We start from the raw sequence: 144,179 nt of genomic DNA on the forward strand, positions 1-144,179 counted from the left end.
CCCAATGAAAGCAGTGACATCAGGCCCTAATTACAGCGTTATTCTAGCTGAAACATTACAGAATTGGAATGTGAATGGAAATGACAGTGACGTTGAGTTATTTCCACCAAGCCAGGGTAAATGGAGGGGAATATTTAGATGTAATGCCTGTCAGGAGACAAATATATTACCAACAGGAACATAAGGAAACTATGTGTCAGACACTACTGAATCATTTAAACCCCTAAAGCTTGACACAAACACATGAAACCACACGACAAGCCTCATGTCTAATACCATAATAGTATAAATCAAATACGCCACTTAGCTGACAGGTAGAAAATCAGTCATGAAAAGACATCATACAACAACTAGATCCTCTTAACACATCAGAAAATATCACCAACAAAAACATACTATGGTATGACTATTTTTTTGTGTATGCACCAAGGTAGTACCATGGTATTCATCATTAAAACACCATTATATTTGGTTAAAACAAAGTGTTTGTAATATGTGGGGAGATGATTATAATATTGGGGGGGTTGGGGGGTTTGGGTGAGCCTAGTATAATAAAATCACCAAAATAAGTCTTCATGTTACCAAAGAATAGTATAAACACATTTACAAAGCATTTTACTTTCTTAAGTGCACTCATTTCTTTAGCCTATAAATTAAATAATAATATTAAAAATAACTATTATTTTTATCATTAGGCCTATTATATAGCTATTATTATTCAGGTTATGCATAAGATGATCACAAATTAAACAAGATTTTGATGCACATCTTTCTTATTAAATCGTTGTATTCCACCTCGTACTACAATTGATAGAGAATCACTTAAGACACTTTGCTGTAGGCCTATTCCACATAATAATATTCAATAAAACTGTATGTTAACACAATAGCTACCTAGGAGCTTGCTGCATGAATCCGTGAGTACAGTCTACAAATCCGAGGGAACGGATTGCCAAAGCGTGCACACGGATTATGAATTCGTGGGTACGGATTCAAATACCAAGGGTACGGTTTACAAAATCTGAGCACACGGATTGGAAATTCGTGGGTATGGTTTATTAATCCGTGGGCACGATTTGTTAAACCGAGGGAACAGTTTAAGAATTCGTGAGCACGGTTTATAAACTGAGGGGACAGATTGCAAAACCGTCGCCACGGATTGATTTTTTTTTCTCCTACAGGTGACTTGCCGGGCTCCGTATTACGTAGAGCAATTATCATCACTCGGCCTGTCATGATTTGCCCCGGCTGGTAATTCACCGTCTCGTGTGTTTCTTGAGTTGCCCTGTGTGACCCTTTCCAATAGTATGTCTGTTTTGTCAAGACAGTCAGCTCTCTATGAGGGGCGAGTGTGAAATGTGCCTGAACTCTGGGGCTTCAGAGGGATTTTGGGTAATTTCCTGTACAGCGAGAGTGAAATTCAGCCCTCGGGTAGGCTGTCATTGTGTCATCCAGCCTGAGAAAAATTTAAATTAGACTTCCTTTGTACAGCCCCAGGGTGTACAAATGAGTTGTGCTGCTTCAGTGAGATAAAGAAAACAGTTTGAGAGAACATCTGAGAGAACAATCACATAAGTGATTGTTCAATGTTAAAACAGAGAGTCTTTGTGCTTTCAGCGGTAATTAATTGATTTATGCCCCACGCTTCTGAACCCAACACATTGAAACACTTAACCAAAGCAGGTATAATTTATTGATTTTTATTAGCCTACTCTTTTATTTTTATAAATTAAGTTTTGTTTGTTTTGGACAATACAAAGTTAAGCATCTTTTCCGTCAGAGTAAACACAGAAGCAGTTTTCTTGTGAAACTGAAACGTTTGTAAAAATATGTACGTTAGCCTGAAATGACAACAGAAAAAGGGTTCAACATTTTTAGATTAGTATTTGATTCTACATAGGCTATTACTATTGAGGCTATGATTTTGACATAACATATTTGAAAGAAATAAAGACCATTTGTGACCCTGGACCATGAACCAGTCTTAAGTTGCTGGGGTATATTTTTAGCAATAGCCCAAAAAAATAAACATTGTTTGGGTCAAAATGATTGATTATTCATTTTATGCCAAAAATCATTAGTATATTAAGTAAAGATCATGTTCCACGAAGATATTTTGTAAATTTCCTACCATAAATATATAAAATCCTAATTTTTGATTAGTAATATGCGTGGCTAAGATCTTAATTTAGACCATTTTAAAAGTGATTTTCTCAGTATTTTGATTTTGTTGCACCCTCAGATTCCAGATTTTCAAATAGTTGTATCTCGGCCAAATATTGTCTCACCCAAACAAACCATAAAAAAAATCAAATCCAAAAAATATTATTTATTTATTCAGCTTTCAGATGATGTATACTGTAAATCTCAGTTTCGAGATAAATCACCCTTATGACTGGTCTTGTGGTCTAGGGTCACATTTGTTTAAAACCAAAAAAAAAAAAATCAACCTTCTTCCACTCAACGTTGGTTATCCACACAGTCATGAATCAATCCCATGTCATCAACTACTCATTCTTGTTACAGCTGTGATTAATGATATTGTAATTTTACAAGTGTGGACAATGTGAGCGGTCATGACCTGCAGTCCTGTGAATAATTACAGGAAATAAGTTCAACGATGAGGATGCCATTGGATGTTCGCATTTAATGCAAACAATGTGTTGCAACACCTGCCAAACACAATGACAGCACTTCCTCCATGCTGAATCCTCTGGTTTCTTTCAAGGCGCTAAAGAGGGTTTTATCTGTGTAAATGGCTTTATGGAACTTCCTGTTTAATTGTTGGCGCATTTCACCCAAATGTCTCACCTTGGACGATAAGCGTCTGTGCTATAGATCAAGGCATTTCAGATGTTGTGGCTTCAGAGGTGGTCTAAAGGAAAAGATGGACATGTAGGGGTTGGAAAGGCACAACGATCATGCCTTTAACACACTTGCACAGATGTCCCACATGTGAATGGCTTTGATGACCCTGATTTCATCTCGGGCTTTCATGATGTCAGTGGGGCTGTAGAAAGATTATTTTCCTCTAAGACAGCTTGGCAGGATGTGTAAAGAAAGACCGAAAGACAACACCGAGATTAAGCTGCTTTTGTCATGGTTCTGTAATGGACTTTAAAGGCTTTGGCTCTGGTCCCATCTTACAGAAACTTTTTTTGTCCCTCTTCATGCTCTCCGCATCTTTTTCTTTTGTACGCAAGGTAAACATTTAAGGAAAACCACTGGCAAGCAGTTTTCAGAGGGGGTGTTTTTTTTTCACTCTTTCAAATTGCAGTTTTGTTGTTTAGTGAGCCATTATGACTGTTTGAAAAAAGGAGGAAAGCAAACAGAGTTTATTCTTTGAAAGAAACAGCCCGGTATTCCCAGGTGTTGGCCTTTTAGGCACTCAAGGTTTCTGTGTCTCACTAAAGACACTCACTCATCGCTATACATGAAGAACTGCGAGAGCAGAATGAAGTGGTTGAGAAGCAGCATTAGTGCTTTCAAAGCTGGTATTTTAGCTTCCTGATTACGCCAAAACCTTTCTGATCTTATGCATACAATATGCTCATGATATGATTTTTTTATATAATTACAGTATTACACAGTATTAATGCATTTAAAAGTATTCATAATACTTTATAATAATCTTTTCAGAAAAAAGTATTAACACTGGAAAAAAATATTGTAAAGTTTAGTTACTTACTAGCAATTTACAGTAGGTTGCCAGTAAGACTGTAAATTCATCAACTACAATTATACTGTAAAAACACAGCACAACTGTAAAAACAGCAAAACAAGTACAACTTATTGCATTGCAAACCCATTGTCTTTATTAGCCAAATGTCATTAAATTTTAAAATCTAATATTTATACTGTATTAATAATGAGAGTATGATTGCACCGAGAAATTATTTCATTTGAACTACACACTAAAGCAGAATATAATATTATATAATATTATATTATATTATATTATATTATATTATATTATATTATATTATATTATATTATATATATTAACCTGAATTAACTAGAAACATCAATTTAACACAAATCTCTTAAATGTAGATGACTGCTAGCTAACAAAAGCACACATGCATGTACTAATGTAATTAGCAAAGAGAAACAGGGTTTTTTTTTTTTAGAAATAAAGTATTACACCAATATATAATGCAATTAATGCAAATGCAAAGGTTTCATAATATATTTATAATATTCATAATACTTTATAATAATTAGAAATGCTAAGGTATTCATAATACATAATAATCTTTTCATAAAAATGAATTAGTACCCAGTTAAAAAACTTGCCTTTCCAGTAATTTATTGCCACTAAAACTGTTTTTTCAAATAATATATCAGTGTTACTCCACTCATCCTTGACTTAAACACACGCTCTTTAGCATTATGGTAAACCCAAATCAGCAAATTATAATGATTTCTGAAAAATTCTTGAAAATTCAGCTTTGCCATCAAGGAATAAATTACATTTTAAAATATATTCATGAACAAAATGGTTGTTTTAGATAGTAATAATATTACACAATTTTACTATTTCTATGTATTTTTTTATCAAAAAAATGCAGCTGTGGTGAGAATTGTTGAGACTTTTCAAAACATCACACTGACCCCAAACTTTTGAACAGCAGTGTACATAGTTACATTATTGAAGTTGTACAATGTATTTCTCTCTCACTTTGGTTGTTGTCGTTGTGTATTTGTATAGTGTAAAACTGAATAATTATCTATTTTAATAATTAATTTTTTATGCAGTAGGTTTAAATATAACTGTCAATGTTGGGATATATTAGGCAGCACAAAGCTATATATCACACAGAAGAGGTACTATAGCTCAAATGGCTGAAAAACCCTCTGGCCATGATAGAAAGGTGTCCGAAAACACAGTTTGCTGGATATGGGGCTGCGTAGACACAGACCCATGATGACCCCATCCACTGCCGAAAACATCTACAGTGGGCATGTGAGGTGAGAACTACACCACGGAGCAATGGAAGAAGGCTGTCTGGTCTGACGAATCATAATCTCTTTTAGATCAGGTGGATGACCAGGGGTGTGTGCATTTACCTGGGGAAGAGATGGCAGCAGGATGAACTATGGGAAGAAGGCAGGCCGTGTTACGCTCTGGGCTATGTTCTGCTAGGAAACCTTGGGAACAGGCAATCATGGCCATGTACATCCCTTCATGGCAATGGTGTTTTGCTAAAATTCCCTGCAGTGGTCTCTTTCAGCAGAAAATGCACCCTGCCACACTGCAATAATTGTTCAGAAATGGTGTGAGGTGTTGCCTTGGCCCCCAAATTTCCCAGATCTAAATCCAGTTGACCGCATCTGTTGGATGTGCTGGACCAACAAAATTGATCCATGGAGACCCCACCTTGCAACTTGGAGGACTTAAATGATCTGCTGCTAATGTCCACAGATTCATGGATCAGACACGTTCAGAGGTCTTGTGGAGTCCATGCCTCAACGCATCAGAGATGAGGGGGACCTACACAATATTAGGCTGGTGGTTTTAATGTTGTGGTCAGTGTAGTTTAAAGGGGGTCATTGGATACAAAATTCACTTTTGTTGTTGTTTGAACATAAATATGTGTTGGAAGTTTGTGTAAACATCCATCCTACAATGATAAAAAAAAATCCACCCAGTGGTTTTATTAATACCTATTTTAAAATCCCCTTTCTCAAATCAGGCTGTTCTAAAATTCCTGTCAGAATGATGTAGTTCTGCACAGGCCCCTCCCACAATAATGGATTGACAAGGCCATATTACCTTCGACCCGCCCTGAGTGAGCTGTCATCAGTCCGTCATTGTGTTCACTCCGGTGCAGGGGAAGACAAGAACATCGCTGATTAAGCGATTCAGGTGTTTTGTTGCTGGATGGTAATAATGAACATAGCAGTCATCATTAAATCCCGACATTTGTACGGCTGAAGGGATTAGCAGAGGATTAACGTTACTTTCGTTTTTAAGGGAATGCGCCGATCCCCAATCTGCCTAAATGTGTCTATGTTGACGTGAATCATTCGTGATCAAGCTTCATCTACAGAAGAAGTGAGTATAAGGGTTTTTACGAATCTTTGCAAATCGCCTTTCCTGATATGTGCTAGAAAGCAAGTTTCATGGCTAAAGTAAACAGTACTGCTCGTCACCCCCATGTCACCTCTCAGAAGAGAGAGGCGGAGTCAGTAGAGCTCATTAGCATTTAAAGCAACATGGACTGGAATGGCTTGCTAAAAACGGAGCTCATTTTGACAAGGTAATAAAGATGTTGAAAAGATTTCATTGAGAAATTTTAACCAAAGTATGTTATAGACTTTTTTTATTAAGACCCTAAAGAATCATATCAACTTATATCAAATGAGCACCTGATGACCCCTTCAATACAGCTGATAGGAAAAATAGGCACAAATCAGAAATTTATTTTTGAGGTTCTAATAAAATGTTGTCACTTCAAGCAGTATGTATAAAATTGGACACATTTTATGGTATTCCAAATAAAGATTTGTAACAGCAGATATTTTAATGACATTAATAGAAAATGACAACACAATTTCATACCTGGTGAACAAGAGCTTTATCATTTTATAATTTTAAAATGATTTTAATTTTTCAATGTGACAAACATTTTTTTTTAACATGAAACAGGCCAGACTGTACAAGATTGTCCATACAGAGATAACTAATTAGAACTGTGGTGTTTTTTCATTTTTTTTTTTTCCAACAGCACATATAAATATTTAACACTTGATATATGCTACATGACTTACACTGCAGCTAAGGGAAGACAATGCTATGTATACTCATATTTGGTTTAAAACATCTAGATAATGCCCAATTCAAACCATTAAAACATTGCTTACAAATAAATTAACTATTTTAGAATCAATAAAGTTTTACAATGCTTCCTCTTTTGGCTGACTTTCTTAAAATAATGGGCAATGAATTTCAAAAAGATTTATACTGAAGTACAGTAGCTAGCAGATGTCTTTGTTAAGTGCATTCCCTGTATTCCCACAGTCCTTTCAGCATTGAACTTTTACCATGAACACCACGGTAAACACATGCACGGACAATGAGTTTCAGTCTAATGTTTGTTTTTGAAACTCTTGACTCACTTCTGTAAATATTAAAGGGGAGCCATTACATGAGCAGTCAAAGGCATTTTACACAGTCTTCATTATAGTGGTCAAGCTTATGAAAATACAACCCCCCTTTCACAAAAATGAAAAAAAAAAACAACAAGGCCATAGAGGAACTATGGGATTGCGGTACCTCAGGTTATTCAGAGCAGGCCCTGAAAATAAAAGTACAAAGTTCATGAAAACACAAGGAACTCTTGACAGTACGCACAATGCCACGATCTCATCATATCTTTAGTCACGATATAACCAGAGCTCAAGGATATTCTCTTTTTCCATTAAAGATACAGTTAGACAGAAAACTAGATTGAACCTACACCATTTCTTAAAGTTGAAACAAGGTCGACCATACCTGCAAAAACAACACAAACATACGCTCTCATGTATTCAATCGGTTTTAAAGCATATAAACTGTTACAGGAAATAAACTGTAACTTTATCTCTCAATATCTGCAAACAATTTTCTTATGCCCCATCCACAAAAATAGTCAATGGGCTTATGAAAAAAATCGTATTCAAATATCATAGCATCAGTTCGCTCCGGAATCACAGTTTGAAAGCAGATTGAAGAGACAATACATTTGTGTCTTTTGTCCCATACAAACCTACAAAAGTGTTTGCCGTCAGCAATGTTTCTGTGAATCATTTCTCCATTTCAAAACAGACTCAGATATTGTCATTTGTTCCTTAGCCTTGCCCTTTTCCACCCCACTGTTCATAATGTCTTTATGCTTGTGGTATTCAGAGCGAGGGACTGGTTAGACTGCAACATCGTGGCTCAACTGACTTTCCATTCTCTGGATTTTGAGAAGAAATGTGCGTTTGAGGAAGACCTTGCCCATTTTGGCCAACACGCTGCCCTAATTTGGCGACAAAATGTTGCGCCAGAGACTGAGGAGATCTTTGAAGAAGGAACCAGAGCACTGTAAGTATGAAGACCTCAGTAAATGCTAACATTGGTAGTGGATGTGTTGGTGCTGGTGAGTTTTGCCATCCACGTGCGAGTGGGTATGTGTGTGAATGTCTGAATAGATCTTTGGGTAGACTTTGGGAGCAGCTTGGGTCAGCAGAAGCTGTTGTTGTTGCTGCTGAGCCAAATATTCCTCGTAGGTGACGGAGCTGATGCAGTCTTTATCGGCAGCTGTGAGTGACCGTTCTCTGGGTGGCTGTCGGTGGCCGTTGGGTAAAGTCTGGCCGGAGATTATGGCTCCTGAGGAACAGTGCTTCCTGGACTGGCAGAACCAGAGCAGGACGGTGCCCAAAATGAAGACCACTCCTGCGGGGATGCCGATGATGACAGGCCAGGGAAGGCTGGGAGGCAGAACTGACGGGATCGGGGAGAATGGCGGCTTTGGGTCTGGATGAAGACAGAGATGAGAAAAGCACAATATAATCAGTGTCACATTATTTGACATGGTTGAATTTCTTTATAACGAGGAAGAGTATCAGATGGGAAATTCAGGCTAGAAACAAATGCAAAAATTCAGAAATTGTTATGGTACTGTTTGATATCATGACCATGAGCACATCAACACAACTGCCCACATCTTCATGCTGATCCAGTATTTAGATTTTATTTACCCTGTAGGAGTGTGGACTACAGATGGTAGACAACCAAAATGAGTAATACCGCCGCGCGTACCGCCGCCGCAGGGCCGCGGCGTTAACTGCAAGTCAGTCGCGTGTTAAATTCATTCGCGAAACTAGCGCCAGTTGGCGCAAAGAGACGGATTGCGAACTGAATGTAATTGTAAAATGAGATAAAAAGGAGGAGGTAAAACAACAATAACATTTTGATATAACATTGTACCATCTTTAAAAACCATTAAAAAATGTACAGTGAGTTAATTTCAAAATGTAGGATAGTCTTAGGCTACAGTCCTACTCATCAAAAATTAAAAGAAGACCTTTACACAAAGGATCTTATGCTTGCTATTGTTATTAAACAGTCATTAAATATAAGGCCTATATATATATTACGGATAAAAAGCTAAATGTTTCATTTCGGTTCATTCTTGGTTTAAAAAAAATCCTTCAGGTTCCATTTGCAGATCGAAATTAGAACGGTCCAGCATTTAGCAATAATTATTATTAATTCTGTTATTATTCTTGATTTTTCAAACTGCTAACACTTTGCATTTTTGAATTATGCCTTTACTGTGTGACCAAAAAAAATTTATTTTCTGTTTCAGCTGTTTGATCGCGCTGGGGCCTCGCGCACATTCATTGGAAACAGTAGCCATTCACCGTGCCATTCGGCGCGAGCAGCGGTCCACTTTGGCATATTTTTGTTAATTATGATTTATCTATAAATTTTTTTTTTTTTCGTTGATACTGAAACACGCGTGAACTACAAAGCCTATTTTTCCTAATGAATAATAGTTAAGCTTGAAATAGGCAACATCACGAATATGGAAACATTTGGATTTCTCCCGAATAAGAGCCCAACCTTACCTTATGGTTCGCTTTAAATTATTATTCATTTATTTTTTTAGTTTGTTTATAGCTAAGCCTATATTATTATATACTGCAATTTTATTTATCCATTAGAATTATATATTTGTAATTATTGATCTGTTCTGATAAATTTGTTAAATTTAAAGGATTTGTTGTAAAGTGAAGAGAACTAAAAATATCCTGTTGCCACATTATAACATTATTAGGCCAGCCCGTTATTATTTCTGAATGTAATAAAATGCAACTTATACATAACTTATATATTTTTTTTTTTCCTCTCACAAACTTAATTTATTTTTTAGCCTGTTTTAAAAAATAAATAAATAAATAAATAAATAAAATATTTAAAAGTGATTAATCGGTTAAAATGTGTTGCTGTGGGGTAATTATAATTATTATATATTTAGGAACAGAGTCTAGGCCTAATCTAGGCTATCCAGGGTTTTTTATTTTTTTTATTTATTTTTCATTTAGTTTTGCACGCTAAACCTGCCTTGCGCGTTTGCTCAGTTGTAGACGATTTAAACATGTTTGATATAAAGGTTGCTGTCCCATTTTATACAGGAATTGTTCATTTAAAAAAATCGAATTATATTGTTAGTTCTAATTATATTTGTTAACACAAGTTCATTTAGGCTATTTAACATGCACTGTGACATTTTACCCTTTTTAACTTATAAACTCCTTGAGATTTTAAAGTCAGTTTAATAGTATTGGAAGTTCAAGTTTTTAAAAAAAGGTTTTAAATGCTTAAATTATTTCTATGAATTAATATTATGTTATCAGGTTTTAATTGCTTAAATTATTTCTATTAATTAATAATATGTTATCATGTTTATTCTTGTAGAAAAGAAGTGTTTATTCTTTAAGAAAATAAGGGACAAAAATAAGGGACGGATCCAAATATTATTCATATTTGTTTTGCTTCACCTATTTATGTAAGCTACAATTATTCTAAAAAAAAACAAACAAAAAAAACAATGTATTTAAAAGTGCCATCGGCCTGAGTAAATTTGACCATTATAGAATTGTGACTTTAAAGGTTAGTGATTTAGAGGTGAAAATACTGTGAAATTACAAAAATTATTGAACTAAAAAACATAACAACTTAAGGTCTATGAAAGCATTTTAAACAATGGCACTTAAAGTTTTGAACTAAAATATTATTTCAACCATATAGCCTGTGAATAAACACAATGCATACTTTTCACTGAAATAACACAGAGTTTGCTTCTGGTGTTTGCATTTGTACTTCAATATAATGAGCTCCAAGTTTAGGAATAGCCAGCACGGGTTTTTTTATTTCTCTCTCTCTCTCTATTTAACTCTCTATTTAACAGCATTAACTTACAATGAAATACATCTTCCTTCAGGTAGACTGAATGTTTTTCTGTCTTGCTAAATCTTGGGCTCATGATCAGTAAGTTGTATTCGCTCAAACTGAGTTAGTTAAATCAAAACTTGCGGACTTTGAAGCTGGGTGCAGTTAGCGCGAGTCCCGCTCGCTGTGAAGCAGGAGCAGCTGATGGAGGACTCCGCTTGGTCTTAAAGCCTTCCGCAAACGCTACATTCACAAATAACAATGATTTTCGTAAAATAATGATTAATTATCAATTGATAATTTGTTATTATTATGGTCTTGTGAAAACAATAATATGGGCTGCGCGGGAAAATAATGAATAAAAAGAGTAGGGCTGCTGTGAGTGCAGGCATGTTTCAACCCAGTAACATGACAACACCGTTCCTCACAGCCAACAAACAGACCGAATTCAGTTCAGCTGGAGGGGGTTGGGGGTTTTGGGGTAGTTCTGTATATCTATATAAAGGTTTAAATAAATTTGTGAATCTCTTAGTCTTTCATATGGACAGTGTCTTATGACGGTATCAAACTTGCAGAACAGGTTTAGACAGGACTCGTCATTTTGGTTTTAGGGCAACTTTGAAGAAAGGTTTTGATCCACTTCAAATGTTGACTAATGTATAGCGCAATATAGTTTATTAGTTATTATAACTTCAGAGGAAGTTGCCTTAACTCAAAAAAATAAATAAATAAATACATTCGCAAACTGTTGCGTTAATTTTATTTTGTTTCGTCTAAACAATATTTTTTTAGACTATGAAATATAAATTCTCACAGAATGTAGCCTTTTAATAACCAATATATTGAACCATCTCTTTATGTTTTTCTAAATCCCAAACAGAGTCCAGACATCAGTATGATCCGTCTATGATGTTTTATAGGCTTTTTTAGATTTGGGAATACACATGCGTTACAGACATGACAAAAAAACATTTTGGAGTTTTTGGAGACATTATTATTATTATTATTATTATTATTATTTATTTTTATTTTTTTTGTAGCCTATTTACAATGCCCAAACAGAAGCAACAATATCTGCAGAGAAGGGTTGGCCATTCTCAAAAAAAAGATCAATTTTATTTCAATTTTCGTTTTTGTGTTTCGGAGGAAAAATCAGTGTTAAGGTATCTCTCCATTACAGACCGTTCTGAAAGAAGAATTTATGCAAACGCGTATAAAATGCTTTAAAAACTTTAACAGCGATGTCTAGAGGCTATTTAAGAGGTCTGCCTCCCATGTAAGATTTTTCTAGTTACTAGTCGTTCATTTGTCATTATTCAACTAATCGCAGGTTTATATTACATTTACATCTATAATCCATAATGAGCCTTAATATATTCCGCGCTCAAGCACATGCATTAAGTTTGCCCCAAAGCACAGGCAGAAGTAGCCTAATAATTGTAAAAAATTTGACATTTTAATTATTTATTAATAAACAAATGTTTTCTTCTCGGCTGCAAGATGAAATTCACAGTGCTGACTCTCTCCACATGGACGCGCCTTTAAAGAGAAATACAACCTTCACAGATTACATAATGCTTTCATTCTGAATTGATTCGTTTAAAAGACATTTCAAGCTTTCTGTAGATATATTTCTCATGTATGTGAGACACCACAATTTGAAGTTAATTCATTATCAGGAAAAAATTCAAGTGATCTAGAGGGCGCCTCCCTGTCCTGCATGCGCATTAATAATTTTCGCACAAACACTTAAATATGAATAACTATTCACATTTTGCATATGCATTACAACGTAAATTATTTTTTACATGCAATTATCCAAAATAAAACCAAACAAGATTTGTAATGAAGATAAAACAAATAAGAATAAATGCTGCGCCTGCACTCAGCATCACTCGTGCCGCGCAAATCTTGCACGCAGACATTTTACACACCTGCATTTAAATGCGGCTGCAATTGTTTTTTTTTTTTTTAACAAATTCTATGTAAGCAAGTAACGGCGGCTCCCTTTAAAATCAATGAAGTTGTCTATTAATGAAGCTCTTTTTTACATCATTTGCACTTTGGTGATTATAATGAGAGAACTTGAGTTTAATCTTGAGGACGTTTTATTAATCAGTCCATTCTTTAGAATTTCAATGATTTAGCTAAATCGTGCAGGTTTAATTTATTTGTTTCTTGTTTTAATTAGGCCTAAATAATGGGAACGAAATTATACAGTGCCTCACGTTTTACTAAAACAAAGAAAAGAAAATAATTTATAAAACACGCAACAATTTCTTAATCAGTGTACAGACAAATATATTTTCCCAAGAAGTTGTCTGTCAAAATAAAGGACAGGTAACGAATAACAAAAATGCATGTTTTATTAAAGGAATTTTAAAATATAAATTAAAATATAGGCCTAATATATGAGAATATTGACATTTTGCATGTTGCCTAGCTCACTAAAATAGGCTACCACTTTTAATGCTACAATGCAAAGTAAACCACAATTTATTTTGAATAATATAACACATAATTAATATTATATAAATAATACCGCACACCTATTAAATGTGTCAAATCTAAAATATGGTGTAATACTGTGTAGCTTAGAGAAAATATAAGCACAGGCTCAGGCACAGGCTTGACATTTATCCTGCTTGAATTCGTTCTAAGAAATGCACATAACTTCATAATTACCAAACTTTCATCTGTGAATATTAAATATTTTAACTATAGTGTTTTTCTTTCATTTTCCCTGACTGCAGCCGTCAAATGTAACACATCAGCGAGGCAAAACTGACGTCTATTTGCGAAAATGTGCTTTGATGCGCTTGTTTGAAAACTTGTGATTAAAGCGCCACTCAGCGGTCAAAAGCTGCAAATGCACTTTGCAGACGTTGCGGCGGCGGTACGAGCGGCGGTAGAAGCAACGTTTTGGATGTCCACCTACTGTACATCAATATGTGAAGGTTTGCCAATCATAACACAAATCATTTACATTTGCATCAGGACTGTAAATCAAAACAAAGTGACAGATTTCTGTTATTAATTGTAGTTATACCTAACATTACCATTTTTAATCAAATTGAAGTTGAATCAAAATAAAGGAAATATCTTTCCAATAATATATTGGAAAATATTATTATTAATAATAGTAAATCATATAAAACAAATAAAAAACAACACTAATAATAAAAATAATATTTATTATCTTTTAACATAATAATATCAAGGCCAGTATTGCCAATACGATAACGATGCTAATACTTCCATTAGATAGTAATTATCACTACTAATTAATCTGTTATTTTTTTCTAGCCCTAACATATATCTGTCTTTCATTTATATACTATATATATTTATACTACTGTTCAAAATAATAGTACATCGTATTTGTTGATGCTTTTTCACTAATGTATCTACAATAGTAAAAACAGCATGACAAATTATGATTGTTTTGGATCAAGAAACCTTTACTAAATAGCCTATTATTAGTGGATTTCAAGGAAAAAAATTCAAATGCTACTAACATATATTAGGGGGAAGTCGTGGCCTAATGGTTAGAGAGTCGGACTTGCAATCCAAGGGTTGTGAGTTTGAGTCTCGGGCCGGCAGGAATTGTAGGTGGGGGGAGTGAATGTACAGCGCTCTCTCTCCACCCTCAATACCACGACTGAGGTGCCCTTGAGCAAGGCACCGAACCCCCAACTGCTCCCCGGGCGCCGCAGCATAAAATGGCTGCCCACTGCTCCGGGTGTGTGTTCACAGTGTGTGTGTGTGTTCACTGCTGTGTGTGTGCACTTTGGATGGGTTAAAAGCAGAGCACGAATTCCGAGTATGGGTTACCATACTTGGCTGTATGTCAGGTCACTTTTTTTTTTTTTTTTTACTTTTTATATGTCTCAGATAATAATACTGACCAGGCAGAACGGTAAGGAAGGCACTGCGGAAGCTGTAGCCCATGGTATTGGCTCCAAGGCAGATGTACATGCCAGCGTCCTCCTCCTTGGCTCGAGTGATAAGCAGCTTGTTCAAATAGGAGCCGTCTGGTCGTGACCACACGTCACCCGTGGGCAACACAACGAAGCGATGGTCTCCGACCTCAATGGTGGAGTTGTACTTGCTCTCACCGCCTGGTTCGACCCTCTTTAGCCACTGAATAACCGGCTTGACATCACTGCGTACTTTACACTGGAAAGATGTGGTGCCACCGTAGTCTACAGTAGTGTTTACCGGATGAGTGCCTGTCAAGATGGGCTAATAATTTCTCCCCTCAATAAAAAAATAACGACTATTTTATTTACCCATCAGTATTCAACACAATTACGGGTCTATAATGCACAGATAGTTTTTTTTTCTATTTTCTGTCCTAAAATAGTTTTATGCTATTTTGAGTAATAAATGTCACATATGACTCTACTGAGAGCAAGATTAATATACTCCTCCCTGTTAGTGTGTGGTTGTAAAGTCAGCAAATGCAGCAAATTAATTTGGGAAGCAAAATAAATGGGATGAAATAAATTGGCTGCCAGTTAAACTGTATACATAGCTAGCTATTTATGTGTCAATTCAATAACTGTTACATATCATCTTTAGCAAACCATAAAAAATTTCAAAAATAGTAAGAATTATATAAAAATAAAATATCAGTTATTTTTTTATCATGCATAAATAATAAGCCATTAACTTATTAATACAGTTTGGCTGGGGCTGAAGTGTGTTAGTGCTGCTAATAAAGAATGCTAATGTTATTTGTTAGGAATGATTGGGTCAGTTCCTCCTAAATTCTTACAGCATGCCAGACAACTGTTAATCCCCCTTGAACGCATCCAGTAACGAGAGAAAATGTTAAACTGCTGTTAAACTGTTGCTTTATGTTCATTCTTTCTGTCTACACTATACAAGTCATCAAAAGCTCCATCGCATTCCAGGAAAACATCAAAGAGATGAGGTGGATGACTCACGGATGACTTCCACTTTATAGGTGGCGTTGATCTTCCCGGCGCGGTTGGACACATGACACGTGTACTTGCCGCTGTGTTCAGGTGTAAGATTCTTCAGACTGAGGGTCCACTTCTTCTTTCGGCCCTCGCCCACCTCCTCGGGTGTCAGAGGCCTGCTGTCTTTCAGCCAGACGATGTCAGGTCTGGGGTTGCCGCTTGCGGTGCACTTGAGCCTTACTGAGCTCCCCACTGGCCGGGCAATCACACGCTTTCTCATTTTTGCCGGCTGTGTGAAGCGGGGCCGCACTACAAAGAAAGACAAAAGGAAAGAAAATGTTAGACAGCACCTTTCCATTTTGAAATACAGTAACTTAAAATTGGAACAGTTTTCTCAGGTTTACAGCCTACTTTAGTTGTGAAAAGCATGTCAAAAGATTATTTGCACTAGAGAAATAAAGCTGACAAATTGACATCACAGTAATGAGAATTTGGGATAATGAATATAGTGTCTCAAAAAAAAAAAAAAAAAAAACGAATGCATTTTAAAAATAGGCTCAATTTTCTTTTTTGATTTTGGGGTGAAATTTTAGTATATACTAGTTTATTAGTTAAAATAATAATTATGACATTTGTCCAATTTCAATAAAATTTTAAAATCTGAATAATAAAATGATCATGATTACTGCTTTTATGAGCTTAAATAAATAAAGGGAGATAGATGGAAGGCTGATTCATCATCAGAATTTACACAACACCACTAACATTACAAGGAAAATAAAGCATAAAGGAGCGGACATGAAGTTCTTGTGTGGGCAAATTTACTGAGTAAAGCACCACACCATGAATGCAATCAGACAAAGCAAACAGGAGCTCCTCTGTAGCTTCATTCTATAGTTCCCTGCTGACTGTTACCGCTCACAGCAGACTCTGAACAAACACCCCAAAAGCAAATACAATAGTGAACTTAGCATCTCCCACTAAGCATCTCCCATCACAACTGCTATGCTACACAGTACAAAAACAAGCAGGTCAGGCCCTCTTTGAACAATGCCGAGTTTAGCGGTGCTCCGATATCAAATCAGAGGGCAACTGTCGGAGGGGAAGGGAATGCTTCCCCCCTCACACTTCACATAAATAGCCTGCTCTTTGGCTTGTCAAATGCAATTACCAAAGCAAACACTGGGCTTCAGAGGTAGGAGTGTGTGACTCCTGGGTTTAGTGAGCCACAGGAAATATTGTGGGGACTGTCCAATCCCAGACCACAGGGCTCCCTGTCAATATCTTGGAAGATTCAGACACATGTGTGCCGGCTTGGAGATGGCGGTTTGATGGGGAAATACAGGGGTGACAAACTGCACGCTCTATGACAGGCTCAGTTTCCATTCAGTTGGCCACATGTTTTTCCATAGGCCCACACAGCAAATGTGGATCACCACTAAATGCTAAAAAACTAAACGCTAAAAAACGCTACTATACTAAAGCAAAATGGCAGCGCTGTTATGCTACAACAAATGTCACCACAAGTGTACAACAACAAATGCCACCACTGCTATACTACAACAAAATGGCAGCACCACTATTCTACAACAAATTATATCACCACTACTGTACTACAACAAAATAGCATCGCTACTATGTTGCGATAAATGTCTTAACTTCTATACTATGACAAAACGGCAGCACTATTAGGCTACAACAAATGTTACTACTACTATACCTCAACAAAACAGCAGCAAAGTTATGCTACAATAAACGTCATGGCTACTATGCTACAACAAAACAGCAGCACTTCTAAGCTACAATAAAAATCACTGCTACACTACAAAACAACAGCCCTGCTATTCCTCAATAAATGTCATCACTACTATACTACAACAAGATTCATCACTAATATACTACAACAAAACAACAGTGCTGCTATGCTACAATAAATGTCATTGTTACAGTAATATAACAAAATAGCAGTGCTGTTAAGCTACATCTAATGTCACCGCTATACTACAACAAATACGCAGCACTGCGATGCATTTACTATGTCTAAACATTTCTAAAATTTCTATATTTTTTTTCTTTGAATTCTAATACAATATCTCAAACTCAAAGTTGCATTTCATGAAAAGCAGCTTATGAAACATCTTGGCAGCTGCACTGCATATTTTCAGTGACTTTCTGGGCAGCAATTATAAATACCAGGAATTAAGAAGATCAAAGGGGATCAGAGGACTATAACACCTTACCCAGTTTTCCTGTCAGGTCAGTGGAGTACTCTGTTTCCCCAGCTGGTCTGGCACCTTCCCTCCTACCACTGGAGTCATCTAGAGAAAGAAAGAGAGAAGGAAAAGAGTATTTACATATCAAAATAACCACATGCTCTGAGATTGCCACAACTATTTGTGTGTTCAATAGCATTACTGTAATTCTTCAGACAAATCTCTGCAATCCTTCACCACCTAAATAAAAAATTACTATTACTATCTCCTGATCAGCCGACTAGAGAGCAAAAATTATACTGTAGCTAAGAGTCTTTAAATACCCACATTGCATTTCAGGGCTTGAGAGTGCCAGAATTAGACCAGAAACATAGTTTACTCAATCACGCTAAAGTAGACATGGCCATTGCATTGCAAGCATGCAGTCTTGCTAGATACACTGTGTGTTACAAGGGTGGTAACAATGTCTCTGTCATTAATCTGGATGGGTTCTTATTTAAGTTAACTAGCTTTATAGCTTGGTTATACAAGCCAAATAGATTCTTTTCAAACTGTTGACATTTCAAGACACAGCAACATGTCTAAATTAATTGAGTATATTTTGGGCCTAAAAGTGACTCAGATACGGTCTCACACAGTTTACAAATGTTCAAATTCACAAACCTGTACAGACATAAACTAATAGGAAATAAAAATATTTTAAATGAATATTGGTGACCTGTGCTGGCAAAATCACAATGAGCAATTTTTCATTAAAAGACCTTCAAAATGATGTATGATTTGTTGGAATCGGACGGAAATTGACTGAGCTACATCAGTTTGAAGTCAAAACTGAAACAGCAAATTCAAAGCAAAATCACCTGCAATGTTGCATCTTTCCCTCCACTTCTTTTGTTAATTATAATTTCTATATTAATAGTAAATATATATATATATATATATATATATATATATATATATATATATATATATATATATATATAACCCGATTCCAAAAAAGTTGGGACACTGTGAGTAAAAAAGGAATGGAATAATTTACAAATCTCATAAACTTATATTTTATTCACAATAGAATATAGATAACATATCAAATGTTGAAAGTGAGACATTTTGAAATGTCATTGCCAAATATTGGCTCATTTTGGATTTCATGAGAGCTACACATTCCAAAAAAAGTTGGGACAGGTAGCAATAAGAGGCCAGAAAAGTTAAATGTACATATAAGGAACAGCTGGAGGACCAATTTGCAACTTATTAGATCAATTGGCAACATGATTGGGTATAAAAAGAGCCTCTCAGAGTGGCAGTGTCTCTCAGAAGTCAAGATGGGCAGAGGATCACCAAAAAATAGTGAAGCAATATCAGCAAGGAGTTTTTCAGAGAAAAATTGTTATCATCATCTACAGTGGATAAGATCATCCAAAGATTCAGAGAATCTGGAACAATCTCTGTGCGTAAGGGTCAAGCCCGGAAAACCATACTGGATGCCCATGATCTTCGGCCCTTAGACAGCACTGCATCACATACAGGAATGCTACTGTAATGGAAATCACAACATTGGCTCAGGAATACTTCCAGAAAACATTGTCGGTGAACACAATCCACTGTGCCATTCGCCGTTGCCAGCTAAAACTCTATAGGTCAAAAAAGAAGCCATATCTAAACATGATCCAGAAGCGCAGGCGTTTTCTCTGGGCCAAGACTCATTTAAAATGGACTGTGGCAAAGTGGAAAACTGTTCTGTAGTTAGACGAATCAAAATTTGAAGTTCTTTTTGGAAAACTGGGACGCCATGTTATCCGGACTAAAGAGGACAAGGACAACCCAAGTTGTTATCAGCGCTCAGTTCAGAAGCCTGCATTTCTGATGGTATGGGGTTGCATGAGTGCGTGTGGCATGGGCAGCTTACACATCTGGAAAGGCACCATCAATGCTGAAACGTATATCCAAGTTCTAGAACAACATATGCTCCCATCCAGACGTCGTCTCTTTCAGAGAAGACCTTGCATTTTCCAACATGACAATGTCAGAACACATACTGCATCAATTATAACATCATGGCTGCGTAGAAGAAGGATCCAGGTACTGAAATGGCCAGCCTGCAGTCCAGATCTTTCACCCATAGAAAACATTTGGTGCATCATAAAGAGGAAGATTCGACAAAGAAGACCTAAGACAGTTGAGCAACTAGAAGCCTGTATTAGACAAGAATGGGACAACATTCCTATTCCTAAACTTGAGCAACTTGTCTCCTCAGTCCCCAGACGTTTTCAGATTGTTATAAAAAGAGGGGATGCCACACAGTGGTAAACATGGCCTTGTCCCAACTTTTTTGAGATGTGTTGATGCCATGAAGTTTTATTAAAACTTATTTTTCCCTTAAAATTATAAATTTTCTCAGTTTAAACATTTGATATGTCATCTATGTTGTATTCTGAATAAAATATTGAAATTTGAAACTTCCACATCATTGCATTCTGTTTTTATTCCCAATTTGTACAGTGTCCCAACTTTTTTGGAATCAGGTTTGTGTGTGTGTGTGTGTGTGTGTGTGTGTGTGTGTGTGTGTGTGTATGTGTATATATATATATATGTATGTATATATGTATATATATATATATATATATATATATATATATATTTATCATTTATTTTAGTTTTGTAAAACTACAAAAGCAGTTCAATCCAGAGCAGCAAGTGATTCTTTTATTGTTAGATTAACATTGAGGCGGCCTATATAAAGACCCACTGTACTGCACGGATCTAATATAATGTTACACATCTGATGTTTTTCACCAACAGTTCCCTGAACATTCACTTAAAGGGGTCATGAAATGAGAAACCAAATTTGCCTTGATCTTTTGGAATATAAGAGGTCTTTGTACCATTAAAAATGTCCTGCAAGTTTCATAGCTTAAGACGTCCTCCCCATTATAAACTAGCCATTTATTTAATCAAGCTCTAAATACAGCTCGTTCTGGATCCATGGTAAGAAGTGACGTCACGGTGCGAAGTGACGTTCCAACCATTTGCATATGACCGCCTCCAGCACAAGACAACTACGCTTATTTCGTATTGTTGTCGCGCCGCGCGCCTTACAAGTGTTCAGTCGACGGACAGCGAGTGGGTCTGTGTACAGGAAAATTACAATGCCACGCAGATGTGCTCAAACATATAAGGTTTTATCATTGCAAGAGCCATCGCTTCGAATGCATCACCCGCTACTAAACAGTTACGCTCAATCCACAAATGTTCTGGCTGGGGGCGTTAATAATTGATCCATAGGCGCTGTCGTTAGCCAATCACAACAGCGGGCATTAACACTGAACTCTTAAAGGGGAAACAACCCAAAAACAGACTGTTTGAATCAAAGGATGAGAAACAGGGTGGGAAAATGTCATAATTCACTACATTTTGAAAGTTTTTTAAAAAAAAAACCTATACTAATACTATAATTGCACCTAGGGGACCATAATAATAAAATAAAAAACCCATGTCATGACCCCTTTAAGACATAACAGATTGTGTCTGCATTAAAACTTATACTGTAATACTGTAATAATGTGTATATGTGTATATTTATTGGTATCGGATGTTTCGGAAAACAAACAAAATAATAAAAAACATAATAAAATCACAAAAATCACAAAAAAAACAAATAAAATAAAATAAAACATCCAAAATTATTATTTAGCACATTGGGATCGCTAGACGAGGGCTTAATGAACACATTTTTGTGAAAACCTCAAAATCGACATTTTTCACGTTTTTTTGCTTGTGTCACACTTTTCAATTACAAAAGCTGAAGATGTTCCATTCAGACTGGATTCGTCTGAAAGAAGAAAGTCATATACACCTAAGATGCTTCGAGGATGAGTAAAACACAGTCTAATTTTAATTTTTGGGTGAACTTACCCTTTAATGTTACTTTATGCTAATAACCAATTTGTAATTATACGCCTTCAGGCTTGTATTAATTTTACAATGAAACAGACAAGCAAAACGAAACAGACCAGAGACATAAATCTTTATTATAAATCAGCTATCCCATAATATAATTAAAACAACCTGTTACTCTGTAAACTATATATGTATTGTACAAAAAAAAAATACATGGCATTACACATACTTTTTTTTTTTTTTTTACATTAGTTTATGAATATTAATTTGTTCATTAATTATGAATGTTAGAAAGGTTGCACTATACCTTGTTCATTTAAGTGTTACCTCACTAGTCAGCTGCCTCCTCCCTGATAATAACATTCACACCCCACAAAAACATATATATATATATACTGTGACGAGTCAGCTGCCTCCTCCCAGATAATCATCGGCACCCTGTCCTAAATCGCCGCCCTTCACCAGGCTCCCGACAGGAGTGGGTGTGTGAGAGAGGAGGGGCGCTGGACGAGTCAGGGCTGGCGGCGTGTGATGGGGCACACCTGAAGGAAATGGAGCCTCATCACCGCCGCTGTTTAAAAAAGCCCAACGCGCCTCTCCTCGGGAGACCGGTCTCTTCCCCGTGCATGCACACTGGTGTCCTCGTGGGTCCAGGAAGGGTGCGTTGAGGGACTCCCGCGCCACCAGAAACGTGAGCTGCACCACCCGCGGTCCGGTCGAGAACCGCACCCGTCTACACGGCCGTCGGGCCAGGATGCCGGGCCGTCCATCCCCTGCAAGCGCCGCGGCTAGCGAGGAGGATGAAGCCGCTAGAAGAAGCCGCCGCCCCTCGCGCCCCGGACCGAAGAGGGGAGCGCGTGCGGCCGCCGGACTCCGCCCCTTACCTGGACCCTTCCTCCATGAACACTGCCAGACCCCCACGAACCCCGCAGCACGACCAGGACACCAGATTCCCTGTTGTTTTGGACACTCTTCCCCTTTTGGACACTTTATTCCCCCTTTGTTTGGTTTTTTCTGTTAAATAAAAAAACCTCTCCGAGGCCTGACGCCACGCCCACTGTGTCTGTCGTTGGCTCCTCCCGTCCGGTGGTGGAGAATGCGGGCACGGCGGAGCCTAGACAGCGCAGTTGGGAAAACACCTGATGACGTCACTTCACTCCCTCTCGTTTGCAAAAAAGTGCGCGTACCCGGACTGGGACGGAGGAACGGAGCGAGACGGCCTCCCAACCACACAAAGGGGTAAGTGACTTCTCTTTTACGGTCATTTTACCCTGTGGTTGGTTGAGGCTGTCGACTAAATCCCGTTTTTCTCTGTCCCTGTTCCGGCGCGCTGCGAGAGGGAGGACTGCCCGGAGAGGAATCCCCGCCCCGCCCCACTCCGACCGTTTGGAGCCTGGTTGAGGAAGGTAGCACTCCCGTGTGGGCTGCGCCCTGAGGACGGGGATGTCGCTTGGGGGGGGGAATGTGACGAGTCAGCTGCCTCCTCCCTGATAATCATCGGCACCCCGTCCTAAATCGCCGCCCTTCACCAGGCTCCCGATAGGAGGGGGTGTGGGAGAGAGAGGAGGGGCGCTGGACGAGTCAGGGCTGGCGGCGTGTGATGGGCACACCTGAAGGAAATGGAGCCTCATCACCGCCGCTGTTTAAAAGCCCAACGCGCCTCTCCTCGGGAGACCGGTCTCTTCCCCGTGCATGCACACTGGTGTCCTCGTGGGTCCAGGAAGGGTGCGTTGAGGGACTCCCGCGCCACCAGAGACGTGAGCTGCCGGACCCGCGGTCCGGTCGAGAACCGCACCCGTCTACACGGCCGTCGGGCCAGGATGCCGGGCCGTCCATCCCCTGCAAGCGCCGCGGCTAGCGAGGAGGATGAAGCCGCTAGAAGAAGCCGCCGCCCCTCGCGCCCCGGACCGAAGAGGGGAGCGCGTGCGGCCGCCGGGACTCCGCCCCTTACCTGGACCCTTCCTCCATGAACACTGCCAGACCCCCACGAACCCCGCAGCACGACGAGGACACCAGATTCCCTGTTGTTTTGGACACTGTTCCCCTTTTGGACACTTTATTCCCCCTTTGTTTGGTTTTTTCTGTTAAATAAAAAACCTCTCCGAGGCCTGACGCCACGCCCACTGTGTCTGTCGTTGGCTCTCGTCCCGTCACAATATATATATATATATATATATATATATATATATATATATATATATATATATATATATGTAGATGTTTCAACAAAAGAAAATGAAAGGCTGCACTAAATGCTACCTCAATTGTTTACATGTGTTTAATTTAGGTTTTAATAAATTAGTATGCATAATAAATGTTCATTTAGTTTCACCAACTTTCTGTATTTTTTTTTTGCATGTTTACTGTAATTACATGTATTATAACGGCCTCATATCTGCCAGTCGGCCAGACTGATTTCTCAATATCGGTATCGGCTGTTAAAAATCCCATATCGGTCGACCACTAACCTTAAGTCACAATTCTTCATTTATCGTAAAATACTGAACCTTTTAATCTGAGAAGATACATTCAAAATTCAAGGCAAATATCTAAAGTCACGTGTGGGGAAGAGTGAAATCTATGGTTGGAAATCTGTGGCCTTTCTGCTCTAGTTACAGCCCCTGCTCATCCAATCACCACATGACTGGCATTTCCCTTTCATTAACGCAAAGTGACACCACAGCGTGCCACATTTCACACGTTCACCATCTAGGTGTGTTCTTAATTTCGTACAAGCTCAGTATGACTGAGGTGTTTGCATTACCCTTCAGTTTGTTTGCTTTCATGTCTGCAGTGGAGACGGCAGCAGAAAACATGCCGTTTTCCATAGGAAATCTGAGCAGAGAGTTTCTGTTCCACTGGGTTTTCACCAGGTTTGTGGTCTTTAGTAATGTTTATTGGTGAAGTTGCAGACCAGGTACCCTCTTCTGCTCCCTGGCAAGGCTTAGGAGTTTCTGTTGATTTTGGCAAGTCCACTGGTCCCTCGCTAAGCATGAAACGTCCAACTTGGCTGTGCCACGTCTGTCAGGGGCAGCAAAAACCCTCTGGTGTCCAAGTTTTATTGCACTTGAATGTTCTGCTTATGACCTCCAGTGCTGTCAAATGGTTACATCGATGAAGTTGAACAATTGCCTCGTTTTTCTAGAAGCAAAGCAACCACCTTCGCTTAAAGCAAAACAGTGTTTCTGAACACAGCATGCTAATTATGCTGTCACCCTCTACGTCTATGGTGAAGTCGGCTGTGAAACTGGAGTGGTTTGGAGACAATCCTCATGAGTGAAACCTCAACAGGAGAGACAATATGGGGATCTTGCTGTTAGCTGTTACCTTGGCTTTGATTTAGTACATTCCAGCACTTGCTTATGGAAACCATTACCAACTCTACTGCTACACAGCACTATATTAACAGCCAGCTCTAAACTGTGAAAATTTATGGGCCGTGGTCACAGCAGAGATGTTACTGCATTACTGACTACAGACTAACCCGGGAATGAATAACACTAAAAAGTTGACAGATTAACTGCCTGCCGAGCATATTTATGTTTGATCACACCAATGTATCTTTTGGCCACTGCATATTTAGGAATAGAAGAACCATGCTTGTGGATGTTTCACAATATGAAAAACTGTGACCTGGCCTAAACATTGCTGTTTTTATATGAGAGAACTGAGTCCACCAACATTTGCTGAACATGGATTTTTTCATTTAAAGATCATGAATGAATGATGTGCGGGTTGTCATAGATGGCCGTATGATGGTTGTAGCATTTATGCAAGAACACTTATAAAGTCAACATGAAATCAAAATTTCACCTATTCAATTTCTTAAAAACACATACAAGGGTTTATTTTGAATATGTCATTGTAATCCTGTAAATTGTAGTACTGTAAAATTAGTTGTGAACATTCTGAATGCATGAATCTGATTGGCTGACGAATGTTTTGAAGTGTGCAATTATTTTCTGGGAAATGCACGGCGAACGTAGTTCCAGGCAGCTCTCTTGACCCCTTTACAGTTCAATATCACTTCGCACAGTAAGACTGTTATAACGGAGATTACAGGACTAACAAAAACAACAACATGACAGACGATTTTCCGAAAGTAAATACACATGACATTTCTCACTAGCGAGGTAATAACAGCACTGTTTAGAGAAGCTGCTGCAGAACACTGTTGAGGGACGCACAGAGGTAGCCTAATATACACAAGCTCGCTCTCTCTCTCTCTCCTTCTTCTCTGTCTCTCTGGATCTCTTTCTAATAACTTCATTAATAACTGCATTAGAATGCTAACAACGGCTCAAGCCTCCATTACCAGCTTTTAAAATGATATTTTGGAACCAGCAAAAGAGGCGCTGGGTGAGATGCGGAATAAATAATCCTACTCACAATAGCGATTTAAGTACAAAAACTGGACGAATCCCTTTAAATATATCATCTGATCGATGTCTTGAGGTGTGGTAACCATAGTATAAGTGGAATAATTGACAATTATTCCAACAATTATTCCTTACATAATCAAAAGTTGACATTATGGAGCAGGTCAACACTGGAACCGCTGAAGCATAATTACATGCTAACCCTTACCCTGTGCATTTGCACTGCAACAAGGACACCTTGAAATACAGTGTACCCAAAAACTTTAAATACATTTACATTAATTACATTGTTTGGTTACACTTTATTTTAAGGTGTCCTTGTTACAGTGTAATTATACATTTAGGTACTGAGAATTATTAATTAACTACATATACTTACTATATGGTTAGGGTTAGGATTAGGGTTTGTCTTAAGGTTACTTGCATGCAATTATGCGTAATTCATTGTTATTATAATAGTAAGTACATGTAACGTATAACTAGGACACCTTAAAATAAAGTGTAATCCCATTTTTTGATTTAACCTCTAAAAGCAATACAACTATTATTTGAATATGTTTAACTGGTCACATAAAGCTATTCTAAAATGTTGTAAAAAATATCTATCTATCTATCTATCTATCTATCTATCTATCTATCTATCTATCTATCTATCTATCTATCTATCTATCTATCTATCTATCTATCTATCTATCTATCTATATCTAGATAACAGCATATGGAGTGTTTCTAGAAGGTACAAAGTACTGTTGAGCTCATTCTCCAATTTGCACCAGTGGCTCCATAGCTGACCTGCTCCATAACGTCAACTTCTGAGTCAGCCTGATCACCTACAGTCATTGCTGCTTTGGCACAATCCCTAACAATCCCACTCCTGAATCAGTTCTTCAGCTGTGGAGACTCAGGCAGATTTAGAAAGGCCTTCTTTCCTGGAGCTGAGGACTGACCCTGTATTTAGTGTTTCCGTTTCTCTTTTTAGGGATTACCGGAGCAGAGCAGAAGGAAAAGTAAAGACTCTGGCTGAGACTTTGTCGACCCTCAGGGGTTTCATGAATACCAGCTGAATTCACATAATAAAAGGGAAAAAGTCAAGGAAGTCCTGGCAGGTGTCCTCCCTCGGCAATTTGTGGTATTAAATATACAATAGAAACATAAATAACAAAACAATCTCTCTTCATTGAATCAAAAAAATAAAATAAATAATTTTTTGGTATTCTGTAGAAACTGGTGTAAAAAAGAGAAATAATACTTACATTAAAGTTTTGGTACTGTCAAAATTACACAAACCATAAGATTTAATTTAAATTAAATTTTAAAAGATTCATGTCTGTGTGAGAGAGAGGGTGTTTGAGGAAAGATTAAATTTGAACTGCCTTTCAAATTTAATATTTTCGACTTTAAACAAAATTGTAAGGAGTGTATTTTTTTTCTTAAATATTTAAAAAGTCTTGTTTCAAATGTATAAGTTCTGATTTCCCCAAAATAATAAGCATATTATTGAAGTTTAATTACTCCAGTATTTTACACCCCCATTTAAACCAACAAGAAAACTGTGGTCCTGTCATGAATAATTCACACATTGTCTAAAGTACTTTGGAATTATATATTCTTTGCTTTTATGATTCTTTGCATTTTAAGCAATAGAGCTGTGCAAACACTGAAGTAAAACACTATGAAAGAAACAACAGAAGATCAAATGTGGTTTATTTGCTCTTCCAACACAAAATAAGACAGCAGATCTGTCAAGTTAAAACATTTAAGGAAATGAAAGAATGTTTAGGAACTAAGGTCTGAACTAACAAATCTTCCATACTTTCCACATTAAAGGGCCCTGACCCCAAATACAGCCTCATTCCCATGATTACTTCACAATGTCAAGAGCAAACTGAGTGCATGTATGTCAAGATGTACATCTTTGTTCAAACTCCAAATGTTTGCAGAGCTCTAGAGAGGCTTGCAACAACAGAAGGTTTGCTGGCGTACGAGTGGTTGGCTCAGTGGTAATTGTGGCCACCTGTGATAGAATAAACAGAAGAAACCTGCCTTACAGTCTGTTATGTGGGGTGGGAGAACACACACAGCTCTAAAAGGTGCTTGCACTAATTCCTGTCCTTCACTTAAAATTTGGACCGTATTACATACAGTATTCCAGTTATATGCATCTTTTACTTCTTGCTTCGGTGTATCTGTAGTAATTACTTCACTCTTTGCCAGCCTTAGCATGCTGCACATTCCCCTCATGTCTGCATTCAGCGTCTGCTTTTTATCATGTTCACACTTCATTTATATGTTTATCCAGCTTTCTATTGGCATGGATAGACTGCTGATCTCAAACTATGTGGGATCGTCATGGCATGAGATGTAGGAGGACTAGCTAAGAGAACCCTATGCCCACAGCTCAGCCCATTCAAAGCAGCATTCATTGTGTTACTCGTTACAGAAGTTACAGAACAAGCTTTTAGTGACAAGAAAGCCTCCACTGTGGCATGCTGGGAGAGATAAAGATGTCCCATTTCGAGTCCAAAGCTCTGGTGTTTGTACACTAATTTAGCAGGGGAACTAAAAGTACTTAAGAAACTTTAGAAGGCAGCCGTGTAACCCTAAAACACATATATAAAACATCCCTTTGAAATGACAGGGGCAAGCTGGCATCCATTCTCCACAGTGCCAGGTTGAAAGCAGCTTTCCGGCTTCTCTTCATGCTGAGCTGTCAAGACGAAAGCAAGTCTGTATGGAAGAAGATTCGCGGCACATTTGCAGGGGGTTGGCACAGGATCCCGTTTCCACTGTCCACCATCAGCGTCCCAGCTGCCTGCCCATAACTCTAGCAAACATCAAGGACAGGACGGAGCTTTACTGAATTAACATATCTCACATATTATTCGTGCGGTGCTCACTTTGAAACAGACACCTCCTCCCCTGCACTTGGAACCGGCCTCTGTTCTGCCCAAAATATTTCAGAATAAAAAAGGCCTTTAAAAGTGCAAGCCATGGAGTGTCAGTTACTCTCCGGCTAAATTAAAATCAAGCTTGGAAACAAGCTGCATTTCAAAAATTTAAAGTGTCCCTATTTTGGGCTATGAAAGGTTAATTTATTTTTACCTTACTTGCTCAACAAATCCCAAACAATTCGCTCAACTATTCATTATTCCAAACCCCTCCTTTACGTGACGCTAATCTGCAGTGATCGGTCCAATTAGTCTCATTTTCATTTCATCATGCCTGTGATGCCTGATAGAGCAGCATTTGTGAGCACAGTGCTACTTTGTGTACAGCCTAGGGCTGTCAAATGATTAATCACGATTAATCACATCCAAAATAAAAGTTTTGTTTACATAATATGTGTGTATACTGTGTATATTTATTATGTATATATAAATACACACACATGCATGTATATATTTAAAAAGAATATGTTATGTTTATATATTAAATATATTTATATATAATATAAAATATAAGAATATAAATATATAAATGTATATACATGTAAATATTTTCTAAATATATAATTTATGTGTAATAAATATACCCTGTACACATACATATATTATGTAAACAAAACTTTTATTTTGGATGTGATTAATCGTGATTAATCATTTGACAGCCCTAGTACAGCCGTTACCAGGGAAACTGCAATTTTTACCGCTCCTAGTGGCAAAGGATGAATTTGCATTTTCATTCAGACCAACGCGAAAAGACCAACAAGTGGGCAGGCAATATGCAAAATGTTTCATGTTGACGTCAACATTAAATGGCTTAGGATTCGTTTTAAAGGAGTCATATGATGCTTCTAAAAAGGACATTATTTTGTGTATTTGGTGTAATGGAATGTGTTTATGCAGTTTAAGGTTCAAAAAACACATTATTTTCCACATAATGTACATTATAGTTTCTCCTCTATGCCTCGCCTTCTGAAACTCGTTTTTTTTTTACAAAGCTCATCGGTCTGAAAAGCGAGGTGTGCTTTGATTGGCCAGCTATTCAGTGAGTTGTGATTGGCCGAATGCGTGTGATGGAAATGTAACGCCCATTAACATACTATGCCATCTCCCAGGCCAGCAGCACGAGACTCAGTCCAGCTGCTCTGCTCGTGCACATTCGGTTCTCTTTTAGCAGTATAGTAAATGTACTGTTAGGAGTAACTAACAGTACATTTAAATAGAAAGATGTACTGTTTACAGGGGACCTCCATCATCACCATGACCTGTTCCCGAACACACCCGATCCCAATCGCCGGAGTACTGATCACCTGCACCTGCACTCACTAATACTTTCCAGTATTAAGCCACCTGCACTTCAGTACTTCGGCGTCCGGTCTACCATTCACTGAACAGTACCAGACTCTTGCTACACTAATCTGTGTCTATTTTACCTCCAGAAACTCTGATGATCCTCTTGTGGTTTTCCCTCGTTGTCTCCCCTGTCTCCTGGATCCCAACTCCATACTCTGTATCCACGATCCATTATCCACTATCTGGAATTCTCCCTGGACTGTTGCCACTGCCATTATTCTCACCTGCCATTCACACTCAATTCAGACTGTTCAATAAACCCTGTTATTTTACTAACCTCCCGTCTCTACCCTGATTTGTGACAGAAGACCGGACCTTTAAAACGACACTCCTATGGATCTCTGGTCTGCCGCTCCTGCAGACCTTCTGCAGGAGCTGGTCAACACTCTCCGTGCCTCTCTCATGCCGGCACCCAACCCTCAATCTGCCTCTGGCAGTGGCTATGGCTATGCCTACTTCATATGCTTGGGAACCAACTGGATGTGGCGACTTTCTTGTACAAGTGGCATTATACATCGAGATGCAACCGCAGAAATTCCCTACTGAGCGCTCCAAGGTAGCATTCCTGATTTCTCTCCTGTCTGGTCGTGCTTTGTCATGGGTGAAGGCCATATGGAATGCCAATAGTGCCATAAGTAATTCTTATGAAGCTTTCACTAACCACTTCAAAGAAGTATTTGACTCCTCTATTGGAGAGATATCTGTTTCAGATCAGCTGCTGCAGTTTCTGTGCTCAAATGGCTATCTATGAGGACTCCGTGGGATTGGAGAGCTTCATGCTCAAGGCCAACCACATTTCCCAGTACTTAGCTGCCTGCCATACCTCCGAAGCTGCTCACCAGTCGGTCTCTCCCACCAGCAGCCCTCCAGTACCAGAACTGATGCAAGTGGATTCAACACAGCTTTCTCCTGAGGAAAGCACACGCAGTATTGTGGCTGGACTCTGCCTCTATTGTGCTGCACCCAATCATAGCATCGGAGTCTGCCCCGTCAAACCCCCACGTCCTGCGGTGAGTACCATTCAGGACGACCCCATAATTTCCACTCTTTGGACCATTTCAGTCCAACTATTCACTCCTACCTGTTCTGGTACAGTCTCAGCTCTGGTCGACTCGGGCTCCTCGGGCAACTTCATCTCACAAGGCCTCCTAAGTCATCTCCAGTTGCCTCGTTGCCATCCTGCCCAGGAGCTTCAAGTCAAGACCATCCAGTGAAAACTGCTAGGACGTGGACAGGTAAGGTTCCAGGCTCCTCCTGTGGCTCTCAAGATCGGAATCTTTCATGAAGAGGCGATTAACTTTCTGGTACTGGAGGGACCCACTGTAGATGTAATCCTGGGATGCCCCTAGCTCATCCAACATTCTCCGGAAATCAGATGGGATTCATGTGAGGTGATTCACTGGAGCGAGACTATCCTCCGGATACCATCCCCAGACGAACGGCCAGACTGAGTGGAAGATCCAGGAACTCGAACGCTACCTCCGGGCATACTGCCAAGAAGACCAGCACAGCTGGAACGGCTTCCTTCCCTGGGCCGAGTATGCACAGAACTCCCTCCGGCAGAGTACCACCGGCCTCACCCCCTTCCAGTGCATACTCGGCTACCAACCTCCACTATCCCCGTGGACAGGAGAACCATCGGAAGTTCCAGCTGTGGACTACTGATTCCGAGCGAGCGAGAGAGTGTGGGACTCAGTCAATATCCACCTCTAGCATGCAGTACGGATACACAAAACCTTCCCCGATGCCCAACGTGCCTCCACTCCCGTTTACCATCCTGGGGACAAGGTTTGGCTGTCCACCCAGGATATGCATCTCTGTCTGCCCAGCAAGGCAGAGTACTGATAACCTGCACCTGCACTCACTTATACTTCCCAGTATAAAGCCACCTGCACTTCAGTACTTCGCGTCCGGTCTACTGTTCACTACACTGAACAATACCAGACTCTTGCTACGCTAACCTGTGTCTTTTTTACCTCCATAAACTCTGACGATCCTCTTGTGGTTTTCCCTCATTGTCTCCCCAGTCTCCTGGATCCCAACTCCATACTCTGTATCCATGACCCATTATCCACTATCTGGAATTCTCCCTGGACTGTTGCCACTGCCATTATTCTCACCTGCCATTCACTCCTGCCATAATTCAAACTGTTCAATAAACCCTGTTATTTTACTAACCTCCTGTCTCTACCCTGATTTGTGACAAAAAGAGGGAATCACTCGCTGCACTTCAATGAACTGATGTTTGTAGTATTAATAATCAATTTATTTGTAATGAACACAAAAAAAAAGTTATTTTTTACAATTGATGTGGTTTTTCGTACATGAATGCTTTAGTTTAGATATAAAATTATAAAGGTAATGCATTATTTGTTTCTTTCTAGGCTGTTTTACTGTTTTTTTTTTTTTGCATCTGTTCTTATTTATAATAGCAAAGATAAAATAAAAAATTGCTGTATTATTAATTACTATATTAATAATCATAATAAGAAAAGACGGAGGACTTCACTATTTACTTCAAATGGGTGACTCTTTTTGTCCAATTACAACAAATCATTTTGAAGGTCTTTTAATGGAGAATTTCATTTTTTCCCCATTTTTTTTAAATTGCTCGTTGTGACTCGTTTTGTCAGCACAAGTGACATTATTCTCATGAGGAAGCACATGTGGAGGTGGTAAATGCCAACAATGCATACGCAATGTTTCAGATGGTATGGCAAGTGTAAACAGATGAATCAGATATGGGTCACAATCAGTGTTGGGGTAGTTACTCAAAAAATTTAATTAGTTACTAGTTACTAGTTACTTCTGTAAATTGTAATGAGATTTCTTTACTAGTTACTGAATTTGAAAAGTAACTTCACTACTTATTACTTTAATTTCCTTTTTAAGGGCCCTATGAAATCCGTTTTATTTTTTCCCAAATTCCGTTTTATTCTTTTCCAAATTCCGTTTTTCCGTTTTAATTTTTCTGGATTCCATTTTTTTTGTTTTATTTTTTCTCAACTCCTTTTTAACGGTTCAATTTAATTGTATTAATCAAAAAAAGCATGTCTAATTAATTTAAATCATAACACTTATACATTTTCACATCAATTTATTAAAAGTTTAACAAAAATTACATGTTTAGGCCCTTTGAAATGTTTTATTTTTTCTTCACCATATGTTTTATTGTTACCAAATTCTGAGTTTTAGCATGTCTAATTATTTAAATGCATAAAAACAACTTTATTTATTAAATTTTTTCTTAAAATAGCCTTATTTTAATGCATGTAAATATGTCAATGACTTGCTGAAGTGCACGAAAACCAGCTATGAAACCCATAGACCCGGAAATAATTTATCTCTCCCTCTCTCTCTCTCTCTCTCTCTCTACTGTATAAAAAGTACATTATATATTATTATGTAAAGTATAATATTATACGCTATAATATAATATAGGGCACTATTTTAACGATCTAAACGCGAAGTGCAAAGCACATGGCGCAGGTGCACTCAGGGCGTGTCCAAATCCACTTTTTCTATTTTAACGATGGAAAAACGGTTGGCGCGCCCGGGCGCATGGTCTAAACGGGTTGTCCCTAGTCTCATCTTCCATTCCCTTTAAGAGCCAGTTGCGCTCATGTCATGACGAGATGAAACGGAGCTGCTCATGTGCGAGCAAATAGATAGCCTAATTCTGATACATGCGATGACTATCCATTATGACATGTAGGCAGTTTTATATTTAATTAGCCTACAAAAAATTCTTATGCATTGCAATCCTTTATTTTTTAATATTTGGCATGTTTGTGTGCTGCTGTGCGTCCCTGCATAAGCAGCGTGTACACGCGTTGTGGACCCGGCTATACTAACACGCTCTTTAAATAACAAAGAAAATACATTGCGCCAGACTTTAGACCAGGTTTGAGTTGGTCTATGGCGCAGTCTATTATTAGCTCCTTAAAATAGCAATGCGCCAGCAATGCGCCTGAACATACCTCCTTTTTTAAACCAGCACGCCCATGGGCGCACAAATGGGCACAAATGCTTTTGCTAATTAAACGACGTGGCGCTGGACGGGAAAATGCGAACGGCGCCGGACTGAAAATAACAAAAAAACCTATTCTACTACATTCATCACATCCAACCTGTCTTTCATGATAGCACCAATAATTTAATATTGTATTATAGTTATTATATCCAAGTTGTCTGTCTGGAACGCAGCATTGGGTTAACGTCAATAAACTATCGTTTACTACAATTAAGAGTCATTCTTTAAGGTGACATTTCAGCACTTGACAAATGGAAAGCGTCTCCTAAGTTGCACTTAAAGCACATCTATGTGTGATTGCTTTACGTGCATTTTTGGGAAACGCACACAAAACAATAATGAACGATCGTAAAATTACTCGTAGAAAAGGTTAAGATCAATCGTTATCGGGAAACCCGGCCCAGAACTTTACACACAGGCAAACATGGCTTGTGTTACGTAGGAAAGCGCGTTCCTATAGTCTAGTAAAATAGTGTAGTTACCAATATTATTAGTGTAATGCGTTACTTTACTTCGTTACCCAAAAAAGTAATCTAGTTACTGTAATCCGTTATTTTGTAACTCGTTACCCCCAACACTGGTCACAATTGAAAGAACGTGTAAACGGACAGTAAAAAAAAAATTGGATATAGGCAACAAATCAGAATTGGGTATCAAGACCTGCAGTGAAAACAAGGCCTTAGAGCTGTGTTACACACTGCATGAATGGTGATTTTCAAAAATCCATAATAGGAAAATCCATAATCTCCTGATTTCATTTCATCTAATTCATTAGGCACTTGTGTTGCAGGCTCTTTGAAAGCAAGTAAGATCAATTGTGTACATACATTTATGCCACCAATAAATAAATTGAAGCCAATGTGCAAACTGTAAAATGCTGTTTCAAGCATGTAAAAATGCCAGAAATAGTATTACTTGATGTCGTCAGTCAACACATACTTTCAGAGTTAGAAAGCAGCAACACCTCCTCACCTTTGAGGCTGTCAGGAGGAGTTGACATAAAGATAGGCTGCCAAAACTGTTGAGTTTCTCCCTATCAACAACACATGTCCAAAGTATTTTTTTTCAATCCCTCTTCTCACTATTTCTCGAGCTTTTTGCGGACTGTTGTTGGGAATTCCAGCCCAAACAAACTTAAATTTAACATGATATAGTGAGGGGTTTAAGACCATATCAAAGCACACCCTCAAAAAAGGGGAAATATTGGCAGCACTGGCTTCATTCCACGAATGGTAAATTTAACTACACAAGTCTCTTTTTGTTAACACATTTAAGGAATCTTTTGAATAAACTGTCGTTGTGTTGATTATGGACTCGAAACAAAATCGGTGTGAAAAACTATTTTTCATCCAAACTTAATTACAGTCATCCATCAAATGTACTGCAGGTGTCAGTTTCAGGTTGCTAGCATCAGTGATGGGTTTGATTGATTTAAATGTTTAACTATGACTTTTAAACTGATTTTTGAAGATGCATCAACATTTGCAATGAGAGTAAAAAACTTAATGCCATTTGAATATTAAAGCCAAAGGCTCAGGGCTAGTTAGTTAAACTTTATTGTCCAGCCTTTGATGTAAAATGATTGTTTATGTATCAACTTACTTGGTGTCCTATAAAAATGACCAGATGATATTAATTTAAAGGCATAATTAAGTGGGTGAACTGTGTCTTTACAACTGCCCTTCTGTAAACTGCCATGTCATACAATTGGACTGACTTTTGGTTGGATCCCACTTTACCTGCCATCCTTATAATACTTTTTAGTTTTACTGTATTTGCATATGTTACTCATCTGAACAACATCAAGCTGTTGTTATACCTTAAAATACTTTTGACTGTGCTGATGTAAACGCTTTGCAAAACACCTTGACTAACAGAAAATTCTCAATTTCCTTAACAAGAAAAGCTTCTTATTTGCTTTCTTACAAATAAATTCCCGTAAAGCCTATTTACCAAGATTCTATTTTGAAGGCTAGGCCCTTAAAAGTGTGAAATGGTCTTTTGATTTCAATATTTTCCCAGCTCAGGATAATCACTAGTGAGGGATTTGGCACTGTGTGCCAGTAGATATTTAAGAATTGTCATGCCTTTATTTTCCTGCAGTTCCTGCAGTTCCAGGTCACATGCCATTTATGGCCCAGGTGATTGGCTTAAAATATGATGGAAGCAGAAATGAACGCCCAAGAGAACAGATAACAGATTCAATCATGTGTCTTTGCCTTGGGCCAGTTAAAGGGAATTAATGGGTTTAATGCAAAGCAGAGTACAGTATGTATCAGTACCATATTTATGCCATACATTTATACCAGAAAGTATTTGGCTATTATGATTATTAAATTTTTCCACCTGTTGCATAGAAACACAACTAATACAGTCGAAACAAGTACTTTACAGGAAAAACATGCTACAAAAAGTCTTCAAGTGCTACTTCACGATAAAAGCAAAATCATCATTACAATATTTCTAAAGGGACAAACATACAATGAACAAAACAATACCAAAAACCAGGGCACTCCAATGGAAGAATGGAACAAACACAACAAAAGATTACAAAGTCATCTACAGACGCTGTATCCTGTCCTCAAACACATCTAAACTAATTGCGGCATCTATTCTCTCTGACCTTGCTCTACTCGTTTCATTTCATACACGTTGCTCGACTACGGAGACGAGGCCCGGCATTCAGTGACTGGACTTACAAAAGCCTACAGGCAGACGAATAGGCTAGGTCTAATGAGAGAGGATTCTTCCACTACACTAGCTACCAACCACAGAGGAAAGAAAAAGCTATTATGGATCTTTAAAAGAGTGGAAACTCTGGATAGGTGTGCAGACACAGGGCTCAAAAGGAGTGAAGCACCTCCCTCTGTTACAAACCTTTGGTTCCTTCTCTGGGAACAATGAAGAAACAAGCTTAATCCAGCCATCTTATAATGAGCTATAAGCTTTCTTTTCACAACAAAAATGTCCACCCTTACTTTGGTGCTAAACAGGGACAAATGCTCTGTGCTTTTCAGGTCCTCTGAACCTCATTCCTTTGCTGCCACTCTCCTCTCTTGTCCCACATTTTCAAGTATCCTAGGTTGGAGATGGTTTTGAGATCCGTGAGAATGCTTGGGCTTTGGCTCATCATAGAACTTCTATATATTCAAGAGGCCCCATTCACAACTCATCTTTCCAATTGTGCAGGAACGATGGAGAATTTGCAATCATGTATTCGGGGGAGTAAAGCAGGAATAAAGTTGGAGTTGCTCTTCAATGCTAAAATTGGCCAAAACTTTTTTTGCCAAAAGGCTTCTTTAGGGGCGCTAGTGTGGCCGTTTCGGCACTTAAATGCCTCTGCGGGCTGCAGTGGACCAGAACAACAGCCCAGGAAAAACAACAAAGAGCTCAAACCCTATTCAAACCGTGAAAGAACTAGCATCCAGCTGATGAGGCAAGTAGCGCACAGGCTTTCTTCTTTCCCTCCACCACACAAGAAGCGAGAGTGGTGTATGAGGAATCTATTTAAGAAAATGACATGTAATCGGCTTACGAAGCCAGGCAAAATGAAGAATTCTGGGGCCTGAACCTCACTTTACAGTTCAACTCCTAGTGGTGCTCCAGATAACTCCAGGGGGTTACAAAAATCCGGCAATTTCAGCAATAAGGGTTCTACAAAATGCTACAAATAGGAAGCTTTATTAAAAAAAAAACAATGAAAAACAACAAACAACCAAAAACAAGCATTTGAAAGCAACAACTTCAAATGAAAAAAAATCAAACTGAACTTTTTTTCATGGGGCAGGTGGTGATGGCAACATCTTCACCGGGGGCATGGTGGGGTAGCACATGCAAAGTGTGCAATGACTGTGGCAACTTTAACATTTGAAAGGATACTATGGCAAAGTTATTGCTTTCTTTATTCAAACTGTTTTTCTTTTTCATGAAGATATGGTTGACCTGAAGAATGAAAGCTGTATAATACACTTGGAAAATTATGAGCTATATCACCGCTTATCAACACTAGGGGGTGTGATAATACACTTAGCTCACAAAATGAGACAAAATACAGATATAATTTTTAAGAAATGTTCAGTGACAAAATATTTGACTTTTAATCACAAAAAGTAAAACAATGCAGTTGTATTTATAAATATTTTAACTAATCTAGGGCTGTAACTAATGATTATTTTGGTAATCAAGTAATCTACTGATTATTTCGACAACTGGGTAATCTGAAATTTTTTAGTAACACAAACAGACCTAAGAGAAAACCAGGCTTTAGTATGACTATTTATATATAAACTAACGATATAAACTAACACAATAATAACTGGCTCAAATAAAATATAAAAACCAATAAATTACATGATTGTATTGAAAAACACTTGTAACTTAAATACATTATGTATTAAAAAAAATACCTGTGGATGGTGCCAACGGCCAGGTGACGTTTCACTTTACAGCGTGATTAAATGATGTTTAAATCCATTAAATTTTAATATTTTGCCACATGCAGAAACTTTTATTTTGAAATCGCGATGTCCAATACATGGCATAATTAGCCATAGGTCGATATATTCTCCTCTGTTGGCAAAGGTTTATAAATGATTTACGTTACAAATATAGTGAGATAATGCACACTGTTTTTCCAGATGCAATTCAAATTCACGGCATATACAGAGAAAGAGTTTAGCCCCTTTCACACATACAGCCTTTACTGGTAAATTACTGGTAAGGTACCATTAATTTATCATGTGTGAACAGGATCTTCATTCTTATGGAGATGGCATGATCACTCTGAGCTGTTTACAAAGTTCATAATTAGCTTTATTATAATTAGCTTTTTTATGTAAATATGAACTAGATGGATTTCTTTGACCATTGCGCCTCGCAGCTTTTTGTTGCGGTTCTCCATTCATCAGCGCTGCGACTCTGCAATTGGATACTATTATGTGCGTCTGTTAATAAGAGCAAAACATTCTGATTGGCTAATAATGTTAGTTTGGTTGAGAGTGAAAGCTGCTCCTCTCATACCATTGGTAGGCGAACTCACGGGCTCGAAAGTGATATCAATCAACAAGATTTTTCTTAAATGTAGGATATTTTGGAGGTTCCGGTAAGATGGCGACCGCTTAGGCAGCACGGTCAAGAGCTCTGAGACTTTTTCAACTTATTAAGTCTTTCGTGTGGTCTCAAATGACTAAAGAGTGCCTGATATGAACATCGATGATTATTTCAAGAAAACTACTACCAACATGCCAAAACCGAGGGGAAAGAAGATCGAAGGAGGCAGTGAAATCCACGCCAACCAGGAAACTAGCGGCGAAGATGCTAATATTAGCTCAGGGCCTACGGCAGTGACATCGGATGCCAATACCATCATTCATGCTCTCACAGCGGTCATAGACAGCAAATTAGCCGGAGTCACGGAACAGATTGAGAAATTGGAAGTGTCTGTGACAAAGACTATGGATAAAAAAATAGCTGATGTAACGCAAATGATTGAAACAAGACTGGCCTCTGTGCTGGAAGCTGTTACCGACCGAGGCACTGAGATACAGGCCCTGACTGTGAGAATGGATACCGATACTGCATCCGAAGTCAAAATCTTAACTCTGGAAAAACAAATTATACAACTAAAAGAGTGCACTGATCAGTTGGAGAATCACTCCCGCATAAGAAACGTAACAACAATTATAATAACATAGACACAACAGACGACAAAATCGGTGAAATACCTTGAGAGGTGGATCCCCGAGTATCTTCATCTTGACACCGCAGACGGCAGGATCATCCTAGACCGTGCCCATCGCGCGTTGGGCCCAATGCCGCCAATCGGACAGAGGCCACGTCCCCTCATTGTCAAATTCCACTATCGATATTCGATAAAGCCCGGGTAATGGAAGCCGCGCGTAGACACAACCAGAATGAGACCCCTGCGTCAACAGATCCTCTTCTTTAACGACTATTCAGCGGAGATCGTCCGTAAACGTAAAGCTTACGACGGTGTGAAAGCTCAACTCCGCGAGATGAAAGTGGAATACGCGTTGTTATATCCAGACATCTTGAGGGTGAACACCGATGGAGGAGGTTACCGGCGCTTTTCTTCCCCGGGTGAGGCCAAGGTGTATGTTCGCACTTTGGAGCAGGCGCGTTCACCACAAAACGTTCTGACGAGCAGCTGACAACTGGATGAAAGGTTAAACCTCTTTGGAATACATGTTTACAAAATGTTGTTATCTCACATTAAAAAACAAAAATATAAATAAAAACAACTCTAAATATATATATGTATGTATGTATATATATGTGTATATATATATATATATATATGTATATGTGTATATATATATATGTATATGTGTATATATATATTAGGGCTGTCAAATGATTAATCACGATTAATCACAACCAAAAAAAAAATTTTGTTTACATAATATATGTGTGTATACTGTGTATATTTATTATGTATATATAAATACACACACATGCATGTATATATTTAAGAAGAATATGTTATGTTTATATATTAAATATATTTATATATATAATATAAAATATAAGAATATAATTATATAAATGTATATACATGTAAATATTTTCTAAATATATAATTTATGTGTGTGTGTATTTATATATACATAATAAATATACCCTGTACACATACATATATTATGTAAACAAAACTTTTATTTTGGATGTGATTAATCGTGATTAATCATTTGACAGCCCTAGTGTGTATATATATATATATATATATATATATATATATATATATATATATATATATATATATATATATATATATATATGTGTGTGTATATGTATTTTATTTTATTTTTTAGATAGAGCTCAAGTGTAGACCATAGATAATGGAAGCAGCCATCTGCGGGACTCAGTTTACTTTGAGCATAGCTCAGCTTTGGCACTGCTTGTTCTTTTTCGCGCAGTGCTTTGTCTTTTTCTTTTTTTGTGGATGTTTTGAATTTGTTCTTTCTACATTGTTTTTTGTTTGTTTTCGAGCTGTTTGCAGCTCAGTTCCCCCCTCTCTCCATATAAATGTTAACCCATTGTTGACAAAGATATTACTCGCTCAGCCTAATTTAATCTTGTTTTTTTATTTGATTTTTTCTTCATTGTTTTAAATGAATGATGGCCAAAATAGGACATATAAACTGTATATCACTTAATGTGAAAGGAATTAATAATCCAATTAAAAGGAAAAAAATTATAACCTATTTAAAAAAACAAAAGACAGATATTGCATTCATCCAAGAAACACATCTTACTGATATTGATCATACAAAATTGAAACGTGATTGGATTGGTAAAGTTTATTACTCCTCGTTTTCATCAAGTGCTAGAGGTGTAGCGTTGCTCATAAACAAAAACCTTAGATTTCAGTTAAATACAGTACAAAAGGATACCTCAGGTAGATTTATATTAGTTGACTGTATAATTAACAGGAACAGGTTGACACTGGCATCAATATACGGCCCTAATATAGATGATCCAATTTTCTTTAATAAATTAACCATGAAACTGGCATCTGCAGAGGGTCAATGTATTCTGGGTGGAGATTTCAATCTTGTGTTAAACCCATTATTAGACCGCTCAGCCCCCAAGAACACTACTTTGTCAAAATCAGCAACAGCATTGCATCTGCACAAGAATGAACTTGGGTTAAAAGATGTGTGGAGACTGCAAAATCCGGGTAAAAAGGAATTTTCTTTCTACTCTAATGTTCACAATACATACTCTAGAATTGACTTTTTTTTGACCTCACAAACATTACTGCTTCACATTAAAACATGTCTTTATTTGGCTGCAACCTTATCAGACCACAATGCGCTAATGATGGAAGTGTCTATGCCACAGGAAGGCCCTACCACCCATAGATGGAGATTTAAAACATTCTTACTTAAAGATCCCGATTTTGTAAATTATATGAACGACATGCTTCCCACTTATATGGAGACTAACTTAAATACTGCTTCTCACTCAGTTGTTTGGGAAACACTTAAGGCATATATGAGAGGTAACATTATCTCATATTTATCCAATAAAAATAAACAAAAGAGAGACCAATTATTGCAACTAGAACATGAAATAAAAATACTTGAAACCCAACATGCTCAAACCAAACAATCCAAAACCTTTAGTTCATTAAAACAAAAACGGACTCTGTATGACAATCTTTGCTCTAGTAAAGCTGAAGCAGCCATGGCGAGAACTAAATATCATTACTATGAGTTTGGTAACAAAAACTAGCAAGTTGCTTGCCTGGCAGCTAAAGCAAGAAGATACAGGGAAATACATACAATGCATAAAAACTGATGATGATCAGTACTTAGAAGACTCTAAGGACATAAACTTGGAATTTAAAAAATATTATTAAACGTTATATAAAACAGAGCAGTCAACGGAAACTGAAATCAAAGACTTCCTTAACAAATTAGCAATCCCTAAACTTACAGTCACAGACAGGAATCTATTAGATGAAGCGATATCAGAAGAAGAGGTCCACCGAGCGATTAAGTCCCTGCAAAATAATAGAGCCCCAGGACCTGATGGGTACCCAATTGAATACTTCAAAATTTTCTCAGAAAAAATATTAACGCCGCTAACAAACATGATTAGAGAAGCATTCCAAAAAGAAACACTCCCGAAAACATTGGAGTTGGCAACTATTACGCTACTTCCAAAACCTGGAAAGGATCCACAAAAGTGCAGCAATTATAGACCCCTTAGCCTCCTTAACTCTGATTATAAAATTTTATCGAAAATTATTGCACAATGCTTAGAGAAAGTAGTTCCAAAAATTATTAATACAGACCAAACGGGTTTTATCAAGAACAGACAAGGTGCAGATAATGTTAGGCGACTATTTCATATTATAGAGCACACAAAAAAACATGACCACCCTGCCGTAATTGTCTCTATGGACGCCGAGAAGGTGTTCGACAGGATAGAACCAAACTTTCTTCTTGAGACCATGAGGGCCATGAATTTTGGTGAAAATTTCCTGTGTTTCATCAGGACCCTATTCGATGCCCCCAGATCGCAGATTCTAACAAATGGGGTTCTGTCGGGTGCCTTTTCCATGGCTGTCGTCAGGGCTGTCCTTCCTCTCCCGCGCTCTTCTCAATTGCAATAGAGCCACTGGCTATAGCCCTGCGATCAGATATATCCATCACCGGCATAAAAATTGGAACGGAAGAGCATAAACTCGCACTCTATGCAGATGACTTATTAGTATTTATATCCCAACCTATCACATCATTTCCCTCGTTATTGACTAATCTTAAAAAAATACAGTGCTGTATCGGGATACAAAATTAATTACTCTAAAAGTGAAGTTTTCCCAATCAACATGACTAACCATTATATACGTCTGCTTCCAGTTCAATTTAAATGGTGTACGGAGGGCTTCAAATACCTGGGAATCACTATCTGCAGCACCTGTGACGAAATATATGAAGAAAATTATGTCTCTTTGCTTACTAAATCTAAAAAGGATTTATTGAGATGGATGGACCTCCCTTTATCACTGATTGGCAGGATTAATACAATAAAAATGAATCTATTACCCAAATTTATTTATTTATTCCAGTGTATACCACTGAAGGTTCCTATATCCTTTTTTAAGGAATTAGATAAAATCACTTACTTCCTTCCTGTGGCACAACAAAACACCGAGAGTCAAAACTCCTTACATTACAGGCGCCCTATTCCAAAGGTGGCTTGAATCTCCCAAATTTTAAATTGTATTATATGGCTGCACAACTTCACGCTCTGTGGATGTGGTTTCACTGCAGAGCAAATGAAGTAAAATGGATGTCAATCGAACAACATGAATTACAGGACAATCCATTAACAATCGTACCATTTTTGGAATCTAAAAAGAAACTAAAAACAAATCACTCAAAACCCAATAATTTCTGCTACATTTAACGCCTGGCAGCAATTACACGTATCAGTTGGACAAAACATAAAATTATTGGTAAATTCACCTCTCACGAACAATCCCAATATCCCAGCAGCCTTAGCGGATGGAATTTTACAAAACTGGGTGAGAAAAGGAATAAAAATTGTTAGTGACCTTTATACTAATAATGTCTTTTTAGTTTCAGCCAAATGTTAGAAATTTATGATATAGATAAAAGTAACTTTAAATATTTACAAATTAGAAGCTGGGATCAAGAGTCAAACTAAAGATAGTTTTTTCCACACAGACCCGAGGAATCCTTACTTGAAAAATGCATTTTCAACTCCAAAATGTAATAGAATTAAAGGTTTAATATCTACAGTGTATAAAAACCATAAATGACAACTTACCGGCTTATGCCAGATATACAAATAAAACAAGGTGGGAGTCTGAGCTTGGGTGTACTTACACAGAGGAGAATTGGAACAGATTATTGGAATTGGCACAAACAAAATTGGTGTCCTCTAAACACAGACAAATTCAATTCAATATTTTCCATAGAACATATTTTACGCCATATAGGTTAAGTAAGTTAGGAAATGACATATCTGATCAAGTCAAAGATGCACCATCTCTGTCGGAACTCTTGTGCACATGCTATGGAGTTGTACTTGTTTGAAGCCATACTGGACTCATATCATCGCAGTAACCTCTCGGGTTTGTGGACAGGTTCTGGACGCCGACCCTAGGATTTGGTTACTGGGGGATGTAACCTTACTGAAGGTGAGCTCAAATATGAAGCATTTTGTGTTACTAGCAGCAACGGCTGCCAAGAATTGTATCCTGAAAGATTGGAAGAATGTCACCCCCCCTCAGCCAAAAATATTGGGCTAATGAACTCCTGTCGTACTGCACACCAGAAAAAATTCTACATTCTATTCGAGGAAAACTAGATGACTTTGAACTGATTTGGACTCCTTTTCTGAACATTCTGACCCAACTTGACATGACCACAGACTAGATGTAAATCTATGTTTATTACTGTTTATCTTTATCTTTATGATTATTGAATATTTCGCTTTTTTTTTTTTTTTTTTTTTATTATTTTTAATTATTTATTTATTTATTTATTTATTTTTTCTGTTTTTGTGTTTTGTAAAAAAAAAAAAAAATAAAAAAAAAAAAAAATTAAAACTATAAATAAAAGCGTAAAAAAAAAAAAAACCTAATTTTTGACATATAGGGATAAAAAAAAAACAAAAAAAAAAAAAAAAAAAAACATTGTAAGAAATTGTAAGAAAAAATTGTATATACTGTATGTATATAGATGCTTATACATGTATACTGTTTATGCCTAATTTCTGATGGGTAGATGTTGTTTTTGTTTTGTAAATAGGGTAGGCGAAACAAGTCTCGGCTTCAGCCTACACCTTTTCGGTTACCTCCTTTGTTTGTATTGAATTGGTTGTATATATAATTTGTCTTATGTTTTATGTTTTGTAACAGAATAAAAAAAAAAACAAAAAAAACAAAAAAAAAATGTAGGATATTTTTTTTTCCACAGCCAAATGCTACACTCTGGAATCCGGCATGGTGCCGGAGAACTTTAAGCCCCTGAGTTTTACACTTTACAAAACTTAAATTTGCCTTACATTTTTCATATTCATTTAGGGGATGTTTATACAGTATTTGTTAAAATTGTGATGATTCAGTCTGATTCTTTACCTTACAGTATTATCGCGATTCAGTCAAACTGGCTGAAAATTTGAACTTTTGGACAAGAAATTAACATACATTTGTTATTTATTCAACAATGGAATTAACATGCAATTAACAAATAATCATCACTAGTCAAAGCATGTTTGTGGGTATAATCTACAAATATAAATTTGGTAAGAAAAGCACTATAAGTAACTAAGAATTGTTATAATTATCATAATAAATTGTTAATTTCTCTAATTGATGCAAGTTTTTTTTTTTTTTTTTTTTAATACTGAATTGATACATCATAGAAGCACCTCCATTTAGTACTGAATGATTTGAGAACAATATATTCAGCAAGTTTTTAAATAGTGTTGAAATATTGCAAAACTCAGACTCCTAATTATTTATTTCTCTCTTATGGCTCCTCTTCATCTGAGAGTCCTTGGAGTCCATCATCTCTCTTATGTGACTCATATATCTGACACACTATCTGAGGTGCGTCTCATGAATTCTCAACCCTGCAGATCGGAATGCATCACCTCTTTCTTTCTCTTTCTGGTGTCTCTCTTTCCAAAGAAAGTTGGCAAGCAATGCAGAACGCCCATGCAGGCTTGATGGAGGCCCTGTTAGCCTTGCCTGCCTTTTCAGGACTTTCATAAACAGGCAGGAATGAAACATATCCCAGGCCTCATGCATTCAACCAGCCTGACCTGCTTCAAAGTTTTTGTTTGCGTTTTTCCTTTTCCCCGGCTCTTTGCAGTTTCTCCCTCCAACATGCCTTTGAAACTCAAGCTCACCCCCACCTGTAACGGGACAGGCGCCATGTTTTCATAATTGTATGTTTACAATGGCATCTTCATTTCCTGAGTCCTATTTCCGGAGGAATTGTTCACAAACAATGAGAAAGAGGAGGATTGGCTTGACTAGCGGTGCTACTGTGACTATAAAGAGAGTTGAGGGTTCAACAACAAATTTCTCCGCTTTGAAAGAAATACTGACACAAGGCCAATTATTGTGGATAAGTATCTTTTGACAATGTTCTTTTGAGGGCAAATGCACAGTAATCTTTCCCTCTGAATTTTCTTTGAGGTGGGTGGGGGGTCACTAATGACTGGGTTTAGAAGGTCACTAATATTTGGCTATGATAAACACATCCTATAAACCACAATCAAAGAAAGAGATGTTTAGTATCATATTGTAACAAACCAGGCTTGTAACTCAATCTGTATCTTTGTTGTAAATTCACAGACTGGAAATTTGAACAGAAGATTTTTCTTTCCTCTATGTTTTCATAAGCACTATTTTTCATTCTCATCCCTCCTTATGAACCATGACTCCATTACAACAAGCCTGTTTTTTCATCTTGAAAGAACAGTATTGGGGGCGTATAAGGAATCTGCGGCTCCAACTCCACTCCAACTACGCTTCTAATGGCTTGAGTCCACAGTGTTTTGCCATGCATTTCACTTGGACGGGGGTCATGGTGTGTAGAGAGCCATGGTCACAATGAAACTATTCAGACTTAGCGGAGTACAAGAAAAAACCTGCTTAGTTTCTACTATAGTTTAAGAACAGGGTTTCCCAAACCGGGTTTGAGAGGAACTGCAGAAACCATGAACATGTGAATGTATCATTAAATGATACAGAAATATAAACTCTCACAGGGTACCAACAGGGGTAAGATTTACACCTATTTTTTGGGGAAAAAACGATATAACCCCTGGTATAGGAGGGACATGAAAGGAGGCATGGGGGACCCATCTTTCCATAGCACTCCTCATTTCGATTACACTCAGTTCCCCCATGAAATAACAATTACATACCATAATGGCAGGCTTCTGGAAGTAAAACTTCCATTCAAAATCTCCATAGAGAAATGTATTTTTTGTGATAACATTTAAACCCCAGAACTAGAATGAGCTGGGGCATTATAAAGTGAATGTTTGTGCCTATTACAGAAGCCAACAAAATGGTATGATTTCAAAAATACAATAGAATAATTTAAAAAAAAACAACAATCATCATCAGACTGATTCCTTAAAATCTAGTAAGGCTTTATGGGATGAGAAGTTCACAAATCCTTCATTTTCAATATTCCAATGCTATTTTGCTTTGATTTACTTTACTTGGTTTGATTTAAGACCTACAACCCTTTACTGATGATTTGAAATAGCAAATAAATTAAATGGAAAAACACCTTTCCTGAAACCATCTGTCTTTTTCATTCTCAACTCTCAGCAATCCCTTGTCCATAATTTCACACATAGCATCCTTAGTTAGAAGATGCAACATTCAGTCTTTGGCTATTATTTTTACAACAATTTGGACAGCATACCACTAAAAATGAATATCTAGGAATATATATATGTATGTATGTGTTATATATATAATATATATATATAATATCTATATATATCTATATATATATATATATATATATACACATATACATATAATATATGTATATATATTATAGATTATTTTATTGGTACTGCTTCCAAATTGTGTAAAATAATAGACAAAGACAGATATATATATATTTATATAATATATATAATATATATATAGATATATATAATATAGATATAGATATATTATATATATAGTATATATATATATTATATTTATAGATATAATATTAATATCTATATATATCAGTCTGAATCCGTTAATTCTCCTTTTTCAGTAGAGTAAACTGAGACTCAAGATATGACACACTGAAGTGTCTACAAATCTAATCTGGTAGATACGCCTGCTGCTAAGAACTAAGAAAAGCTATGAATCTTTGAGACGGGTGTTTGAGGATGAAGCACAAATTTCTCAATTATACTGATGCAACCAGATACATGGTTTCTGGATCTTTGAATTTCATTCAATATTTAATAAGTTCTTTCAGATGGAGTCTATGAAAGATGTATCAGATCTGTTTCTTTGATTTATTCCTCAAGACAGCTGTGGGAATCTAACACTTGAGTCATGAATTCATAGATGGAGAACACAGATTGTCACATAATTCTGCTCACTGACTACGACAGCTCAGAAAGCATGTTATTTTAAAAAGTCGTCTTATGTACTATGAAATAATGATTCCAAAAATACATATTTTTAAAACTGACATCATTCCGCTGGCTGCCTGAACAACAAGTCAAGTCATTTATATCACGAAAGTCCTGATTTTAAATTAACGTGTGATGGTAAAGCTGAAGTTTTAGCAGACTTCAGAGTCCCATGACCCTTCAAAAATCATTCCAATGTGGATTTGAGGTTCATGATAATAATAATATATATTTTTTTCAGGGTTCTCTGATGAATAGAAATTTCAAAAGAACACTATTTATTTGAAATAGAAATATTTTGTAACATTATAAATGTCTTTACTGTAACTTGACAAATTTAATGCATCCTTGATTAATAAAAGTATTCATTAAAAAAAAAAAAATCTTATTGAGTAGACAAATCATCAATGTTGATTTGCCCTATTCTTCTTGGAAAAAAGAAGAATAGATGCAAGTATATGATGCCACATGAACACGCCATCAAAGACATGGAAAATGATTCTCTCTACTTGATAATAATACACCTGCAAAATAAATACCAGCACTGCCATCTTGTTTATTCACATGTTTTTTATTTGTATTGTGCATATTTTGTTGAGAGATCCAGATCAGACTTTGAATGGAATGAACGCATGAACCACCACACAAAACAGGCAATTATTAGAACGCATTGGCATTTAATCCTCAATATTTTAACCAACTAAATTTAATTTCAAACAAAAACATGCAAAGAGCAGAATTGCGGACATAACTGAACAAAGATATGAGTGTTAATTGTGATGTATTGTACACACTGTTTCAGTGAGTTTCAAACACCCAGTGCTAGTTTGACCATGACAGGGCCTCTTAAAGTCCAGAGGGAAACCCTGCATAGAGATCAATAGATATCTCAAGCTCCAGTTTTCCTGCACTCTGATCATTGCCAGATGTTGGCTGAACGGCAGTTTCTAGGGCCCTCGCATAATCCACAAGTCACTATAAATCACCAGGCACTTCCCAGCAGCTTCCTACACGTCTCAATTCCACAATTATGTCGGCACTGTCATCACAAACAGACGGTAAATCTAATCTTGATCATATTGTTTTCTTGTGATAGTCAGTTTATGCAGGTGAGGGCCAACGAACACAATCAGGAACAGTAAACTGAAACAAAATATGCAATCTTTGTTTTTGTTTTTTTCTTTTCCATCACTCCTTGCTTCCGCAGGACGCTCAGAAATCCACATCTCTCTCATTATCTCTGCCAATGATACATCTGGTGCAATACAAAACAAAAAAGCTAATAAATAAGGAGAGGAGATAGCAGTGAATGTGTAGAAGTAGGCATCCAGGGATTAAAAAGAAACAGCAAACCCAGTGGACTGAGAACATGCTTGGAGTATGTTAAGAAGAGAGAGCAGATTAAAGCCAGAGGGGCCCAAGATAAATGGACAGTAATGTCTCTCCCATCTGGTTTGTGGAAGGGCAAAGCCACTAATGAGTCCTATCAACACAAGTCTCCTGTCCTCACAGGGACATTAAATCACAGAGCCACACAGGACAGAAACAGTCTACACATGCTGTTCTACTACGCAAAAGAGCCAAGATAACAGATGACTGAACCCTGATGTCAGGATACAAGGGCTGAGATGAAGAAACTTTGTGTACACATGCCATTGGTTTAGATCCCTTAACTAACAGATCAGGATCTGGAAGTGGTGGATGTATTTGTGGTTTCAGAAATCGTCTTTTCAGTTGATGTAGTCCGTCAAACCAAGTGAAAAAAAAAAAAAAAATCAAGATTAAGAGGGCAAGAAAAATATTGGCAAGGTTTTATTTTTGTTATTTTTTTACTTACAGCTCATGATATAATGCACAATTTGGCTGTGCTTTGGTGCCATGAAATATAAAAACATGGAAAGGAAAACTGAAAATATTTATACAAGTGAAACAGTATGAGACAACAATACTTGGCAATGTAAGGGCAGCCATACATAATAAGAAAAATGTGTCAATATTCATCACTGAATTCAAAAGTGCAAATATAAAAATACAAAATCGTTCAGATGGTCTGGACTAATTATTGAACCACATCTTGTGAAATGAATAGATCACTTAAAGGGGTCATATGATGCGATTTCAATTTTGGAGTGTTACAAGCTCTTGGTTCATAAAGAAGATCTGTAAAGTTGCAAAGACAAAAGTCTCAAATCCAAAGAGAAATTCTTTATAAAAGTAAAGAATCAACCACAACTCCCTAAAATGGCTCATTCTAACATGCCCCCAGATGTCTAGATCACTATGTGGGAAGATTTGCATAACACCGCCCAAATGTTCACGTAAAGAAAGAAGGCGTAACTTTTATTCTCTCTGTTGCTGCCGCTGACATGTTGTGGAGTCGCTGTGTGTTTAGTTGTGAAAGCGAAACTACTTTCTTTGGCCTTCCAAAAGAGGACACGACTAAAAATCAGTGGTTAAGTTGTATTTCAACACTGTTTCAGAACAGTCCAACCCAAATATTCAGATGTGTGCTGCGCATTTTATGGAGGACAAGGACTGTTTCCTGAACCAGTAGCCTGCAATGCGTCTGTGGCACAACGGCTGTTTCTATAAAGTTTCGCAGTTCAAACTTTGCAAGGACAGTCTGGCACTTCTGACTCACAGCCTGTAAGTACGTTTTTTTATATTTAAATAATTTGCCACTGATGATTCAAACCGAGTTTTGAGCAAAAGAGTAGTCATGTTTGTTGTTTCTCAGATCACAAATGCAGACATGGTTTTATGTTTACGCAGCGCGATACGCAATGCAACGCGTAAAATGACAGTATAAATCATTATAATCCGTAATTATGTCCCCACTAGATGCAACAAATGTCTTGTTTGTAATGGGTTTTATTGGTTTTTGTCTCGTCTAGTGATGTCCGGATTGCGAACAAATCTTTCTATTTAACTGGATCTTCTTAGTGAACTGGTCGAACAATTCACCAAATTGAACTGAATCGTTTGAAACGGTTCGTGTCTCCAGTACGCACTAATCCACAAATTACTTAAATTATTCGGTTTATAAACGTGCCTTACACTCCCTCCCACTCCACGAATTTGTTTTCGTGACAGAAGCTTCCGCAGTGCAACAGAATGACAGCGACAGAACAAAAAACACATAATAAAAGAATAAAAAAAATCTAATACAAATAAGTAGGTAAGGAATAACAATATACAACTTGACAATTGTATGTGCAGGTACATTACAATAGGCAGTTTTGTATGTACAGGTATATTATGTGCAATTTTGAAGTGTAGACTAAGTATGTGTGTTAGATAAATAAGTGTATGTGTGTATAAATAGTATTGTGTGTTCCACAGTTATTGTCAAGTGTTCATTAGATGAATTGCCTGGGGGAAGAAACTGTTCCTGTGTCTGGTCATTCTGGTGCTCAGAGCTCTGTAGCATCGACCAGATGGCAACAGTTCAAAGAGGGAGTGTGCTGGATATAAGGAGTCCTGAGTGATTTTGCCAGCCCTTTTGCTCACTCTGGATAAGTACAGTTCTTGAATAGAAGGGAGGGTTGTACTGATGATTCGCTCAGCAGTCTGGACTACCCTCTGTAGTCTTCTGAAATAAACCAATATCCCACGTTATTCAGTTACTCCTAACAGTACATTGACTGAACTGCTAAAAGAGAACTGATGATGGGATGTGCACGAGCAGAGCAGCTGGAATGAGTCTCATGCTGCTGGCCTGGGAGACGGCATAGTATGTTAATGGTCGTATTTCAGTCACATGCTTGAGGCATTCGGCCAATCACAACGCACTGAATAGCTGGCCAATCAGAGCACACCTCGCTATTTCAGAACGATGAGCTTTGTAAAATTTGACGCGTTTCGGAAAGGTGGGGCATAGAGGAGAAACAATAATGCACATTATATGGAAAATAATGTGTTTTTTTGAACCTTAAACCACATAAACACATTGAATTACACCAAATACACAAAATAATGTTCTTTTTAGCACCTTTACAATTCCCAAAAGCCAACACGGAAGTGACTTAAACTGTAATTCGTCAACTGGCCGCTAGAGGCTGGCTGCAAAAGGGAGTCAATCTCATAGACTCCCTATATTAAAATGCCCAACTTTACAGCAGAAAAATGTTTACAGCCTGGTTCAAAAAATAATTTTGGTCTATATAGCTAATTTTGCCCTTCATGACAACTGTGAGGGGGTTGAATTTTTTTTATAACTCATCCGTTTAAATTATATTAAGCCTAAGCCTGCATAAGTTCTGCATAATTAAGGGCGTGGCCACTTAAATGACAGGTGGATTGCCGCTGCTGACACTGCCGTCGAGATAGGTGGGTGTGGCTTCAGCAACCCAACCAGCTCCTTTTTGCCCCATTTTCGATTATCCGGGAGTGACATGTTGCCAAGATGGCGACGGCCCGTTTCGCCACTTTGAGCTTTAAAAAACGCTCTTCAGAAAAACTATGGGTTACGTCACGGACACTACATCCATGTTTTTATAAAGTCTATGGTTATGACATCTTATAAAAGTATTCCACTAGGGGAATTATCTTTAAAAGCCAAAGCAAATCTTGTAACAATCTGATATCTACAAATATAAAAATGCTTTATTCTAAATACAATACTAGCCAGGAGTAATCAATAAAACATTTTGGCGTTGAAATTTCTTAGACTTTTTTGATATTTTAATATCTGTATTCGCACACTATAAAGGAAACCTGGCTTTCCAAAACACAACAAAACAACATGACACCTATCAAACTCCACCTCAGCCTCCACTGGCACAGCTTGAATTACGTTGAAGGTGGAATTGTGCCAGCAGAGGGATTAACAAACAAGTCCAAGTTCAAGGGCCCTGACTAAACAGCATGGTGGAGACGGTTGCGGTTGCATCAAAGCCGTCCTGGCACATCTTGGGCGTCCCAGCACAGTGGGTGCAGCTGCTCAACTGAGGTCATTCTGGCAGCTGTCCCTGCCACCCCCTCCATACCCGCTCAAAGTTCAGGGGTTCGCTTTCTGCCTTCAGCTGAACCCCCCCCCACCCATTCATGCTTAGTTACGAGAAGACTTTTTATACACGCTTGTTTTCTTATTCTCATATTGCCTGCTTCAATTCTATTTGCATGATTCATGCCATTTACTTTTGATTTTAAACTGGAGCGGGGAAGGGAATGGGTAGATTTTCATGCATTAGATTTATTTAATGTTTATTTCCCTTGAATATTCTAATAGAACTATGATTTCTTTCTTTCCCCTCACATTTTCGTACATTTCATGACAACTCTGTTAATCTAATCAGTAAAGACTTTTGCATCTGCAGTGAAACTGAGTGTGAATTTGACAATTTTTGAAAAGAGAAAAATTTGTACTTTGATTCCAGCATTTAGGTGGATATAAAGCTGTTGAAATGATCCCAATTGGACTGTAATTTGGGTCAGCCATATTAAAAAAAGCCCTACCTTTCAACACTAGTGACTTGATTTCACTTTGTTTTTAAAAATCAGTCAGATATTAAATCAGAGGAGATTATAAATTAGCACACTTTTGACAAACATTATACATTGTCCTTCAAGTGGAAATGAAATAATTAAAAGGGCAAAGGAAAATGATTTTCTATGCCCAGTTATCAGTAGGGTGACTGGGATGCAGAAAGCAGGTTTACTATATGTAGCTACCACTCTAAAAGATGCACATGCAGGGGTCAAGATCATTAATACCCACTTTATGCTACAAAACAAACAGTTCATTCACTGCTGAGGATGTTCTCAATTCCTTTAATTCTCCATTGTCTTGCATAACATAGGGCTCATCTGAGAGGCAAATAAAATGGATCATTAACTTTGTCCAGCTAATATAAAAACTTGCCCTGAAAGAGGCACTCCACCAGGGCCTCCATTTAGACTTGGAATTGCTTTAGATGGATGCTTTTGCAATCCCAAATTACCCCACTGGTTAACATTATCATCCTTGAAGTTTAAGGTGACTATGCGCAGAAGGCAGATGTGAACACTGCAGGGCATTTAGAAGTTATGGAGGTGATTTGCATTTTGTTGGTGTACCATCTTTGATGAATGTACGTTGAGCAGGGTCCATGTCCTCAGAAAGTCTGTAAGGGGGCTGGTGAGATCACAAGACTGGCCCATAGCCCCTTCTCATGTAAGTGGATGGATTACTATGTGGAACCTGGCCAAATTAGGCCCTGATTACTTGGCGAGCGGGACCAGCGCGCTCATTCAGCTCTCTAAATTTTGCACACAGCAGAACAAATGTCCAACTATTGGATGACAGGTCTGAGAAATGGCCATCGAAATCCCCAAATGATCAGAGCATTGTGGATAAAGTATTTTACGGATCCTTCTGCTCATTTTGATTTGGCCATTTCTGCTTGACTCAAGTCAACAAAGGAAGTTCACAGATGTCATATTTTATTCAAAAATGAGGCTGTGAGTGATGAAAGTATAGTCTACTTAATATTTTTACAAAAAATAACCCAATGTGTTTTTTTAGGCCATTTCTGGTTGTTTGTAGTTTTTGCGCACTGTCAGTGCTTCGGCCAGGTACACAACAGAACAATTTATTTAAAAGAGTTCAGATTAGGAGATAATGTGTCTCATTCACAAAGTGTGACACAAAATTAAATGAAAATATGAACACCCTTAGCTGTAACAACAGTATACCGGTGAAAAAGATTTGGAAAATGCTTCAGTGCGTATTTGTGCTTGTGTTCTGGAGAAGCGTTTCTATTTACAACACGTTTTTGCAGCATTAAGCAATGTAGCCGTTCACAGACATACTGTGTTGATTTCTTCTATGTAATGGCCAGTGAGGCTGAGTGATTATAAAGGGAGCTCTCTTTTTGTGCTTTGTAAGCTATATATATTCCATTCAGAATTTGTATAAAAACTTTGGTTTCATGCTCAGATGACAAAAGGCCAAGTACACGCTGCAACTGCTTCCACCTTCAGTGGTTTGATGCTGACGTAGACGAAAACAATACATGTATTTACAGCTGGATAATGAAAGGTGTGTAATCTGAGTCTGTATAAAAGGTGTTTATTGTGTTTGAACTGGTTTTGCACACTTAGCATTGCTCAAGGATCTTGCAGTGTGTCTTTAGAGAGCATCATATGCTTGCTGAGAGTGACGAAGGGCTGTTTGAAAAGCCTTTTGGATATGGAGATGTCCTGGCATATGCATAAGGCAAATTACTAACAGGGTTCCCACACCTTGGTTTACTTCAAATTCAAGGACCTTTCAAGGACTTTCCAGGTCCAGGGGACCTTTTCAAGGTCCAATACCCTCAAATTCAAGGACTTAATGTGGGGACATATTACAAGTGAGAGCAAGGTTACATTGTGTTATCTTGTAAGATACATTGTTTCAGTTTTCATGTGTCAAACACAACTATGCAAAAAAGCTTTTTTTGTGCATTTATTTTTGGCCATATGACAGAGGTCTGATAATCTATTTGTCGTATTTCTGTTTTGCATAAAACTGAAGAATATTCAGTACATCCTATTCTATATTCTAAAATGATCTGATATTAACTTTTGCATGGATTTTATTGAAAAGAGCTTAGGCTCATGTAACCGGAAGTTTTAAGATATATGAATATACTTTTAAGTTTTTCTTGCCCCATGGGGTTTTACATTATCTTAACAAGCAAAGCAATTCAACATTATTTCATGGTGTGTCTGTGAAACGTTGAGGCACCATCGTAGTAGTTTAGTGCGCGTGTAAACGTCATGTAGGGTGACCATATTTTAGAGGTCAGTGGGTGCAGGTGGGGCGGGGGGCTGGGTTGTGATTGGTTGGTGGTTAAAGTAGTGCCCAAAGTAGCGCAATGACCATATCCCAAATATCAAAACTGAAGATATGTCATTTCCATACCTAAAATACATATTTTTACAGTCACTGTTATGCATACTGATCATACAACACAGCTAAAAATTCTTTCCTACCATTGGCCGTCCTTCACAAAACTTAACATCTGTTTTATAATAGGAAGAATGCAAAATGTTTCAATACAAGCATTTCAGTCAAGTGTAATTAAAGCAACATTTCAAACCTTTAACCCACATTAAAACCTTTCAAACCTTTAACCCACTTTAATCTCCCATTAACAGTTTAAAAGTAGCCAAATTCCATAGGAAAACAAACAATGTAGACTTGGCAGCCCTGCATTCAACACGAGCTGCAGTAGTCAGATTTGACTGATCACAGGTTGAGAATATCCACACACGGCTCATATACTACAACGAATTATTTGACCCTAAACAAATCCAAAACCCAACAACAAAAATATGATCTTCTTTTACACAGAGCGTGCTTGATCTCGAAAATCAAAAAGTGAAAGTGAACAGCGAGCGCTCATTTAAAAGAGATTTAAATACTCTGCATACTGATAGCGGCTCCTTGATGCACAAAAAAAATTATACAATATTAGAATGTTTGCGGGAGCACTGGACACAAAAATCATGGGAGCGGGCTGTAATGGTCAGAAATTCAGTGGGAGCAGGATTAAGAAAACAGTCCCTCGCAGGGCTGTTATATAAAAATGCATACAATGATTGACAACTGTAGAAAGCAAAAGCCGAATCCCAGACATTTTTTTTAGGTCCAAAGAGAGGACATGTCCTGGAAAAAGAGGACATATGGTCACTCTAACGTCATGGCAACGTACAACACAAAGTACCTCACATGGGAAACACGTAATGTAACACATAAATGTGTGTAACAAACGTAAATCATGCAAGCCAGTATGCATAGGCCACTAATTGTTGCCGAAATAACACATTAGTGGACCAGAGGGAATAATATGGAATTTTTTCCAAAAAACTTTTTGCAAAAAATACATTCAAGCACTTTCAAGGACCCATATCAATGTATGTTTATTTTCAAAAACTTTCCAGGGCCTTGAAATGTTTTTTTTTTTCAGATTCACAAACTTTCAATGATATCAGGTGGGATCCCTGTACTAACTTTGAGCATGTGGTCACTCATTAAGAATACTCTCAATTCAGTAATATTAGAACAAGGTTAAGAACATGTTGTGAATTTGGTAGAAGTTCTCCAAGCAATTATTAGTGGATTAAACCCACTGTTATCAAGATAAGCACTAATTTTTGAGAAGTTTCGTAAAACTTACCGATGACGATGAGGGTGTAGTTAATGTTGACGCTACCAAAACCATTGGTGGCTTTACAAATGAAAGTCCCAGCATCCTCTGCCTCCACCTCTTTAATGCGGAGGGTTTGCTGAAGGACCCTGAAGCGCATCCAACCACTGTGGATGTGTCGACCGTCTTTGGTCCACATGATGAGTGGTGGCGGATCACTCTCCACAGGACAATGAAGTTTCATGGTACGTCCAATTCTGACGGTCTGTCTGTGAGCTACCTTCTCTGCTACACGTGGAGGACCTACAGAGAAAAAGATGATAATAATTGTCATTATAGAGCATCTGAAAATACATAAATGATGCTGTTTTTTCTGCACATTTCTACAATTATCCTCTTCCCTGTGGAATTACTGCCAAAAATGTTAGCTGAACAAAATGTTAAGTTGAAAAAGTATAGACTGAGCTGTAGTCTTGAGCTGTTGACAAGTTTGGGTGAGTAAGGGCAAAATGCACGTTATTGTACATTCGGTGCCCTGTAGTTGGTGATATCACTTCTTTTGTATCAGAAATAAACTGCTGCAGAAAAAGCTAGGTGCCATGCAAAATGTAATGTGTAATTGCAAAACTCATTGCAAATTTATTGGAGTATAGAGTACACATGCTTGTTCAAAAATGTAGTGAAGTAGAGAGTAAAAGTTGCTAAACACTCGATAAAACTACAGAGTATCCAAAAAAAGATAAAACAAAAACAAAAATTACATTTACTCAAATACTTTACACCCCTGGCTATAATGTCAACAAACCAACCAAACTTTAGAATCGATCCACGTCAAAACCTCTTGTGTGAAAGTCATGTAAGATTACCCAGACTTATGCTGGATGAGATTTGAAAGTGACCATGAAATCAAAATAGACAATTCCTCGCCTTCATCCTGATCACTTACGTGAAATGATTGAGAAAATAGCAAACAACAGCACTTTCTACAATCCAGTCAATTCCTGATGGACAAAATCAAGTGTCACCCTACTTTCTTCTTGATCGAGAAAGCCATTTCAAAAATAGGAAAAAAAAAGTCAGTCACAATTTGTCTTCATACCTGCTCTAAGATTTTCTGTTCTAAAAAAATCCTCAATCGTATTTCATAGTTCACTATGCAGTGGTCTTGTATACTGGCTGTTGCACTGAAGTAAAACAAAAGCTTTTCAAGAGAAAAGACAAAGCTTTCAGGAGTCTTGGCCTGGCTGAGCAGAGCGAGGCTTCCCCCTGCCCACGCACAGCCCTGCTTGCTCTCGTTAAAAGACCCAATGCAGGAAATTGATAGTGTCACTGTTTATGTCTGTGGGGAAATTGTAACCGCAGTCCCCTGTCAGCCAGCCATGTCTTGCTGGCGTACTCTGCTACTGGACTGCATTGTTTGTGTGCTCCTCAGTTGGTGGCTCCTTCAAGGTTAGAAAGGTCAGAGTCTGCAAATACTGTCTGTGCTTATTCCTCTCAAAGCTCTGCGAGTCACTTTAAATAGCTGTTTACATAAGGCTAATGCCAGATTGGATCCATTTAGCTGCCAGAAACCTGGGCTTAAGAAGATCTTGTGGTGAAAAATTTGAGAAACAGATTTCCACATGCAGTCATACGCATGAAAGTTATTTACATTTTAGAACACTATGCCTGTAATTGCAGCCATCACTCAGATAAATTACAAGGAAGAGTGTTTTTATCTCACTGTGAGACGTCTGTCCAACACTTAAGTTGTGTGAAGCCACATGTCAGGTTAATATGAGGAACAGATAAAAATCAGTGGGTATGGTGTAGCGGTGATGTAACTGAAGGTTGTTTAAGGTCACAACTCGCCGCATAAGTAACATCAATGTTACATTTTTGTAATGATGCTAGTCTAATTTTTTTGTCATGAATAATGTTTTCGCTTGCATTCAACATGACTAGTTTTATTGAACACATAGGCGTTACTACACAGCTATGTAAAATGTAGGCTAACAGGTTTCCTTCAGATATATCTGCTGTAATGACAAAGTTGTGCGTAAGGGTGTTGTACCAGTGCCATATCAGTGCAGGGTTGCACCTGGTGTAGAACCTTTGCCAAAATAATGTGTGGAAGGAGAGTCCATAGACTGAAACAAGCAACAAACATAATTAAAATTTAAATAATTACCTTTCAGGAATCTTGAAGTTTTAAGAACTGATTGTTTTACTCTTTTCACCAAATAATTTAAATGATTTTTCCAATAGTTTGATTCCAATTGTGTGATTACTGGATTTTTTTTAAAGAATATATTTAATATATATATATATATATATATATATATTTTTTTTTTTTACTCACAATTTCTATGCAATAAAACATATTAGGGATTAGCCTACCTAGAAAAAAAAAAAAAAAAAATTATATAAAATATATATATATATATATATTATATATATATATATATATATATTATATATATATATATATATATATATATATATATATATATACAACACCCATTGTATTCATTTTACATGACTTTTCCTGGTCTCAAAATCTAAAATGTTAAAATTAGGCTTTATCGTATATCCTGGCTTTTCAAGACCATGCAAACCCTTCTTCTTCTTCTCCTTCAAAAAAAAAAAAAAAAAACAGTTGAGATGATTGAGTAAAATAATAAATATATTGTTTTTTTTTTTTTTTTTTTTTTTTTTTTTTTAACTTATTTTAAATTATTTTCAAACATCTTGATGCCCCTGTCACAGGATATGTGGATTGGATATTAGAGAACTATTTAGGGCAGTACATAAAGTATTTTTCTGCATTCCACCAAAGAATAATTCATTTTTAGCTAATTATTTTTATCTTTGATAGTTATTTGTGTATTGTTTGTTAAAAGGTTTTCTTCACAAAAATGTTTTAAAGAAAACAGTTCAACAGGCTGGAAAGTATAAAAATATAATGTAATTTAACTACATAAATTAATGAACACACTTTTGCTGGAAACTATGGCATAGCCTACTACACAAAACATTACTCCATACTGGTTTTCAACCAACTTTTAAAGGAGCTTTCAAGGCTATTTCAGCCAATCTAGGTTAATGAGCTAGATGTGATTGCAACAACGACATAGAATACATCACAGAAAACCAAATGTTTAAGGTTGTGAGCCATAAAAATGATTCTTAAGCACAATTTTCAGATTTCAGAGCTCTAGCATTGGGAAGATTACAAGTATTACTTGCAATATAGCGCACAAGTGCACAATTTATGTCCTTATTTGGAGCTCCGCACCGTCTACCATCACAATCCACTTTTGTCATTCAGAAAAGAACAGCATAGAAATTCTTTAGAATCTTTTATATGCTGATAGATATCAATTGTCCATGAACTGTAACAGCAAAACTGTTTGATGTAGAATCAAAGAGACCTTTTCTCATGGCTGGTTTCACACAGCTCTGATATGACATGGTCCCCAGTGGGAGTGTGAAGGAGTCCCTGGCACAGGTATCGAGTCAGCCTGACTACAACACACTACTGTGTTTTACAGACAGCAGTGGGTAGCTGACACGTTGATGGATGATGTTTGAAAGTGTGAAAAAGAAATTAGTCACAGGCAGGAACTCGCCGGAGTCCTGTTCTCCCGCTCCATTTCGAATGGCTTTCTCATCAGAGTAAAACCTTCCTGGTGAGCCGTTTCACAGACTGAAATCTCATTCTCCTTTTGGAGAGCCATCCACCCACACTTTGAGCAGATTTATGGCCCTCCTGCTCTGGGCCTTCTGTTCGTGGGTCAGTCCCGAGGCCTGTTTTCCTTGCAGGTCAACAGCATAGCACGTTTTACAGATCAGAGGTGTGTGGAAGAAAACAAAGGCCCTGAACTTTCACAAGCAGTGCTCGGTTTGCCTTCCAATTCTTTGGCTCAAAGACGGCTGTGATGAATGCAACAGCTCCCACACAAGTCACAAAAGTCAGAGCCAAGGGTCAGGAAAACATTTTTTTTTAGCCCTCCGAAAAGAGAAATGACAACACGAAGTAACATTATTTACAGTGTATGAATAAATAAATGCATTCCAATGCCCAACAATACACACTTAAACGGCAGACTTTAAAAAGCCCGTCTGTGTAAATATTGGGTGTGTGAGTGAAATTGTGGGCTGAACGAAGGGAGCGGCAGGTCAAACTCTTTAAAAGGCAATCTGTTTTCTCCATTCAACATAAACGCATTCCCTTCTGTTGCAGCTGAGTGCAGCACTATACAATGCGGAGGCCAGCCTCTTATTTGCCTGTGCACCGGGAACTCTCAGCGAGCTGCAGTCTTCCATATCCCTCCTTCCCTTTTACGGCTAGCTGGCTTAAGGTATCCCAACGTGCATATCTGGAATGTTGACTAATGACATGAAAAAAAAAAAAAAAAAAAAGATTCCGTAAGAGGCCAACTCAAGTAGCATTCCATCATATACTCTCTTTCAATTCCAGCCATCTGCCAAAAAGCCTTTCCACAGCGATTTGCGTAAAGAAAGTTTTCCCTTAAGAATGAATATCTCTCCTTGAGCCAGCTAGATATGGCCCTTTGGTGTGAAAGAAGTGGAGGCATAATATTTTGGTTGGCCTCATGTAGGGAGCACAGGACGTGATTTGGAGTGCAAGAATGTATTTAATTATACTTTCTTGAGCAGATCTGAGCTCACAAGTGCCAATGTATTCACCTTCAGGAAGCAGGTTATGATAGAGTAAGATAACCCTCACCCTACCTTCACTTCCTCCTACAGAGAGCTGTTTTATTGTTAATCGTCTTCTTTTTTTTTTTTTACCACTAATTCCCGGAAACATACTGTGAATATGCCCAAAACTAACAGCTCCAGAGTCATGGAAATTAACAGAATACCATATACCGCATATAGAATAATGTTATCTGATAAATTTCTGTCCATACATTAAAAAGACTATTTAGTAAACATTTTAAAGCTTCAAAAAGTTCATTAAGAAATTGTAAAAGTAATAAATATGAGCGGTTTAATCAAACTCTACTAAAGAGACAAAATCACTTTATATAATGTAAAAAAAAAAAAAAAAAGCACCTCAAATATGATTTAAAAAAAGGATGGACAAAAAATTGTGAATAGAAAAATACATTAATTTGTGTTCTAAACAACAGTTTTATGGGTTTGAGACTATATGATGACAGGGCAGTACATAAAGTATTTTTCTGCATTCCACCAAAGAATAATTCATTTTTAGCTAATTATTTTTATCTTTGATAGTTATTTGTGTATTGTTTGTTAAAAGGTTTTCTTCACAAAAATGTTTTAAAGAAAACAGTTCAACAGGCTGGAAAGTATAAAAATATAATGTAATTTCAATTCAAAAAAAGAAAAGCAAATATCTGTTTCTGTACTGGTCGACAGTTCTTAGACCTTCATATTTCTTAAAGGGATAGTTCACCCAAAAATCAAAATTATGTCATTAATGACTCACCCTCATGTCGTTCCAAACCCGTGAGAGCTCCGTTCATCTTCGGAACACAGTATCAGATATTTTAGATTTAGTCCGAGAGCTTTCTGACCCTCCATTGAGAATGTATGTACGGTATACTGTCCACGTCCAGAAAGGTAATAAAAACATCTTCAAAGTAGTCCATGTGACATCAGAGGGTCCGTTAGAATTTTTTGAAGCATCGAAAATACATTTTGGTCCAAAAAATATCAAAAACTACGACTTTATTCAGCATTGACTTCTCTCCCGGGTCTGTTATGAGCGCGCCGTTCACAGCACATCCGGTTCGCGAACGAATCACTCGATGTAACCAGATCTTCTTGAACCAGTTCACCAAATCGAACTGAATCGTTTGAAAACGGTTCGCGTCAACAATAAGCATTAATCCACAAATGACTTAAGCTGTTAACTTTTTTTAACATGGCTGACACTCCCTCTGAGTTCAAATAAACCAATATCCCGGAGTAATTCATTTACTCAAACAGTACACTGACTGAACCGAGCCAGATAACGAACGAAACATTGACTCGTTAAGTGACTTAACTTGCATTTACAGACCCTTAACAACTAGAACAACCTCACCATGTCTATTAATAATTGTTTTCTCATTGCTTATAAAGGATTTACACATTTTTGGGTTCAGGAAGACTGACCGGCAATTAACATCTGAACGCTCTGTTCAGTGAGCTCTAGATTCTGTTTACTAAAGCAGGCCAAGGACGGAAAAAAGCCAGTGAGAGGCAAATGAAATGAAAAACCTCCTAAAACATTTCTTGGATTGAGTACTGGTCTCCCTCGAGGAAAGCTGCAATAAGGGGGATTGTGGGATATCACATGTTGCCACCATGAGGTTTTCAGAGCCAACAGCTACACAAGCAAAAAAGAGCATCATGAAGACATTAAACAGATCAGGCTGAAAATGGTCAAAACCTCATATATATACATACATACATACATACACATAATGACCCACATGCATTTAAAAACGTAGAATGCAAACTACTATAATCTAACCAGTGTTTGGAAAGTTACAACAAAAACTCTAATTGCAACATCTTTTGGAATTATTTAATATTTCTTATTTCTTTTGGATAACAAACCTATATTCAAGGCCGTTTTGAATTTTGGGCATCAGTGTCTTATTATAAGGTTCAGTTTTAAAATGTACACAGAATTCACCAACTCAATGGCTATAATCAATCAATGGTAATCGCCAAGTACAGTTACACACAAACACCAAAGAAGAAAGGCATCAGTATTGTTCTAAGACCACATTTATGTGATACTAAATCCACAACAAATCAGGAATTTTAAGTCAGTGTGCTTTTTTGATTTTCTTGCATAACAATGATCCTTCAATTACAGTCTACATAAATACTAGGAATATAACATGCAAAAGTTTACGTGTGACTACATATGCATTTCCAGAAGTGTTGGAAGTGAAAATATAAATAGATTTATGGCATATAAATACATGCAAGGACAACCAGACTAATCACTATTCACAATGTAAATACTCCACAGTAATCATCAGGTTTTTTTTTTTTTATTATATTAAATGATAAAATTACCCCCTATTAAAAAAGAGCATTGGTAAAGGCTAAAATTTATTTATAAAACTCAGCCCGAAGCGAGTAAACACACTAAGTGGTTTAGGCCGAGTTAATCACAGAAGTAAAAAATGTAGAGGTTTACATCAAACCCTAATGATAACGTCGGACAAAGGAATGCAAGTGCTGTAAATGTGTAAGAAAGAATGCATATAATAGCAATATCTCTATGCTGCTGTCTCACCTAAGAACCTCTCTTTGGGTTTCTGTCATTGCCTGGGGCGACAAGTGGAAGTAATGGGAATATTCTACTTGCAGACGCTACTCTATTCAGACAGGTAAAGAGCAGCCATTTCCCCTGCTGTCAATAGGTCAATTGTTACCAGCTGCAAAAGCATGATAGTTAACGCTGCCCTAGGGCAGTGGGCTGTTTGTATTTACATCAGACATGGACAAGACCTTCAAGAACTCTGCAATGTATTCTGTTAACCATGAGTGCCATACAGTAAAAATGAGTGGGAAAAAACATCAGATTTACACTGAAGAGGCATATCTACACCAGAATACCATAACACCTTAGCGATCATATGGCAACAACTTGGCACCACCCACCTTTACACAGTGGAGTTTTGCAAAATAAATAAATAAAATTATTTAACCCTCTGAAGTCGATTAACGCGTATACGTGTTTTGAGGCATTTTCTCCTGATAACCCCGAAAAGAACTTAAATTACACTTTCAGTTTTGATCATACAGATAAGAGCAATACATCAATCGAATCTGTAAAGGGTCTACTTTTTTTGTATAGAGACATTATAAAATAAAGATAACAAATAAAGTGTGCTGTCTGCAGCCTTTGTCTGCGGTGATCTTCATTTACAAACGCGTCATTAAAATGAACTGTAACTCAGTGAATACTCAACGAAGAGACATGAGAGATATATCTTTAGAATGCCTGACATATCTACTTTTAAACTAAACAAGTGCTGCCAAAAACAAATATTCTGTGATAAAGTAATCCATATGAAAACAATGCGATGTCCGTTTTTCACGTCTCCCTTCATTATCTTCTAATGCGACCACGCCCCTGCGCTGAACGCGCTATTCAGATTCTAATGTTTCACTGAAGTTTTTTGGACCACTGAGCAAATTTCTTTCTGTGTCTTACCCTCTCGCTTGAGGGTGTCAATGATGGCCTTCTGGACAGCAGTCTTACCCATGATTGCGGTTTTGAGTAATGAACCAGGCTGGGAGTTTTTAAAAGCCTCAGGAGATCTTTTGCAGGTGTTTAGAGTTAATTAGTTGATTCAGATGATTAGGTTAATAGCTTGTTTAGAGAACCTTTTCATGATATGCTAATTTTTTGAGATAGGAATTTTTGGGTTTTCATGAGCTGTATGCCAAAATCATCAGTATTAAAACAATAAAAGACCTGAAATATTTCAGTTGGTGTGCAATGAATCTAAAATATATGTAAGTTTAATTTTTATCATTACATTACGGAAAATAATGAACTTTTTCACAATATGCAATTTTTTTGAGAAGGACCTGTATATATATATATATATATATATATATATATATATATATATATATATATATATATATATATATAAACTCTATTGGGGTTAGACAACACGTCTCAGGACCTACTCATTAGCGAAATCATACTCTAGATTTAATACTGTCACATGGAATTGATGTTGATGGTGTTGAAATTATGCAGCCAAGTGATGATATCATTAGATCATGAGATCATTATTTAGTTTTGTGCAAACTTCATATAGCTAAAACTATAAATTCTACTTCTTGTTACAAGTATGGTAGAACCATCACTTCTACCACAAAAGACTGCTTTGTAAGTAATCTTCCTGATGTATCCCAATTCCTTAGCATATCCAAAACCTCAGAACCAACTTGATGATGGTAACAGAAACTATGGACTCTCTCTTTTCTAGCATTTTAAATACAGTTGCTCCTTTACACTTAAGGAAGGTTAAGGAAAAACAGTCTGACACCGTGGTATAATGAGCACACTCGCACCCTAAAGAGAGCAGCCCAGAAAATGGAGGGCAGCTGGAGGAAAACAAAACTAGAGGTATTTCGCATTGCTTGGTGGGAAAGTAACCTATCCTACAGAAAAGCATTAAAAACTGCTAGATCTGATTACTTTTTGTCTCTTTTAGAAGAAAAAAAAACATAACCCCAGGTATATATTGAATACAGTTGCTAAATTAAGGAAAAATAAAGCATTAACAGGTGTTGACATTTCCCAACAGCACAGCAGTAATGACTTTATGAACTACTTTACTTCCAAAATCAATACTATTAGAGATAAAATTGTAACCATGCAGCCGTCAGCTACAGTATCACATCAAACAGTGCACTATAGATCCCCTGAGGAACAGTTCCACTCATTCTGTACTATAGGAGAGGAAGAATTGTATAAACTTGTTAAATCATCTAAACCAACAACATGTATGTTAGACCCTATTCCATCTAAGTTCCTAAAAGAGGTGCTTCCAGAAGTCATAGATCCTCTTCTGACTATTATTAATTCCTCATTGTCATTAGGATATGTCCCCCAAACCTTCAAACTGGCTGTTATTAAGCCTCTCATTAAAAAAACACAACTTGACCCCAAAGAACTAGTTAATTATAGACCGTTCTCAGATCTCCCTTTTCTGTCCAAGATACTACAAAAGGTAGTATCCTCACAATTATATTCCTTCTTAGAGAAAAAATGGTATCTGTGAGGATTTCCAGTCAGGATTTAGACCGTATCATAGTACTGAGACTGCTCTCCATTAGAGTTACAAAAAACCTGCTCTTATCATCTGATCGTGGTTGTATCTCTCTATTAGTGCTATTGCATCTTAGTGCTGCGTTCGACACTATTGACCACACCATTCTTTTGCATAGACCAGAACACTTTGTTGGCATTAATGGGAGTGCATTAGCATGGTTTAAATCATACTTATATGACCTCCATCAATTCGTAGCAGTGAACGAAGAGGTATCATATAGATCACAAGTGCAGTATGGAGTACCTCAAGGCTCAGTACTAGGGCCGTTACTCTTTACGCTTTACATGTTACCCTTGGGAGATATCATCAGGAAACACGGTGATAGCTTTCACTGTTAGGCTGATGATATTCAGCTCTGTATTTCTTTGCGGCCTGGTGAAACATACCAATTTGAAAAACTAACAGAATGCATAGTCGATATAAAAAACTGGATGACGAGTAATTTCTTACTGCTAAATTCTGAAAAAAAAAAACAGGTGTTAATTATAGGACCTAAAAGGTCTGCATGTAATAACCTAGAATGCTGTCTAAGACTTGATGGCTGCTCTGTCAATTCTTCGTCATCAGTTAGGAACCTAGGTGTGCTATTTGATAGCAATCTTTCCTTAGAAAGCCACGTTTCTAGAATTTGTAAAACTGCATTTTTCCATCTCAAAAGTATATATAAATTATGGCCCATGCTCTCAATGTCAAATGCAGAAATGTTAATCCATGCGTTTATGACCTCAAGTATGACCATATTAGCCCGGTCCTGTCAACACTGCACTGGCTCCCTATCAAACATTGCATAGATTTTTAAATCTTGCTTATTACTTATTAAGCCCTGAATAGTTTAGCACCTCAGTATTTGAACGAGCTCTTGTTACATTATAATCCTCCACGTCCGCTGCGTTCTCAAAACTCAGGCAATTTGATAATACCTAGAATATCAGAATCAACTGCGGGCGACAGATCCTTCTCCTATTTAGCACCCAAACTCTGGAATAACCTACCTAACATTGTTCGGGAGGCAGACACACTCTTGCACTTTAAATCTAGATTAAAGACCCATCTCCTTAACCTGGCTTACACATAACACACTAATATGCTTCTAATATCCAAATCTGTTAAAGGATTTTTAGGCTGCATTAATTAGGTAAACCGGAACCGGGAACACTTCCCATAACACCCGATGTACTTGCCATATCATTAGAAGAATGGCATCTATGCTAATATTGGTCTGTTTCTCTCTTATTCCGAGGTCACCGTAGCCACCAGATCCAGTACGTATCCAGACCAGATGGTGGATCAGCACCTAGAAAGGACCTCTACAGCCCTAAAAGACAGCGGAGACCAGGACAGCTAGAGCCCCAGAGACAGATCCCCTGTAAAGACTTTGTCTCAGACGACCACCAGGACAAGACCACAGGAAATAGATGATTCTTCTGCACAATCTGACTTTGCTGCAGCCTGGAACTGAACTGCTGGTTTCCTCTGGTAAGAGGAGAACTGGCCCCCCAACTGAGCCTGGTTTCTCCCAAGGTTTCTTTCTCCATTCTGTCACCAATGGAGTTTTGGTTCCTTGCCGCTGTCGCCTCTGGCTTGCTTAGATGGGGACACTTCATTTACAGTGATATCGTTGACTTGATTGTAAATTATTGCACAGATACTATTTAAACTGAACTGAGCTGAATGATGACATCACTGAATTCAATTAAAAACCTCTAAAACTCACATTTCACAATATACACACACTTTTCCACAAAAAAAATTTTTCACATTCTCTTACGAAACAATCTTTTTTGTTTAAAGCGCTATTTAAATAAAGGTGACTTGACAACACTAAAATATAAATAAGAAAAACATCATTTAAAAAAATACATATAAATAAGGTAATAAGGTCAATGAGGTAATAAACAATAAGACAAATTTTCTTAAAACATTTTATAAGACATGATAATGAGAGTAAGTGCATATTGTTTAGAAGATGTTGAGGCACTTTTTATTTATTTATTTTTTTTACTGGACAACATCAAGACAAAAAGGGTTAAGAAGAATTTCCTTTTTTTTGCCATATAAAGACTGGGCCGATATATTTAACTGTCAAAGTAGAAAGAGTCTTCGAAGGGAAATGAATAATGCTGGTCAAAGAACCAGACCTCAATGGGACGTACACCAGAAACGTTTAAAGCTGTCAGTTCTGAGGAGCGTAAACCTCCATCTCACCTTATATAACGGCCACAGGTTCACTGGAAACAAAGCATAGTCTGTCCCTCCAAATCAGCCCAGATCATGTTCATTTTAAACAGCACCTGTCTTCTTCACCAGATGAAATGTTGCAGTAAAGTCTGGAAATCAGAGAGCTGAAAAGCTTTGAAAAGGACATGTTCAGAAAGCGTTGTTTTCGCAAGCTAATGAGCCAAGAACCTCAAGGAGTTTTTAAAGAACAACATACTTCCACTGATTATAAAGACTTTTATGAGAGCTCAATAGAAGAAACTTGGGCCTGCATGACAATTATCCAAATGTATTGGACGTGAAAGGGGAGCCTGAAAAAACACAGAGGTAGCAGAGAATTCCCTGGGCTGCGACCTCGGCCGGGAAGCTGGACGAAAAGCCAGCTTCTTATTGCATGCCATCACAAAACTGTGTAAAAGGCCACCACTTCAATTACACGTGGCTGCTGTGGGGGCTTTATGTTTCACAGGGGCGAGACAAAAATGACCTCTACAGGGTGCTGCGTTAGCTGTGTGGACACAACGATGGGGACACAGAGGGGGACCAAAGTTTGAGCAAGCAACTGACATATGGATGAGGACAAAAGAAACACATCCATATGCCATGTTCCAAAACTTTTTTCCAGTTGAACCAATTAAGAATTGAAATGAATATTTTAATCATTTAATGACACATTAACATGTTTACAATTCTCGCATGCCTGTTAATGAACACATGATGTGCAAGTGAACAGATGAAATATCCAATATTTTTAGTTAGTGTTTTATTTGTTTTGTTTTATTTTAAAATTCTTATTTTAATTATTATTTATGCAGCCCATATTTAATATTTATAAATGATTTATTTAATCATACACTTCAGAACTTGGCCAAAAAAGCTTTGTTATATTGGTGAAATGCTGTAAACTTATGTCCCCAAAAATATTGCTAAATATGATGTGAATTAACCTAGAACACATTGCATTCCCAAATGCGTGTTAAACTCGCAGCACTTACAGAGATGGAGTTTGTGAGAATCAGTATTTATTGTGAACCAGGATTTTTATTATAAACTTTATACAATTATTTCAGCATTTGCTTAGTCTCATTTGTTTAGATTAAGTTGATGTACTAAAATAATTAAAACTAATAAATAATAAAAAAAAATCATAAATATTATGTATTTAAAAGAAAAAAAAACAACAACAAATAAACATCTATATATCTATATCTATCTATATATCTATATATATATATATATATATATAAATACTGAATACTAGGGCTGTGCGATATGGACAAAAAAAACCTATTTTGACACACACAGACATGCTTTACAGTCATAAATGCATTCAGTATATTTTTGAAACATATTTCCAAAAGAAAACCAATGAGAGCTTCAAAAGTTGTAACATGCCTCTAGAACAGACATAAGTCAAAATAATCACGAAGTAAAGATGTCAAACAAAATGTCTAGACATATGGCAAAAAAATAAATAAAATAAAATAAATCCCGTGTCCAGGGCTTTTTTTTTTTTTTTTTTTTTTTTTTTTGCCATGCATTGGTCATAGAGCTCATTGTAGCGGTGCCTCAGGTGATGAAATATATTTATTGCCAAAGGTTCACACGTACTCCGTTTGCAGTGCGTATACAGTATGTGTATGTAGTGCAGAAGCATCAGCGAGAGTGCATTATTGTAACGCGAAAGCACATTAAAATAAAGCGCGAGCGCGAATCTCTCCGCTCGCACGCAGATTTTCTTTACTTTGTCACAAAACCAGACACGCGTGCTCAGATACATGCTGCTCTCATCCGGAGAGAGTGCGCGCAATTAAAACATGTCTCCTCTCACACACTCACTCACAACTCTCTCTGTGCTCATGCGCTAGATATTCATTCTTTTCGCACCTTTCGATTTCTAACCTTTTCTGTTCACATCTTTTTACCATGTGCAATGTGAACGTTCTGATCCATTAACATGGGCTGTGAAAAAATATGCATCACAGACAGAGTGTGTGAACCTGGAGTTACGTAGGCATATGCCCAGTCTGTTCTGTTCTTGCACCCCACTTAGGTGAGGTGCATTCTGATTGGATCGGATAGCATACTGCGGGAGGTCGGGACCGCGGAAAATCATGCTATAAAGCGATTTAGAAATCGCGCACGCTCAAATCGTGATTTTATTACAATTTCGATTAATCGCACAGCCCTACTGAATACTAAAATATACTTTATAAATAATCTTTACTAGATACTAAAATACCCAAGCCACTCTGAAAACATGCTATTATCAGCTGTACACGTGAAACAAACACAGTGCCGCTCTTCACTGTGAAATACGCAGTGCAACAGACTATACTTCGTTAATGGAATGTCAGGCTTTGGACTTGATGATGATTTGATCAGATATTTCTTATTTCAGTTTTAATTTAATTAGCTGTGCAGCCTCTTTTCTTTATTTTAATGTTACATTTGATTTAATTATTAGCTTTTCATCAGCTCATGAACCGCCTGCAGTCCCCTCATGAACCCTCATTTGGGGATCTCTGTGCTATAGGCAAACACGCCAGTCACACATCCTAGTGTGTGTTCTTTGGCAGGACAGAGTGGGCTAATTCCATTTTACCACTCAGACAAACAGCTTACAGAGGCCGGAATGCAGGGCATGAGTATATTAGATATCTCCCCCTTCTCTCCACTCAGACGACAAAGAATAAAAACAAAGCTATAAATGATCACTCATCAAACACCAGTCTACACACCACTCAACGGCATCTGCAATTTGCATCTTTCCACAAGAAAACTGTTGGCTTTCACAAATGTTTGGAGATGTTCAAAACATATTGATTTCAGGCTGACAATCTACTGAGATCAAATCAGATTTCGTAGCACCAAATAATTAATAAAGTTACGCAAGTTGTTGATATGAAATTGCCATTGAAAAACAATATGAAGCTTTACTTAAAACTTGCCTTGAGATTGCGGTACAGATTAGGTTAAGCCGTGAAAAAAAATGGACTGCTGAAACAAAGAGGGTAAAATGTTGTGCCACAGCACAAGGAAAACAAACTTATCAACAGAGTGTGCCGCAAAGACGGGTGGCTGATATCTCTATGGCTAATATTTAACGTTGCGGCCTCCAGCTGCCTGATAAAGACAGAGACTGCATGTCCGATCACACTTCTGTATCTTATCTTTACTTAGTTCAGCAACTCAGGGCCTCCCAAACTGCAACTAAAACTGTCGCAATTGCAACCAAAAAGATTAAATTCCGAGTGAAGTTTTTGCTGAGGTCGCCACTGGCAACTAGCCTATGTATTTAGATGTTATAACTCAAAAATGTGCATGTTATGCCTTTTTTTCCTGATTGTTTTGCAATCACATCTTTCATGTTCGCGTATTAAACTAAGACAATGAGCATCAAAGTTGTAGTGGAAAAAAGAATTTCAAACAGTCCTCATCTCTGCCGCGTAGCAGCGCTGACACACACCTGCTAAACGCAGCTCAGTTGAGCAGCACGAGAGAGATCGAAATGATCGAACTGTCTATTTCGTGCACAACTTGAACAAACTACAACAGGTAAAGCTGTCAGCTCTGTGGATATTGGCAATATCGTTAACAATTCTTGTTTATAATCAATAATAATATGGCTTCTTAACAAGATCTTAGGTCTATGCTGTGTTATGTTAATGCGTGGACTTCATTATTTGAAGCACACTTGCCATCCAGTAATCGCAATATTCTTTTAGCGCCTCAGTTCAAGCGGCAAGTAAACCCATTATATCTTTCTCTTTACAACTAGAGTACATAATGAACATGAATTAACATCAAAAGGTAGGCTATTTTATAATAGAGCCTACAGTACATTTCTTACTGAAATGTCTCATGTAAAAGCTCATTCAGTGTTTCAAACTGCGGAAAACATGTAAAGCTTGTAAACATTGCAACGTAACCATTCAGTGTCAATAAGCTCATCAGTCAGCTAGAAAAATAACTATAAAGAGGAACATTTTGGTATATTTTTGCACTATTGCATTTTAATATTTTTACTTAACTTGTTGTCTACATGATTCAACTCCTCCCATAAAATTGCATTTTACTAATTAAGAAAAACAGACTAAAAGTGTGAGACATACAACTTATATATATATATATATATAATTGATATTGGCCAACCACTAATTTGGAAATTATCATAAGGACCGTTGTTTTTTTTAGTTCTTTATAATCATGCTTTCATAAAAAATGTGCTTGTATTTGGATATACTGTACATATCACTATATACCAAAATACTAAGATTATCGTGATATAAACTTTTGGTTACTCTATCTCACTACTAGCAACCACCCTTGAACACATAGTTTTTTTTTTTTTTTTTTAATACCATGAATGATGAATATTTTAAAAAAAATAAAATAAAAAGATCCAAATCCCTCCAAAATCAAACCCCAACTTCTGCTATCAGTAGCTTGCCTTTCCAATGAAAGACTGGTATTCCTGCCCTCTGACGGAGTCTGTCTGCACCCCGCTCCTCCTGCATCGCACATTCCACACCGTGTCTCAGCCATGACTAACTTAATTTGTTCAGTGCAGGTCTCCATCAGAAAGCATTTCATCTACACGCTCTGTGGGCACCTGACCCAAGGCAAGAAGGCACATAAGACATCTCGTGTAAAGTTGACCCATGAAAATGAAAAAAAGAATGGCATCCAGCACGGAGATCTAATGTAGACTGAGTGTTTCACATAAGCACAGCCATCCATTTGTTTGGAGGGGTAGCGAGACACTCAAACAACGGCAGCTGGGAGTGAAGTAGTGCTGGGTCGACGCTCAGGCCATGTGCTACATGTGTTCTTAATGTGCACTAAAAAATCTGTTCATAGAGGGTCTTTGTATCATTTTCAGATTAAAAAAAAAGAAAAAAAAGATAGCAATTCAAGCGTTGTTTTTGGTCCAAGGCTTATGGCATGCTATTTGCATAACGGGGTTCACATGAAGTACCTGAATAAAATTACAAACATAGCACTTCTGTAGTCTCCCGTTCTAGTCCTCCCCCAACCCCCTCAGCCCTGTCCTTGTAAGTGCTTTAGCCCTGTATTCATTCTGGCGCCACAGGGAAGAATACCCTGACCCGAAAAGGCAAGGCCAAATCCGACAAAGTGTCCATTGACTGAAGGGGAACCTCACCTAGGCTGGGTGCCCAATCCTGCAATATTTGTTTCAATTTAATCCATCTTCATGGCACTTGTACCTGTCAGTGTACATTGAATTTTGCCCTCGCGGGCCGCTGATCTGTCATCTGCCTCACGGTTATGTTCCTTTCCACTGCCGTCACGTGAGGGTCTTTCACTGGCAGTTCCGCTCCAGCTCAAAATAAAATGTTCAGGCTCATGGGAGCTGGCTGTGAATCAGCTATCCTGACAAATATTTTTAGAAATGGGGCCTCTATATGGAACACAGCTCTAGCATCTGAAACACATATTATGTCTGTTAAAACAGCATTAAAAGTGTCTTAAAGAGACAGTTCAGCCAAAATGAATATGCTTTTACGCTTCAAAAAGGATGCAAAACATTATCAACTTCCGCACAATATAAAGTTCAAAAAAGTTTTAAACAATACATTTTAAGTAATTCACTGATAATCTAAAGAACTGCTGCGACTGAATCACATAATCAGTGAGCTGAACTAGAGGACCTCAACAGTCTGATTCATGAATGACTTATTCAGTGGACAAATCAATCATTCAGGTTTTGTAAGCCGGGTCCGCCAATTCAATCCTTCAAAGGAAGGATTTCTTCACAAATCAGACATCAAAATGTCTCTAATTAACTTTTAAAGGTACTTTTAATGTGCTTTTTATTTCTTGAACAACATAAATAATTTTTAGGTGAACTATTCCTTCAACGGGACATGCTTTCTTTCAACATGCAACATGAATGTATTTTCCTAGTTTAACACCCTTAAAGCAACACAGTATGAGACAGAGTTTAACTGGACCTCCAATGGACAATGGATTTGAGGCTGGAAAAAATGACACCCACACCTGTTTACAAAAGAGCCCCTTATATCCCCATATAGGTAATTTTATCAGGCCCGATCCTTGGAGGGGCTGAGAGACATATAACAGCCAGCAGCAGATGAAGACTTCCACAGGTGCAAGCAAAACTGCTCTAAACAAAATATAGTGAGTTGAGTTGGCCAAATATGAAATACTATAGAGTAGTAAGCAGTTCGGAAAATCTCTCTGACTAACAAATGCAGATTTGACCAGCGCAATTCCAAAGCACTGAAACCACTCCCACAACTCTCACACACTTCACACATTCCAACTGCTGTGTGGATTTCAGCCTAACAGCTGGCTATGCTTTTCACTCTTATAACATACATACATTAAAAAAAAAAATAATAATAAAAAAAATTATTCAGCCTGGATGACCACATCATAAAATAACAATTAATAAGTGAAACACATTTAAACATATGAAGTAAATAATAATAATAAAATAAAAATAAATAAAAAAGTACATTTGTTATAAAATAAAGAAAATAAAAATATTTACAAAAAAATGATAAAAGGTGCTTGAATTAAAATAAAATAGAAAATGACTATTCACAAAAACAAACAGAAATAAAATAAAATCTGTCAGGCAGAAAAACTGTCACATGTTCTGTCTGACAGTGGTGAGGAAATGTCTGTGATTCCACCAATCATTTAATGTCACTCAACTCTGCGGCTGATGTTTAGGCATGGAAAACCTTTCACCTTGAACAGGGTACGCCAGCATGGGAGGCATGTTGTGATGTTCAAGAGACAAAGGGGAGCCTGGTATTATTAGGGTCAGAGGGTTACATTTCTAATTGCCTTGAAAACAAATTGCGAGGGGCAAAAAAAAAAGGAAAAAAAAAGGACTGCTGACCTCCAGAGTCATGCAAGTAGAACAGCCGCATACAACAGACCCAAAAAGTATTTGGACACCTACATCACACTTACAAAATGCATAAATGCCATAGCATTAGATTATGGAAGCATTCATTTGAAAGAAAGATCACAAATACATTTATGTTTGTGGACAACACTATGAAGTATGCAAAAAAGGTTAAAAAACAACAGCAACTAAATTGCCACTAAAGTGCTTGCATACTGTTACAGCAGCATCAGCAGCATACTTAGAAAGCAATATGTGATGAGATTCCACACAAAACAACCTCAAAAGCTGGGAGACGCTGATATCTTTGATACGTTTAAGCCCGTTGCGATTCAGGACTGCACAGAGGAATGCAGCGGGCATTGACAGCAGATTCTTGACATGGCTGATATCTAGGGCAGGTCAAACACAACAGAGGCAGTATGGTTAAGTGCCCTACCTTACCTAAACAAACAGACAAACAAAAAATGTTTTCGGGAAGCTGATGCATTTGCGTGCCAGGGTGTGACTACAAGAGATGCCTTCCATCAATCACGCACATAGCTTGCTTTTTGTTGGATGCTGGTGTGGACTTCTGCAGCACGGGGAGCATCAGAGCCCTTTCTGACATATGACATATACACAGCTGCTGGTGAAGCACAGGCCCCAACACAAACTGACATGCCAAATCCCAAATAAAACAAGGGGAGCGGTCTCCAGTCTGAGGATTGCTTTTCAACATCTCATTTGTAATGAAACCAAAAGAACAGCTGGGGATATGGGGGCGGGAGCCGTCCCAGACAGCGCAGAAGAGCGACGAGCCAACAAGTCTGAATCGAAAAATGGGAAGCGTTTGAAAAAAAAAGTGACGCACAGGCAGACAAAACAGAAGAAATGTTACTGTAAGCCCTCTGGTGTGTGGGTGGGTCAGGCATGAAACCCAACCTGGTCCTCTATACTGACCTTTGACCTTTTCTGCTGAGCACTGGCCAAACACAGACCACCGGCCCATAACAATGAGCTATTCAGCCTATGCTTTGACCAGGAAGTGCGGGTAAGTGTGTGAAACGTGTAGGACTGATTCCCAGCAGCTATCAGAGGACTGTTTAACAAACTTCCCATTTGACTAAGATTTATTGCTTTGGGACACACCATTTGTAAATTTGCTATTGTAAAGGGAATTTAAGAGTTGGCATCTGGCTTATGCAGGACATCTGCAATCGTCTTTCAAACTCCAATCTGGGACAGTCAACATACTGGGCACCAGCGCCTGAAATTAACCAGGGCTTGGGGCAATGGGACCAAACTGAATAAAATGCCCCCCGAATTCAAGATTAGGGGGCAAAAAATACCACTCCATAATTAAACTATATCTATTATACAATTAATGTGAAATAAAAAATGAATGAAACATGTTGATTACAGCATTACATTTAGATCTGCAGGCACTGCATCAGATTTCTTTTTATATGGTTTTGAAAAATTGAGCAATATAACAAATCACACGTTTCTGTTGAGCTTTTGAATGCAATGTACAATCAGAAGCATTAGTCAAAAAACAGTTCAGTGTGCGGCTCACTGACTGAATTCTTGCACTCTCACAAATTCTTAAGAAACAATTCATCATAACAACGGGAGTTTATGCAGTAGTGCATAACAGTCTATAGTATTCTGATTGATTGAAGTAATTGGTTAAATTCAATTCATTTATGTAATTTATATTTGACATAACAGTCAACAAGGATTATTTAATAAGGTAATTTAAAAAATGCCAAAGAAACCTTTAATGGAAAATTATTTTTTTTTGAGCCTGCTGGGCACAACTTTTTGGTGGACTCATGCTCCTAGTCACACATTTAGCTAAATGTTTGTGCAACCCCCAATTCAAATTAGGCTGTTTTTTCTCTTTTCACACTCCCATGATTAGGAGCACATCCCCCCGTCGAGTAACAAGATCCTGCACCAGCATCCAGGCACTATGAGGTGCCAAGGCTGGACGAGAAACTCCTCAACCTGTACTGCAGGATCTGTGAACTTCTATTTGGCACTGCAAAAGTCACCATATACCACACATCCCATGATCAGAGATGTATGACCTAATCAAAAACACATTAGCCAGAGTGACATAGATCACTAAAAATATCACAACAAAATCCTCCAATGGTGTCTGAAGTCATCCAAATAATCTACAACCTTAAAAAAAACGGACAATATTTAAAATAGTCATATATCAACATATTAGCCAGGCTAAAATTTGACCATTTTGAGATGATTAGCATCAACTGCTAGCCATACCTGGTTAAGAGAAATGTGTTAGTATCCATTAACAACTAGTAATTGTTATTCAATTACATTTTTATTTAAATTTCAGTGATTTTCTTTAAAAATAATGTAAATAGTATGTAAAAATAGTAGCCTAAATAGTATATAGTAATTTTACTATATTTTAAAACTCCTAATATTTATGTGAGGGCAAAGCTGAGTTTTTTTTTTTTTTTTTTTGATCAAGTTAATGGATCCTTGTAGAATAAAAGTATATACATTTAAACTATTAATTTAAACAATATAATAACTAACCATAATAGTCAGTTATTGATCAATATACTTTTTAATTTAGAAAGAGTTGCATAATTAAGAATGAATTGGAATGAGTTGTGCAAGCCCAACATCTATTTTTCCAACTGGATCTGAAGGCGTTTGATTTTTTCATGGTCTGTTATACTTCAGCATCACACACGGAGGATTGTTTCTTGGTAAAGCAAATGAGACCATTTATGTTCCCCAACCATTTTCCGCCTCATTACAGAAGAATGTCCCTTCACGGTCTATCACAAATGGGAGTAGGTGACACAAAAATGGCCACTATGTAAACACCATTTGACTTCACAATAACTACTTTATTGGGTCCACTTAACAACCATTCCTTGAGTCTTCCTCAATGGAAATGAGATTTACAGCCTTCTTTCCTCATGGTAAACCATGCGTCCAGCCATCTAATTGGTACTAGTGACTGTGCTTCCAAGGTTCAGACCATGAACAACACAAAACCCATGCTACACAAGTAGAGGAAGTTTGAGGATAAAGGAAAACTACTAATAATCAACTCTTCCACTGTTTTGAGAAACATTTAAATGGGAAGAATGGACCTACCAACTGTAACACCATGTTTCTTAAACACAGTAAATTAACTTCCTGGATGTCTTCTGCTCGTAAGCCTTGAGGTGGAAATAGGAAAAGGAAAAAAAAAAGAAAAAAAAAGAGAGAAAGAAAGAGAGAGAGAACGAGCGAGCGAGCGAGCGAAGAGTGAAGGGGGTAGGGAGAGGTGAGAAAACCACTGTTAAGTTTACAACTCCAGATTTCTGGGTCTTTTTCCCCCCAGAGATGCAGATTTAATGTCCATCAGATCAGAGTTTACTTTGCAAGCAGACCATCTGACTGTCTGCACCACTGAGATTTCAGATCCACACATCTCAGCGAGTATATACTGCAAGGGTGGTCTACATCAGTGTAAACAAATCAGTGTGTGCCTACAAACACTTCAGCCCATCTTCAGAGCACAGACTCCCTTAAACGCTTTTCCTATGAAAATACCCCCCACACAAGCCCAATTCTTGAGGAAAAACGTGAACAGCAAATTCTGCATTACTGATAAAGAACCACACACAAATGTATTTTTGTTTCCTATGAGCCAGTGCTGAGGTTATCCCTGTCAGAGGACATAATTCATATCGATATCATCTGATAAAACAAAAAACTGTAACTAACAAGGCTTGAGGGTCTTAATTACAGTCTCTCAGTGTCTTACACACAATGAAATCCATTCAGGCTATCAGGACATTGCATCATATAAAAGGCACACTTTAAGTTTTTTCCCGTGGACAAATTGTTGAAATTCCAAATGTTAAACGCTGCTTCTGGCATGACTAGTGAATGCACCAAAAGTGATTCAGATGAGACTGGATGCATACTGCATTTACAAACATTCAAAACCACCAGCTGGAACGAGTGGACAGAGGATGGAATTTGATGTTAAATCTACTTCAAGATGCCTAGACCTGCAAACATCGCAAAGGCTGCACAACTGTAATGTTTCTTTGGCAGCGCTGCACAAAATGCACTTCTGTTAACAGCGGAAAATGTTTGTCATCTGACGTGAAGCACTCCTCACATCAAGGACAAAGGATCTTTACTCCACAGGTCCTGAACTAATATTATTCCCAAATGACATGACTACAGTTGTAATCTTATTTTAATAATGTAAGTTAAAAAAATTTAAAAAGCTACAGAAACACTAAAGTACAATTAAAGTTAAAAAACTGACTTATTTACTTTTTAAATTAATGTTCCTCATTTTATTGTGTGGTTTTTATTGTTTATACCACCCATCAGTGCACTTCATTCCAAAGGCAAAGTGCATTGATCGGTTTATATTTGAATAAAAGCCTAAATTAAATCTTTCAACAGATGAATAGAAATATCACAGGTTTGATTAAAAAATATCTTAATTTGTGTTTTGAGGATGAATAAAAATCTTATGGATTTTAAAACATAATAACGGTGACTGATGACAGAATTTTCATTTTTGGCTTAACTAATTCCCTTAAAGACAATTTAATTAATTCATTTCTCCCATTTTTTAAATAATTTGTCACAGAGAAAGTAATATAAAAAATGAGATTACAGTACATGAACACTACTTCACAGGGGTTTTCTAGTAGTGCCATATTAATTTGCCAAATCACACATATGCGTACTGAGGTCATCTTCACCCTGGATGTGAAAGCAGAGGAGCATTTTGTGCATTTTTCTGCCAGTTAATTGCTTGTCATCAAATTGTTTTATTCAGAATTCTGAAATGCTGGAGACTATCATTTGAGCAGTCTTCAATGGACAGATTTTCATTCTGTCAGGTGCAAAACAAGTCTGTAACAAGCGCAACATATCAAACACACCCGCAGCTTCAAGTCTTAGATATGATCAAGGCGGCAAATTGTCTGCACTTCCTTACAAACACAAATCTTCCTGGCTTGGTAGGCACACCTTTGGTATTGCAAAGCAAACAAACATAATTGGCTAATCTAATCGCATTGCTTTCTGCATTTCTGTTTACTTTTAGCTAAGCGTCTCCATGAAGGCCAGGGCTATGTGACCGTGAATGCCACATTGTTCAGGGCCCCTCACAGATGCAATCTGCACAGACGTCGCTCGGCCTCTCTCTCTCTCGCCCGCCAGCTCCGGTGACAGGCTGTTGAGTCTGAGGTGTACGCTAACGCAAAAGGGAGACTCCATCACGCTTCACATGCAGCCCTGATAGAGTGGAGTCAGTGAGCTGTACTATCTGCCCATCAGCGGCCCCGGCCCCCATTCAGCCCATTATGCATGGAAATGATGGTTCGTTTCAGTCCAAAAGGAAGACCAGAGAATAGCTAATGTGAAAGGACTGCATTCAGCAAACAATGCCAGTGACAGAACCCAAGTCTTAAGCTCTCAATTTGGACCTGAACTCAATAGACAGGTTAAAGGAATCCTTCAAGGTTCAGGACGATTGAATTTCAACTCGGCAGATGCAAGAGATGGACTGAATTTAGATTTTTTTTTTTTTCCGGGCCCTCATTTTAAACAATACATTTTAAATCAAGTTTAGTCTGTCAGCTGAATATCACTCTTATTAATGAGTCTTACACAAGTTTTTTTTTTTTTTATCATAACTGAACCTTGAATATAGTTATTTTTCTGTGCATCAAACATAATGCAGTTAAATCCAACATCAAATAAAGATATTCACATTAAGACAAAAAAACTTAAGAACGTTAAGCTAATTTTTTTTATTTTTTTTTTATTTTGCACAAACAATTTAAATATTTCTTGCCGATCTTCAAGATTTAACATAAATATTTGAAAAAGTTAGTAAAGCAGATATGTTGCTGAATACCTTAAACATACTGGGGTGGGGGGGGGGGTCTTAAGTTTTGTTACCTGACAGGTTTTGTTACCTGATAAGCCTAAATTATTTTGTTAAACTTTCGAAAGAAAATCTTGAGCATATAGACAAGCACACATGACACGCATGTGACTATTTAGTGACTGTAACTAGAACACACCTATTTTATGTTTATAAATATCAATATACACTGACACAATTACTTGTAAACTGTGCAGTATTTAACAAGAAGATTAAAACATTATTAAAGGCTTCATTTTTTAGACATTTCACAAGGGCAAATATACTTGCACTCACCTCTAGCACAGTCTGTCATGAAAATAATGTCAAATATGAAGAAAACTATCCAAAAAAGTTCCATGACGTCCCTATCAAGGCTTTCTGGTTCTTCAATCTATGAAATAAATAAAGCTGTTAGTGAAAACAAGAACTGGTGAATTACTCTGAAATACCAGCGCAATGCCAAAACACTTTTGTAAATGTGTGTAACTTTAGGATTGAATTACATTTCTAACGCCACTTAAGTTATATATCATTATATATATATATATATATATATATATATATATATATATATATATATATATATATATATATATATATATATATATATAAGCATTGCTTCCATTAAATCGTAACACAGGACAACCTGCAACATAGAGATATTTTACTCGTGAAATAAGAATTACATGTGCATAAAAAGTCGGTAAAAAGTATTTAATAAAAAAATATATAAAAACAATATATTATATTCAAAGTCAAACATGCGAGACTTACCAAGAGTTGCAAATGTTCATAAATCTGCTCCTTGCGACTGATAGATAAAATATCATGCTTACATCCTCCTAAAACACACCAGACGATTCGTACCTATATAAACTGGGCGCCACATCACAAATCCTCACGCACACATCCAGCGAATTCAAACTGTTTATTTATCACGTGCAGCTGTATTCCTGAACGCTCTCAAGTCCTGTGTTTTCGCGCGACACTTAATACACGCGCTGATTGCTGTAAACTTCTATAGATGACAGTCACCGCTCGCTATGCAAAATCAGTTCAAATACCATTGACTTTATCTCCATAGATTCTTCAGAAAACAAAACACACACCCGACAATTTTTTTTAACAGCACGTAAATTTGTATCAAAACGTTGTTTTAAACACCGTTAGCTAAATATTTCGCCGTCCAGGCACACGCAACACAGACACGCACACACAGAGTGTTAGACGGTCCAACCCTAAGGCCAACTTTAGACCAATCACAGCAAGCCTCTTCACTCTTACTGTTTAACTCTTTCATAATAATAACAACAACAATTATAATAATAATATGAAAAAGTTATATTATAGCAATTATTACTAATATTCTAATATTATTATCATTATTCATAATAGCTTTCATCAAATAAAAACAGTGAATAAGTGAAATGTAAAACGTCATTGTACTAAATCCAGTAGTACCGGTCACTGAAAACTGACCTGGACAAATGCCATTTGCAACAACGGTCTGACATTCCAAAAGACCTATAAAAACAATTACACATTCAGTGAGCACAAGAGGGTGAGTAGGCTAAAAGACAGTATCAACTAAAATCTGCAAACAATACTTAAAGTGTCTGGACATGGGGGCCCTCAGTAAACACAGGTTTCGAGAGACAGCTGGACTAACATCTCACATCTGACCACGTTACCTCCTTATTAGAATGATGAGGCACCTGCTATTATGTCATTTTGGAAGTTATGTTTTTAAATACAACGTTATACTATTTTATTCAAACCTTGAGCATACTAAGTGCACATGGCATGCATTTTCATTTAATGTAAATACGTGAATATTGTACACAGTGTTAGAGCATACACGATTATGCATATCATATCGCACACATTTAAATGGGTGTTAAGAAGACATGCCTTTTATGGACTAAGGAACAGTGCAAAATCTATCTAGCAAAAGTCCCAGAACAAATACAGATCTCTCCTCATCAATGCCCTCAGCTAGAGGGGAATCACTCACTCAAACCCGCGTTTCAGAAAACTTGCTTTTTATGTATGAACCATAGGTATGAACACGTGCTGCCATCTTGTGGTGGTTTTTCAAACTGACAAAAAAGGACGTGCCCAAATCGTTGTTGACGACAATTGAAGTTTAATTATAAAAATGAAATAAAGCTGTCGAGACAGAAAACAAAATTAAACTGAAATTGCTAGAAATAAATAAAAATGATAAAATCACTTAAACTAAAACATGACAACCCAGTTGAAAATACTAATAACACAGTAAAAACAACACTGGTGTAAGGAACAGTAAAATTATAGGGAAAAACACACAATTAGAAAGTACTTAACCAAAAATAAGCAGTTGCATTGTAACTTCTTATAACTTAGTGTAATTAGTAAGGTCCTAAGCACGGATCTGATTATTTACATGTATACCAGATTGAAGCTTTTGAGATACTGCAAGTTACAATATTGTAAGTAACAAAACATTCAATTATTTCATCCTGAAATGTTAGCTCACCAGAAAGAAAACTATTGTGTTTGATGAAGTCTCTCTGCACAGTTTATTAGGAAATTCAGTACTTTTCAAAACATCTTAAATCCCATGAAATAAAGTAATCAATCAGTGATCCAAATGTTTATTGAAATAAAGGTTATGGTCTTTTAACTTACAGGTCCTTTATACATTAAAGTATATACAAATATTAACATTTAACATGTATAGTTGGCAAACAAGCCTTGTTAGCTTTAGTCCTCCAGTCACCCTCTGCTAATCAGTCAAGAAGTATTTACCATTCACTTCTCTGACCAAAAGATCAGTTGAAGAGGTCTTTAAAAGTGCTTCTGAGACAAAAGCGCATTTACATAGTCAGCATCCATTGTTTCCTCAAAAACTAGTGCAACAATTTGCTTAATGACAAAATAAGAATCTTAATATTGATTCCATTCAAATAAACAGACAATGAATGAAAACAAGTTAACTTTGAGCGACAGTTAAAGCTAACAAGGCTGGTACTAAGGCTATTCAAACAAATAAGAGCAGGTACAAGGGGAGGGCGACCTAAAAGTTGTCCACCAGATGAAGGCAATGCACCCCAAACTATCATAACAGGCTCACACATTTCACTAAACAAGAATAGAGACCATCACAGTAGGGACCTATTTTGTTCAAGACTAAACTAAACATTACAAGATCCTACTTGTGACAGTTCGTCATTAATTTTTTAATTTGAACTGGACCCTAATGACATTATTCAATACTACAAGCTGGACAGTTGACAAAAATAAAATAAAAATACTAATATAGCAGCAAAGACTTTAAACCCAGGCTACTCATATTCCCAAAACTCCTTCACTTCAAACAGTGTGTATATATTTATACATTCACAATTTAAAAAATGCTTAATCCTGGACCAAGTGCCCCTTTAGTTCCAACAGAATCCCGCAAGTTAAAATAATGCCAAATATCACTGATGTGTGAAATATGAAACAGCCAGTGAAAATATGGAGCGGTCAAATTGTTTCATGAGAGTGTACTGCCACTTTGTGAGAAGTTTTTCCTATTAGATATATATTGGGTGATACTGTTTGTGTGTGAGTTTCTTTCTACATGTAGGGCAGCTGTGAGCTCTGCTGAGAGAGTCGCGGATGCACTGACTGCAGAAAAGGTGGCCGCACTTTGTGGAGACCATGAGCCGACCACTGTCAATGATCTGAAAATGGGACCAAAGCCAGACATTTCAATTAACCAGACAAACACATTACATTATAGACTAAAATAAATAATTAGTTCAATTAAATAGTTAACTTCAATCCAAAATCAAAATGGTTCATCATTCACTCACTGACATTTCAACATTTCTTTGCACTTTCCATCCTTTAAGGAACTTTAAAGCCCATGTTCATCATTTATTTTCATGTCATGAGAAAGAGCAGCATTATCATTCTTTTAAAAGTCTCTTATTGTGTTCCACCAAAAAAGTGTTTTAACATGAGTGTGAATATAAAATGACAGAATGTTTATTTAGGGTTGATTTAAATGGATAGTGCACCCTAAAATGAACATTGTCATCATTTACACCCCCTCATGTCGCTCCAAAACCATAAGACTTTTGTTCATCTTCGAAACACAAATGAAGATATTTGTAATAAATTCTGAGAGATTTGTGTCCCTCCAAAGTGCATTCAAACAAAACTTAGATGCTTCAAAAAGTTTAGTATTAAGGGTTTAGAATGGCATGAGGGTGAGTAAATGATGACAAAGTTCATTTTGGTGTGAACTAACTGTATAAATGTGATTAGTTGCACATATATAAAACCACTTACCTCTGAATAAGCATCCATGCAAACAGGACAGCTAACAGCACCTGGCGTAGACCTACGGACAGCAGAACACCACAAAACAATTCAAATCATCCTGACTGGGTGTAAATATTATAGAGCATATTAACTTTCAAATGTAAAAATTCACAAAGCTGCATCAACAATTTGCATACAAGGATGAAGACTACATTCATTTATTTCTAGACCATTCTAATCTTTGTGATGATGGATGAGTGTGTGTACCTGGCCCTCGAGCTGGCTTGCAGAGAGGAGAGTAAGCCTGGGCTGAGTCTAAGACTGGACTCTTCCTCTTCATCACTGCTCAGTACATAACTCTCTGTGCCCTGTCCGCGTCTGCTTTGCAAACCTGCAACACAAACATGAACGTAACTGCAGTTTAGTAAGACAAAGAGACAGTTATGACATTTATGATAAATAGAATGATACATTACCATCTTCCACAACCTTTATCCCATGGGACGATGAGAGAACAGCAAGACAGAAAAGACAGAATTCATTAAAAATAATATCAACACAATCCAAGAATGGAAAGCACAGGCTTCATTCAAATCTTTACTATAGTACAAAGATTCAACACAAGTTTTAAGACTCACCACAATAGAATCATTATTGGTGAGGTCAACAACCGCAGGTTCAGAGCCTTCACATGTTAAATCAACCACATCTTCACCTTTGACAAGACAGCACGAAAGAGAAACGTTAGCATTTCTTTTAAATTCCAGTTCAGTTCCAACAGAAGTCTGAAAAGGGATACAGAATGTTATCGCAACACGCAGAGTATTTCCAAAAATATTATATTAGATTAGAATTATGAAATATGATTTCCCGACTTATCTGATTGGACAGATCATGGAATAAAATACATAATTGGTAAAAAAAAAAATTGTGATGTCACTTGTTGCGAAATGTGTGTTGGACTAAAGCAATTCCTCGGTTTTGTAAATTTCAGTACTGTAATTTCCTATTTCTGTCAATCATCATCAATAGTGCAACAGTTCCCACACACTGCTGATTCCAGAAGTATATTTTACATTCATTTTTCCAACAATGATTTGTACAAAGACTTTGATAAAGGGTTATAAGCCATGAACCAAACCAGTCGGCTATGAGGTGAACCACAACATTACAGACTTTGATTTGAAGCAAAAAGTATTTGAAAATCAGACAAAAAGACGATAATACAAAGCTGAACTTAGCTTTAAGGAGGAAAATAACTACACAAAGCATTACAAAACACAATCAACTGATTTAAAAATCATAAACAGGTTTTATGAAGGTAAATTCAACACTTTTTAAAAAGACCTTTCAGAGGCCAAGCAAGGACAATTTAACAAATAAACTGAAGGCAACTGTTCTCTATATGCAAATGTCTAGGAAGCAAATAATGAGTTGTATAAGCAGAATGAAAATACAACTTCTAACAGATCTTCATTTCTTTTTTCTTATTCATTTTACATAAATAAATAGCTTTGTTTTCAAACACTAGAATACAGAAATAACTTACTATACCTTCTGATCACACGGCAAAAAAAAAAAAAAAAAAAAAAAAAAATGTTGTTCTTCATGAGTATTTTTCTTGTTTTCCAGTACAAATGTCTAAAGATTCTTAAATCAAGATATCTTTACTTGAGAAGCAAAATTACAGAGGATATCTTGTTTTTATGAGCATGTAATAAAAAAAATGATAATGAACTGGCCTATGATTTAAAAATATTTATATAAAAATTATTATTATTATTATTTTGCCAATAGGGTCAGAAAAATAAAAACTTAATTCAAAGGAAAAACAGGTTTCCCTTGCCCATTGACAGATATTTGTTCTTGTTTTTAACATGAACTCAATTTTGTTCAGAACACAACACTTCATATTTACATTTTGCATCTCCAGTACATGTATGTTGATTTAAGGACATTTAGATATTAATACTGGAAAACAAGACCTGAGGAACTGGAGGAAGATATTCTTTTTTTTTTTCATGCCATAGATATTCAACATTTCATGCCATAACCTCATGAAGACTGCATTTTTTTAATTATTTTATAATGTTCTCTGAGGTAAACATAATATTAGTGTGATTTTACATCAAAAAACATCATAATTTAGAAGTAATAGGCTATTTTCCATCCTGTTTTTGAGGCTCTCTGCAGAACAGACTGTTTTTATAGGCAGGGAACTTTCAAGACTTGCAAGTAAACGCCCACTGCTGTGATTGGCTAACAGTTTCGCTTATTAAAATAACAAATGGATGCTGCTGTGACGTACTACAAAAACAACATGGGTCATTTGGGGTTAAAATGTATAAATACCCAGTACATATCAAACATTTTGGAACAGACAATGTAACGTTTACACTTCTGGTTTGCGACATTACTGTTGGATCAGACTCAGCCCTGCCTCATCTTTTACTTTCAGTCTCTCCGAAAAGCCTGCATCATACGGTCTTGTTTAAAAATGAATCCTTAGCAAAGTAAAGCAAACAAACAAACAAAGTTTCACTGACACAATCTGGAGCTAATTTTCCCCCTGTTTACACACCGGACGCAAGCGGCACAACGAGACTAGACAACAGAATTCTGTCTACACTGGATGCGGCATGGATTGACAACAAATCCCCGACAGTAAACTGATGTTCCGCTCTATAGCTTCTGACCTGAAAGAGAAATTGATTTGCGACATGACGCAACAATTTGCCACACTATTACATCATAAAGTGGCACATTCCAAAATGATTCGTTTTCTGACCCTGGTTTCAGTAAAAGCTGTTTTTAAACTAACAACAAAGTTTTGAGACTTACAGGATGTTTTTATAATACACTGACTCGTTATATGTCAAAAGATCAAGCGAAGTTTGATTTCTCAGTTCATGACCCCTTTAAGACCTTTTTAAAACCAGCAGAAACCCTGATCGATTAACCTTGTGGCTCACAGCTTGTCATCAATTTTGCTGTTAAGAAAATTAATGAGATTTCTAATTCTGGAACATGACTGCTGCACTCTAAACAGGGTTCTATGGATACAAATTTCAGCTCATAAATCTAAATTCTGAATGTTGCCCATGCCTCCTGCAAAGTGTGATGTCCATTGCTTACCAATTGCTTGTGCATTGTTCACAGATTTGCATTAACCTGATATTGCTTTTCTTAACACAAAACCACTGCAGGTTGTGAAATCATTTGATCTTATCTCATCAATCAGAGGTAAAGGAAACATCTGGTAAAACAAAAGTATCAAACTCACTGCGAGTTCGGTCACTTTCCAGCACATCAATGGTCTCCATCGCTGTTTGAGACATCTGGGTCCGGTTCCTCTTGCTGTTTCCACGGCGGGAACATGTAGCAGATGATGTTCGTCTTTTCCTCTGTGTCTAAAAACAGGAGACACAAGTGCTTACTATAGTATTACTGTTATTGTTTAGCAGCAAGGAAACTGCAATACAAGCTGCAATAGTTTAAATGTAATCAGAACTAATCACGTGACTGGTCACGTGGCCATTCATACTCACAGCAGTACTCATGTTGACTTGTGTTGATCACCGAGAAGCCACCAATATGCCTTCAAATATTACTTAGCCACCATACAATTCCTCTATACTTATAATAACTGTTAAAACACAGATTAGTCATATAGTCATAGACAAGACACAAACTGTATTGAAATAAGTTTTCAATTTAAATATAACCGTGTTGTTTCGTTTTAAATAATTTGTAGCTATATTCTCAAGTTAAAAACACTAACAAAATAAATGAGCGAGCTAAACAGCTCAGCATTTAGCCAACTAGACTTTTTAACGGTTGACATTCCTAGAAAACCAGCACTTGAGCGCGTTTTGTTATTTAACAATAATAAATACTGAATAAGAATTCATTAAAGAACCTGTCAAAGGTTTTTAAATGGCAGCTAATTCGCTAACAGGATCTGTTCATCCTAGCTAACAGTTAGCTTGATTCTTAGTGCCCTAGAAACTTCCGTTGTATTAAATTATTATTTAATACATTAGTGAACAACATTTAATATTAAATCGTTACGTATTAAATCAACATTATCGTCAGTTTTAAAGAATAACCGGTAACATACTCAGAGTCAGCACTGTCCAACCATAGACTGTACAAGTGTCCAACAGTCAGCCTCTCAGAGCCACAGCGCAAATACAGTAGAATAAGACACACTATTCTGAACACAGCGCCACCTGTGGGACTGTATGTATGTACGTCCGTATGTTAAGTCTGTGTTTTCATAAATCACCATCACATCACAATATAAAAACAAGCATCAAACATCGACAGAAAATGGAGGAAAATAACGATATAGTATAATAGGACTATTAAAAAAATTTATATAATATAATCTGTCTTTAAATTCAATTTCATGTGATATAAATATATATAATATTGCAATATCACGAATAAATAATAAAAAAGGATTCTGTATCTATTTATTATGTAATAGCTACCAGCTATGAGGAAAACAGAATATTTTTTAAATATAATTAATTAATAATTGTCAAATAGGATTTAATAGATACAATAACAAATGATTAAAATACTGTATTATAAATGCATCTAACAGTACGGTACTATGAGTAGGGGGGGAAAGTACCTTAATCCAATAACTTTCCAAACAATATTTCAGACATATTTCTAATATTAATTTTTCACAGAAACTATGCCTTTTAAATTCTAGGTTGTAGGTCCTACGCACAAAGTTAGTTGTTGGATGACATCAGTAATATTAGGGAAAATGTGAACGGTAGAACAAAGCAGAGACACTATACTATATACAGTATTCTGTAGTCCTCTTTCACAAATAATAGCCCACTTATATGGGCCTGATGTCATGCCATGAAATCAGACAACAGCCCAATTCAAAGCTGAAAGATGTCTTCAAAACAAGTTAATATATGCATTTTTCTCAGCTACACTTTTTTTTTCTCAGACAATTGTGAAGTACAGTTGTACATGAATGTCCAGTTTTTAGCACAAACACACAAAACCTTAAAGACCAACTTAAACCAGACTAACATATTTTATTTTTAGCAAAGAACTGTATGTGCATTCCTCCAATTTTGCTTTTTAAGTTTAGATACTCAAGACATGATGAATGATTATGACGCTTATGTTAACTATTCCAAGATTAGCTTTGGGTATGGTAGATAATTTACCCTATGGTTCATTATCATTATACAGTTGTGCTAACATACCACTTATAGAATCAGTAAACAGTCCTAAAATAATAAAATAAACAGTAGACTGCTCAGGATAAACCGGCAACCCATGCACAACTATCACAATAGACTACAAAACCTGAGAAGGATTTAAGAGTGGAGTACAATCACTCTCTCTCTCACACACACACAAACAATCTTGTTGTTGTTAATTTCAATGACATGAAAAGAGATTAGGAACAATTCACAATCACAACATTTTATTTTTATATTTTGATCTTTATTTTACATCACTGTGAAATAAGAGTACTTTTTTTCCCTCGATACAACTTGATGCCTACTATTAGTATCACTTTTGTTACAAATTCACAGAGAGGTACATTAAAATGTAAGGGGTACATTGCTTACCATCACATCTATATGGAGAGCTGGAAAAATAGCGTGAATCTTTGGAAATACCATTCATATATGGTCTTCAGATATTCAACACTCTCAATCACACCATCAAGACGACTGCAGTGATCTGAAGAGTTACGCTGATTTCACAGATTACTCTGGCAGTGCTAATGTATATGGTTAAAAGTTTAAGCAGAAGAGAGGAAGATCTGTCCTTAATTCCCTCCACAAGCACATGCTGTACTTTTGAATCTAACCAGCAAACCTTTGACAAACAGGACAAAAAATTTTACAATTTCAAGCATTTTAAAAATAAAAATTAATCTAGCTCACTCTAACAAACCTGCATGTTTCTGCAGTACGCAGACAATCCCACTAATTAAAAAAAGTCAAATACCCGAGTACAGTACAGTCTAGACCAGTGCAAACAAATAATCATGTTAAAGGTCATTTAAAGACATCTACGTTAAGAAAACATCACAGTTGCCCTTGAGAAAGATGGAGCATTCCATTCAATTTCAGCTGAAAGCACTTGTTACAAACAGAACCCTGACCAGAAACAAAAATAAAAAGGCTTCAGCATAAAAATGTATTGTAGTGCCTTTAGCTCACACATGACTCTCACACTATGAATACACGTTTAATGCTCTGAAGAGATGTAGTCGATCCAAAGGTGCGTGTCGCTGGGCAGAAAGAGTGTGTGTGGTGGCAGAGCATCGAGCCTGTACTAACAGCATGCTGTTTGCAGTGCAGGCCTTCATTATGCCACAGTCCACAGTCCCACTGACCAGAGAAACAGCTCCGGAGACCTGCAGAGGACATTAGGACACTTAATGCTGCTGTTGTGTTGAATTACACATGTTGTTCGACACGGCATTGTAGTTTGAAAAAAGCTATTTTTAAAATAGTATAGGACTTCCCAATTAATTGAATTTCTAATTGTGATTACAAGTACTAATGCCAAAATTACATAATCATTAAAATGAGCAATTACAAAAAAAAAAAAAAAAAAAAAAAAAAAAAAAAACTTTATTCTGCGTGATTAAGATGTGTTTTTTCTTTCTACAGGTTATCTTAAGAGTTTCTTCCATTGTTCTAATTTTAGTATAACATTAAACATATATACAGTATATATATATATCTATATATATATATATATATATATATATATATATATATATATATATATATATATATATATATATATATATATATATATATATATATATTTACATATATATATACATACAGTGTATCATTCAATGTAAATTGTGATAATTGGAATTACAATTTCAAGGGAATAATCAACAATTATGATTTTTGTCATAATTGTGCAGCCCTACTGAAGTACATACATTGGAGACACAAGACTCTAGCATTTAGACTGTTTATTGTTTTCCTTGAAAGGAATAAGTTTTTTGCAAAAGACAGTTCTTCTCACATTTCTTTTCTATGCTGTCATTGCTGAATCACCAAGGCCATGGTAAAATAAAAAAAAAATATTTGAGCCGTGAATGAGATTTTGCTGTCTGAATTGAATGCAAGGACATAAAAAGGCAGTATACAGCAAAATAACAGCAAGAAAATGTATCTTTAATTTAAAAAACACTGTTTATTCCAACTTAAAAGCAAATTACTGTGAACTAATTATTTCCTTGAGACTCTGGAATGAGTTTCTGAACTGAACCAGTCTTCAAATGAATGAATTCACTGAATCAGTCAGTGTTCTTAATTACTAAACAGCAAATAACTATTAATTTCAGTGATGTCCATATTAAAAAGAACCTGAACTATGCTAAACTTTTCATGATTCTTAAAGTTGGCATGAAATGAAAATTAACCCTATCTATTTTGTTAAAAGGATCTATTTTGTCCAAAAAAGAGAGAAATTCTGTCATTATTTAGCAGCCAAACAGTTGCTGGTCTCCACTGACTTCCATAGTATGAAAGAGATATATATACTATGAGGTTTGGTTACCCACATTCTTCAATATAACTTCTTTTGCGTACAACAAAAGAAAGAACTTTATAACTGTTGGAACAACTTGAGGGTGAGTAAATTCCAGAATTTACAGAATTTTAGGTGAACTATTCCTTAATGCATGTTATTGTGTCAAAAGTTTGAGGTCAGTGAGATTATATAGAATATGAAAAAATAAAAAAAATAATGCTTTTGTTCAGTAAGGATGCAATACATTTATCATTAGTAAGGGTAAAAACTCTTATAATACCTAAAGAAAAAATCTACTTCAAATAAATGCTGTTCTTTAGAATTTATATTCAAAGAATAATGAAGAAAAAAAATAATTACAGTTTCCAAAAAATATAAAGCAGCACAATTTTTTTTTTTTTTTTTTAGTATTTAACATGGATAATAAGAAATGTTTACTGGGCACCAAATCAGCATGATTTCTGAAGGATCATGTGACACTGAGGACTGGAATAATATGGAAAACTTATTTTAAATTGTACTAGTATTTCCCAATTTTAATATTTTTATAGCATTTTCAGTCAAATGATAATGCAGTTTAGGTAAGCCTGATAGAATTATTTCAAAAACTTTTAAAATCTTACCAACCCCAACTTTTGAACAGTATTGTAAATTCCACACTGAAAAATTATTTTAGCAACAGAACCAAAATTTGCAAATAACCTCTAAGCCTAGGGACAAATCTGTCCTGAAAACAACAACAAAGTTATTGTTAAACACCTGCTATGTTGGTACATGCTGTGACATACATGCTGACATCATTGTACAGGTTTTACCACTCACCTGTCTCTTGGCAAAAACAACATCACTACGGTGAGGGAAAGTTCATCTTGTCGACCTGATTCATCTTAAGGTGGTTATCCAAGACCTGGAAAAGCTCCTGAATGCTGGGCACATATCCTGATTGCAACTTGGACCAAACTGGTACATCTAAAACAGAGAGAAATAGTGATGCTTCTTTGACATACATACATTTTTCACATACTTTCATTTTCTCCCCCAACTGTAGTGGTCATCCAAATTACATTACCATTCAATGAAATCTCAAAAGCTCCTGTCGAGAGGAAATGGGTTTCCAACATGTTACTAAGGAAGAATGCCATGAGGCAGGAGAATATCTGCAAAACAAACCCATCAAATGTAAGAAATGTTCTTCCAAGTTATTAAAAACAACATGCAGACAGTGTAAAAAAAAAAAGTATATATATATATATATATATATATATATATATATATATATATATATATATATATTATATATATATATATATATATATATATATATATGACATTCAAGATTGAGTTTAGACTTCTCTCTAGTTTTAAAACCTGTATCTTTCTTACATCAACCGATGGACTGAACCAAATCCAAAACCTGTATTTTTCTCTTTTTGAGAGTCTGTTTTGATACAGAAGAAAAAAAATCTGATGCTCCTTCAATTTAATCACAACTGCGGTCTCCTTTAAAATTGCAAATACAGTCAATGTTGATTTAACATCTTTATACACATTCCACCAATTCCAGGCATGCCCTTCACACTCAGTGACGCGGTTATGGCTCTGAAATGCTGCTCATTCCTCAAAACAGGATTTGTGTGACAGTCACAGTGTAAGTTTATCTTAAGCCTAATCTCCATTATAAAATCAGGTTAGAGTCCAAGCACTTCTTACACCAACATTACCTTATTCTCCTGTCCCCATGACCATATTCTTGGAGTGTTCATTCCAAACATTTGGAAAGGATTTTGTCCAGTCACAATCAAGGCGATGGCAAGCAGTTTGAAGTAGGAGATGAAATTTCCAATGTATCTGCAGAGGAAGACACATGACAAGTTAAAGACAGGACAGAGGGCCAATTCCATAACATCTGGAAAAACACACTCACTTGTTGATGGGTTTGGGAGGGTAATTCTCTCCCTCTATTCGGATGTCCGGGTACAGCTGGCTGATGGACCGGGAGTACTCCTGGAACACCTTACTGTACCCTCAGGATATACTGAAAACAAACACACAGTTAATGACAGTGATAAATCATTTTAGAAATAGTCATTGATATGACATCCACAAACAAGCCCATATGACATGAAAACTCACCCTACTTTATAAAAGCATACTATATCCACGCATGGTTATTTATTTTCTTATTTCTTCTTATTATTTTTTATTTACAATTGCTTGAACTAGGTTATAAGTCACTAGCATCGTATTGATTAAAATGCTTACTTAGTAATATGTACTACATCTGAGAAAAAAAAAATGCTATAAAAATTATTTATAACCATTCTCAACTCACATTAAACACCAGATCTAGATCTATTAATTCAGAAAATAAAGATTTTAAATATTCAGTCTAAGTCTAATAAGTCTCTCTGGACTATTGTCTTCGGTATGTCGTGTTCTTACAGAGCAGTGTAATCTCATTCGAGCTTTAAGCAGATTTAACGTACAATGATCCGCTCAATTCAACACATTTCAATTAACTTTAGATACATGAATGCAAGATATCCTGAGCTATTTTCGCAGCAAAGATTTTAATTACGTACATACAAAAAATAATGTGTTGGAAAAAAAGGTGTCTTACGAATACATTAACGAGGTCAGTTGAGGAAACGTTAAATTGGGGCGCTTTTACATACATCCAACTAAAAAAAAAAAAAAAAAAAAAAGCTACATTTATTTCAATTAATTCCACTTATAATGCGAATAATTTTATTTTCCAAGATATAGTCATTTTTATTTTTAGTGTATCAACATAAATATTATAATATGTATTATTTTAACACATTCAGGCATGCTACGTTAGCCGTATTAGCTTAGCATCCCATGTGGGCTTTAAACAGACAGTAAAACCACTGAATAACATCAGCGTCTGTGGAGTTTCTCACCAGTACTGGAACTTGAGAACCGGACCCGTGTAGAATGTGTGTTTGTTCTGTCTCTGTGTGTGCAGGTCGGGTCCAGTGCTGTCCTGTTGAGTCATGCTGCTGCGGCCCACATAAATATCCCTCACGGTTACCACAGTAAACAGCAGCAGGGCCGTTAATATACCCGTCTGACTGTACTCCGCCATCTCCAGCCCCGTCCACGGTGACAGAACCGCACTCACAATCCCGCTCCTACCGCCGCCGCCGCAGAACTAGTAAAACTAAACACGAACCAAATGAAACAGGGTAAAGTGACCAAATATGTTTCAAAATAAAAGTCTCCCACGCTGAGTCACGATGGAGAACGTGGAAAACAGCGAGATCTACTGGTGACGTGTGGCAGCAACACATTTCAGGTTTTTGGCACCAGCACAAGTATTCATGGAGGAGGATTGAACATTTAGTACAGATATATATTGTAAAAAAAATAAAATAAAAATTCAAGTATGTATAATTTTTTTTTAAGAGGCAAAAGTTACAACATTCCACCCTTTAACAGCACATAAATTACTGTGCAAAAAGCTATGTGGAGAAAAACTGTATATTCATTTTTTTTTCATGATTATAAGTTTCAGCATCTTGTACTTGTAATACGAATATATTAAGAGGCTTCGCAGTTAGAGGCAGCAAATGTAATTATTATGAGTTTAACTTTAAAATATGACATTCAAAAAAGATTTCTAGAACACATTATTTAGTAGGTATGCAAATACCTTAAATGTTGCCTCTGAAATCCAATAAATACTAAATGTTTTGTAATTTTCATCAGACACTGAGAGTATAACTGAACCCTAGGCACTTTTGGCTAAAGTATAAATGTATGGCCTATGAATATGAGTACCAGTCTAACAGCCTGTATTTATGTGAACATAAAACTGATTGCATAAGCACTCTAGGTAAGGTTTATTTTGTCTTCTTGCACTGGTTTATATTAAGTACAGTGAAAAATTAGCCCTTCTACATTCATAAAATCCATGTTCAACTCCTCTTTGTTTATTGCAAATTTCTATATTTAGCACGATGATTATTGTTGCATACTCTTTGTATATTAGTATCGTTAATACTTGCCTTAATTAATCAATGAATAATTTCTGCTAAATGGGATTTTACAAATGCAGCACGCTTAGTGTATAAATAGTTTATTTATGCTCTTTTCAGCATAAATAATAATTAACAGCATTCAGTTCAAAGGGCTTCTATGCTTTTGTTTCTCTAAAACTCAAACTCCAATAACTGTTAGTGTTTTAAAGCATTTCTCAGCTAATAAAACATTCAGTGCTTTGGGATATTTGAGATTTAATTTGGTGCTCAAAATCAAAAATACATCTGTAACGTCACACAGCATACAAGGGCTCAAAACAAGACAAATCATAAGGCTTCAATCTCTTCAGCAGATATAATGCTAACACTGTTGAAACCAGAAAATTCTTACAAATCTGAAAGCATTTGAAACCACACAAAAAAACGGTAACTTCTCCTGTAGAACTGAAACAACAGAATAAGCAGAGGATAGAAGTTACAAAAAAATCTAAATCAAAACAAAAACACTCACAGGGGCACCAAATAACACTCGCTCATCCCATAATCATCATTTCCATATTATCAGCAACCCCTTCCACAGAAACACTCATACTGCCTTTCTCTGTCAAGTTAAAATCATTATTTTCTGGTTCTTTTGAATAAAAATGTAACAACCACTGGCCTGTTTGAACCTTGCTTTTGTATATATTTGAGTGTTTATGCATTTGGAAGAACCGCCTTAAGCTGGTGAAATACTGTAATGCTACATAAAACTTAGTTACACTCTTTCCCAAGGTGCTTGGGAATAAGCATGAGTTTGTTTATGAGTGTTATCAGATTACATTAACATTTGAGTCACAAACTATTTAATGCTAATCATCAGAATGTTTGAATAGTTTCATAATTTGAATGGGTTTCAAATGTATCCATGCACTTAGTGAGGAAGAAATATTAGAATATTTTAATCACAAGGCTATGAGAAATAACTAGCAATAGTGGCAAATGAATATGTTTTAAGGCAATACAAACATTTTAGTTTATCATTGTAGAAACTCATGTTAAACTGCTCATGCAGTGCTGGAAGGTTTAGGTTCCATGTGCAGTTCCCAATGGCTAAAACATTAAGACCTTTATGTTGGAGATGTTATACTCTATTACACTAAAAGATATCTGAACTTGATTGTATGCTGATGGATGAATCCAAACAAATGTGTGACAGAAACAAATTTCTGTAAATCCAACAAATGTCATGTTTCTTCAGACTTTTAAAGATTTCATAGATGGTAAAGTGTGCCCGAATTAAGCATGAGGGATTGGAAATATATCAGAAGGATAAAATCTTGTTTAAACATGTCCAGGCTGCATTATTTTTTGATTAATAAAATGAAGCATATTATAGGGCCATTAGAATTTTTTGCACTTTGACATTTTTTAATGGAAATTCAACACATTTCAACACAAAAATAAATAAATAAATAATGCTTTTGGCTGTTTTACTTTTAATGTATGATTTTGGATGTTTTTAAAAACTGATGATTGTCATTAGATCTTTACTACTGTAATATATATATATATATTGCATTACGGTAATGATTTGCATTGCAGTACTGGGGAAAGTGTGCAAATGCAAAAACCGCCCTAAAAGGCATCATTTCCTGTCAGCAAAACGTAATTTCTCATTTCTTTCTTTTGATTTTGAGATGACATACAACTTTGAACCTGTTCTTGACAGGTTTTGTGGGATTTGCCTTTTTAGTGATGATGTAATTGAAGGAAAAAAAAAAGAACATGAAAGATAAGAACACTCAAAAAAAAAAAAGTTAATGGAGCAGCTGTCATAAAATAACTAAAATTAGTTGCAGGCACATCCTTGCATTGTGAATTATTAATGTGATTAATTTCACAGTTTAGGGTCCTCAACAAGGGCAGTTACTCTTAGGGTTGGGCTGATGTGTCAGCCTCACTCTGCAGCCTTCTCTCTCCACGTTTCTGTAGATCAGGGATTTCTGGGCTTTTAGACGACACGCCAGGCACATGAAAATGGAGTCAATGTTCTGGCTCTCCTTGGGATCTTTGGCTGACGTTTCAAACAGTAGCATGTTATGGGCATCGGCAAACTTGAGGGCAGTGTTGGAAGGGACCTGGATCTGGTCAACTAGGTCACATTTGTTACCCACTAGAACACGAGGCACCGTGGATGACACCCCGTGCCCATTACACTCCTGAATCCAGGTCTTTAGGTTCTGGAATGAGGCCATTTTTGTGACGTCATATACAAATACGATAGCATGCACATTGCGGTAGTAATGCTGCACCATGCTCTTCCGAAAGCGCTCCTGGCCCGCAGTATCCCATACTTGTACCTGTGAGTGAAGAAACAAACAAACAAACAACAAATTTCAAGGTTGCAGAGAAATTAAATGAGAAAACTGATGCATCAGAAAGATACTGATTAGAATGACAATAATTAAATCGACTTTGAACATCTTTAAAAATACTTTTTTAACTATTCAAGGTTAAATCCAAATGACTATGGGTCATAGCTTGGAACTTTACTCATAAAACATAAAGAAACATTACCATTGTGATTTAATAAATTATATATTAAAGGGTTAAATGAACTCAGCTGACTGATTTCAAATCACACACACCCACAGACACAAAGACAGATATAGATAAATACTGTGTTATCTATACATGCATATTATGTTATTTTCACCAATCTATTGTATTTTGTTGTATGGATAATAAAAAAAAGAAGAAGAAGAAAAGAACAATATCATAAAATCTGTACTGGACAATCTAGTTTATTTAAGATTACGTGAAACGTTAGTTGTGTTAAAACCAGATTAAGAAAGTTTGAATCAGCTAATAAACAGTTTGGACCAGGTAATGAACATCTTAGACAAAGTAAACATTTAATTAAACTGTCGACATTATGACACGTATTTTGAAAGAAACTACGTCTATTTGATGAAACATGCGATCGTAAAGAGTCATTAATGTGATTACTCTGAATGTAAACATTGAGCTTCCTCGTGTTGCTGCTGTCACACTTCCACTGAAACACACAATACAGTCGTGATACAACGAGATATCGGCCTTCGTGACAAGACCAACCCCAACAATAAATCCCACCTTTATTTTCTCGCCCTCGATCTCCACAGCTTTCTCTCTGAAATCCACGCCGATGGTGGCTTCAGTCTTACAGGGAAAGGCTCCGCCGGTGAAGCGGAAGGTTAAACATGTCTTGCCCACATTTGAGTCCCCGATGACAATGATTTTAAAAATCCGCGTCTGCACACTGTGATCTAGGGACGTGCTTAGGTCTAGAGATGACGTTAGGTTGGTAGTTACTTCTCTGTTTTTTGGGAATTCATTTGCCATAACGGTGAAATGATGTACCGAGCCCGTTGTTCACTGGTCCGGCGATGATGATGATGATGATGGTGGTGGTGGTGGTGATGGGGGAAGGGATGGCAGATCCACTCCCTTTGCAGATGCAGGGAGTTTACATAGACTGACAAGTGTATGCCAAATGATGCAGGACTTTTAACGCAATTAAAAATAGGTTACTTAAAAAAAAAATACTAGTTGAAAAATAAATTGTACTTTACCTTTGTGTCGAATAATTGTGACAACATGGTTGGACTGGTTAAATTTAAAGGGATAGTTCACCCAAAAATTTATATTCTGTATTTAACGTTGACTTGTATGCTATTGCAGTGAAAACAAAAGGAAATACAAGAGTATCAAAAGAAAAAAAAATCTAACAATTGTCGATCAAGAGTAGGCTACATAGCCATGAATCTTATGTGTATAGAATAGTTTAGATAGTTTGGTTTTAGAAGAAGAAATGTACAAATTAATTCATACTTTGAATTTATTTATATATATATATATATATATATATATATATATATATATATATATATATATATATATATATATATATATATATATCTCTCACTTGGATTTTAAAATGAAAATTAGACTGTGTTTTACTCACCCTCGAGTCATCCTAGCTTAAAGGGTTAGTTCACCCTAAAATGAAAATTAGACTGTGTTTTACTCACCCTCGAGTCATCCTAGGTGTATATGACTTTCTTCTTTCAGACTAATCCAGTCGGAGTTATATTAAAAATTGTCCTGGCTATTCCAAGCTCTATCATTGCAGTCAGCGGGTGTTGCAGTTGAACAGTCCACAAGTCATCAAATAAAGTGCATGCATTCATAATAAAACGTGCCGCACACGGTGAATAAAGGCCTTCTGTATTGAATGCATGCATTTTTTGTAAGCAAAAATATCCATATTTCAAACGTAATAAACACTTTTCTCTCACTTCCGTTATCTGTCATACACGGAAGCTGATCCGGCAGATGAGGCAGCACGTATGCCGCATTTTACACCGAAATTACTCGGAACAATTGTACCGGGAACTTTTTCCACCAGACCTGTTGCTTTCTGTGTTTCCACCTCAGTCTAAAGTACCGTGAAGATTAAGCAAATTGTGTGGTGACATAGGTCTGCACGTGTTTCTCAATACAAAGTACGCAAATTTTGGACGCAAGTCCGGTAATTCTGCAAATAGCAGCGTACTTGATAACATCAGTCAGCTCGCCTTGGCTACTTCAAATTTCCTCACTGTATATTTACAATAAGACGAAATAGAATATCAAATACCACTGCCTCCTTTCGTTTTCATTTAAACATTGAAGGAGAGGATGAAGTGGATGCCGTCGCCCTGATCATATCCTTCCTTCTCTATATTAGTTATTTCATTAATATAGTGTGTGATTATTAATTAAGTTATTGATCTGTATTTAACCACTTAGATGTTTTGATGCAAGAGTGGAATGTGTAACAGTAAGCCTTTAAAGGGCTAAGACTATTTCCTTCCCAGGTCACAGGGCCATGTCAAAGAGGTCAGGATGACCTCCCATTTACATGAGACACGAGAGATTGGACAACAGACTGTGATATTAATGTACCTGCTTGATATTGAAATCCTGTTTAAGCCTATATTTCTACTATCTAAGATGATGACTTCATAGTGTGTGTGTAACAAACCATACTGATAAAATTCTAGCTAGGGCTAGGCAGCCTTGAAGTTCTGATAAGTTCTCTGCGTATGCGTGTTACTATTTGTCTGTACAGGGAAAAGCTCAGATAGTCCCAGGACAAACGTTCAACTGCCGATGTCCAGCGTATCAGATATACGTCTTTGGAGCGACTTGTCACCAGAATAGTCGTCAGAAGATATGCTTCAAGCTTGTGTCCATATGTGGAAACTGTCGAAGGTTTATCTAGGTTTTGGAACCAATCAGAATTTTGCTGACTTATGCATTGACGCAATTAGTTCTCTGTCAAGAGTATAATTGTTGGTGATTTTGAGTTGTACGGGGAGCGGCCTACGAACTCCATCGAGAGTACTGAAGCTGACTTCTGCTGATGAAACTGCAAACCATGTTCTTCAGTAAATTTTTCTTTAATTGAACGCATCTCTGACTCCTGGTCTTCATTCATCATATCTGGTCCTTGGGTTTTAACTGTAAATTCCCCTACAACATAATAATAGCCACAGAAATCTATTTAGTTCAGGAAAATGTGTATACAGCCTACATTACAATGAAACAAAATATTATATCAATTGCCTCTTTTTATTTTCATTTTAACATATAGATAAATTGAATAAAGACCAAAGATTACCTATTAGATTTACCCAAAACAAATTTTATTTTATGTTTAACCACTAAAGAGACATAAGAGCCAGCAGCAAATGTCAGAAGGACTAGCCGAGTTGAGACTGCACTAGGCAGATACATGAGCATTGAGCTCCCGCTAATCACGTGGAGCTGATCGTCTCCAAAATCGGCGAAACACATCTTGGTTCCTGCGGTGGAAACACACTGAGTACTAGCCCAAAGTCCCTAGTTCCTGGGTAAGGTTCCAGCGGTGGATACTAGATATTTGCTAGTATCGTGAGTTTATTTATGTAGCAAAGAAAGTAAAGTTTCCTTTTTTTAGCAAAGGAAAACCAGTCTCCTCTTGGTTTATGTCGAAATCCTCTGATGTTTGACTTCTGCGTATGACAGATAATGAAAGTGATAGAAAAGTGTTTATTACATTTAAAATATATATATATATATATTTCTTACAAAAACACATACATCCACTACAGAAGGCCTTTATTCACCCCCCGGAGCCATGTGTGGCAGGTTTTATTATGAATGCATGTCCTTTAGTTGAAGACTTGTGGACTGTTCAACTGCAACACCCGCTGACTGCAATGATAGAGCTTGGAATAGCCAGGACAGTTTTAACATTTTAAAATTTTAAAATGTTTGCTTAGTAATATTGTGCAATTGTGGCATAAAAAAAAGTATATTTCAAAAGACAATTAATATTTGGTAATATTATGTTTAACTGCACTGACACTATAAGATGAAAATAAAATTTTGGAATTGAGCTGGATAATGACACTAACTTTGCAATATCAACACTATTATTGAACTGAATTGAACAACTTTGAAATGACTTGAGTTGAATAAGTATACTATTGCTTTCTGTAAAGCTGATTTACATCTGAATTGAATTGGTTTCATAAATGATGGACTTTGCAACTAAGAGTTATTAAACTGAAATGAAACACTGCACTAAATAGAGCTGAATAATGACACTATTGTCTTCTATAAAGCTGCATTCATAATTGATGTTGTTTCGTAATTGGTAAGTCATTCATAATTGATGAATTTTACAACATTAATACTTTCTGTTTTTGTTATGTTCCTATAATTGTGAGGATGATCGAACAATTTGTATTGTATAAAGCACTGTTCAAATAAATGTGACTTAACTTGAAATTAAAGACTTAAGACCAAAAATCAAATATTATTATTTATTTTCCCAGTGTGGCACTAAATGTCTTACAATAACTGTGTTCTTGTTTTATTTATTTGAACAGCTATCAAAATGGCAACATTTATACCACACAAGGCCTCTTTCTACTCTGTCAAGGATATTTTGTTCTGATGCACTGACAAATTCAAGAAATTCGACAGACAGAACATATCAGACAAATTACAGACATTCTGGGATTTTTTATGTACAATTTAGGTTAAAATAAAAAGTATGTAAAATTATTCTGTTTAATCTGTAGAATATAGAAATATGTACAAACCAATAATTTCATAAATTAAATACGGAATATTAAAGAAATCCAAATCAATGGCTGTTAACAGTTAAGGAAAAATGCCATTTAAATGCCATATTGTTGGAGGCATTTTAAGTCCTTTGGTGCACTTTTAAATCATGATTTATGTTTTTATAGAAAGGTGCCTGTTTTATTTTTCTTAATTGTGAAACTAAATGCTACATGACCTGATGGATTTCTGTCTATTGCTCAGATTACTTTTAGGTATGTTGCTTTGAAGTCTGTTCCCACAGCATTTCTAGCATTACATTTGTAAATCCCTGAGTTCATGAGGCCTGGGTCCTTTATGACCAAATTTCCCTCCTCTGTCATGTGAATTCCAACCTGTGCTGTGAAGCGACTATTGGGTACAAGTGTGGTACGTCCAGGCAAAGTCCAAGAAATGTCTGGTTTGGGTATACCAGCAGCTATACAGTTCAGAATCACAGGAGACCCCCTGTTAACTCTGGTTATTGAAGGTGGAGCATGAGTAATTTGAGGAGGAAACACCATAACGCTCACTGGATATGACAATGTTGAGGATCCAAAGGTGTTTGTGGCTTTGCAGGTATACGATCCTCTATCAAATTCGGATGTTTCTTTTACCTGAAGTGTGCCGTTAGATAAATATGTTACTCTTCCAATAACTTGGGACTTGTCCAAGACCAGGCCATTTGGAAGAGTCCAGATAATTGTTGCCTGAGGGCAACCATCAGCATTGCATGGCATATTTAGTGTCTATCCAAACGAAATCTTCATTGTTGAAGCCGTACTTCTAATATGAGGCTTCTGTCCAGGTTCTAAAGCGTAGCACTTTTCTGCTTGTCCAGCTACATTTTTAGCCAGGCATTGATATACACCTTTGTCAATGACACCTGTCTGCATGATGTGTAAAGTCCCATTTCCCAGGTAGTGAAAGAACCACTGAAGTTTCATGCCTGGACTCATTGCTGTTCCATTGGGTAGAATCCACAGAAACTCTGGCTTTGGTTTTCCGGTAGCACGACACTCCAAAGATATGTCATCACCATCTGCTTCGAGAGAAAGAACCTCTGTTTTTGGCACTGGAAAACTTGGCTTTTCATCAAGTGATGCAACTTCCAGGTCAACTGCTAGACTTGCTTCCCCTAGGTAATTCTTGGCTATGCACAGGAACCGACCTTCATCAGTCTTTCGAATGCCTCTCAACTCAAGAGTGCCATTCCTGTGGACTTGGAATCTACCTCCCAAATATGGAGTGGGTAGAGACATGCCATAAGGTGTGGTCCAGGTGATCTGTGGTTCAGGCATACCCTCTGCTTTGCAGTCCAACAGCAAGGTCTGGTAATACACTGCTAAAATTTTATTCTCTGTTCGCCCACTGTGTCCTTTAATTTGTGGGCCTTTAACCTCAACTAGAAGGTTCACATTTTTGATGTTATCTCCGGCTGGGTTCCATGCAACACAGGCATACTTTCCTTGATCAGCCAAAGTCAGTTTTTTAATGATCAGAGTCCCATCATTTAGGATTTGGTATTTGACTGAAGATGAGGGTATTATCTTATTCCTTGGTGAGATCCAGATGATCGTAGGTGGTAGCACACCTGTAGCATCACACTTCATTTGGACTGATAGCCCGAAAGGTGCCCACATAGATACCGGCTATTTAGAAGAAATTTGGGGTAAGTTTGACACCACTTGGACGCTTACTTTCATTGCATCCTCCCCCAGGGTGTTCTTAGCGTAGAATGTATAATTGCCTTCATCCTTCTTTCCCATTTGTTGCAACAAAAGTGTTCCATTCCCAAAGATGATATAGCACCGGTTACGGGTTCCGCTGTCATCCGACTGGAGGGCATTGTTGATCATGGTGCCATCTGGGAGGCTCCATAAAACCTCAGGGTCTGGAAGGCCAGAAGCTACACAGTCCACCAGGAAGTTGTCTCCATTAGCAACTCTTTTATGTTGTGCCCAAGTGTTCTCTATCTTTGCTGGCCTCATGAGAACCTCTACTTGGAACAGCTCCATATCCTCACCATTTGGTCTTTGATACATGCACAGATAATTGCCTCCATCTTTCTCAGTCAGTCTCAGAATTCTCAGAGTGCCATTGGGGAAAGTAGTGATGGGTCTTTGTAGACTGAAAACAAAAAGGGAGAAATTGTTTACTTCTTTTTATGACAGCTGAACTCTTTCATAGCAATTAACTATAATGAAATAAAAAGCTCATAGAATTCTTCTTAAGCTACCTGCACACTGCTTATTTTCTTTTCCATGACCTTTCAAATGTTACTTGTCTGAATGTATAATAAGAGACAAGTGAGACCTTTCATAAAAAAAAGACTGTGACATGTTTTTATTCTGAATATGATACATCCCTTACGCAAAGAAAAAAAATATTTCCTTATACATGAATGATCAATATATTAAATGATTCAATGGTATATAAAAAATATACAGAATTATATATTGTGTTAATATATTACAATATATTCAATAACACATAAGAAATTGCCATTTTTCATATGTTGAAAATTATGCATGATACATTAACATATATCATAATGTATGCAATTTTATATTCAGTAATACATTTTATATTCAGTAGTACATATAGATATACATGTGACAAGAGATGTCACTGCGTGTTCAAATATATTAAAGATATATTGCAGTATACACACATATAGAAATTTATTATATAATATATTTATTAAATTTGATAATTATTTACATTATAAATATTTCATAGCTAGTCAACAATAGGGGGGACTCTCCATAAGTGTAATGGTTTTTATAATGAAACTGTATTTTCTATGCCCTCAACTTAACCCTATACCTAAACCAACCCTTCACACAAAACTTTCTGCTTTTTTATTTTTAATAAAACATTGTTTAGTATGTTTTTAAGGCTATTTTAATTATGAGGACTATGAAATGTCCTCATAAAATATGTTTATATTGTTATACCAGTGTAATACCCATATCATTATACAAATTCCTCATAAATCTCACACACACACACACACACACACACACACACACACACACACACAAACCGTCATGATCATCATCAGTTGCTTTGCTGTTATTGGCTTTTCATTAAATTACTGTTGAACAATTATTGTTTGAACAATTTAATTTTGATTCATTTTAGTTCAAGATAATGAGTGACTAATGTTAAATGTATTTATTATCTAACTGCTTTAAGTAGCCTGTTGTATAGATGACTAAACATCTGAAGTAGACAAATTGCCCTTGTGTCTCGCTCAGTTACTGTATTGTCTGGATCAGCAGGGGTTGTTTGGGTTTTCCAGTCTGAGACAGACTGCTTGTTTAATCTACACCATACATTGTTTGAATTACACAAGTGATGAAGTTGGCTTGCTGTGAGTTTGAGAGTGTGTGTCAGACTACATGGTGTGAGCAGTCAGAACCAATAATTCCACAAAATAAAAAAATTAACCTATTAATAAAGGAAATATGACAACAAAGCAGTGATGGCTGGATTTAAATAATCCATCTGTCTGGGGTGTTTTAAAAGGGAAACAAGCTCCCACATACAACAAACAAACAAACTCTTAATTATTTTAATTGAAGAAATTGTCAAATATATAGAGCATTTATACATTTAGCTTGTCTTCAAAAGCATTAAACATGTACCTGTACTGATGTTCCAGAATGATTTCAGATGGCAATCTCCAGACTGTGCCTCTGTGGGAACCTAAAGACTCTGGACAATGCAGGAAAACTGTGGATCCATATGTTGCCATGACACTGTGTTGCTGATATAGGCCTTTCCAGGGGCCTGGAGCCTCTTGCCTAACATCATTTTGCACCAATCTTTTAGCAAAGCCCACTTGATTGGTTGCTGAGCACTCATACCTTCCTGAATCATTAGGATTGATGTTCTTTATATAAAGTGTTCCATTAGGGAAAATAAATATCCGGCTTCCAATAAACTGTGTGGGCTTCATTTGTGAACCATCAGGGAGAACCCCCCACATGGAAACAATCTATATAAAACAATATATGTTTTAATATAGGTTTTGATATATAGGTTTTTAATATATGTGACATATATAAAATTGGCCGTTTTCCTATATTATATGTACATGCACATATGAGTACATATATGTGTTCATATATACGTGCATACATATACCTATATAGGTCAATCTCTGCACATATATATGTGTGCATATATACACGTATATATGCACCTCTATGTTCATCTATATGTTCACCTATATGTTTACCTATATATTAGTAAAATTATTAAAATCCATAGCTGCTAGGCAACATAAATAAAAGCCCAAAATGTAGAAATTTACATTATTTACTTACTTAAGAACAATCAAATAGTACAAGACAAAATAAAAAAAAAACGACAAACCATTTTGTTATACATTTCCACTATCTTCATACAAGATATAATTGACCTTGTAAATGTTTCAGGAAAATGTGTAGACATCATTGCTTTACATCTCCTCTCACTGAATTGCTATAGTTAAATTCCATTACATGCCAATTACATGTGATACCAATTTCACGTGTTCGCACATACTAAATTTCTTGCATAATTTTTTTTTAGTTAGTTCTTAGTTATTGCCTTGATAATAGAATATATGAGCTAGCCATCATGTATGACAGTTGCCAAAGTGAAATATGAGCTAAAAAAATGACCAGATCCTGCCATGAGCTATATAGGAGACATATCTTGTATGTATAGGGCTTATATGTGGATATAAAGAAGCAATACAGGAGACCTATATGGCCTGTATATGCACATATATGCACCTCAATTTTGCCTATATGTGGCATATTATTATATATGTGCATATATGCTGTATATATGCATTATATATGTGCATATAAACTGCATATAGGTTTCATTTATGCGCATATATACTCATATAGGTTCTTTCCATGTGGGCCACTTAATTAGAGGGAATGGCTCTCCTTTAGCAGTGCAATCCACATATGTGTTTCTTCCAGCATTCATAAATATAGTCTCATGTGAAACCTCAACAATTATTGGAGGTAGAGCAGCAACATGAATGTGGTATGTGAGTGTGTCAGCTCCTGCTGCATTGCTGGCAATACACTTATAATCACCTTTATTAGAAAAGTTTGCTGAATGAATACTCAGTGTTCCGTTTGAAAAAAGTGATACTCTTCAGTCAAGGGTACCAATGTCTTGCACAAACGTCCTGTCTGGAAGAATCCATGAAATCTGAGCTTCTGGTTTACCCACTGCAGTACAGTCCAAGCTGACTGGGTTTCCCAGAAACACTGAGACATCTCTGGCCCTTAAACTCATGATTTTTGGAGGCTGAGTTTGGACAACAAGTGTAACTACAATGCGGTCTGAACTAAATTTGTTTTGAGCTTTACAAAGGTACTGGCCTCTGTCTTGCAGCTGGACATTCTTAATCACAAAAGTACCATTTGAAAGGACCTCAAATCTTTGTCCAAGTTTTGTGTTGGTCTGAATTGTTGCACCTGTAAAAGAGTTAAAAAGAAAAAAAAAAGGTAAAAAGAAAAGGTAAAAACACCAATAAACTAATCAAATAATGTCCAAAAACTGTTGTATCTTTTTGTTTTTTATTTTTCTAAAACAATCAGCACAGTTGTAGTGTTTCCCATACTGTATGTTTAGATATGAATTATGTATAGCTCTAACAATGGGGTCTTTCAACCTTTTTTTGTAGCTGCCTAATGAACTCCCAAAACAGGGGAATGCACTGTAGATTGACCTCTAGGACAATACAAATTTATCTGTTAATTTAACCAAACATTATCCATTTGATGCCAAACATGGAAGTGTTGTATATGCAATTTTTCATAGCAAGTATTACTGATTGCAGCCTTTCAACCACTTATTCAAACACAAAATTACAGTTTCCTTTTATTCAGTAATTACAAATATTTATGTCATCAAATAGCTCCAGTTATTTTCATAATTAGCATATGTTGATAATTTGGCTTGATAAAATGTTTTGACTAGAGAGTGAGTGAATGGCACTGCCGTAAAGGGAGCTAGAGTGAAATTTGGTCTCTTTGGATGTGGTCTATGTGATGGAGGCCCACGTTACGTTGCCTATATGGGAATCTTCGTCTTTGGTTCCAGATGGAATTATTGTTTGCCCTTATTTTCACATCTATTGTGTGTCTGCCTACATGTTTTACCAGTTGAGTCTCATGTTCAGGGACTGTTGTTGAGTTATGTGCTGTAAAGTTAAATCTGAAATGTGATAATCACTTGGCTTGTGTTTTGATTCCCCACCCTGTGTAGTTGCTTCTTGTACATGCTTATTGTGGGGTGCTGATTCCAGCTGTTTTACATTGAAATTTTGGTTGCTTGAACCTGTGTTGGTACTGCTAGCTGTAACATCTGTTTTAGTAGTATTTATGGTATCAGCTGAGAAAGGTAAGACTCTGTCACTGTTTTCAATATTTTTGTCATTTCCAGATGCGCCGTAACTGGTGGCATGGTTAAGGGTTTAGCATGAGCTTTTGCAAGAATATGCTCCAAGAGGCTGGGATCAAGCTCTTTGACAGAGTTATTAGGTTTTCTCACACTCTCTTTGACTTTCTTTCCTTTTGCATTTTGTTGGACTATGCTACCTTTTTTGTCGACCCTCTGAGGTGTGAGTTTAGCCGTTGGTCGTTTGATTTCTTCGTATCCTGATCCTTCACTATCCTTGCTCTCAAAGAGCAGTAATTCACCCTTGGATACCGTAACACCTCTTTGTGCTTCTTCCTTTTCACCAGTAACAACAATTAGATGAGACAACATACTCAGCCCCATAGAGGTTAGCTGCTAAACAGCTATACTCCCCAGCATCCTTAAGAGAGAGATGCATTCTGACTGTGAGTCTGCAGGTGATAATGTCCACATTAGTGTCAGTCCTCACAAAGCAATGAGACAGTCCAGAGTCTGCAATACTTGTGTTTTTGACAACTAGTCTGTATTTCTCCAACCTTAATTTATGAGAATCAGTTTGATCCACTATTGTTAAGTCTAGAAGCATCCACTTCACAGCCCTGAGCTTAGCATGCTGCAATCCAGACTGACCTCAGAGTGTTCTAATACTGTTCTAAAAACTGACTGGATTCTCCCCGGGGCTCCTCTTTGGATCATAGCCCAGGAGGAGACTACATCCTCCTCATCCCCTCTTCCAATGATTTGTTTTGATATAAAAGTAGAGAAGTTCAGCACCAGTTTTTTAGTTTTTTTTTTGCGCCTGTTCAGCTGAAGTGTTACCCTTGGTTGTAAAAGCCAGGCTGGTTCAGCCATTAAATGTCCTTTGAGCTCTGTATAATATGGTGATTCCTCGTGTGTTGCTTGAGAGTACTGAAAAGTCACCTTTGAAGAATTCCCAAGTCTGGTTCCCCGTTCCAAAATTGCTGGGCTCTCATAGTAGTAGGCAATCAACCTCCACAGGTTCTGAAGAGCATCTCTATCAATCTCACACTCCAGAAAATGTCTGTAGAGTCACATTTACAGCAATTCATCAGTTCTGCTCACTGGCTCCCACACCATGGAGGTGTCTCAACAGGACGTGTTACATTACAAGCCACGTGTGCCCGATTCCCATGACTGTCAGAGAGAATGAAGGTCAGGTGGCCAAGAGGACGCTCAAGGCCCTTGACATAGAGAGCATCTGGCTCCTGATCTTCCTTCATGCTACTCTCCCCAATTTTAAGTGGGGATTGAAGGGAGGGTTGGTCACAGGTGAGCTGGCTGGCTGAAAGCTGCAAGATCTGGCTGCTGTTCAAAGGCCTTGGTGAGGCACATGCAGCACAGTTGCCAGCATCTCCAGAGTTAAGGTCCTTTTTGCACTTAATAACTCCTAGAAAGAGAGGGATAGAGAATGTAAATAATAAAAAAAAAATCTTTGTTTTCCTTTCAGCTACAGTATTTGCAGTAAGTAGTGTCAGTTGGACTCATTCAACCTTAAATTTAATGTAACAATACAATGCATCTAGGACAGTGATGATAAATGTAACAATTCTGAATAAATGATGTATGAACACTATATGTGATGTTCTATATATTTGTGTGCAATGGGATTTTATTCAGTTCCACTACACACAATTCTAAATGAGTGGGCGCAAAGGTTGGAAAATACAATCAAAGAAGTTTCACCTTCATGATTTTTGTCCCACTCCAAGAGCCAGCGTAAGTGGCAGTCACAAGCCCAGGGGTTTCCATGCAGAGAGAGGACTTCTAGCCTGTCTAAGCTCTGCAGAGTTCCTGGAAGTCGGTATTCTAGTTGTTTGTCTGCCAGGTGCAGATGTCGCAATCCTGAACTCCAAAATGTGCCCAGGACTGAGAACATAATAAATGTGTGAGAGTGGAGATCCTGCAGCTTGTTCCCCTCCAGTTGCAATAGCATTAATGATGTGAGTCCATTAAATGAAAAAGGCTCAATGAAGTCAATAAAGTTGTGGTCTAAATGTAGCCGTACAAGGCTGGTCAAGCCCTCGAACAAGCTAAGGTGAACTCTTTTGAGTTTGTTGTAGCTCAACTTGAGTATCTGTGCCAATAAAGAACATCAGTTATATGCCAATGCAATTACAAAGTCATGCATCTCAACTATTTATAACTTTATAGAGAACTAGAGACACAAAGATGCTACAGTACAGTAGATGAGTACTCAAATCAATATTTATACCTGGAGGGAACGGAGGTGGTAAAAGGATCCGGAAGAGAGAGAGGAGATATCATCTCCATGGAGCATGAGCATTTCCAGTTGCCGCAGGTTTGCAAAATCTGAAGACCCAACTGTGCCAATGCTGTTATAGCTTTACAGTTAGCAAAGAGGGTTGTGGGAAAAAAAATGTTAGCTTAAATCACATCACATCAGTTACCCTTTAATTTTGTAAGATGCTGAGTAATCAGCACCAGTTTTGAATATCATTTAATTAATTTAACTAGGTAAACATGCATTTTCAATGGAGCTAAAAGTACAAAATTGAATGCTATGACTTTTACCTAACTGGTGTTTTGGTGACTTTAAGGTGCTGTATATGGCTCAAGTTCCAACATTAACCAAAGGTGTAGCTAGGCACATTAAAGGTATAGTTCACCCCCCCCCCAAAAAATAAATAAATAAATAAAACAAAAAAATAAATAAAAATAAAAAACATTTTTCTTTCTTCTGTAGAACACAACAGAAGATATTTAAAAAAATGTTGGTTCCAAACAGTTCTGGTTACAATTGACTTCCATTGTATGGGCAACAAAAAAACACAGAAGAAAGCAATACAGGTTTGGTTCACCATACTTTTTTCTTTATTTTGAGTCTTACATCTACTAAAGCCAAAAACATAGCAGCCTATCCTAGGTTGAGTCTCTCTGTGTCCTGGGGTAGGTTTCGTGGGACAGAGGGTAGGTGACGGAAGGTACAGTGCACCTCTTTAGGGCTGGGGCAAATGCAGGACTTCGGACACGCATAGAGGCATGAGGGCAGGATGAACAGCAGGCAAGATGCCAACATTAAAAGAGGAGATACACCCTCTGGAGCCATGTCCCTCTCATGCCATTATCTGATATAGGAAGAATGTGGCAGCAAAACAGAGTTTTACACCACATACAATGTAAATAGTTTGTTAATACAGATCAAGCAACAACATTCATTCAGCAATTTTACTGGCAGAGGCTAAAAATAACTTACAGTTAAAAGCAAGCAAATCACTAGACATTTGAATTGATGTTGAATGTCTCATATAAGCTTTTTTTTTAGATGTCATGTAAAGTGATGACTCATCAACCTCTGAAAGTTGTGCACAAACCTGCCTCACACACTTAACATATTGAATCATATGTATTGTTAGTTTGAAATTAGTTTTTTTTAATCACTGATGTCTATTTAAGAGAAAATTTGTAATTCAATAAACATATTATGTATCAATTTAGTTTATCTTACGTAATCCACATAATAAAAATAACACAAGTACACACTGTTTCACCAAATAATTTAATATGTATTACCATTAACCTGTAAATTGTGATGTAATTTGACTAAGGGTGCTTCTCAGCTTTTATGTGCATCAGGTTTTTCAATGAAAAACACTTACACAATGGATACACCTGTGTATCCTCGCCTATAGCTCCTCTGGAAGCCTCCTCACTCCTCGATCCTCGCAATGCAATTAGAGAATTGAGATGTCCTTCAAGAAGTCTGAGCTCGATCGGTTTCTGGGTCATAGGAGGAGGACAGAGGAATGAGGAAATGAGGAGGGATATTGAGAAGCAACCTAAATATCCTTACTGCACATATTTATGAATATTTAGTGTTTTTTTTCTTCATACAACAACTTTATTGTCATGTTATTTTTAAGTGTAGTACCAGTCCTCCCCCACAGAGCTGATGGAGCCCACATAAAATAAATCATTGCTCAAGTGTTTGTCTCAGGAAGATCATTGCATAGGTTTCCTACCACAAACTGGCAACTTATCCAAAGATCAATTACACAAACTACATTTAAGAGGAAGAAGACAATTGCTGCACTTCCTAAATACAAGAATATTTAGATTTCAAGGCACAGAAAGATAGTGAGGCCCCTGTTTTACATTTTTATTACTTTTCTCTTTTCTGCCAGCTTAGGTTGCTCATATCTGTTGCTTAGTGCAGGGCAGTGAAAAAGGTGAAACATCAGGCATGATTTATTCATCTGACAGAAGCCCGATAATGACTCATGATGACCATTTTGGACAATTTTATTTCCACTGCATTCCTGTCTCTTTTTAAGCTGTTTGCAACATGGGCCTGTAAATAATGAACCAAGCAATTTACATCCAGTAATTTATGGCTTGGTATTTGAATGCATTATGATTGACTTAACTGTTTCACAGAAAATTACTTGCACTCCAGCTCTAAACTCATTACATTAACATTAATAAATTACATTAATATTTTACATTAATATTTCTCTTTCCTGTAGAAAGATTCTAGTGGTAGCTTATGCAATAAAGCAAAACTACAAGTTTCCCATAATTGCAAAGGAAAGAGTCACAAGTAATATAATTTTTTTTTATACAGATTAGTTCTGTTTTGACTTTTGAGGGCATAATTTATGTTAAAATTAATTCAAATTGATCTTTGGTGGCTTGAATTACTGTAGAATACTGCCTGATTGCCCTGGACCTCAGACAGATTTACTTCACTTTTAAAATATTAACTGAACTCATGCATAATTCTATCAAAGATATTTTACGATCATCAAACCTCAACACTTCTTTTGAAGTTAACTTCTGCTCAGGCTTCAGTTCTGTTTAATATGCCAGGTCATATGTCAAAATATGTGAATTTATTTGAATAGGATGAAATTCAGATAAACTCAGATTCTAATGAAACCACAAGTTCTCCCTAATGTCCAAGGGGAACTACAGTGAACTACTTTTCAATATGCACTGGAATATTTATGACCAAGAAAGTTCTGAAGAAAAAAATGGCATGCTATTTCTGATAATTAGATGCTGAGACAGATCTCAACTTGAGTATCTTGTAACAAATATCACATCTTACCTCAAAGTTTCTGTTGAGAAAATGTTACAGGTGACGACAAAATGTGTAATTGTTTGCAGATGACTCACAAAAGTTCCCGTAGTCCCGTGGTTGAAGTGGTTTCTTTCATGATGTTTCTCTTATTTCTTGTGCCTGCCCTTTGCTCTCTTAACACTGCTCTTCTCTTTCTCACCGTTTGTTTTCTCATTTTTTAAACTCCTTAATGAGTGCATGCATATGCACGTATATATCCACCTCAGTGTGTCTCCCTCACATCCCTATTCTGTTTCAGACATTAACATTCCTTTATCTTTTTCCCATCTGCTCTGTCTACAGCTGTTGTTCCATGATCTTTTAAAAGACCACAAGAGCTTATTTTCTAAAGCATAATTAATGCATGAGAGACTAATTGCCAGTGACAAAAGTATTGTTTACAAAAACAAATCAAATGAATTAGTCATAAAATTATTTAATTGGAAAAAGTAACACAAAGATTCATTGTCAAAAAAGCACAATGTGATTGTGCTTATTTGGCAACCTTGGGAGGATATGCTACTCTGTTAAGGAATGAAACCTTCTAGGTTCAAAATCAGCAATATTTTTTGTATCCGCAAACTGAAGGACAAATGTAAACCTTTTTTTTTTTTTTTTTTTTGGTTGTCAGCAGCATCTGTGACATGCTGTCATTTGGCACAGAAAGTCATTTTGACTTGTCCCTCAGTAATGCATTTACAAAGGAAGCCTAGCTCATATTTTATCAAAGTGCTTATTTTAATTCTTCTGTACAAAAAGTGTATTAATAAATGTTAAAAATATTTATTTATTTATTTATTTTTATTTTTTTTTTTTTGTAGCCTGACTACTGATTTAGGTGCATGGACTATTGTACCTAAATGGAATGGAGTTTTTCTTTCCTTTTCTGGTATTCTGTGTATCATTATTTTGTCGTAAGACTTCCACTAAGAAAAAAATAGTCCTCTACATCATGCAAAACAATCTGACAGCAGCTATTTAACCTTATTTATAAACAAAAATAAAGAATGAAATCCAGCAATTATTCAAACTAAGGCACAGGAGAAAATGTTAACACATTAAACTTTACAAACGTTACCAAAAGTAATACAGGACAATGAACCGAACCCAACAGAGGATTAAAATCCACACAGAAATCCACAAGAAACTGAACAAGACACAAGTGATCATAATCGTTAACTATTGGAACAATCTAGACATAACGGAAAAAGAAGAAGAAACACTAACAAAAAAAATAAAATAAAAAAGTAATAATTAAAAGTACTTGGAAAAGGAAACGTTGCATGGAAAAGTTACATTTCCAGACAGCTGTTCAATAATTAGCCAATATTATTACTGTTTTCTTGTCACGTTGGAGTCTTGTGGCTTTATTTCAGAAACAGTATGTTTTATAATGTTTAAGCAAGTACAATGCATTTCCCAGGGTTTTTACAAACTCAGGAACAAATCAGATTTGTTTTGTAGTCACAGCTTGTTTTGAACCTGCAAAATTTCTGGTCAAGCCATACCACTAAATCATCACACAGAATGAGAGGTAGCACTTATCTCATGGGTCCTATTCAACAAATCGAACTGCTAGACCAAGCATACCTTAACTGAAAGCCCATATCTCCTCATAAAACAGAAAAGATCAGGTATTTACATTGTCTTCTCAGATTAACACAGAGCCACTAATTTATCTTATTTTGGATCTGAAAATCAATAGTTTTTTTCTATCTATTGATCTATATCTATATTTATATTTATCTATACCTCGATTGATGATATCTCTTCTCTATCTCTCAAACTGACACCATACTAATACGCAACAAAAACACTACAAAAACCTGTGCTAGCAGTGCACAAACAATACATTGTTGCTGTCTTGTCTGTGTGTGCCCATCCATAAGGCTGCATTCTTCCCTTTCTCACACCCTGTGAGGCCCATATGGATCTATCATCTTGCTTTCTTTTCACGATCCCTCCCCCCTCTCTGCTGTCCTCTAACAGCGGGAGGAAATGCATACTTTTCATCATTCCAACCTTGTCTCTAAGCCACAGCTGGCAAATTAATTTAGGTGCCTTCTATGCTGCAGCTTAGAGTCACATTTAAACACAGAGCATGGAGCCAAAACAATCCAAACTTTGAGAAACCTTTACCACAGAGACAGGACACACAAAGCATTTGAACACACTACCTCCTAAATAGTTAGGCTAATGAGATGCTCAAAATCACAATTGGGCCTCCTTTTCCCAAACAGGAAAAGAAACAACATTTAATACATACTGCAGCATAGAATAACAAATCATATCATATAATAAAAGTCGGTCTTTTGCCTAGTGAGTTATGCTTCAAATTGCTTTGCTTAATACTCAAATTGAAATAGCATTGCTTAATACTGTAAATTACATTTTTGTTACTGCACACTAAATGGGTTTGTTTTGGCACTTAAATATTGTTAAACACACCAAAGAAATGTTTATTATCATGTTTAGAAGGACAAACAGGTGAACACGAGCACTGAATAAAGCAAATGGTCCGTGAGCACTCTTACCTTAAAAAAAAAAAAAATGCTTCTGTTACATTTCCTATGACATTCTCCTCAGCACTGGCAAATAGCTTTAAGCCTCAATATGAATACTACTAAAATACTTCAAGAATAATCACAGCTGTGCCAAGTGGGGCCCACTAAAGTCATCTATGGCATATTCTACTTACTGGGTCTTGGACAGGGGGCCCCATACATGAAACAAAGTAAATTTAATGAAGGCCCTGAGATTAATTTTCCAAGTTTGTTTCAATCACAAGTTTCAGTTAACTCTAGAAGTATTTGTGTAATGAAAAAGTATTTTGGAAGAAGGTTACATAAAACAATGCAATAGTAAATGTGTGTTATTTTTTATTTTAATAAGAACAGCTTGAAGCGCCCTGTTGGTGGCTGGAGAAGGGGCTTTGCATAATATCTCATTATACAACTCATTATACGCCAGAACAGAGGCAAAGAGCACTGAGAAATTCAATCACAGCTTAGTCAACCGCCTGAAAACATACTAGTTTGAGCGCAAAATGTGTGATTGGTGGTACAAAGTTCATCAGCTGGAAATGTGGTTTTATAAGTAAGCATTATTGTATTTTTCTGTATGGTTTTGATTTTCAGTGACACAAAAGGTTTCAGAAACATTTTTCTCTTTATTTAGAGAAATTACTAGTCTCAGTCTTTTTGCTCAACTAATGTTTGTCTAATGAGAAAAAGTTGAGTGACAAAAAAGGCCCTTGAATATGCACTGGATTTGAAAAGCACTTAATTCTTAGTGTTAAACATTGCAGTGTAATTCATTCAGAAATATTATGCTATAGACATGAAGGATAGCTGAAATATGGCCAATGAGAGTAGGGTCTTGACATTATTCACTCATACAGACAGATTTTTGAGCCACTTTTGTTGTACGAACAGGACAATTTCAGAGAAAACAACTGGTAGTAAACATGGAAGTTAATCTAAGCCAATGAATGTTTGAAAGAAGTGTTCCTATATGGTTTTGGGCCAGCAACATAACAATCCCCTAACAACCACCCAAACACCCTAGAATAGTCTTGGTGGGTTTTGTAGGAGCTAGCACTTCCTGAAAAGTAGTTAAATTTGTAATCATAAGGTTTATATACTGATTGTTTTTTAGTATAACCAGTAAGTAAATATACAGCAGTTAGTTCAACAGCATTTTTTACATTAGTAACATTGCACTTGTCTGTGTTTGTGCAGTCCAAATAGGCTGTCAGTCTGTGTATCACTGGTGGGGATTTTTAAGTGACGTTTCAGCATGTTACATCATTACAACAGCAGGGAGTTATAAGAGATTGTTTTATGAATAAATTAAAATAATTATTTTTTTGAGTGAGTGATTGAGTCATTCACTTAACTGATTCATTCATTCATTCAATCATTCATTCATTCGTTCGTTCGTTCGTAAAAACAACAACAACAACAACAACAACAACAACAACAACAACAACAACAAAAAAAAAACACTCATTTATGAATGAAATTGTTTGACTGCATTTGCATATCCACAGTTCCCTACTATGAAAAACTGTTTCTGAAATAGAAGTTTGTCTAAACTCACAGTATTCATAAAATGGTATTAGGCAAAAACATACCCAGATGATCAACTACTTCAGCTGAGATTCTGAAGTATACTTTACTATCCCATGAGACATGAGAGAGGATTTGTGAATGGCAGAGATGCCACTTATGATGATAGGTCATGACATGTAATACTGTCTGAACTGCATACTATTCATACTATTTAGAACCTACATTTTATTGGTCACAATAGTAACCAAAAAGTAGTACCTACTGAGAATATGCAATTTTGGACAAATTTACTGACTTTAGAAATGAGTCTGAATCATTAATTTAACTTATTTCTTTCATGTATAACCAATATTGCTAGTAATAATTGTGTTATGTACATATATCAGCATGATTATGATTACCCTTGAGAGACAGCATATCATTGATCATTATATAGGTTTATTAGTATGGGTTAGCAGATATTACCATACTAGTGTCTGTAGCTAATACGGGACACTGAGAGGTTAGCAGGAAGATATCTTTGAGATTTCAGTATGTTATTACTGATGTAGGTGGACAGCGTGGGCAGCAGGCATTGAGCCAAGTAGCCTCTAGCAAATCACAGAACTCAGATTTCTCCAGCCTTCTCTGCTCATTAACCGGGCTGAACATGATACCAATGAGTGCTGAACTAGCATGGTATCCTGTGCCTGAAACCCTAACAGATATGGCTCAACTGATCACAGATATATACTATTTCCCAGAGGAAGCTGAGTGTATTTGTGCTTAAGGCTTTCTAATTTGTTGATAAAGTTCACTGTGTGTAATCATGAGTCTTTGCCTCATCTCTTTGGCTCTCTCATGTGTGCTGTTATTAATACTGCAGCTGCGTTTGTGTTCTAGAACCAATCAGTTATATGTAGCCTCTGTTCTTTTAAAACTCTTTGAGTCAGAAATTTTACTTGATTTAATACAATGATTGTTGTTTAGAGAAGTGGCTGGATGGACACATAGCAAATAACAGATGAGTCTTAGATTTGGAGATTACTATATGTTAAAAGCTTATTGGTCCTTACCATTTGCAGCATTTCTCACCGGAGCAAAACCACTGTAATTTTACAAATACAACCGTTGTTGTGTCACAAAATGTAGCTATAAGAGAAGTTTTACATTTCAATGCGCTGTTTATTTATAAAGATAGATGCCTATTTGAAAATTTGTTTCAATGTTTTCATATATGTGAGCTCCAGGGTGTCAGTGGGTATTCAGAGATACTGTCTGTGTGTTAGTGACGGTGATTTTTGTCTTTATGAATGAATCAGTAGCAATGACTTTTATATTGAAAAGGACTGCAACAAGGACATTGTTTTACTTTCAGCACCACCGTGTAAAACACAACTAACAAATGCATTGACCAGCGGACTCTCCTCAGCGGGACATTAAAACTATGTTTTATTATGATTGTGAGATTGAGCCAAAGAATGAATGCTGTATCAGATGCAGATAATAACACTCACTCAGTCTCATAATACGTTATACTACATAATACTAGCTTTTAACAGATGAAACTCAGTGTTTGTTATTAGTTCTAAAGTTAAATTTTTGAATAAGTAGTGGAGTCTTGGGCTCACCTACTAAACTGTCAGCTTGAGATTTCAATCCGTGATGGAAGGAAGTAGTTTCACCCACAAGAGTTTTTTTTTCTTTTTTAATGCCCCATTGCTGTTGATTATTGTTATTGGTATAATCCCACTGTTTTATATGCAATTTTTTGTTATTAAAATGTCTGTATCTATTAAAGGTTCCTGAAGACACAAGAGACCTGGGGCCAATTGCACAAACATAGTCACTATGTTAAGACTGTGTGAACTAGTTTGACCAACTAGCAGTTAGCCAAGGGGTAACCAGTCTTTCTATTCAATTCAAATTAGAGCAGTGAACCTGTTTTGTAACTGATTTTAAAAAAGTTATGACCAGTCAAGTAGGAAAAAAAAAAAAAATAATAAAAATACATGACTAACCTTTTAAGACCAGTCTAAGCTGTTTATGAAACTGGCCCCAGGGCTGTATTTCCAAAAGCATTGTAAGCCTAAGTTTATTGTAGAACCATTGTCACCAATGGAGCTATGATCAATGCTTTTGGGAAAGCACAGCCCAGGTTGTTGGGGGGCTAGCCGAGAACATACAAATACTGGCCCTGTTTTAAACAAAAGTGAGGAGACCCTTGGCAGAGTGCAATTATTTCTTGTTTGTTAGGCTGCAAGTTAAGTTAATGTTTAGTGGCTCTCCCTTGATAAACAAATTGTGACCAGATGTGTGATTTTCTCAGAGCCATGACCTTTCCCAGGTAGCTCACGTAAGTCAGCAAGATGTCTGTTAAAGATAGCTGTGCAACTTCTGATCATCTTTCAGACGTCAGTTTTACATACAATCTAAATCATAAACATCTTAAAGACATTTTCTAAATGTCTATTTGACATCTGATAGGTAATATCCTATAGATGTATTGCAGATGAGAAAACAAAAAAATACGTCTTGCAGATATAAATGCACACATCAAATAGACATCTCTGTGATGTACGTTGTCTTATTAGGGTTATTACTGCAATCACTTGAATCGTTTTCATATCTGCTGGCTATTTTAGTTATCAACAACAGGAATAATACAGCTTGTGACTTCCTGTAATAAGGGCAGCCAATTATTTAATCTCTGTCCCAAATTACCCGAATGGATTCAATAAAGCAATCCTCAGCTTTTAATATTTCTTTATTTACTTTTTCACTTTGTAATTATATTTAGGTCTCCTGAAAGTGTGAAGACTTGCATCTTGATTTGATTCTGATTCGAAAAACCTTAGTCCTCACCAAGAGGGTACTAAAAAGACCTCCAGGATCTGTTTGCTTGAGACACCTTTGATTTCAGTCTGATGTCTCACTTATCACCAGTAGCAGAGAATCAAGAGTTTAATCAAAGAATTAGACCGGAGATTGCTGGACAACATTATTGGAAGAGACAGACTCTGGGGTTGATGGCTTAGCTGTGGGCAATAAGCACTGCAATAAGCACTAGCTTCTCACTGAGGACCATCCATTACACTCCTACCAGACACTCATTAATTTCCATAGAAGTGATGCATCATCAATTCTGTCTTCTCTCAAGTGCGTGGCAAGTTTCATTTACAACCTGTAGAAGTGTGGAAGGGGAAACTTCTCCAAGGGGTTTGATGGAAACAGCAAGTGGTATTTATAGCTATCCAAACAAAGGGAAAGAGGGATTAATGGCAATGTTGTGAGCAATTCTGTGCGATAAAGAAGATGGAAGAACATCCTAAGGGGAGTCCAAATTGCTTGAATGCTCTGGTTAATATTTGTTTGCAGAAAACACATGAAGAGGTGATGTGCCAGCTTTTGATGTTCAATCTCAGTATCTCAGTATTAATACGTAAAGCAATATTTCCCAAAGTCAGGGCCACAGAGGTATTTTGGAGGGCTGTGGCCTAGGCTAAATAACTGAATTCAAATATTAAAATAAAAAAAAAAAAATTACACAGGTACTGCAGGAAGTGGAAATCTTGACTGAATGTAACAATGTACCTGGAGACGGTTGAAAATCAATACAAATATGTGACAATCCAAGTCGGTTGAGGATACAGTTGAGGATAGGAGTTTGAATGTATCTCTGAGGGGAACTGACTGTCTTTAGAAAAGTTTATATGGTAATTTCATGTTCATCTTTCCTCTGTATAACCAGGGCCGGCCCTGGCATTTTGGGGGCCCTGTGCAGATTTTCAAAAGAGGGCCCCCCATGACCACTCCCCATCGTACTCATCTTACACTGACACCTTATGTAAAGCAATGTTATGTGTAGTATCATTGAGGTACTACTGAAAATGGGAAATGTTGCCTTGTCAACTAGTTAAAATAAAACATAACAGTAAAAACACGAATGTATGTGTAAGCAAAGGTTTTAATAAATATATGGCATATTTTAATATTTGGTGTTATTCGACCAAGTCTTCAGTCTTCAGATTTAAATATCTTTTAAAATATTTGGTGTAATTTGAAGGAAGCAGTGGCAATGCAAAAAACAAAAGATTATCAGTGATCTGGAATATATTTCAAGCGAGGAATGGGCCAAGATTGCAGAAAGGTGACAGAAGCTTCTAAGCACTTACAGGCATTATTTATTGAAGTTTATAAAGAATAAAATATTTTGCACAAAATTTGACTTTTGGGGCTGAATAAATTTGTACATGAATGTTTAGAGCCAATAAGATTTTATTTTTCTATTTTTCATCAACTTTTCGTTCATAGAATCAGTCAAATGTATATTAATAAACTATTCGATAATAGTACTGTATACTGATGCCTTTGTTGAATTGTTTTCATTGTTGGGAAAATTTTGTTGTTTGTTCTTGGCAGGGGAATTGCTATTGCATTTAGTACCTAGCAGTTCTAGTTTTTAGACTAATAACCTTTGTTTTTATGCTCTTTATATGCACATTTTGCACATCTGCTTTAAATAAATATATTTTTGGATGCCAACATCACTTCAGTGTTGTTGCAACTGGTGTTGTTGGTAACCACTGTTGTGGTTATTTCTCTAATAGTTTGTTTTGCACATTAAATTCAACAGTGTTAAGTTAAAAAGTTTATCACTCAACTGAACACAGCACATGCAATTTCCACCCCCCCCATCTCTCTGGTAGTATGCATCCTGCTTTGTGCTACAAAATAAAATGTTTAATTTATTTTGTTTGTCATGTAACCTCAGTTAATGGTGAATTTGCAAGCACCTGTTCTGTGTGGACCACTAAGGTGAATGGTAAGTATTACTCTTGGATTAACAACCACTGAGTTTTATACAACACCAAGGTTTTCACTTATGAATCTACAAAGAAGGTCCTAAAATTTGTTCAGATCAAAGATCATCAGTCATTGGCCTCACGATCATTCAATGCAAATCTCACATGCCTCGTCTGCTGCAACATAATTAGCCCAGATTCAAGGTGGTTTGGTTCCTCTCTTGAAGAACTGTGGAAATGAAAATATGTTTAACAAAGACAAGCTGCTGGTTCTTCTCTCCTGGCCAGTGGACACCAGCCAGGACAACAACTCTTGGCAAGATAAGTCTAGGGGTGATCTGTCGAGCATTTCCAGAAGAACATAATCCATGATCTGATGAGGCTGCCGGGCTGTCATGCTCTTCCCACCATTACTCAGCTGCCTGTAAGTCTTTCTAGGATCTGAGTTCCATAACTCAGGCTCTTCATGCATGTACACATTCTCTAAATTTTGGTATATAAGGGTCTTTCATTGAGAATATGGCCACAAGCCTTCACTTAAATATAATAATTTTTGCCGAATCGAACAGTTTTCCATCTGTCGTTTTTGATAGCTCATTCATCAGTGATGCAATGTTTCCACATTTTTATTGCGGAGAGCGAAGGATCAAGGACAGATGGAGTTGCCTGCATAGAAATTAAATCCAGTGACATTTTATATAAGGAATTGTTCAAAGCAACGATACATTTTTCAAGAAACAACATCTAGATCATTGAGGTGATTGCTAATGACCTAACGGAAGTAGGAAGGAACATTAATTGTTACTTTTACGTTGTACAATGCTTCAGACTTAACCTTATAAAGCAACCATGCATGTATATATCAAATCCAGAAAACAACACACCAAGAACCTTTTGCAGCATTTTAGTATGTCTTTCATGCTAAGATCACTAGTTCCTGAGGGAAGAAAGCTCTTGCCTTGTTCCCATGCCTCAGTAGGTGTGCCAACAGGGGTTGCCCTGCCATATGACACTTCATCACATCCAGATAAAAACTGTGAAAAGATTTGGCAACTGCACACTTTTAATAACTTCCACCTGCCTCACAGGGGCAAGACCCCTTGTATTACTGCCTGAGCCCTTCTGCTGAGCATGATTGTTTCTCGCCTGGAAAAGTGCTTTGTGTGTAGTGCAAGAGAAGCTGAGCAGAAAAAACCAATAAAAATTGCTTCGAAAGGAAAGAGAAGAGGCAAGAGAGATGGGAAATGCTCTGGAATATCTCATGAAAGGTGATCTTGAGGTTACTGGTGTGTTGAAGATGATGAAAACTCTTGAATGTGCTTGGACATCTCTAAAGAACTGTCCCTTCAGCTTTTATGAGCCTCTACTGTATATCGGGTTTAGCAGCAGGTTATAGATAATAGTCCCATGATAACATTGATAGCATGCATGCTAAATGGCATAGCACTGCTTTAGGTGGGGTTTTATGAACTAAGCAGGGTTCTTCTGGGCTTAGCATAGTGCACATGGTGGAGTTTACAGGATGATTTCTCAGATGAGGCAAGGGTTTTCCTATAATAGCAAAAACTCATAAATGCCAAAGTATGTTGTTTTTTCTGGGCTGAAGCTTCCAATTTAATTAACAACCAGCCTAAAAAGTAATTGTAAGCTTGGCTGTGGATTAATGTCTCGGATCAATGCAAGCAACATTCCAAAGATCAAGAAAATGTAAATATCTTTTATAAAGGGCTTGTTCACCTCAAAATTAAATTTTGTCAACCACATAGCAACATGTTGAAAAGGCATGTCTCATATTTTCTTCTTAAAGTTTAAATATCTAGTTAACAATTTTGTACCATCCAGTATATTTAGTCTCATAGTCATTTTGGGTTTGGTGGATGAATGAGTCTTGCTTCTGTATAATGAGCTGCTGAAAGGGCAGGCTGTTAGTCTTCACAGACAGGCCAAGATTCCAGCTAATGCATATGCTTCATTACAACATGAAGATGGAACTCAGTGGCTTTAGAATCTGTGTAATCATCTCTTTCTGAGATCTGCTGTCAACAGACAATACCAACACCGGGAGAACATCAAAACATTTGACAAGCCTCCATCAGGAACTATGATTCTTTCCCCCTACCTGGCATTCTTCAATGGCTGGCCAGTGCTGTGTTTTGGCAGCTGTCCAGACGGATGAAGGTGCATCACAGAAATGATTCTGGTGGAAGAACTGTGGAGTGTAGAGAGAACATGGCAGCAGGAATTTGGCTTCTGGCCCATGTATTAATGCTGCATTGATAGCAGCATTTTGCTTCAGCAGGAGATTTTGCCAAAATGTAGGTGGAAATATTGTTTTTGTTTTTTTGTCTGACTGACTGACTCATATTTTTTTTTACTTATCAATTTTAGTATTGCTGCAGTCATGCAGCTGATGTGTGCTGTTTCTTTTCCAAGCAATAATCCTGACAACAGTTTACTGGGGAAAAAGACAACAGATACTGCTCTCTTTTTTTCCCCTTACAGTGTGCATTTTGGTGCAAAATTTTAAAATATAAAATAATAGTTGAATTTAAAATATAGTACATTTTTATGTTTTAAAGTACATTTGTAGATTTTCATTTGATGTTATTAGAATATCAAAACTCAGTGATTCAAATGAGAAAACATTTGAGAATGTAGTTGCCCAATGTAAAAATCAGATAAACAGAACACTTTTTTCTTCTTCTTCTTCTTGTATATGTTATTTACAGTTTCCAGATGCTCATTCAGAGTGTGTGTTATTACCCACAGTTCACCTTGGCCATCCTCAATATCTCCAAATTGCACTACAGTATCTGCCTGTCAGGATGGCTGTTCACCGGATGGTCCGGGGAGAGTTGATGTGGAAACTATCTGATGTGAAACCCTTGGAGCACACATGTACACCATCCTTCTTCTAGGCGGTATAAACAAGCACTGAGCTCCCCCAGCACCAGTCATATTCTCCTCCTCTGTTGCTGAGTGCTTTCCACACTCATGTAAGTCCTGATCGCTTTTAAAAGAACCAGTGTTTGAGATTGTCAGTACAGTATCCGCTTGCTGTCCCTTGTCCTGTTTCTGCTGTCTCAGGAATTCTCAATCTATTTCAAGTATTTATTCAGCAAGGATGCATTACATTGATCAAAAGTGACTGCAAAGATGTACACTCCTACAAGATATTTCTGTTTCATATGTGTTCTTTTGAACTTTCTATCATCAAATAATCCTGACTATATATATATATATATATTATATATATATATATATATATATATATATATATATATATATATATATATATATATTCCTCTAAAATTTTACTCAGCACAAGGAATAGGAAACAGAAAGTGTTTCTTGAGCACCAAATCATTATACTAAAATAATTTCTGAAGGATCATGTGACATTTGGCATGTGGCTTTGCCAAATAAAGTACACTGTAAAATATATTCAAATAGAAAACAGTTATTTTAAATTGTAATAATATTGAATTATAGTAAAGTTTTTACCGTGCTGTATAAATGCAGCCTTGGAAAGCAGAAGAGACTTACTGACCCCAAACTTTTAAATGGTAGTAAAGTAATGAGCTCTACTGGAAGCCAAAAGCAGACCATTATCCACACAAATCACTGGACAGTGGTGAGCAGATCTGTTGAGACAGTGTATATAACTTCTTCTCTGCTAAACTTTTTGGCGGGGTTTACATGTAAGTACAGTTAGTTATGATTTAAGTAAATGTAAACAGATGGGACAAAACTTATGATATGTCTCAAAATGATAGAGGTGTGCATTAGGCCTTGCAGTGTTAATACAGCTGCAGAATTAATTTAGCATTACATTCATTGTACTTGCATGTGTTTGTTTAGGCTGTAATCAGTGTTAGATTGTGAGGCTCATTTTAATGACTTATGGGAAGTGTGTACATATGGAGGCCTTTAGGCTAGATGTGCACCACTCATGCTTATGACTGTGGCAGATGGGGGACCAGGCCTGTGTAATCCGGATGCAAAAGCAACAACAACGACACCAAATTTTGCCTCCTGTTTCTCTCAACTCCTATTAAATGTTACTCCCTTGTGTTTAATTTTCTAGATAACTGCAAATCTTTTCCGTTGTGTGGTAAACTGTGAATAACACACACAAATGCAACTGTTGATTTAAGATGACTCACATTTTAATCAGATGCACAGAATTGTTTTATTCCCGGATGCAAGGGCATGAATTACATATTCATCAGTTTTTCACATCCACTGTCCTCCATGCTGGTTCACAGCGAAACCTGAAGCAATTCAAATTCATGTCTGCGTCTTACCAGAGCCCAGCAGACGTTGAGAGGCTGTGACACTGCCTCATTGAAGGGTGTGTGATATGTACAAAATAATGTTCTTCTGGTCAGAGATGTTTTATGTCTAAACATAGCTTACCTCAAGGGGTGTCTCTCATGCAAACACGTGCAGACAGCTACTTAGCTGTACATAACTTTGCCCTCGGCAAGAACGTGCACGCAATGCGAGATGTATGTTTCTATAAATATAAAAAGGAGCTAAAAGGCTCTGTGTCACTCACAACTCCACAATCAGGAATCTTAAAGAAACAGGACATAATTCTTGGCTTCAGAAACATGCACCATGATCAGTGTAGTGAACTCATCCAAACTGGCATTTCACAAATGATAGATGCTCATATCAAACATCTCAGTAAAGCTGGAGAGGACGCAGAAAATAATTACTCTTCAGAGACAAGCTGGCACAATGCTGAGTGCATTCCAGTTTAAGGTGACGGACATGATAGTTCATGTATTCGGAACATCTGAGCTAACATCACCTATGACGGAGCATCAGTGAAAGCATTATTGTAAAGGTAGCTTGGGGCTCAGTTTATGAGGAATCTCAGAACATGTTTTATGAAGTCAAAACTCTGCTTGGAAAGTCAGTGTAACATCTCTGGATTTTAGGACACTTTGTTTCACAAATTTGCACACTTGTTTTAAAAGCCAGCAGACTGGCCACATATTGTTCACAAATGACACCCCCTTAATCATGGAAATATGTTGATTCATGTCTTTTAACTTTGCAGTTGTTTAAGTTTATAACTGATCTGACATCAGTGCCATTTTATAGCACTTTTCCCTATAGAAATTTAGAAATTCTGACTTTCTGTGATGAATGGAACACATTAGCCAGAATAGACTTCATTGTGGATCAGCCAAAATTCAAATGTCTGACTATGTAAGCATAATGCAGACTTACACATTAACTGAATCCTGACCCCAAATCAAAAATGATCAGATTTGGCCAGCGTGAGTTTCATAAGAGGTTCAGTAGATAATCCAGACTTGTGCTGTTTTATTGAACAAATTCTATCACAGTCATTAGCAGTTCATGTGTGACATGACTAACAGAGAGTGGAAATTCACTACCCTCTTGTACCAGTTAGGACTATATGTTTTTAATGCAAACCACCCTAGAGGACTGCAGTCTCCCTTGAGATATTAAGAGATCAAACATTGGTTTGATTAACTAGTTTTAGCAGGGTTAGCAGCAGAGCTCTTCACTATGGAAAAGCTTCTCTGTGCTTTATTGCGTTGCTTTCGGGTATCCCCACGAAGGAGATCTCAGTTTGAAATGTAGGCCACAGTGTGGGCCCTCCACAGTAAATTAGTCTGCCTTCCTCAAGCTCAAACTCCAAAGAGGAAAGCAAGCTCCAGTTACAACCCATCAGAGCTGCATGGCCGAGGTAAAGAGATGGGATATCAGGGTCACACACAAGACTCTCTCCATGTGACGAAATGTACAGATGCTGTGGGGTAGCAACAGGGATGGATTAAACTCAAGATTCCACACAAACAGTTCAAGTACGTCTCTCAAGAGATCAAAAGGTTCATGAAGCGTCTTACTATTTCCTCTCTTTCAGAATTGCAACTGGGGCTGAAAGTAAGAGCTTCAGAAGAATGTTTTTAGACACATAAACCAGTGAACCTCAATTAGCTTTGCACGAGGACTCAGCTAGCTTGGCATTTTTCATATAAATCAAATTGTACGAATTTGCGACCAATTTGGCAAATATATATATATATACGCAAAGGTTGCATATTCACTGTGTGCTGGATTTTATTTTGAAACTGTAAATCTAATGGTATTGGTAAATGTATCTTGTAAATGTCCCCAAAGCACCTTTCACCTTTTATTTTTTTTTTGCTTGTTTATTTATTTATTTATTTAAAAGTTTTCCAAAATTAGATGAACATTTTAAACGATGATCATGCATAGGACAACAAAATTATGCATGTCAACTGTTATTTATCTATTTATATTTGCTTTTAACAAATTTTGTATTTTAACAGCAACCGTGTCTTTGGATATCTGCATTGACCATTAAAAAACCCACACTGGCCTGCCACAAATTACAGTGGACACTATAATTTGTGTATAGTTTGAGGGTTTGCTTTAAAATGTCTCTTGAATTTCAATGGTTTTATAGTATGCTTGGCAGCCAGTAATTCACTGCACAGAATATATTGTGGTCGGTAAACCATGTTAATTCGTTCTGCAAGTGATTTCACATTTAACAGTGTACTCATTAAAATATGGAGAAATATAGAGAATTGAATATTTTGAAGATCTATTTTAAATGATGTCCACTCACATTAGATGGAGACTCAAATCACTAGCCTAGTAAAAGCTGATTTATTTTACATGAAGCAAGTTGCCTCTTGGGGAGTGCCATGTGGAGATCACATGACAAGCCAAATACTTTGCACTCTGTCTCAATATTTATCAGACACTTTTGCACCCAGCATGAATTAATTATCACCAGGTGCCAAACTAATAAGCATATTTTTTTTTGCTGTCCTAACTAGACATGATTATATGTTTATTTACATTTTAGTATTTACTTTTACCATAACTGTTATATCCCAAAACAGACCTGCCACTTATTTTTGGGTCACAACCCACCTGTTCCCAACGCCATGTGAATTAAAAGAGTTTTTGTTAGAAGCAGGTCAGCACATATGAGTATTTGACCCTCTGCACACATGGGTCAATGGAAGAGAGGTCAAGGTAAATGGGGAAAATAACTGACCTCATGTGCTGCTGTTTACTCGTAAACGGAGCAAAAGGATGATTCGTCAGTGTCCACAGAACTTAAATGGTCTTATAACCTTTCCAGGATCTTTTCCTTCACTTTTTGCTCTGAGGGCAAGTTAACAATACCTTACACAAATAAGGAATGAATCAACGAGAAAAAAAGTGCTCAAAGGCTCTGTAGAAGAGGCAGATCATTAATCTTGTCCTTCTCCACAATGCCCTTTCTCGCCACTAGGTGTAGCTGTGTCCCATCCTTTATAGCCTCATGCATGCTCATTGACGGACAAAATAAATCATTTATATCGCTGCTAAAGATGTGATAAGATGCACACATGTGTTTTCTAATAGGTTTCTTTTAATTGCTTTTAATGAGTGTGTTGATACAAAGTGGCCCATTTTAAATGGGAGACTTCTTTTAAAGGGATACTTCGCCCCAAAATTAAAATTATGTCATCATTTACTCACCCTCAGACCTGTATGAGTTTCTTTCTTCTGTTGAGCACAAAATAAGATATTTAGAAGAACACTGGTAACCATACAGTTGATGGTACTCATTGCCTTATATAGTGTGAAAAGTGACAAAATAAAAAAAAAATAATAATACAAAAACTCAAAAAAAAACCTTGGCTGTCCCAACTGTTTAGTTGAGACTAATGTTACACAATATTACTAATGTAATATGGGACTAATGTTACATACACTGATAAAACACACAATTATAGATGAAAATACTTACAGAATATATTGTTTTAAATCTCTTCATTAGCCTGTAATAATAATAATCATTCATTAGGGCTGTAAAAAATAAAATACAAATAAATAAATATTATTGAAACATAATATAGAAAATTCACTTCATTTAATAATAATAATAATAATAATAATAATAATAATAATAATAATAATAATAGTAATAGTAATAATAAAAACTTATTGTCTGGTTTCTTTTGACCACCAAAGATCACAAGAGTGACTCCTAAGTCAGGAATACCAGAGGGTTAACAGAGGAAAAAGTCCAGCAAGCAAAATGGAGGAAGCTATATTAAGTGTTATATAGTTCCTTCCATCATAGAGTTATATACAGTTGCTTTCAACTATTATTACACAAAAACACTAAAGATCAGCAATCAGCGTATTAGCTCTCATGACAGTGAGTAAGTACGCCGGTGATTATTGTTTTGCTCTTGCACATGTGACTGAATGAGAATAACTCATCATCTGTCATGATGCCCTCATCTGCCATCCGCCCACATGCAGCTCGCACACATTGAGTGCTCTAGACTTTGTGTGTGTCTTGCGGTCCCTGCAAAGTGGAGGGGCTGGGCTGATGGTCTGATTGAGCACCAGTGATTGTATTTGCTCAGCCCTCCTGCCCGACTGAGATGAGTCTGTGATGCTATCACACACAGGCCCGTCTCTGTCACACAGGTCCATTTATGGGTGTGCAGTTATTTGTGTTTGCCCAGAGATCGGTGTGTTATATGAGATGTGTGTCCATGCATCATGCAGTAACTCTGCGTCTGCAGTATTTGTGTTTACCTCCATCAGACCTTAGTCTCTTTTACCCACTCTATGTTTGTAGCTCTGTGTTTTTTTCTTTATTTTTTTCTGTTATAGACAGACAGATACCAGGGCACACTAGGATTATTTTCCTTTGTTTCATAGTTCTTAGCATTACATTCAGCTCCCTGAAGAATTTTGTGTTTTAATTAAAAAAGACATTTTCACCTATTTGCACCAGTAACTCCAATGCATTAGGGCCAGCCAGTTTTATGTCCTAGTGGTTGATCTTTATTAAAAAAAAAAAAAAAAAACCCTTCCATTATTTACTTTGATATTTTAATGCATTCTGTTAAAGTGCTAAACTAGAAGTAATCCTGAAGGGAGATCCTGAAATCCTAGATGCCGTTGTTGAAGTGGAAAGATGAATTGCGGAGAGAGATCTAAACAATGATCACCCACTCAACCGACTTTTAAATCCTGTGTTTTCTCCAACAGCAACTAGAGTTCAAGACTCAGGACAGCTTTATATTGCACAGTCACTAGTCCTCTTGTGTAGTCTTTCAAGTCTTAGTGAATCAGTCCCTCAGCTTATGCTTTCAGATGGTGATGATGGCTTGTCATAATGAGAGATGACAGGATATGCACATTCATGAGACAATATAGAAGTCACTGAGGAAGGCACTGAGATATGCATATCCGATATCAATGATTAATAAAAAGAAATATAGGTTATTTAGCAGATCATGGTTTATATTTACAATTAAAAAAAAAAAAAAAAAAAAAATGATTATGATTGTACCCAAAACTCACAGTGAAGCAAAATTACAGTCCAAAAACTCTTCTCAATCTTTTTTGGCATTTGAATGCCCTAAATATACATTTGATTTATAAAAATATTGCATACATGCATTACCGTTCAAAGGTTTGGTGTCAGTATGATTTTTTAATGTTTTTAAATGAAGTCTCTTAAGATTAACAAGACTTCATTTATTTGATCAAAAATATACTAAAACAGCAATATTGTGAAATATTATTGATATATATATATATTTATATATATATATATATCAGGAATAAATTATATTTAATATTCATACATTCCTTTTAATTAAAGGATATACATCATCTAAATATAATGTATTCCTGTGTTGGCAAAGCTGAATTATTAGCAGTCAATACTTCGTCTTCATACTCACATGATTCTTCAGAAATCATTCTAATATGCTGATTTGCTGCCCATGAAACTTTTCTTAATGGCACTGACATTTCAATCACTACTTTATAATCCATAAACCCTGCAAATACTGGAATTATTCCATGCTGTTATTTGTTAACACATAACAAGGCCAGAAAACAGAGACTATTTTTCTAAAATGATTTCCTGATTTTAAACTTCAAGACTGTTTAGTCTCTGACTGACCTGCAAAGTTCCTCTCCTCTTATCTCTTAATCATAAAGACTTCTGTGTTTGTGTGAAGGCTGGCTGATGTAGCTGCTGAGGGTACAACTCTGGGTCCTCAGATGAACTGAGCAAAGTTATAACAGTCTCGCAGGACTTAATGACCTCTTGATAACCCCCACAGTCTGTCACATCCTAATGTCATTTGATAATTGCTTCTGTGCAAGGATTCTCCAAATGTGAAATTACATCTATCTTCTTTCCAATCTTAATGCATCAGTGACATACCTTAATTCCCTTCCCATTTCTCTTATTCTGGGGGGCATTCAAATAAAAACAAACTGTCTAAAAATGGCATGGCTTTCTATATACAGGAATAAAGCAATGTTTCAGTTAGTCATGTATCTTCCCTATTTCAAGGCTTCAACTTGGGGTTTGCAAGGGAACTGCAGGGGGCTTGTGATATATATATATATATATATATCTATCTATATATATATAATATATATATTGTGACGCCGTGTCTGTCCCGAGCTCTCATCAGCGTCGCCCTGGAAACAGAGCAGGCACACCTGCACCTGCTCATTATGGGCTGAGCGGTCACACCTGTAGCCCATTGCAGACGGGCTTTATAAGCGGCACCGACGAACACAGAGGGGTGAGATGTCTCCAAAGGACTCAGCTAACAATCCTCTGTGTTTCTCCTCCAGACAGCAGCGTGTGACCGCCAGGCCGCTAAAGACACGGACCTCACGGACCCACACAGCACTGCGCACCGAGGGTAGGAAGAGAAGGCTGAGCACTGAGCACCGGAACCCCTCACGTTGGCTATTTTTCCCTGCACCACCTCAATAAAATCCACCCTTCGGGGAACTTAACTTGATCCTCGTGTCGTGTGCTCTTCACCCCGTCACACTGGTGGAGAATGCGGGCATAACAGTGAAGAAGTTACCGACCAGGATCCCACCACATTCACTCTCACCGGATTAGTTTGCTCACGTCCCCATTCCTGTTTCCCCAGGTTGCGCTCCTCCCCCAACGATGGAAGATCTGCTGAAGCACCTCACCGAGGTGAGCATCCGCCAGCAACAGATCATGTAGCACATGGCCTCCCGACAAGGGGAAACGGAACGAGAGCTCGCCGCCATCCGCATGGCCGCCGCCCCCCGCGAACTCTGCTACCTGACCCCCGAGCCCAGGCTACCCCAGCTCATCCCGAAGATGACGGGGCATGATGACGTCGAGACCTTCCTTCAGATGTTCGAGGCGATCGCTGCCCGGGAGGCGTGGCCCGGGACGAGTGGGCGCGGATCGTGGCGCCGTTGCTGACGGGAGAGGCGCAACGGGCATACTTTATGCTTGGCCCCGAGCGGAGTAGCTCTTATGAAGATTTGAAAAAGGGGATCTTGGGGCGGGTTGGGACTGTCGCCCATTAGCGCCGCCCAACTGTTCCATGACTGGTCCTACAATCCACGGCGGCCCGCCCGTGCCGCAAGTGACTGACCTCTCACGCCTTGCCCAACATTGGCTACTGGCCGGGGGTCCCAACCGCACACCAGGTAGCGGAGCGCGTCTGGCGGAGGCCACTCCTACGGGCCCTTCCCCGCCCTCTCCGGCAGGCGGCCGGTATGCGGAACCCCTCCAATGTCAACGAGCTGGTGGAGGCCATCGAGCTGGCGGAGGCCACCCAACACCGGGAGGCTGGGGAGCGAGCGCCGCCCTTTCCTCGAAGGGTGGTCCAGGAGCGACGCGCGCCGGAGGGCACCCAGCGACCAGTCGGCAGGCCAGCGGTTCCCGGGCCACAGGATGAGCCCATGCCTACCGAAGCTCCCCATTCCCCTGGACGCGCTTGGCTGGCAGGCTGTGCCGTACACGCGGAACCTCCAAAGCAGGCCCCCACGAGCGGAAGTGAAGATAAATGGCCGGACCGGTCCTCGCCCTCCTCGACTCTGGCAGCGGGGTCACCCTTATCAGGCCGACGGGTCCTTCCTCCACGGCCGGAACCCAAAGCCAGACTGTCCATCTCCTGTGTCCACGGCGATACCAGGGAAGTACCGGCGCGGCGCGTCACTATCACGGCTCCCCCGGGTGCCTGGCCAGTGGAAGTTGGGATCATCAGGGAGCTGCCTGTACCGGTCGTCCTCGGCAGGGATTGGCCAGGGTTCGACCGCCTCTTCGCCTCCGCTAGCCAGCCTGTCAGCCCCGCCGGGAACCGCCCCCAGCACTGGACGTCCACGAAGCCCCGACGGCGCCCCGTGCTGCTAGCCTCGGACAGCCCCAGGGAGGGTAAGTCTTCCCGTCATAACCCTAACCTCTTCTATGACCTCTTCCAGCAGGTGGCTGGGGCTGGGGCCTTTGCCCGGGAGCAGCACGAGGATGACCGCCTCAAACACTGCTGGGCCCAAGTGAGGGTCGCCGAAGGGAAGGATCTCCAACCGGCACCCCACCCAACACCTCATTTCGTGGTCAAAAACGGCCTGCTGTACTGTGTCGCACAGCGAAGGGGGGAGGAAAAAAACCTTGCTGGTGGTCCCAAGGACCAAGACAGGAGCGGTGATGGAGCTGGCGCATGCCCATCCCATGGCCGGCCACCTGGGGGCCCAAAACACCATCCGACGCATCGATTCGCGACCGGTTCCACTGGCCAGGCCTGGAGGCCGAGGTGAAGCGCTTCTGTATGGCCTGTCCTACCTGTCAACGGACGTCTCCACACACCCCTCCCCCCAGCCCGCTGATTCCACTGCCCATCATTGAGGTGCCCTTCGAGCGGATCGGAATGGACCTAGTAGGGCCGCTGCCGAAGTCCGCCCGGGGACATGAACACATTCTGGTCATCCTGGACTATGCCACCCGCTACCCCGAGGCCATCCCCCTTCGCAAAGCCACCGCGAAAGCCATTGCGCAGGAGCTCTTCCTGCTGAGTAGTCGGGTCGGCCTACCCTCCCAGATACTGACTGACCAGGGCACCCCCTTCATGTCCCGGGTGATGGCTGACCTCTGCAAGCTCCTCAAGATCAAACAGCTCCGCACCACTGTATACCACCGCGCAAACGGACGGCCCTGGTGGAACGATTCAATCAAACATTGAAGCAGATGCTGCGGCGAGTGGCTGCAGAAGACAGGCGCGACTGGGACAAGATGCTGCCCTACGTGTTGTTCGGCATCCGGGAGGTGCCCCAGGCTTCCACCGGGTTTACCCCCTTCGAGCTCCTCTTCGGCCGGCAGCCCCCGCGGCCTGCTAGATGTCGCCCCGAGAAGCCTGGGAAACAGCAGCCGGACCGTCCCACCGCTCCACGATTCGAGCATGTCCGGGAGATGCGGGAGAGGATCGACAGAGTCATGCCCATCGTCTGGGAGCACATGGCAAAAGCTCAGCAGGCCCAGCAACGACATTACAACAGGGCGGCCCAGCCACGGGAGTTTCAGCCAGGAGACCACGTCATGGTCCTCGTCCCCACCGCCGCCTGTAAATTCTTGGCCAGCTGGCAAGTGTTCCTACACACCGTCACGGAAAGGATCGGCCCTGTCACCTACCGAGTCCGGCAGCCCGGAAGACGCAGAGAGAGGACCAACTGTACCACATAAACCTTCTGAAGCGCTGGGTCGGGTCCGGGCCCCAGCTGGCAGCCCTCGCTCATCAACCTCCCGTGGCTGTGGACATGGACCCCATCTCTCGGCCGCCCAAAAGTCGGAGCTGCAACACCTGGTCAGTCAGTTTCACTGATGTGTTCTCTCCCCAGCCAGGGCGGACCCACGTACTCAAGCACGATATCCGCACAAGCAGCACCCGGAATGATCGTCCGGCAGCGGCCCTATCGTGTTCCGGAGGCTCGGCGACACGCCATTGAGGAGGAGGTACAGGAGATGTTGAGGTTAGGGACCATCGAACCATCACGCAGGCCCCTGGTCCAGCCCCATCGTCATGGTTCCAAAGCCCGATGGCACCTTCCGCTTTTGCAATGACTTCCGCCCGCCTAAATGAAGTCTCGGAGTTTGATGGCTACCCCATGCCGCGGGTCGATGAACTCTTGGACCGCCTGGGAAGGGCCGGTACATTTCAACCCTGCGACCTCACCAAGGGCTACTGGCAGGTCCCCCTAAGAAGACGAACAGGCCAAGACCGAAGACTGCGTTCTCGACCCCCAGTGGCCACTGGCAGTACCGGGTCCTACCCTTCGGCCTGCATGGGGCTCCCGCCACATTCCAGCGGATAATGGACATCCTCCTGCGGACCACCACCAGGCCTACGCGGAGGACCGCCTACCTGGACGATGTAGTCATTCATTCCGAGACTTGGGAGGAAGCACCTGGAGCGGCTGCGGAAAGGTGCTATCGGAACTCCGCGGGGCTGGGACTGACCGCCAACCCCCGTAAGTGTCACCTGGCCCTCAACGAAGCCAAGTACCCTTCGGGCTACCAAGTCGGCCGCGGCCCTCATTCGACCCCAGGAGAAGAAAGTGGCGGCGATCCTCTCCTCCGCGTCGCGGCCCACACCACCAAAACGCAGGTACGGGCCTTTTTGGGGTTGGCGGGATATTACCCTGGGCTGTTTCATCCCTAACTTCGCCTCCTTAGCCTCTCCCCTGACAGACCTGACCAGGAAGGGGCAACCAGAGAAGGTCCCGTGGAACCCCGACGTACGGATGAGACGCGTTCCAACGGTGAAGGCCGCCCTCACCTCCGAGCCCGTGCTCAGGGCCCCCGACTTCAATCCGCCCCTTCCTGGTCGCAAACGGATGCATCCGATACCAGGGTTTGGGAGACCGTCCTCCAAAGAAGAATCCCAGGTCATCGACGGCGAGGAACACCCGGTGATCTATATCAGCCGGAAGGCCCCTGGACCTCAGCGGAACGACGGTATGCGGCCGTCGAGAAAGGAGGCACTGGCCGTCAAGTGGGCAGTCCTGGAGCTCCGCTACTACCTCCGCCTCTTTGGCCGCCAGTTCCACCCTGATCACGGACCACGCCCCCTACAGTGGATGGCCCGGGCGAAGGGACACCAACGCCAGGGTGGACTCGGTGGTTCCACCCTCGCGCTCCAGGACTTACCACTTCACCGTACAAACACCGGGCGGGGACGGCCAATGCGAACGCACGATGGAGCTCTCGAACGATATGGTCAGCTTTCGCAGGTCTGTCAGGCTCCCCTCTCCGCCCTCCCCACAATCTCCCCACCTTCTCCCACAGGGCACAGGACGAACGCTTGGGGGGGGGGGAGTGTGACACGTGTCCCGAGCTCTCATCAGCGTAACGCCCTGGAAACAGAGCAGGCACACATGCACCTGCTCATTATGGGCTGAGCGGTCACACACCTCTCAGCCCCATTGCAGACGGGCTTTATAAGCGGCACCGACGAACACAGAGGGGTGGGTGAGGCATGTCTCCAAAGGAACTACAGCTACACATTCCTCTGTGTTTCGCTCCAGACAGCAAGCGTGTGACCGCAGCCCGCTAAAGACACGGACCTCACGGACCACACACAGCACTGCGCACCGAGGGAGGAAGAGAAGGCTGAGCACTGAGCACCGGAACCCCTCACGTTGGCTATTTTTAACCCTGTACCACCTCAATAAAAATCCACCCTTCGGGGAACTTAAAACTTGATCCTCGTGTCGTGTGCTTCTTCACCCCGGTCACTATATATATATATATATATTATATAGATATATATATATATATATACTATATATATACACCAAGCAGGCATAGCATTATGACCACTGACAGGTGAAGTGAATAACACTGATTATATCTTCATCACAACGCCTGTTAGTGGGTATGATTATAGTCAGGCAACAAGTGAACATTTTGTCCTCAAAGTTGATTTTTGTTAGAAGCAGGAAAAAATGTGCAAGCGAAGGATTGGAGTTTGACATGGGCCCAATTGTGCTGGTGGCTAGATGACTGGGTCAGAACATTTCCAAAACTGCAGCTCTTGTGGGTTGTCTGTAGTGGTCAGTATCTATCAAAAATGGGCGGGGCCAAGGCTCACTTTTTTTTCTCCAATTGGGGAGCGAAGGCTGGCCCGTGTGGTCAGATGCAAGAGATGAGAATTCAGCAGCTCAAATTGCTCAAGAAGCTAATGCTGGTTCTGATGGAAAGGTGTCAGAATTCATAAAGTGTATTGCAGTTTGTTGCATTTGGGGCTGCATAGCCACAGACCAGTCAGAATGCTGAATCCTGTCCACCACCAAAAGTGGGCCATCAGTGGGCATGTGAGCATCAGAACTTGATCACGGGAGCAACGGAAGAAGGTGGCCTTTGTCTGATGAATCACATTTTCTTTTACATCACGTTGGATGGCGTGGTGTATGTGTGTCGCTACCTGGGGAACACATTGCACCAGGATGCTCTATGGAAAGAAAGTACAAGCCAGCAGAGGCAGTGTGATGCTTTGGGCAATGTTTGTCTACTGGGACCATGGGAAAACCTTGAGTCCTGCCATCCATTGTGGATGTTACTTTGACACGTATCACCTACCTAAGCATTATTGCAGACCATGTACACCTTTTCATGGAAACGGTATTCCCCCTGGTGTCTGTGACCTCTTTCAGCAGGATAATGCGCCACAGCCACAAAGCAAAAATGGTTCAGGACTGGTTTGAGGCGCACAACAACAAGTTTGAGCTGTTTGACTTGACCTCCAAATTCCCCAGATCTCAATCTGCAAGTGAGTGACCTTCAACATGACAAACAAGAACATCTCCATTGCAACTGGAGCAACTGGGGGTTCAGTGCTTGCTCCAAGGGCACATCAGCCATGGGTACTGAGGGTGGAAGAGAGCACTGGTTCATTAACTCCCCCCCACCTAAAACTCCTGCCAGCACCAAGACTCGAGCCTGTGACCTTTCGGGTTACAAGTCCAGGCTCTCTAACTATTAGGCCAAAGCTGCCCCCCCCTTTAAAAAAAGCACAAGTATGAGAAAACACTCAAAAGACTAGAAAGCAAGCTAAAAATGACATGGTTGCTTTAAGTCAAATGTGTTTTTATCTCATGTTTGATTTGAATATTATACGTTAGGTTAGTGTGGTGGTACATTCATTTCAAAAACCCAATAGAGCATTAACGTTTTAGCGCACTCAATACACATTTAATTTACAACTGTTCATTAATACAGACAGTATCCAATGTAATGAAAACATTACCGGGCAGATTCACATTTTTTTTGTGATTTGGATAGAGCTGAACACATTTTTAGTGCCAAGACTCATTGGAGAAAAGTTCATTTTGAAAGCAAGAAACAGGAAACATGCAAGAAGCGAACGTATTATCATTTTGCAGAAATGCTGCTACAGGCACACTTTTCCAATGATCCTGGTTTGGTTTAAAACCGTTGTTTTGGGGCAAAGATTACATATTACTTTATGTTCAAATGTGGTTTGAATGACTGGATTGTGACCTGTTTCCCCAAGACGTATGCTGTTTTTTTCCGGA

At 37.7% G+C, this 144,179-nt stretch overlaps 4 protein-coding genes and 1 pseudogene across 4 annotated transcripts; all 5 read right to left on the minus strand.

The window, feature by feature from the left end:
• Positions 1 to 7,411: 7,411 nt before the first annotated feature.
• LOC109056982 (fibroblast growth factor receptor-like 1) lies at positions 7,412 to 84,585 on the minus strand. The gene is given in 7 exon segments (XM_042769737.1): positions 7,412 to 8,503; positions 14,833 to 15,179; positions 15,873 to 16,161; positions 18,093 to 18,170; positions 58,492 to 58,764; positions 83,639 to 83,735; positions 84,119 to 84,585. Coding segments are annotated over 6 exon segments (1,458 nt in total). The 5' UTR covers positions 83,703 to 83,735; positions 84,119 to 84,585; the 3' UTR covers positions 7,412 to 8,096.
• A 1,296-nt stretch (positions 84,586 to 85,881) lies between these two features.
• On the minus strand, positions 85,882 to 91,869 carry LOC109113756 (E3 ubiquitin-protein ligase RNF4). The gene is made up of 8 exons (XM_042769735.1): positions 91,761 to 91,869; positions 91,189 to 91,286; positions 90,924 to 91,050; positions 88,279 to 88,355; positions 88,117 to 88,129; positions 87,908 to 88,031; positions 87,668 to 87,719; positions 85,882 to 87,054 (listed from the first exon to the last, which is right to left on the minus strand). The coding sequence occupies exons 2-8, from the start codon at positions 91,198 to 91,200 to the stop codon at positions 86,905 to 86,907; spliced, it is 555 nt and encodes a 184-aa protein (XP_042625669.1). The 5' UTR covers positions 91,201 to 91,286; positions 91,761 to 91,869; the 3' UTR covers positions 85,882 to 86,904.
• Positions 91,870 to 93,085: 1,216 nt separating this feature from the next.
• On the minus strand, positions 93,086 to 98,496 carry LOC109112156 (selenoprotein T2-like). The gene is made up of 6 exons (XM_042769734.1): positions 98,119 to 98,496; positions 97,119 to 97,229; positions 96,916 to 97,042; positions 96,264 to 96,351; positions 96,017 to 96,163; positions 93,086 to 94,052 (listed from the first exon to the last, which is right to left on the minus strand). The coding sequence occupies exons 1-5, from the start codon at positions 98,301 to 98,303 to the stop codon at positions 96,042 to 96,044; spliced, it is 633 nt and encodes a 210-aa protein (XP_042625668.1). The 5' UTR covers positions 98,304 to 98,496; the 3' UTR covers positions 93,086 to 94,052; positions 96,017 to 96,041.
• An 801-nt stretch (positions 98,497 to 99,297) lies between these two features.
• LOC109070925 (ras-related protein Rab-33A-like) lies at positions 99,298 to 102,722 on the minus strand. The gene is made up of 2 exons (XM_019087429.2): positions 102,316 to 102,722; positions 99,298 to 101,540 (listed from the first exon to the last, which is right to left on the minus strand). Exons 1-2 carry the CDS (start codon positions 102,562 to 102,564, stop codon positions 101,094 to 101,096), a joined length of 696 nt encoding a protein of 231 aa, XP_018942974.1. The 5' UTR covers positions 102,565 to 102,722; the 3' UTR covers positions 99,298 to 101,093.
• A 3,858-nt stretch (positions 102,723 to 106,580) lies between these two features.
• LOC109112154 lies at positions 106,581 to 115,888 on the minus strand (annotated as a pseudogene).
• Positions 115,889 to 144,179: the final 28,291 nt, after the last annotated feature.

Source organism: Cyprinus carpio, chromosome A14 (assembly GCF_018340385.1).
Source record: "Cyprinus carpio isolate SPL01 chromosome A14, ASM1834038v1, whole genome shotgun sequence".
Lineage (NCBI taxonomy): Eukaryota > Metazoa > Chordata > Actinopteri > Cypriniformes > Cyprinidae > Cyprinus > Cyprinus carpio.

What these genes read in the sequence shown, in the direction of transcription:
- LOC109113756 (XM_042769735.1), bottom strand. An exon ending in GGAAAGTGACCGAACTCGCA is followed by an intron (nt 88,356 to 90,923) that starts GTGAGTTTGATA and finishes GTCTTGTCAAAG; the next exon opens with GTGAAGATGTGGTTGATTTA. An exon ending in CAAGCCAGCTCGAGGGCCAG is followed by an intron (nt 87,720 to 87,907) that starts GTACACACACTC and finishes TGCTGTCCGTAG; the next exon opens with GTCTACGCCAGGTGCTGTTA.
- LOC109070925 (XM_019087429.2), bottom strand. Translation starts at nt 102,564, where the DNA reads ATGGCAAATGAATTCCCAAAAAACAGAGAAGTAACTACCAACCTAACG. An exon ending in TCGAGGGCGAGAAAATAAAG is followed by an intron (nt 101,541 to 102,315) that starts GTGGGATTTATT and finishes CTTCACTCACAG; the next exon opens with GTACAAGTATGGGATACTGC.